Source organism: Canis aureus, chromosome 24 (genome assembly GCF_053574225.1).
Source record: "Canis aureus isolate CA01 chromosome 24, VMU_Caureus_v.1.0, whole genome shotgun sequence".
Classification (NCBI taxonomy): Eukaryota; Metazoa; Chordata; class Mammalia; order Carnivora; family Canidae; genus Canis; species Canis aureus.
In genome coordinates, this window is record NC_135634.1 from 34,265,250 (window position 1) to 34,409,428 (window position 144,179).

General features: G+C 35.7%; 1 long non-coding RNA gene and 1 pseudogene across 2 annotated transcripts; both read left to right on the forward strand.

Moving 5' to 3' along the window:
- The first annotated feature begins 8,405 nt into the window (after positions 1 to 8,405).
- LOC144296516 (rRNA-processing protein FCF1 homolog pseudogene) lies at positions 8,406 to 8,969 on the forward strand (annotated as a pseudogene).
- Positions 8,970 to 27,339: 18,370 nt separating this feature from the next.
- LOC144296517 (uncharacterized) lies at positions 27,340 to 100,876 on the forward strand. Of its 2 annotated transcripts, XR_013363615.1 has the most exons (5): positions 27,340 to 27,426; positions 60,078 to 60,197; positions 62,037 to 62,166; positions 88,606 to 88,740; positions 89,604 to 89,733. It is a non-coding gene; the product is annotated as an uncharacterized LOC144296517 (long non-coding RNA). The 2 variants fall into 2 exon arrangements; XR_013363616.1 differs by lacking the exons at positions 88,606 to 88,740; positions 89,604 to 89,733 and adding an exon at positions 100,598 to 100,876.
- The last annotated feature ends 43,303 nt before the right edge of the window (positions 100,877 to 144,179 follow it).

The following is a 144,179-nucleotide window of genomic DNA, read 5'->3' on the forward strand; positions in this document are numbered from 1 at the left end:
CTGCTTAAGATTCTCTCTCTCTCTCCTTCTCCTTCTGTTCCTCTCTTTCCTGCTGTCTCTCAAAAAATTAAAAAATAAATAAATTAACTAATTGATTAAATACCTAGAAATAAATTTAATCAAGGAGGTGAAAAAAATCTGTACCCTAAAAATTATGCAATATTGATGAAATAAATTGAAGAAGACACAAATAAATGGAAGGATATCCCATACTTATAGATTAAAATAATTAATATTTGCAAAATGTCTACATTATCCAAAGCAAAATATAAATTCAATGAAATTCCCATCAAAATTCTAATGGCACTTTTCACAGTAATAGAACAAAATAATCCTAAAATTTTCATGAAACCACAAAAGACTCCAAAAAACCAAAGCAATCTTAAGAAAGAAGAGCAAACTGAAGGCATTATGCACATGATTTCAAACTATATCTGAAAGCTATAGTAATCAAAATGGTATGGTATTGCCATAAAAACAGAAACATGGGACACCTGGGTGGCTCAGCAGTTTAGCACCTGCCTTCGGCCCAGGACATGATCCTGGAGTTCTGGCTCGAGTCCCACATCAAGCTCCCTGCATGGAGTCTGCTTCTCCCTCTGCCTATGTCTCTGCCTCTTTCTCTGTGTGTCTCTTGTGAATAAATAAATAAAATCTTAAAAAAAAAAAAACAGAGACATGGATCAATGAAACAAGATAGATTGCCCAGAAATAAACATCTGCATATATGGTCAATTAGTTTATGACAAAGGAGGCAAAAATATAAAATGGGGGAAAGATCATCTCTCTAATAAATGATGTTAGGAAAACTGGACAGCCACATGCAAAAGAATAAAACTAGACCACTGTTTTAAACCATATGCAAAAATTAACTCAAAATGTGTTAAGGACTTGAACATAAGGCCTGAAACAAGAAAACTCCTAGAGAAAACATGAGTAGTGAGCTCCTTGACTTCAGTCTTGGTGATAATTTTTTGGATCTGCAAAGGCAAGAGCAACAAGAACAAATATAAACAGGTGGGATGACATCAAACTAAAAAGCTTCTGCAGTGATGGAAACCATCAACAATTGAAAAGGCAACCTACTGAGTGGGAGAAGATATTTGCAAGTCATATATCCAATCAGGGGCTAAGGTCCAAAAGGCATAAAGAACCCATACAACTCAGTGACAAACAAATAATCTGATTAAACATGGGCAACGGATCTGAACAGACATTTTTCCTAAGCAGACATGCAGATGGCCAACTGGCACATGGAAAGATCTTCAGCATCACTCATCATTAAGGAGATACACATCAAACCCATAATGTGATATCATTCATACTTGTTAGATTGCCTATTTTGAAACAGACAAGAAATAACAAGTGTTGGCGAGGATGTGGAGAAAAGGAATCACTTATGCCCTGTTAGTGAGGATATAAATTTATGCAGCCACTATGGAAATCAGTTTGGGGGTCCTCCAAAAAAATAGAACTAATGTTTGATCCAGCAATTCCACTTCTTATTTATCCAAAGAAAATAAAAACAGTAAGTTGAAAAGACATATGTGCCCCTATTGTCATTACCACATTATTTGCAACAGTCAAGGTATGTTAACAACAAGTGTACACTGATAGATAAATGGATAAAGAATATATGGTATACAATGGAATACTACTCAGACATGAAAAAGAATGAAATCTCTCCATTTGTGACAACATAGATGCACCTCAATGGTATTTACTAAATTAAATAAGCCCAACAAAGACAAATACTGTATGATTTCACTTATATGTGGACTCTAAAAACCAAAAAACAAATAAAAATAGATACAGAGAACCGATTGGTGGTTGGAGTGGTAAGATGGTTGGGACAATGGGTGAAATGGGTGAAAGATGTCAAAATGTACAAACTTTCATATACGAAATAAATGTCATGGTATGTGATGTACAACATAGTGACTGTAGTCAAATTTTTTGTATCACCTACTTAAAAGTTGCTAAGAGAATAGATCTTAAAAAATTCCCATCTGGGATGCCTGGGTGGCTCAGCGTCTGCCTTTGGCTCAGGGTGTGATCCCAGTGTCCTGGGATCGAGTTCCAAATTGGGCTCCCCTCAGAAAGCCTGCTTCTCCCTCTGCCTATGTCTCTGCCTCTTTCCCTGTATCTCTCATGAATAAATCAATAATTTTTTTTTAAGTTCCCATCACAAGAAAAAAGAAAAATTTTGTAACTGCATGGCGACAGATGGTAACTAGACATTGTGGCAATTGTTTCACGATGTACAAATACCAAATTATTTGTTTTACAGATAAAACTAATATAATGTTGCATGTCAATTATACTTCAATTAAAATTGAATTCCAAAGAATACTATCAGAATCCCTGGAATGTCATTGTAACCTCATGTAGTCTTAACTTTTTTATACCAAACTAAAAAAAATATGCATCTGAGATGCTGTGGGAAAGCTCATCTTTCTGTTCATTGGCTCATATAATTAGTATGAGTGTCATCTCAGAATCAACTTAATGATTCACATTCCAAGCCTACACTTTATCATGTTTTCAAATAATGAGCCTGTGTTTATACATTAAAATATATGTCAACACTGCATTTAATATACAGCAGGGTTCCAAACTAAGAACACTAAATATATGAAATCAGAAAAAAACTGTGGGAAGACTGGTACTTTTAAGTCATACATTCTGTAAATTAATAAATGGAAATTTTTAAAAATAAGAATGTATGGTACATAGAAAAACAAAGATGTTTAAATTTGTAGAAGAAATTATGAATGGAAGATGACGTGCTACAAATGGATTGGAGGTAAAATCATTTTTAAATGCGAGTTCTCATTTATGTGATCATGCCAATTTCCTGAAAATCATACCACAGATATCTTAATAGCCTAGAAATCTCCATCAGCAAGTGGTGAGATGACCTAAACCACTCAAGAGGGGTAATTCAGTACCCAAAACACATATGTCAATTGTTAGAGACTTCCCAAGTTGGACACCACTCTTTCCTTATGGCACAGATTTTATGGAAAAAAATACATATGGTATTGTGTCAAGTTTAAAAGATTAATCTCTTTTCTTTTTGTGCTACTAGCCTAAGCCAAGGGAAATATAATAGGGCCCATTCCAAATTGATGAGATCTATATATTAGGTCAGTGCTCTATCCAAAGCCAGGAACATAGGAAATAGGGATCTGGCCTCAGAGTGGAGGACAGAAGGACACATGGATAGAGATTTGGCTGGGCCCAGACAGTACTCAGAGGCCAACAGAACGTCTCACAAACTTGATAAGCCTATCCCCAGATATGGCAGGACCCATAAGTGTAGTCACCCATGCAAACCAACTTTTCAGCAGAAATCTCCGGATGCCATCATCAGAAATTCGGTCGATCATCACAATCACCTGGGATTTTTTTCGAAGACACAGATTCTTGGATCCCAATCTGGATGGTTTTCATTGAGTAAAGTCTGCAGTGGGGCCATGGCATCTGTATTTTAAAAATGTCTTATAGGTGATAGCATGACTAGCCAGGTGTGAGAGCATACTGCCTTAAGCTATTCCAACCCAGATTTGTTCTTTGGACTGAAATATCTTGGTTTCCTCTCTTCTAACCCCTGTCAGACCTCCATAAGCACATTTTCCAGGCAGACTTCATCCTCAACTCTATTTTTCATGATTGGACCAATCCATAATGTAATTACTACCTTCTCCCTTACACCAACCACACAAGGCCAGGTGGGACTCTACTTCTGTTTTTTCCTATGTCTCAAGGAGAAACATGAACAGTGGCTAGATAAATAACTTAGAAAGTCAGCCATAAAACTAAAGTCAAGAACTAATGAAGATTGGATGAAACGCCTGGTAAGCGAGTAAGAACAAAGAAGTCATATCTACCTGAAGGGAGAGAGGCATAGCATCCAATACTCAGGCAGGAATAAATAGTAGTTTTGCAGGAAATGGAGAATATAAATATATATGGAAATTTTATATATATATAAAATTAATTTCACTTTCATTTTGGGAATCATTATTTCACCCACAATATATCTCTCTCCCTTAAAAAGTACATTTTTCCCATTCTGAATTATATTAGGAAATGCTTGAGTGGCAAAGCTTTGGGACAGTGTTGTGGTAGTGGGATTCTCCTACTTTTTGTATAAAAGGGCTTTGCAGTGGCAAAGCAAATCCAAATCCTTCCAAATCTCATCCTAGCATCTTACAGATATATTTCATTTTTTAAGATTGATTGATTTAAATTTTTTTTTAAGATTTTTATTTATTTAATCATGAGAGACACACTGAGGGAGGCAGAGACATAGGCAGAGGGAGAAGCATACTCCCTTGTGGGATCATGACCCTCAGGATCATGACCTGAGCCAAAGGCAGATGCTCAACCACTGAGCCACCCAGGTGTCCCAAGAAATTAACTTTTAATGTAATGAAAAAAATAATAAGTTTAAAAGTAAAAAAATAGAAAAAGATGCCTTACACAAACATAAATAATAAAACAGCTCTAGCTTACAGATCTTTCTATTTCTCCTTTCCTACCAGGGTTTTTTTGTTTTTTGTTTGTTTGTTTGTTTTTTAATTTTATCAGTTCAGTCTTGTTCAAAGTATTTCAAATTTGGAGTTAGTGATTATTGAATCCTTACTCTCTCTCAACTGTATGAGGAACCATGCTAGCTACCAGGTGACAGAGGGAGGTAAAAATACTCTTACCAGTAGAGTGTATGGGAATTCTTTGTATTATTTTTACAACTTTTCTGTAAATCTAATATGATTTCAAAATTAATTTTAAAAAAACAGCCAGTTCTGTGCTCTGATTTGTTAAAAAAAAAAAAATATATATATATATGTCTATATATATATATATATATATATATATATATATATATTTGTCTATATATATATAGACAACCTGTAACTAAATTTGGACAAAGATGATAGTATACGAATTTTTAACAATGCCAAAGGTAAAAAAAAAAAAAAAAAAAAGTCTTCATCAGGCTACAGAAATAGGTAGAAGATACAGCTACAGAAATGAGTAGAAGACCAGCCCTCCTGAGTTACAGGAGAGGTAGCACCAAGTACAATGGGAGCATTTGGAAGTCCATTGTTCATGCAGTAATATTTTTCACTAAAAACATGAAATTTTCAAAAATCATACTAAGAATCTTGTCTGAGAGTTTCAGGAGGGAAACTATGGCTTTGCTTCATTAGTTCCAGTCTTAAAATGCATTCCTAGTGAAAATTAGCAAGTAACTCAGGCCATTACTAGCTACTGGGAGGCTGACAAACTGGTTGTGCTATGTTCAACAGTTAACTTCCCACAAGTCAGAACTTCAGTGTCCTTCCCTATATATTGCTGCCATCTAGTGATCAAATCTTTCCATGAAATGCTGAAAATAAATAATTATAAAATTGGTAATCCAGATCTCTATCTTAAGAAGCTAGGAAAAAAAAAAAAAAAGAAGCCAGAAAGACAAGTATCAATTATACCCAAAGTAAGTAAGGAGAATACTAAATAATAAACAGAAGTCAATAAAATTAAAAATAGACAAACCAATAGAGAAATCCACTAAGGCAAAACCTGAGTTTTTGATCAATAAAAAGATCAATAAAATTAATAAACTTACGGCTAAACTGATCAAGAAAAGGGAGGGGAGATGCAGATTATCAACACCAGGAATCAAATAGATATCAGCACTGTAGATATCATAAACACACAAGAGGAACTAGGAGATAGTACAATTTTATGCCAATAAAACCTAGATGAAATGGACAAATTCTATGAAAGATAAAAATGACTAAAGTTAATAAAAGAAGAAAAAAGAAATCTCAAATACTCAAATACTCTTATGTCTATTAGAGAAATTGAAATCATTTTATGTATAATATATATATATATATATATATATATATATATATATATATATATACACTCTTTCCTTATCCTTAGGTGACCCAGACTTTTAGGTGACCCGGGTATAATCACTGACAAATCGTACCAAACATTTAAAGAAGAAATAAGACCAAGCCTACACAATCTCCTTCAAAAAATAGATAAGAGGCAAACGCTTCCCAACTCATTTTATGAGAACAGAATTATTTTTGATCTGAAGCCAAACATATCACAGAAAAAGAAAACTCAGACTAGCATCTCTCATGAACACAAATGGAAAAAAAATGTATCAGCAATCTAATCTAGCAATAGTATAATACAACTATTATAAAAAGAATAATACATTACAACCAACCCCAGTTTGTTCCAGGAAGGCAATGTTGGTTTAACATTCCAATATCAGTGAGTATAATTCACCACATTAATGAAGATGAAAACACATGGGATTTTCTGAATAGATGTATTTGACAAAAGGGTATTTGACAAAATGTAATGCCCATGATCAAGGACATTTATGAAAATCTTATAGTTAGCATTATACTATCCTAGAATAAGAAATAAGCCAAGAACATCTGCTTACATTTACTGGCAGCATAGTAGAAATTTTAAACAGTACAATAGGCAAAAAAATAAAAGACTTGAAGTTGCCTTTATAGAAGACAAATAATGCAGGTAGAAAACCTTAAGTGATTTTCAACAAAAGTAATATGACTAACGTTAAATTCAGCAAAGAGGTAAATATACAAAATGTATACTAATGTGCTATCAAATAATTCAAAATGAAACTTCAAAGACACAATATACAATAGCAACAAGAATAATGAAATAATTTGGATAAATTTTTAAAAATATGTATGAAATTGGTACACTAGATATTATAAAACTTTGGTAAGAGAAATTAAAGGGAGCTAAATAAATTGATAAATAAACCATGTTATGCATTGGAAGATGCAAAATCATCACGATATCAATTCTGACATACAGTAAGACTATTAGGTACTATTGTTGATAATAACAGATTTTTATGATTGCCATGTATACTTATATAACATGTGACAAAAATTAAATGGCTCAGACAGATGATAAAAATTATTCTTACAGCAGGCATAGCTATGAGGTTTATACTTTTTTTATGATAAATCAGCTCTTCCTAAAGTTCATGAACTGTGTGCCAGGGTATAAGAGGTTGCCACAACAAACTATATTTTATCTTTTCTGGGCAAGGGTAGATACTCTGTATCTGTCTGACCTGAAATTTACTAGTTAGAGGTATTTACAATTTCAACAATGGATTATGCTATGTCTTTTGATGACATATCTCTGTGAAGATGTTTTTTCAGTGGATGCTGTTTTAAAAATGGTGTGAAAATCATTGTAGAGCCAGAAATAAGAATGATAGTGTCTAGTCTCATTTCAGGCTTTAAGAAGTTTATATAAGGGGGAGCCTGGGTGGCTCAGCGGTTTAGCGCCTGCCTTTGACCCAGGGCGTGATCCTGGAGTCCCGGGATCGAGTCCCACATCAGGCTTCCTACATGGAGCCTGCTTCTCCCTCTGCCTGTATCTCTGCCTCTCTCTCTCTCTCTTTCTCTGTCTCTCACAAATAAATAAATAAAATCTTTAAAAAAAAAAAAAAAAGAAGTTTATATAGGCCTGAGAGCCACACAAACATTAATAAGTAATTGTGGTTATTTAAAATTAAATGAAAACACTATTTTTTCTTTAATTTTACATGTATTATGCTTTTCAAATAGCAACTAAGTTGTTAACACATAATATATATTGTGTTGTTTGCACCTAGCTACTCAATAAGCAGAACTTTCAGGTATTTCTTTAGTCATAGGGACACCATGAAAATAATCAGGTTAGAAAAGATGCAGTGAATCAAGAATATCTGAGAACTTTGCAACTAATCATTTTGAAAGGGACACCTATTAGTGATCAGTACAATCCAATCTGTACTACTTTAGAAGTCTGCACATTTTTCTATGAAGGATCACATTAAATATTTAGGCTGTGCTGTCCATATTTGGTTTCTGTCACATATTATTCCTTATTTGCCTGCTCATTTGTTTTTGCAGCCCTTTAAAAACTAAAAATAATTCTTACCTCATAGGTCATTCAAAAAAACAGGCTATGGGCCAGTGAGGGACCACAGGATACAGTTAGCCAGCCTCTGTTTTGGATCACTGAGAAACACAGCTAATTTTATGGCTATAGTTTGGTACAGATTCGCTGATCCAACATAATAAAAATACTGATGAAGGAAGTTGCAAAGCACTTTTGGTGTTACCAAATTCTGAGATACTATGTTTTACATTTTAACATCTCAGATATTAGTTATTGTGCTTCTGCCTAGGTGGGGGTCACAGGGCAGTTACCATTGCCTGCGACATCATAAAACTTGATCACAGATGTCTATGTCATTTCCACCTCATTTTGCTTGCTTATTCTTTAATTACTCTTTAATTTAAAAAGAAGCAAGAATGTGGTGTGAACATGGGGAAGCAAAAGAAAGCAAGAAATTTGTGACCATGAAGCAAATGCTTAATCTTTAAGATGAGAGGCTTAAAGAGAAGGATAGATTAAAGTATATAAAGAAAGAAAAGATACTGATGCACTCAATGAAAGAAAGGCCCCCCAACATCCTTCCTGTTTATTCTTCCAATATAACACACAGCTGGACTCACCTTACCACATCCTGGCTGATACCAACTTTATCAACTTTTCCATTAAGGCCAAACTAGACTGAGTACAGTGAATGATGGACTGTCTGTATGTCAAGTGTATCACTTATATAACTGACTTTTAATGGTTGAAATTGAGAAACTGGGGCTAAAGTATCCAGTGGCTCTAAGGATTGCAAGGATCCAAGATTTGAATGATTACCATGCACACACAAAGACACCTATGCAGATGACTGCTTCGTACAGAGAATAACTTAGCACAAGTGTTACACTCTGGCCACAGTTCACCTGGACCTTAAAAGAAGAATAGGGAAGATCCCTGAAGGCCCCACCATGTACATTTCTAACCATAGATAAAACATTTAATAGATGCCAGATGATTAGGAAACCCCTTGGTTCTAATTCTTAAAAGACTCGACTAGTTTTTAATTCTTAAAAGGGCTGAGTTTCTCTTCATTCCTTTATCCACTCTTTCTGTTGACAGTTCATATAACAATTATCTATAGCATGAATTATTCCACTTACCCATTTGCTGTTATAAGCTGAGTACAGTTAGAAATGCTCACTTTTTGATGTTGTTTTAAAATTGATGTTTTGTATCATTTTAAATTTTGTTGCATCTTTTTATAAATCAGTTGATTGCTCACATATAAGACATATTCAAAAAAGTACATAATAATTTGTCATTGAAAAAAAATCTTACTGTACAGAAGTATTTTATTGGCCTCCTCTTCACCCAGTTCCTGTGGGAAGTGTTTCTATTATAGGGCTAGGGGTACAACCACACACATGACACACAACACTGGACAGATGAGGTCAATAGCAGTGTATCAGTCATACATACTCATACCCTAGAGGAGGAGGACATTGCCATGCAGAGCCATGTAGGAGCTGTATTTAGAACAAAGTGAACAACCAGGGACTATAGGAACTAGACTTTAGTTTCAAGAACATAAAATGCTCCCTGATTCCTGTGGAAGGATGTGATTGGCTTGTTTGAATAATTCCATGGGCTGGCAGGGAACTCAAGGGTAAAAAGGAACTATGCTTGATCTCTGTAATAGGAAGGTGCTTGGCTATGGGTCCATCTCTACAGGAACAGAGTGAGAAGGGAAGCTTGCAGCTGAGCCATTCAAGTCCTTCCCTCTTGTCTCCAAATACCAGGGCACATGAATATTGGGCCTTACTTTTAGGCTTTAAGCCCCAAGAGGTAAATAATATAACAACATGGTTATGATCATAATGTTTTTCTAGGTAAAACAGAAAAATATATATCTTAGGGTACCTTGGTGGGTCAGTTAAGCATCTGACTCTTGACTCTTGGTTTTGGCTCAGATTGTGATGTCAAGGTCCTGAAATCAGACATACATTGGGCTCCCTGCTTAGCATTGGGAGCCTGCTTAAGATTCTCTCTCCCTCTCTCTTTGCACCTCTCCATTCCCTATCTCTCTAAAAAATAAAAAAGAACAAAGAAAGAAAGAAAAGAAAAGGAAAAAATCAAACAAAATATGCCAGTTATAAATTTAAAGTAAGTCAAATTCTCTAATAACATTAAGGAGGAAGAAATTAAGAAAGTGAATCAAATTTAATTTGCTTTATAAAATCTAAACTTAAACCCTGAAGAAAAGCACAAAATGATTATAACAGTAAACCATTGGCCAAACTCACAAGTGAAAAAAAAAATTTTTTTTAGGTATCAATAATGTTATGTAACTTCAGTGCAATGCTGAAAGAATATACCATAATCAAATAGGATATCACCCACCTCAGGAATAAAAGTATGGTTCAGTTTTTATTGAAAAAACATATTTATTAAAGTATCAGGTCCAAAGAGAACATTATTTTATAAAAAATTTACCATAGTCAAAAAAATATTTACCATAGTCATATTGAAGTGTCACGTTCATATTTCTGTTTTAAAAATCAGGAAACTAGGTCTCTGAAGAATACTTTCTGAGCAGAAATTTTTTGGTGGAAGGAAATATAACTTAGGTAGAACACAGAATTCACTAATAAAACAGAACTACTACACATACATTTTCTAGTTGTTACTACATTTTCACATTTAATATTCACATTTTTTAGAATCTCTTACAATTCAAGAAAACAAGTAAAAAGAAATGTGATGGAAACACTAGAAAGAAAGCACGAAAGCTGACACGAAAAGAAATGTGAATCAAACCACAGGTAAAATATCACAGGGCATCCACTACAAGGGTTGTCACCAAGAAGACAGATAATAACAAATGTTAGCAAAATGTGGATAAATTGAAAGACTTGGGGCACCTGGGTGGATCAGTTGGTTAAACGTCTGATTTTTGATTTTGGTTCAGGTCATAATGTCAGGATCCTGGGATCGAGCCCTGTGTTGGGCTTTGTGTGGGACATGGAGCCTCCTTGAGATTCTCTCTCTCCCTCTGCCTCTGACCCTTCTTTTCTCCCTCTCTAAAGAAAAATAAAATAAAACAAAACAAAACGGAAAGCCTTGTACACTCCTGATGGGATTTACAGTCATTTAGAAGATCTAAAAAGTTAAGCATAGAGTTATCATGTGATCCAGGAATTCTATTCTATATATATATATATATATATATATATATATATATATATATATCTGGGTGAAATGAAAATATATGTCCCACAGAAACTTGTATAGAAATGTGTGCAACCACATTATCAAAATAGCCAGAAAGTGGAAACAACCCAATGCCTGTCAATGATGAATGGATAAACGAATATGGTATATCCATATATTGAAATATTATCTAGCCATAGGGTAGAATGAAGCTCTGATACATACTGCTACATGTATGGTCCTTGAAAACATTCTAAGTGAAAGAAACTGAACACAAAATCCACATATTGTATGATTTGTATGTAAAATATGTAGAATGGACAAGTGTACAGAGAAAACAGATTCAGGGGTGCCAATGGATGGGGTTGGGGGTCAGGAATAGTGATTTATCGTGGATATGGGGTGTTCTTTGGGGGTGATGAAAATATTCTAGAATTAGTGATACTGAATGCATAACTTTGTGACTCTTGAAGCCCATTGAATTATACCCTTTAAAATAGTGAACTTTTCAAAATGGAATTATCTCTCAATAAAGCTATCATTAAAAAACAACCAGGACTGGGGTGCATTGGAGGCTCAGTAAATTGAGCATCTGACTCTTAATTTTGGCTCAGGTCATGATCTCAGGGTCTCCAATCCCGCTAGGACTCCATGCTCAATGGGGAGTCTGCTTGAGGATTCTCTCTCTCTCCCTCTGCCCCTTCTACTCTCTCTCTCTCTCTCTGGAATAAATAAATACATCTTAAAAAAAAAAAAAAAAAAAAAGCAACTCAGGCCAAGATGGAGTGACAGAGATTGAATTTACCCTCATAGCAGACATAAACAACAACTGGAAAAAATTCATTAAACAACAGTCTTCAAGAATTTAGATATTTGGCAGTTGAGGACAGAGATTCCAGAATAGGAAACATGGAAGTGAGCCCTACATTTGTTCCAACCTGGAGAGATTTTCCATGACACAACCTAAGAGGAAAGACTCAAGCATTGTCCAGTAGTTTATCTGAGTCCTGTTGATGGAGCTGGGAATTTAAGGAGGCCAAAACAGCCAGAGTTCTTAGGGCAAAGTACCTAGCCTAAAGCATATGTCTGTACAAAGATTTACACATAATGCTCATAGCAGCTTCATTTGTCATAGAAAAAAACTGGAGACAACACAAATGCCCATCAACAGGTGAATGAACAAATATATTGTGATATATACATACAATGAAATATTACTCAGCTTTAAAAGAAATTAATTATGGATACATATAAACAACATTAATCTATCTCAAGATAATTATGCTAAGATTGTGTCTTTTGTGTTGAGTTTTGGTAATATTTTGTTTCTTGATCTGGTTGCTGAGTATAAGGGTACACTTGCTTGATATAAATTCGCATGATATGTATACTTTTCTAAAAATATATTTCAATAAAACAAATTTACAAATCAATGACTTTTGTAGTTTTGGCAATAGCTAGTTTAATAAAATAATATAAAGCCCTCACTTGAAATAGAAAAAAAGTAATCCTTGAAAAAAGTTTAGTAAATTTATCCTCATGTGAAGATATATGCAAACTGTTATAAACTATAATTGAATATGTGAATGAATTGAGTCATATACTACATTCCTAGGTGGAAATACTGAGTTATCATAAAATGTAACTTCTTTCATATTATCTCATTGTCTTCTTTAAGTCAACTCTAAGCAAAATTTGAACTCTACTTAATACTTTCTAAAGGTATGATGTCATCCTAAAATTCCTTTGTAAACAAAAACCATAAGATAGAAATGTTGACAAAAAAATGTTTTTCAGAGAGAAAATAGAGGAGAGAGAACTTGCCCTACTCACTGATATTTGCCATTGCTTTTGCAACAAAAGACTCCCTTCCTAGGCTTAGGGACTTCCTCTTCTGAAGAGGCCAAGGCTGTCTCCTTAAAAGACTTATAAATGCAAAATCTTTGAATTTCCAACCTCCATAGCTCAAGTTGCAGTCAAATGGTTTACACCATGCTCATCAGACATGCCCCTCCTCAGGTTGTAATTGGAAATTAATATTGTGTTGACAGGTAGTAGTAGAGGCAGCCACTACTTCTGGTTTCTAGCAGTGGCAGAGGGAGCAATTCCAGTGGGAGTGTCCAGCATTGGGAATACGTCCTACCTCAGTCCCCATAGCAGTAGAAGAGTGCTGGGGAATGAATGAAAGCATTCTTCCTGTCTGGGTAACTGCTATGCCTATTTCTCCAGCACCTCAAGAGATTCTTCCAACTACCACTATCTTTGATAGCTCTTTCTTGCCTATATATTAGACTCTCATGTTTACAACTAACACAAAGGTTAGCACTCAGAATGATTGCAATCAACAACCTTTCTGCCCGGAGAGTTGGTGAAATGTAGGATTTATGTGGCTTTGTTTGTGCTGAAAGCAGTGAAAAATCCTGGTACAGTTAAGGGCTGGAACTCTAGCAGCTGGTAATATGCATTGACTGGCTGTGACTACATGTAATAAAAGGCCCATGGAAGGCAAAGCTTGGGAATCTGTGTGACCTGTACAAGGAAGGATATATAGAGTATGAGAATTTCAAGGGATTGGAGGTGAACAAGTTGCTTCCAATAGCGTAGGACAACTTACAGACAGAGAGTAACAACTTTAAAGTCTAAGATCCTTAGCTCAAGACATAGATTTAAAAGCAGAGAGTTTTAATAACTCTAACATGATTACAGTCTCTTACCTCTTGCACCCCAATGCTGGGATAGTCAAAGAAATCAACCTGGTGGGGCATCTGTGTGGCTCAGTCAGGTAAGCATCTGCCTTAGGTTCAGGTCATGATCCTGGGGTCCTGGAATCAAGCCCCTGGCTGCTCAGTGGGGAGCCTGCTTCTCCCTCTTCCTCTGCTCCAGCCCCTCACCACTCGTACTCTTTCTTGTTCTCTCTTTCTCAAATAAATAAATCAGATCTTAAAAAAATAAATAAATCTTGCAAGTTTCACTAAGACAATAGACCATATGCCCATGAAATTATTTTCTATTATTATACCTTCCAGTTTTTTTCTAAAATATTTGTGGTTATATTTTATTCATGATGGTTTCATTTTTCTTGATATTGTAAATGGAATGTTTTACATTCACGTTATAACTTGTTATTACAGAGAATATCTAATAATTTTCATATATACGTATTATAATCATTCACTTAAATCTCTTGGTTCTAAATAGTTGCCAAATAATTTATTTATTTCCCTCATAGGTACATCACCTATATATAATTCCTAGTCTTTCTTTCCAAAATTTATATATCCCTTTCCTCTAGAAAACATACTACCTTATTTATTTGTATACATCTTCTAATCCCAAATATTCTCAAATATTTTCCATTTTTAAATAAATGTTGAGTTTTTATTTTCAAATACCTACTCAGCACCTTTTGAGTTTACCTTACCTTTCTTTCATTTGCCTTATTAATACGGTGAAATGTGTCAATTGATTTTCTATTAATGTTCTGTCTTAGTCTGGGCCACAACATTTTTTTTTTAATAGCAAGTCTTCTTCTCAGGGGACAAACCTAAGTGACTTAGGAAGATTTCAGGAACTCGCTTGTGTCCACACCTCCAGATCCTTAGCACTTCCTAGAGTTGACCTGGCAAGAAACAGAGTAGGAGAAATGATATTTTCCTGTTTTTACTTCAACCTGCCCCAAGGCCAGAAAACACATGAGCCAGGGTGTGAAATGAAAAAGAAAAATAATAGAAACTTAAGAGAAGAAAACCCACCAACTTTGTTAGGGAGGGATGTATTTTTTTTATTATTATTATTCCTTCATCAAATAAGATGTATGGTGATTTTATAAGGATCAACTAACTTGCATGTTACCTCTTACCTTATCTGAGTTTTGTTCCTTGAAGATAGTACTTGACCTTTTATTTTAGCTGTGTTCCAACTCTTTTTTTTTCTTTTGTTCCAACTCTTATACGAGATTTCCAAAATGACATATTCTATTTCTTCAAACAGCTAACGCGCAATGACTTGTGCTATCTGTGTAGAGCAGCACTGGCCTAGCAGGTAGAGTTCCTTAGGCATGCCTCCTTGACAGTGAGAAAGCCTTCCTCTAATTATATGCACTCATGTTTGAAAATTATAGAGATTCTTAAAATCATCAGTCTACTTACTAAAAATGAATTATTTGCTTAAAGGTTAAAAGTTGAATACATTTCAAAGTATACATGCACTTTTATATCATGAATATGTTGTAATCTTGCAATATTTTCCATAGCAAAAATAATGTATATAGGAGAAGAGAGTGGATTAATTTTTTCTTCATATCAGCCTTTAAGAAAGGAGAAGAAATTAATGGTTTTTAAAGTTAGATATGGCTTGTGTCTTTATTAACATTCTTTCACTGACTAAGGAGGAAAGCCAGGGTCAAGCCACAGACCTAGTGATTCCACCTGTTGGTCCTTCTGCATACTACACAGCCTCACAAAGCTAGGCTCAATGGATTCAGTTCAGCCCCTGGACTCTTATAAAGACCTCATCAACCTGATCTCTCTGATCCAATATCGCCTGTTCTTCTAGGTTCAACTCATCTCACTGACCTTTTTTCTCATTGCTGAAAAATGTACTGTTCTCCCCTTTCTCTGAACAGCAATAAAATTCAGGCTAACGTATAAATTTTGGCACTCATATATTTTTAATATTATCCAATTATATTATGATATGGTACTTTGTTGCTTTCAAAAGTTTATTCAGTTAGATTTTGCCTCAAACAACTTCCTTACCCTGACAAAATCCAACATCAAGTGGAGTGTCTGATACCTAGCAGTATACATGATTAAACAGAATTCTTTGTAGATTCATAAAATCCCAAAAGCATGAGGTCAGAGAGGAAACTTGGAAGGTCTTTTCCTACTTCACTGCCTCTGTGCCCACATTGATGACTAAAGTAAATAACACTTTTAATATAGAACATTAAAAAATTTAAATTGTAAGAACCTGTAAAGAAATTAACTAAATAATTTTAAATTGAAGCCTACATGAGCCATAGTGATAATTAAGTGAGTGATTTTCATACTGTGCTCCCTGGAGTTCTGGGATTCTCTAAGGCGTATCAGGGCCTTTGAGAGGATGAAAAGGAAAGAAGACTAGGTAGATAAAAGTCATCCTCCTCAAAACAACCTAAGCCAGAATAGTTCCATTGTTATTTGTTTTATGTTTTGGGTTCTTTAAAACGTTTCTTCCATAAAAAGAGGCTCAGCTTATTAAACCAATTGATAACTTTAAAAACTACTCATTTGGTTAAATGCTTTTCTTTTAGGTATAAAGAAAACAGGTCAGCTAGGACAAGTAACTATCTGACCTTCCCCAGCTTGATAATGTCAGACTTGACACAAGAGACAGATTTAGGAAACATTTATAAAGAACTGCCTGGTTGCTCAGTACCTCTATATATCCTCATGCGTCCATCATGCAGCCTCTGGTATAGGGATAGAAAGATTTGCCCTAACAACTGGTCAAGGGAGTTGATTATCATGAAAAAATATCTAATTTACCTCTCCTTTTTCATTCAGAAAGATGCTGAGGCTATTTTTAAACATTTAAAAATGTTTTTTTTAAAAAATGTTATTTTAAAAATATTAAGAAAACCAGTAAAAACTACCAAGCATTTTATGCGTATAAATAATTTTGTTTACAAAATACTAATCTAAGGAGACACATGTGCTTTAGTGGTATATCTTTCCCCCTGTAAACTGTCCTGTTCAAGGGAATGATTTTTTTGTCATAGGCTTAAGCTTTGCGGTGAAGTGAGTTCTACCTAAGGAAACCACTTGAGGGCGCCAAAGGCATTTCTCTCAAAGTCTGCATCCGTTTGGAGGAGGCTGCTTTCCACCTCATTGTAAATTTAAAGGAAGTGGGTGGGGAAGCCCAAGGTCTGGGAAAATGACCATAATAATAGTACCTTGTGTTTATATAGCACCTTTCTTCAATTAGCTCAGCAAGTTGGGATATGATTATTCAGCTGGGAGCTTCTAGTTGTGGGAAATGAGGCACAAGGCAGACACGTGGCCTAGGTGGGACAGAGGGTGAGACAAAATCTTACTCGTTTCAAATGCTCATTCATTATTTTTACACTAAAAGGCTGATGTGTGACCTTTCCTGGCTATTTCCTTAGAAACAATAAGCTGAGAAGTCAGAGTCCCAAACTCAAACACATTTAATGGAAAGCCCCATAAGTTCTACTAGGAGAAGAAATCATGCTCCTCAGAGCCAAGAAGGGAATTATAATAGAATTCTTTTCAACTATATAAGTGTAGTTACAAGGTGACAAGTTGAATATACCAATTCCAATGCAAGTTGTAAAAATAACAGAGCTTAAAAAAATCCTCAGATACATTTCACTTTTACTCCTCAAGTAAATCTACTCAAATTTGTATTTTAAATCATTCATCTTCTTTCTGTTCTCTGCTAAAAAATGACCCCAAAAATAAGAAAAAAGTTGAACTTGTATTAGAAAAACTAAACTCTTGTACCACATAACAAAATACTATTTCTGGAGTCTAATGTGTTGGTGAAATGCTCCAACACTATTTAGTAGAGAAACATCTAGATAAAAGATCATTTAATTATCAGACAATTAGGTCTGGTTTAATCATTGACAGAGAAGATGGCTATAGTGAAAGTTTCCAATGAGAGCATTTGCAATGACGGATGCGTAGTACATGATTAAGATGTTTTCTTCCTGTAGAGTCATTTAGGGTCTCACCTGCTAATGAAAGGCCTCACGTTTCCTCCAAGTACTAAACATGTGCTTCTTTTTTTTTAAATGAAGATAGAAGCATTTTCTTTTCTGATTCCACACAAATCTTAAAATAATTTGTTCTAACTCTGAAGAAAGTCCATGATATTTTGATAGGGATTGCATTAAACGTGTATATTGCCCTGGGTAACATTGACATTTTCACAATATTAATTCTGCCAATCCATGAGCATGGAATATTTTTCCATCTCTTTGTGTCTTCCTCAATTTCTTTCAGAAGTGTTCTATAGTTTTGAGGGTATAGATCCTTTACCTCTTTGGTTAGGTTTATTCCTAGGTATCTTATGCTTTTGGGTGCAATTGTAAATGGGATTGACTCCTTAATTTCTCTTTCTTCAGTCTCATTGTTAGTGTATAGAAATGCCACTGACTTCTGGGCATTGATTTTGTATCCTGCCATGCTACCGAATTGCTGTATGAGTTCTAGCAATCTTGGGGTGGAGACTTTTGGGTTTTCTATGTAGAGTATCATGTCATCGGCGAAGAGGGAGAGTTTGACTTCTTCTTTGCCAATTTGAATGCCTTTAATGTCTTTTTGTTGTCTGATTGCTGAGGCTAGGACTTCCAGTACTATGTTGGACAGCAGTGGTGAGAGTGGACATCCCTGTCTTGTTCCTGATCTTAGGGGAAAAGCTCCCAGTGCTTCCCCATTGAGAATGATATTTGCTGTGGGCTTTTCATGGATGGCTTTTAAGATGTCGAGGAACGTTCCCTCTATCCCTACACTCTGAAGAGTTTTGATCAGGAATGGATGCTGTATTTTGTCAAATGCTTTCTCTGCATCCAATGAGAGGATCATATGGTTCTTAGTTTTTCTCTTGCTGATATGATGAATCACATTGATTTTTTTACGGGTGTTGAACCAGCCTTGTGTCCCAGGGATAAATCCTACTTGGTCATGGTGAATAATTTTCTTAATGTACTGTTGGATCCTATTGGCCAGTATCTTGTTGAGAATTTTTGCATCCATGTTCATCAGGGATATCGGTCTGTAATTCTCCTTTTTGGTGGGGTCTTTGTCTGGTTTTGGAATTAAGGTGATGCTGGCTTCATAGAACGAATTTGGAAGTACTCCATCTCTTTCTATCTTTCCAAACAGCTTTAGGAGAATAGGTATGGTTTCTTCTTTAAACGTTTGATAAAATTCCCCTGGGAAGCCATCTGGCCCTGGACTCTTGTGTCTTGGGAGGTTTTTGATGACTGCTTCAATTTCCTCCCTGGTTATTGGCCTGTTCAGGTTTTCTATTTCTTCCTGTTCCAGTTTTGGTAATTTGTGGCTTTCCAGGAATGCGTCCATTTCTTCTAGATTGCCTAATTTATTGGCGTATAGCTGTTCATAATATGTTTTTAAAATCGTTTGTATTTCCTTGGTGTTGGTAGTGATCTCTCCTTTCTCATTCATGATTTTATTAATTTGAGTCTTCTCTCTCTCCTTTTTAATAAGGCTGGCTAATGGTTTATCTATCTTATTAATTCTTTCAAAGAACCAACTCCTGGTTCTGTTGATCTGTTCCACAGTTCTTCTGGTCTCGATTTCATTGAGTTCTGCTCGAATCTTTATTAACTCCCTTCTTCTCTTGGGTGTAGGATCTATTTGCTGTTTTTTCTCTAGCTCCTTTATGTGTAAGGTTAGCTTTTGTATTTGAGTTCTTTCCAGTTTTTGAATGGATGCTTGTATTGCGATGTATTTTCCCCTTAGGACTGCTTTTGCTGCATCCCAAAGATTTTGAACGGTTGTATCTTCATTCTCCCCAAATAGCCAGGGGAATTTTAAAAAAGAAAACCATATCTGGGGGCATCATAATGCCAGATTTCAGGTTGTACTACAAAGCTGTGGTCATCAAGACAGTGTGGTACTGGCACAAAAACAGACACATAGATCAGTGGAACAGAATAGAGAATCCAGAAGTGGACCCTGAACTTTATGGGCAACTAATATTCGATAAAGGAGGAAAGACTATCCATTGGAAGAAAGACAGTCTCTTCAATAAATGGTGCTGGGAAAATTGGACATCCACATGCAGAAGAATGAAACTAGACCACTCTCTTTCACCATACACAAAGATAAACTCAAAATGGATGAAAGATCTAAATGTGAGACAAGATTCCATCAAAATCCTAGAGAAGAACACAGGCAACACCCTTTTTGAACTCGGCCATAGTAACTTCTTGCAAGATACATCCACGATTCCCAAACTTAAAAAGTTAAAAAAAAAAAAAAAAAAAAAAGATACATCCACGAAGGCAAAAGAAACAAAAGCAAAAATGAACTATTGGGACTTCATCAAGATAAGAAGCTTTTGCACAGCAAAGGATACAGTCAACAAAACTCAAAGACAACCTACAGAATGGGAGAAGATATTTGCAAATGACATATCAGATAAAGGGCTAGTTTCCAAGATCTATAAAGAACTTATTAAACTCAACACCAAAGAAACAAACAATCCAATCATGAAATGGGCAAAAGACATGAACAGAAATCTCACAGAGGAAGACATAGACATGGCCAACATGCATATGAGAAAATGCTCTGCATCACTTGCCATCAGGGAAATACAAATCAAAACCACAATGAGATACCACCTCACACCAGTGAGAATGGGGAAAATTAACAAGGCAGGAAACAACAAATGTTAGAGAGGATGCGGAGAAAAGGGAACCCTCATACACTGTTGGTGGGAATGTGAACTGGTGCAGCCACTCTGGAAAACTGTGTGGAGGTTCCTCAAACAGTTAAAAATATACCTGCCCTATGACCCAGCAATTGCACTGTTGGGGATTTACCCCAAAGATACAAATGCAATGAAACGCCGGGACACCTGCACCCCGATGTTTATAGCAGCAATGGCCACGATAGCCAAACTGTGGAAGGAGCCTCGGTGTCCAACGAAAGATGAATGGATAAAGAAGATGTGGTTTATGTATACAATGGAATATTACTCAGCTCTTAGAAATGACAAATACCCACCATTTGCTTCAACGTGGATGGAACTGGAGGGTATTATGCTGAGTGAAGTAAGTCAGTCGGAGAAGGACAAACATTATATGTTCTCATTCATGTGGGGAATATAAATAATAGTGAAAGGGAATATAAGGGAAGGGAGAAGAAATGTGTGGGAAATATCAGAAAGGGAGACAGAACGTAAAGACTGCTAACTCTGGGAAACGAACTAGGGGTGGTAGAATGGGAGGAGGGCGGGGGGTGGGAGTGAATGGGTGACGGGCACTGGGGGTTATTCTGTATGTTAGTAAATTGAACACCAATAAAAAATAAATTAAAAAAAAAGAAGCATTTTCTTTTTTTTTTCTTTTTTAAAATTCAAATTTAATTAGCCAACTTTAGTTTTGGATGTACAGTTCAATAATTCATCAGTTGTATATAACACCCAGTGCTCATCACACCATGTGCCCCCCTTAATGTCCATCACCCAATTACCCCATCCATCTAAATGTGAGACAGGAATCCATCAAAATTCTAGAGGAGAACACAGGCAGCAACCTCTTCGATCTTGACCACAGCAACTTCTTGCTAGACACATCTCCAAGGGCAAGGGAAACAAGCAAAAATGAACTGTTGGGACTTCATCAAAATACCAAGTTTCTGCACAACAAAGGAAATAGTCAACAAAACTAAAAAGCAACCTAAGGAATGGGAGAGGATATTTGCAAATGGCATATCAGATAAAGGGTTAATATCCAAGATCTATAAAGAACTTATCAAACTCAATACCCAAAAAACAAATAATCCAGTCAAGAAATGGGCAGAAGACCTACACAGAAATTTCTCCAAAGAAGACATACAAACAGTTAACTGACACATGAAAAAAAAATGCTCAACACTGCGTGGCATCAGGGAATACAAATCAAAATCCATGCCTTTAACCTCTGATTGGGATGTGGGTGTGGGCATTTACTCACATGCATGTTTGAGGCTGACTGTCCTTTTGTAGGTTTGAACCCAATAGATTCACCCTCCAGGGTCAGTCATATTTTTACCAAACACATATTTTTTCTTTAAATTTCAGATGATGCTTGAATTTGGCTTTCTTAATAGTTCAAATGATTGTAACAGATGTCTGTTATATAAAGGGTTTCTCCAAGGTGTTGGGGGACTAAAATAATTGCAATTAACTGATTTTCATGTTATGAAAATATCCAACTCAGAGATTCTGCATATCCTGAAATGGAAAGCAATCAAGTCATGCTTCTATCTCTTGCTTACCTCTTTCCCTCCTCCACATTATACCAATTATTTATTGAGTTTTATGAAGAATCTATTTGTTTGTACCTTACTTATTTGCATGCCTGCTTCAAGAAGTCTTCTTTTCTGGGACTGGTGCAGATTGACTTCTAGAAACTGCCTATAACAATTATATATTATGTCTCAACAGAATGTAAATACATAGGATGTGGCCTTGGAGATCAGGGGTTTTAAGGGTATTTGACTACCTGAATAGCACAAAAATACATAAATCTAAAGGTACAAAAAATAAAGTGGTAGTACCTTAGACTTGAGCTTATCACCAACCAACTCTCATTTAAGTCATTGATTCCTCAAATCTTAGCTAAAAGGCCAAGTCACAGCAAGGTAAGGTAACCTGCTCATGCATACCAGTGGTAGATATAAGTCTTCAAAGCTAGATCTTTTATAGTAGCCTTTATTGTATTTTTTAAATTAATCCTTACATTCCATATGGATTTTTTAACTTCCAGGCAGTAAGTAGGATGGAAAAGCCAAATTTTCTTAAGATAGAGGATAAATCAATTTATTTTATTCCGTAAGTATTTTTGAGGCACTGCTCTGTGTAGTGTTCTGCATGATGGAGATGAAGAGGTAGGGTTTGACTTCCAAGATTTCAGAAATATTCCTTATGTCTTCTAATCAATTTAGATAAAATAAACCCTGGTAGCTGCAGTTTTAAATTTCCTGATTAATAGTGTTTTCACAACCAGGAAAAATCCATATGCAATATTAAATGAAGTAAAGTATTAAAACTTCTTTTTCATGATAGTTTTTCTCCACAGTTGTTCATGTAAACATTCAAAATGCAAATTTTACCTGAAAGTTATTAAGTACAAGATTTCATTCAAAATTTGAGAACTTTAGTCATTATTATTCACATATACATAATCTGTGACTTCCCGAAGGTAGGGATTTTATCTTGATCATCCTGATGTCTCATAGCATGAGTAAGACTGACAATAAATGCCTGGTAAATAAAGGAAGATTGGATCAATATACAGATGCTTAAAGGTTACTATAGGGTTACTCAAGAACACAGAAAGGAGATAAAATGGAAAATGAACAAGGATAGATGTTTAAGGATCAACTACACTTAGGTCATTGCAAAAAGGAAAGAAGTTGGAGAAAAATATGATAAACAACCAGTTTGTATTGGCAGTAGTGTTAAAGGTTAAAAATGATAAGAAATGTGGTAGCTATTAGAATTCTCCATAACTATTGCAGTTCTCTCTTCTTTGGGGTACATTAAAGATTGTGTGTCCCTGACTTGTTTTGATTAATGAAATATGGTTGAAAGTGATGTGTGTTATTTCCCACTGAATGTTTTGAGAGCCAACGAGAACTTCCCCATGCTTTTTGTTTGTTTGTTTCCTTTTGGTGACTAAAGGTTTAGGCAAAAGCTGCTTCATAAGCTTAGGACAAAGCATGAGAACATAATGTGCATCAGAGAGTCCCCTGCCAACTCATGAAGAGCATGCAGCATACTGAGAAATACATCTTACATGTTTAAGGACATAGATTATGGGGTTGTTACTACAACACAACCTAACCCATCCTGACTGATACAGAGAGTAATAAGAGCTTTATTATTAGATAAGATTGATTAAAATAGTCAGAATTTTCAGTTTTACATTTCTAGGCAGGAAGTAAATTTAAAATTTTTTAAAATGAGTTATTATGGACAAAAGTGCTGATTATCCATTTTAAATATTTAATATAAAAGGAAGAGAATTCTCTCTTGTGTATTCCTATCAGTTTTTTAAAAATATCATAAGAAATATAATGAGAGAAAATGTATATTGATACTAGAATAAGAATAGTTCAGCAACATGCCAACACTTTGAATAGTATTGAAGAAGAATATCTGAAAGAAAGATGGGATTGAGGCAATCACTGAGAGACCTGTTTACCATATTAGAAAAAGTCTGTGTTTGGAGAACACAGATCTCACACCTACCAGAACTATAATAACATCTTCCAATGTGGAAAACAAGACACTAGAAGTCTCTGAGGACTGAGCCTAATTTTGATCCTACTGGCTTTTGGAGGGAAGTAGAGACTCTCCTGTTGAAGTCATACTTGAGTTGCTAAGTAAAGAACAAGTTAAATAAAATGGGGGTAATATTGCACTGGCCACTGATGAGGTTAGCTAGAGAGTGGTGTCACTGGCTAAGTTATATTTAGGCTACCATAACAGCCTCATATAAGAAAGTTTTAGAATGGGATCAAATCTTCCTATATGGGATACAGCCCTCTATTTTCTTTCTTTTTTTTTTTTTTTTTTTTTTTTACAGCCCTCTATTTTTACCAAGGGTGTCAGATATATGACTTGGCAAAGGTAAACACTACTAAATTTTTCCCACCTTCTGTAGGGTAGCAGTGACTTAACTAGGGACCTAAATGATATCCAAAAGCACCCATTTCACTCTCCAAAATAGAAAAATATGATCTCTTTCTATAAGGTTAGTAAACAGAAACATCACTATAAACAAGAAATCAGTAAGTAAGTATATCTTAAGGGACAAACCACTGAAAGAACCAGAAGAAATCTTTAGACAACCTCTAATTAAACATTCAGAGAAATCTGAAAGGATATTGCATCTATGAAATTTTTAAAAAGAGGAAAAAATTCACAACAGAAAAAATTAAAGATGTGATTGCTAAACAAAAATATGTACAATGGAGACAGTAAACAGCTTAAAATAAGTTACTTAGAAAAATTAGAGCAAAAAAATAAAGACATAAAAGTTAAGAGAAATTATTAGAAATACAGATAACAGAATAGGGAGGTCAAATGTAGGAATTTCAGAACGGATGAATTGGGGATAAGACATAATACAGACATGGGAAGAAAATTGCCCTAGACAAAGAAAACTCTGATATTTAGAAGCAGAGGGCTCCTAGCTAAAAACCAGGGATTTTAGTTTAAAAAACACTCCATTAATATTTTGTCACAAACATATTAGGGGAAATTTTAAAAATTGTTTCTAGAATAAAAAACATTCCATATAGGTATTCAGTCAGAAAATGATACAAACATTGGCATAAGAAAAACAGGAATTCATAATAATAGTTTATGAAAGAAGAAATATAAATAGCCAATCAACATATGGAGAAACAAGGACTTAAACAAGAGTGACAATTTCTTACTTATCACATTGAAGTGAATTAAAAATAGTAAAATGCTTGGTGTAATCAAAAGTACTTGGAAATGTGCACTCTAGAACATTTTGGAATTAATAAATTAATTAGAAATTAGAATAGACTTTTTGTATGACAGTTGAGAACATGTAGTTAATACTTTTTGTGATTTTTGACAAAATTTATATGTCCTAGAATATACCCAAATTAAAAAAAAATCGCTTCATTGTGCAAAGATCTAACCATAAGAATATTCAGCAAAAATAAATAAATAACAGAAACATATCATCTGAAACAAATAAAATTCTAAAATTTGGCCTTTGTACAATCGTGAATAATATACTGCAGATGTATAAGCTTAAATGAATAGATAGATATTCACAAAATCAGACTAAAAAAGCCAATATATTCACATTTGTTGTTTGGATAAAGCTCCAGTAGCTAAACAACCCTCTTTATTATGGGACCCAGGCAGAGTCCTCCTTATCCCTTCAGTTCTCTACTAGCCCACAGAAGTATTATTCAAACAAGCCAATCACACACTTCTTTAGGAACCAAGGTTTGCCCCATTTCCCTTGATACTACAGCACCTGTCTCCCACAACCCCTGGTTCTGCACTCTGCTCCAAGAGCAACGGCAACCCCCTCTGTCACCATGTGTTGACAGTAGTGACCTCCTCTGGGCTGTGTCTGTGACTAGTATACCTTTGTCAAACTCATCTGTATACTATCAGATGTCACATGTTTGACCATTCCCATAACCCTAGGGTGGGGTTAACCAATAGGGTGAAGAGGCAGGAAAGGAAACAAAAAGTTTAAAGGTTTAGATGAAATAGATTGATGGAGCAATGTCTTAGAGCAGAGACAAGCTGGTGGACACCAGCAGATAAGTAAATGAGTTAATTTTGTTAAGAAAGAGGACTTCACTCTATTATATAGAAGAAAGGGACGATAGAATGAGTGATGACCCAGCTAAACCCTTGCAAGATAATTTGGGTATTGCTAATAAAGAAAGAGGCAATGTCATCGGCTAAGATCAAAAAGCAGTAATAAGGACTGGATCTTAAGAAATGAATCCATTAGAAAAAGAAAAAAGAAATCATCAGGATATTTTAGCTCTCCAAGTGTATAACTAACAACTAATAATAATTTCAAGGCAATTAATTATCTCACATAATAAGAAGCCTAAAAGCACCCAATTCCAGGATGGGTTCCAGAGCTCAACAAATATCAGGGTGCATGACTGTCATCTTCTTTTTAAAAAGGATTTTTTTTAAAGTAAAGGATTTTTTTAAAGTAAAAGGATTTTTTATTTTTAAGTAATCCCTACCACCAATGTGGGGCTTGAACTCACAACCCTGAGATCAATAGTTGCATGCTCTACTGATTGAGCCAGCCAGGTGCCCCAGAGGTTCATTATCTTTAAAACTTTCTCTGCCTTCTCCTGAAAGTGGTTGGATGGCTTCTGCAGATCCAAGCGTCACAATTTGACATGACTTTCCCAAAGAAGGGACACAGGAAGTAGAAAAGAAACCACTGGAAGCCTCCAGCAAATATCCCCTTAATATCATTGGCCTAAACTGATCAGGGGCTATCGCAAGACTAGCAATTGGTAAAGGAAATGCAATTAGCTTGACTGGCTTCAACAATCATTAAGCAAATAACAAAGGGAGAAAGAATTCAAAGTAAGCAATTTACAGACATTGTTCAAGGGAGTCTGAACAAGTTTTGTAGGAGCAGCTATGGATAATGCCATAATAAATACATAAAACATGAATGAAAGAATTACTGGGCAGCTGTCAATGTAACATTGAAGGTGGAAACCCATGAATTTATAGAGAACATGATATCCTAGATTTGAGACTCTTTGGAAAACAGCACTCTAGGAATCAGAAGTAAATCGCTATGTGGAGTATCAAAGGAAAAAAAAGAAGAATGCTAGAATGTTCGTGAAAACTGTATTGAATGGCTCCCCATGGGTTCCAGAATGTCAGAAGGTAACAGACCTAGTTATGAGATAACCAGAATTTGGAGAAAAGAAGTATGGCTTTGGGCATTTGGAGATCAGGATGAAAAAATAGAATGAGCAGGTGAGATAAAGGAAATAGAATATAATCCAAATTTGCTAACATTGGGAACCATCATACTTCAAAGTGTAGACATGCAGAGGGGGTCTGAAAATTTTTGATAGAAATAGTGGATGTAGAAAGGTAAAGGATGTCAGAAGGATGTCTTTGGTGCAGTGGAGAAAATAGCAGGAATAATTTTTACATTATTTACTTTGTTCTGTATTCCTAGTTAAATGGTGTTTTCCTTCAGGCCAGGGAGCATTTTTTACACCTTTTTCTTATCCTGTTCGAGGTACCAGAGTGATGAGGGTGGTGGCTTGCGGCGCTGTTAGAGACAGTCCCCTAGGATCCTAAGATTTTACAAGAGCTTTAAATAGCAGTGATCACGTTGGACCTGCACAGTTAGATTTTAAGTACTTTTTTTAAAATCAGGAAATAATTTCATATTATTAATTAGGTTGGGGATATTATATCTGTATACAATTCTTTCTCTAATACCTTCCAATCACACTCTCATTTTATCTACCAATGACTCATTTCCTCCAGGTACAATCAATGGTTGTGTCTAGATTATTCAAGTGCTAGTAGATTCAAGGCACTGAACTCCAACAACACATTTAGCACCCTAAAGACATTTATCATAAATAGTTTTAAAAAGGAGGCTAGGAAAATAAATGTCAAACAATAGTAAAGAGATGAGGGCGGCCCAGGTGGTTCAGCAGTTTAGTGCTGACTTCAGCCCAGGGCATGATCCTGGAGTCCCGGGATCAAGTCCCACATCGGGCTACCTGCATGGAGCCTGCTTCTCTCTCTGCCTGTGTCTCTGCCTCTCTCTCTGTATGTCTCTCATTAATAAGTAAATAAAATCTTAAAAAAATAGGAGATGAAATAAAATATATTTATGCAAAGAAATACTCCTTAACCATAAATTGTATTTTTAAAAATGCATTAACATAAAAAGAAAATACAATGTAATTTTTAAAATGAATACTTTTATGCATGTGAAATGTCCAAAAGATTTGTTTATAATGAGAATATGGGTGATTTTTACAGCAATTTTTATAGCTTTACCATCTTTCCAAAATAAGTATGCATCATTTAGGTTGGAATTATTGTACAACGAATAACAATAATAAGAGACCTAAGGCAAACTTTGTCCTATAAAAAAAGAGGGTCGATCAGGAGGAAAAGAAAGAATGAGAATCATTGAGGTTTCTCCTTTCAGAACACCAGAGGCCTTTCCTTGTGTGGCAGGAGTCACTCCCACCCTCTCCCCCACCCGCACTGGTCCCAGCTTCCCTTCCCCCTCCCCCTGTCTTCCCTTCTCCTTCTCCCTCTCCCTCTTCCTGCCAGGTAGGTGGTGAGATTAGCTTCTGACTCACCATAATTCATATAGCTTCATTTCCTGTTTGGGACTCAGGCCAGAAGATCTGAGCACAGTGTGATTCACCCACTGTTTTAAATAAATATCACCCAAGGCTTTTCCCAGTCCCTCAGGCAATTTCCCTTTGCCCCTTCGGAACAGTGTGCTTTATTATCCGATTGATGCCTTCTAGATTGCCTAATTAAAAACACTCCACACTTGGTCAAGAAGACTTTGAACTTTCAGAAGGCTGCCCATGAGTCCATCCCAGCTGGGAGGGTCATGTGGTTTCAGTCAGGGCCCTGTGGAAAGGAGGCAGGGAAGCCAAAGGGTGCTCCCAGGGCTGAGGACCAGACTTCCCCAGGAGAGACATCCGTACCACTCTCCCCGGCCCTCTCCACCGTGACCGCACTACCGGCGCTGAGAAAACAGCAGTATGAGGATGTGAATAATCCTAAAACAAACAAGCACAAGCCAACGACGATGACGCCCAGGACATGTCCGTGGGCTGCCACTCCTTTTTTTCTGTTTCTTCACTTTTTCAGGCTTCTTCACAAGCTTTTCTCCCTGGGAAACATTATTGATTCTCATGGATCTTGTCTTTCTCTTGCCCCCATCCTTCTCTTGTCCTAACGTCCACCAATAGGCCTATGAATTCTGAACTTGGATCTCTCTCTCTCTCTCTCTCTCTCTCTCGGCAACTCTGTGACCCTGTCAGGTGCCTTTTGTTTACTGTGTGTCCACCCCCAGGTCTCCCATGCTTTGTTTCTGAGGCCTTGCCCGGGCAACCTTCTGTAGAAGACAATTCTTGGGCTCCCAGGGACAGCCACTTTGCATGGACACGTCAGGAGCCTTAATTCCTGAAAGGTTATCCCTTGGGGCAGACCGTACCCAGTGATCCCTGCAACAGTATAAAAGCCCAGATCTCTTGTTTGAGCAGGATAAGTTTCATCATGCAATTTAGTCTCCAGAGTTCCCCTGGGGATGGGAGGAGGCTGGACTTCACCGGAGACTGCACCTGTGACTGACTTCTTCCTCTTCCCTGTAGCTTCCACTACTTCTGGGAGAACTTCTTTAGTAAATTACTCGCACATAAATTTTTATCTGAGAATCTGCTTGGGAACCTTGACCTAAGACGTGCCTGGACTTAAAATTTGTTTATACAACTGCATCTTAAACATTGTCACCTGGATGACTCACATGCACCTTAAACTCTAATTTGCCAATCACCAAACTTACCCTCTTCTCCCTGCTCTTGCTTCCCCTTTCCTATTCCCTAGTTTATAAATACATCCAGTCTTTCATAAATACATCCAGTCTTTCAAGAGAGGAAACCTAGGAGTTATTCTAGATGCTTTTCTTCTCTTCGACCCCTACATTCACTTAATCACAATTTCCACCCATTTTAACTTATTAGCCTTTATTCTTGTCTTCTTGTCCCAATCACCACTGCCATTATGCTGTCAAGCCTTCATTTCTTTCTAGTCTCTCAAACCTCACTTAACCTCACTTAATCCTGCTGGGCTGGGGCCCCCTGGGGTAGTCATCTAACTACTCAGACCCCAGTTCCTTTCCCTGCCTCTTCTTCTGCTATATCCACAAATTTAATACTTCTCTAAATCAGTTCCACACTGGTTCATCTCTTTCACATATCTGAGTATTACAACAAAAGTATCACTCAATCTTATATATGGGAGCCACCACAACATTGTAATTTCCAACCCAAACTTAATTCATTTTAGGATGTAAAATGTCAGGGTGCCTAGGTGGCTCAGTTGGTCAAGTGTCTACCTTTGGCCTATGTCAGGATCCAGAGTCCTGGAATTGAGCCCCACATGGGGATTAACTGCTCAGTGGGGAGTCTGCTTCTCCCTCTCCCCCTGCTTGTGCTCTTTCTCTCTGTCAAATAAATAAATAACATCTTTAAAAAAAAAAAAGAATATAAAATGTCTTCTACTCCATAACCGATCCAATCCCAGTCCCCAAACCTGCTGCCCATATTCTTCTTTTTCTCCCTATATATTTTTGTTTTCTCAATTTTCCCAAATCATTTTTTTCTTTCATTTTTTTCTCTCTCAAGAAAAAGTCTATCTTATCCTGAAACACAGAGACTCACACACGTGCATTTGCATGCACACTGGTATGCACACAGACAGCAAATACATAAACCAATCATTCTCTTAACTCTTCATTGCGCTTTAGCTACTATCCTATTGCTCATCACTATGAGTCATCTAGTAATTTAAAAAAGCAATTGACTGTCTCCAGTAGAAAAACTCCAACACTCTGTGATTATGCTTTTGAAGTTTTAGCAAAGTTTCATCTTTTGCATGTAAATCATTGATCCACTTGAATTTCTTATGGCATAAGGCTATAGAAATAGCTATCCACTTCTTTAAAAATGTGAATCAGGGGCAGCCCAGATGGCTCAGCGGTTTAGCACAGCCTTCAGCCCAGGGCCTGATCCTGGAGACTTGGGATGGAGTCCCATGTCGGACTCCCTGCATGTGTCTCTGCTTCTCTCTCTCTCTCTCTCTCTCTCTGTGTCTCTTGTGAATAAATAAATAAAATCTTTTAAAAAATGTGAATCAGTTATTCCATCACAATTTATTAAATCTGTCTTTCCCATATTCAAACTATTGCCTAATTCTTCCACTGTAAAATGGGGAAAAAAAGCATCTACCTCAGATAGTTGACTTAAGACTTAAATGAAAGTATCTGTAAAGTGCTCAGAAGCATGTCTAGCACACAGAAAGTACACAATAAATTTAGCAACTACTATGCAAAACATAAGTTTTAGTTTATTTCTGAATTATATTCTTTTTAAACATTTTTTAGGGTTTTATTTTTAAGTAATCTCTATACCCAATATGGGGCTGGAACTCAACCCTGAGATCAAGAGTTGTATGATCCACAAACTAAGCCAGCCAAGCACCCCTGAATTATATTCTTATATATCAATAGACAATATCTCCTTACTCATACACTTCTTACAGTTTTCCTGGCTATTCTTGTACAGTTATTTTCTTCTTAAAATCATCTTTCCTTGGGCTGTCCAAATCTGATTTCAGCTCAGGTCATGATCTCTCTGGGTCCTAAGATCCAGCCGTGTATAGAGCTTCACAATCAGCAAGGGATTCTCTCCCTTCCTCTCCTTCTGTTCCTCTCCCCAATCACATTCTCTCTCTCTCTCTCTCTCTCTCTCCTTCTCTCTCAAATAAATAATCTTTTTAAAAATCACCTTTCCTTGCTGAAAGCCAAACTAAGCAAACTTGGAGTATTTCTAATATAGAAATAACTTTTGGAAGATCTGATTTTTAAAATACTTTTGAGTTTTCTTACAAGAAGTACTTAAAACATTTCAATGTTATTAATTATTTTAAACATTTAAATTTAATTAATTCTAAGCATCCATGTAAACATTACTTCTGTATTTATTTCTTCTCCATTGGTTTATTTTCCTACTTCTATACTAAGACCATATCATTTTAATTTTGGTTGCTTTGAATCACTTTTAATATCTGATAGGACTAATCACCCTCTATCTTCATTTACAAGTGATGTGGCTTTTTTTAAGCTTTTTTTTTTTCAGAAAATTCAGTTTATCTAAATCCATTTAAAATCTCTTTGAAATTTTATGAATATTGTATTACATTTATAGACCTGCCAGTCTTACAATCTCTAGTTTTTATCTTTAAAAATAAGAATACTACAACATTTATTACAATTATCTTGCATTCTTCATTTACATTGATTAATCCGAGATTAATTTTACATAGTCCTGTGGAATTTACTTCCATATTTTTATGTTTTTTTTTAACATTGCAATTGGGAAATTTCTTCTATTTTTAGAATTTGCTTTTGCTTCCAGGATATAATAAAGAGTTAATTTTATGTTTCTCTAGTACCTGTCTACCTCACTAGACTCTTTTATTAGTTTTAATAATTTTTAGCTGTTTATCAAGAATACTTGAAAAAAATGCATATTCAATTGCTAGATTTAGCCTTGTATATATTCAATTAAACCATATGAAATTAGTTGCCAGTTTTAAGCCAAGAATGTTTAAATAGTGAAAATTTCATAGGGATATGTGTATATCTACATATATCTATCCATATCTATATCTATATAGATCTAGAGGTATATATATGTATATATATATATACACACACACATACAATGATAGTGAGACATGTAAATTTTCATTGTGTGGTTCAAATTTTATATACCCTTGGTAAGTTTTTTCTTCTTGATCAATTACTTAGTGACTTTACTCTAAATCCTGTCACCGTGATGATATTTTTCTTCTTATAAGTCTATCAAATTTTGCCTTATGCAATCTGAAGCTTATACAGTTTGAAGCTTTGTACAGTTTCAAGCACACACATTTATGTCTTCTTGGGAAGTTGTTCTTTCCACAATTATAGTGAACATTTTATCTCTGTTCCTGCCTTAAATATTTTTTCCTTAAAGTGTTATACCTTCACTAACTTTCATTTGATGATTTATCTATTGTAACTTTTATCTTTCTACTTTCAACCTCACAGTGCACTTTTCTTTTAGATGTGTTTCTATAACTGGATTCTTTCTTCCTTTCTTTCCTTTTTACTAAATTTGATGAGTTTTTAGCAGATAAGCTTTGTCTTATTACTAACACATTTAAATTTATATTTACCATATTATTCTTATTTCTATTTGCCATATTCTACAGATTCTTTGTTTTATTTTTTATTTTATTCACTAAGTTTGACATTTTACATTATATTTCTGTTGTAAACTGGTTACCCCAAATTTGTAGCACGTGTATCTGCTGATGTATAAAATTAATTATAATCTCCTCTCTTTTTCCAAAATGTTCAAGAGCCTTAGAACACTTTAAATTCAATTATCCACCTTTCATCTTATGTCATATTGTTGGCCAATATGTTAGTTGCCCCTGTATATGCCCTTCACTAAATTAATGTTATTATTTTATATAGTTAATGCTTGACCCTACTTTTCCTCATGTTTACCAATTTGTTTGCCTATCACCTGTCTTGCATATCCTATCTTTCCTTTGGTTTTTATTGTTTTTCTTCCATAAGTGTACTCTTTAGAAGCTGTTTTAGCAAGAGTATATTAGCAGAAATCGTGTTGTTTTTAGAAAATTTGTTTTCATCTCCAATTGTATAAATAACCTCTTTTTTCCTCATACCATGAGGTTCGTTGTACAGTGTTCAGCTAAATCCACTTTTATTTAACCTTCCCTAGACTCCTTAGGCTTCCTGAATCTGAGCCTCTGATCCTTTCATGCTTTCTTTTATTTTCCAGAAAATTCCACCTATTACCTATGTAATGTTGCTTTTCTCATCTTTAATATTGCATTTCTTTACTCTATCCTTTCAGAACTCCAGTTCACAAAACGACTTGAACACCTGGGCAAGAGGGGTTCCAGTGTCAGATCTTGTATTTTTAAAGGTCTCGCTTTCATCACTACACACATTCTTACAGATTCATACACATAATACCTAAGAACAATGCTCACTCATAATTCAGCACTCAATGCTGATACAATGCAACCTAAAATTTTAAATATATGGTCCTACAATTAACAGCACTGAGACTCCAAGAAACCTTCTTGGATTTTGAATTTTGGGGAAAAAAAATACTTTGAAATGGTACGGATATCCATAGCTATGTGACAGCCATTGTCAAAGATAGACAATGCTTCATAGTGAAAGAAGATTTGAGTAATAGAAGACTACATAATTTGTCCAACTCTTCTTTTCCTGAAGAATGAGTATAAAAGATTCTTCCATACATAATGCATTTCTAACTGTGTCTTGAGTCACTCTGTCATTTCTCTTTTTTCTTTTATTGTTATTCCGATTTATGATTCCATGATAACCTGGCATTAGGCCTGGTTTGCAACAGTTGCACATAGTGATTGAGGAATATTTTCCAATATTTAACAACTCAGGTTATTCTTAAATTTGTATTCATGTATACATGATACAATGGGTATACCAATCCTTTACATTACTGTATAACTGTAGGTATCACTCTATGAAGCAGTAAAAATCATTATGTGAGAGCAATTCATTTGATTTAATTAAAATATTTTAGTTATCCACAATAATTTATCAGTATTTTAACTTTAACAAAATTAATTCAATATTAATTTCAAAATAATATATGCATTTCTATTTTAAAAATCTATATGTGAGCAGCCCAGGTGGCTCAGCGGTTTAGCGCCACCTTCAGCCCAGGGCGTGATCCTGGGAACTCGGGATTGAGTCCCACGTCAGGCTCCCTGCGTGGAGCCTGCTTCTCCCTCTGCCTGTACTTCTGCTTCTCTCTGTCTCTCTCTGTCTCTCATGAATAAATAAATAAAATCTTAAAAAAAAATCTAGATGTGTAAAGTTTTAAGGTCATTTCCAAATCTAATATTTATTTAAAATAAATTTAAAATATATAAGAACTATGGTAATCCAAAGACAGATATCTAATTTGACATAACTACCATTAAAAAAAATTAAAATCTTGCTTTTAATAATATAATTATTGGCCTTCTGAAATGAAGAAAATTATCATTTTGAAATTTAATATGATTTATAAATTGTGTATGTTTTTGTATATTATTTATCCAAACATGACTGGTCCACCAACAGAAAACCCAAAAATGTACAATGATAATTTAAGTTAGTCATCTTTGATAATCTGACAATTTTTAGTCCTATAAAAATCATAACTTGGCACAATTTTATAGTTATGAAGATATATGTCAAGGGAGGAAGATATAAATTATTTAATAATTTGTTATCTTGAATTATAGCTTTCAAATATTTACATATGTTTTATACATATTTGCATTTATACTGACCTGGGCCCCACAAATGTCTACCAGACAGGATAATCATTTGCTATCTCTCAAATCAATTTTTTAACCTTCTTTAGTGGACACAGGGAAAAATATTTTATGAATATATGGTAAACACCCTCAAATTCTCCTTTTGACTCTTTACCTCTTTCATATTTTCCATCTCTCTTTCTCTCTCTCTCTCTTTCTTTAATTCCAAGAACAATTTTTAACAGCTTTATTGAGAAATAATTGATATACAAAAACTACACTATTTAATGCACACTATTTGATGGGTTTGAACATATACACCTGTGAAGCCAACACCACAATTAAAGTAATAAATATATCCATTATCTCTAAAAATTTTCTTGTCTGCTTTTATTCTTTTTTTGTGTGTGTGGTAAGAACACTTAACATGAGACCTACCCTCTTAAATGTTTAAGTCTATGATATAGTAATGATAATGATAGGCACTACCGTGTACAGAAAATCTCTAGAAGTTATGGATTTCCATACCTGAAACTTTATGCTGAGATATCTCTTAGCTATCCCAATTTCTCTACTTTTAACATATAACTAGGAAGTGGGATAGCTGTGTCATATATGGTATGGTAGATATGGTAGGTAAGTTTTTAAGGAACCTCCATTGTGATTTCCACAACCAGCTGAACCATTTTGCATTTTCACCAACAGCATACAAAGGTTCCCATTTCTTCATATCTTCACCAATACTTGGAAAAGATAGCTGGTATCATTTTAATTTCTTTAATTTGTTAAGACTTTTTAGTGGCCTAACATGTAATGTATCCCAGAAAATCTTTTGAGAACTTGTGAAGAATGTAATGTGTACTCTGCTACTTTTGGATGGAATGTTCTGTATATGACTGTTCAGTCCCTTGGTCAATAGAGTTGTTCAAGTCTCTTATTGACTTTTCTGCCTGAGTGTTCTATCCATTATTGAAAATGAGATATTGAAGCCCCTACTATTATTATATTTCTGTTTATTTCTCCTTTCAGTCCTATTAATGTTTGTTTTATATGGTTAGAAGCCCTGGTAGTAAGTGCATATCTATCTATAATTGCTATATCTTCTTGATGAATTAATTCTTCTATCATTATATAATGTCTATGTGTCTTTTGATAGTTTTAGACTTAAAACTTAAAGCCTACTTTCTCTGATATTAATATAGCTATACTTGCTCTCTTTGGCTTACCATTTGCATGAAATATCATTTTCTATCCTTTCTCTTTCAGCCTACATGTGTTCTTAAATTTAAAGTAAGCCAGTATCTGGTAGATAGCATGAAGTTGAATTTGACTTTTAATCTATTTGGCTACTCTATGTCTTTTGATTGAGGAGTTTAATCCATTTACATTTAAAATAATTATTGATAGGGTAGTTTGTTTCTTTTTTCTTTCTCTCTTGTAGTTCTTTTGTACCTGGTTTCTCTCTCTCTCTCTCTCTCTCTTTTCTGTCTTGTTTTCTTCATTTTTAATGGTGTTATGCTTTGAATCTTTTTTCTTTTTTGTCTCTTTTTTTATTTTAAATTTTCATTAGTTAACATACAGAGCAATATCAGTTTCTGGAGTAGAATCCAGTGATTCATCATGTACATACAATACTCAGTGCTCATTAAAAAGTGCCTTCCTTAGTACCCTGCACTCATCTATCTCATCCCCCTATCTATCTCCTTCCAAATCTTTTTTCTTTCCATTTGTGTATCTTCTATGGATATTTTCCTCATGGTTATCACGAGGCTAACATAAAACAATTCTAGTTATAACAGTCTTTTTAAAGCTGCTCACAATTTAAATTCAATTATATATGAAAATTCTACACTTTTACTTCTCACACATACACTTATGTTATAGATGTCACAATTTACATGTTTTATAAAATTCATTAACAAATTTTTATAAAACTAGTTATTCTTATTACTTTTGTTTTAATTCTTACACTAAAATTAAAAGTGATTTATTTATATGCCATCATTACAGTACCACAGTATTCTGTATTTATGTATTTTCTTTTAGCAGTGAGTTTTATATTTTCATATACTTTTGTGTTTCTTTTTAATGTCCTTTCACTTTAACTTAAAGAACTCTCTTTAGTACCTCTTGAAAGTAAGCTCTAGTAATGATTAACTCACTCATCTTTTGTTTGCCTTGGAACTAATATATTCTCCAATTTTGGGTGAACAGTTGCTGAATACAGTATTCTTGGCTACTAGTTTTTCCTTCAGCCCTTTGAACACATATCATTTTACTCTGTTTCAGCATGCAAGTTTTCTATTGAGCAATCTGCTGATAGTCATAAGGGCTCACTTGTATGTGATGAGTTGCTTTTTCCCTTGCTGCTTTCAAACTTTTCTCTTTGCCTTTGACTTTTGACTATTTGATTATAATGGGTCTTGGTATAGACTTCTTTAAATTCACCTTCTTTGGAACCTTTAGGTTTCATAAATTTAGATATTTATTTCCTTCCCCAGATTTGGGATGTTTGCAGTCATAATATACATACTAATTCCTATATATAATGGTGTCTTAGAAGTCCTTTCGACTACACTGTTTTTAATTTTTTTTTCTTTCTGCTCCTCTGACTGGATAATTTGCATCTACTTGTCTTAAATTCACTGATTTTGTTTCTGTTTGATCAAGTCTACTATTGAAGCACTCTATTATAATTTTCAATTCGATTTATTTTGAATTTTTTATCAGACAATTCATAGATCTCCTTTACTTGAGACTTTGTTTCTGGAGATTTACTTTGTTTTTTTGTTTTGTTTTGTTTTGTTTTTTTAAATTTATTTACTCATTTGAAAGAGGTGGAAGGAGGGGGAGAGGAGGAGAGAATCTTAAGCAGACTCGATACTGAGCACTGAACCCGATGTGAAGCCTGTTCTCACATCCTGAGATCACAACCTGAACCAAAACCAAGAGTTGGATACTTAAACTACTGCACCACTCAGGCACCCCTTTATTTTGTTTCTTTTGTTGTATCCCTGGTTTGTTGTGTTTCTTGTGGTTTTGTGTTCATGTCAGCATGTTTGAAAAAGCAGTCATTTCTCTTCCATTCTTTACAGATGGTTTGATGGGGAAAGACCTTCACTTAGCCTGGCTAGATTCTGGGAGTCTTTCAAACTTTTCTATGGGTATCTATGCACCACTCCTCATCCTCTATTTGGGGTTATGCAGAGCTGGGTGAGTTGCCATAAACCACCCATTCCTTTTCCCTGGGTCAGTGTACTTAATGGCCTAGACATGCAGTGCAAGCTCCACTTCTTTTCCTCCTTCCTGAAGAGGAAGGTGAAAGGTGCATAACTTTTCAAAGTTGTATACATTTTCCTAATCTTGCATATCCATGCTGGCTGCTGAGGGCTATCCACTCCTTTTCAGGTTTTCAAACTTTGCTTGTTTCCTCAAAACTCTGGATGGGATGAGACAGAAGCAATGCCTCAAAAGCCTGGAGATGTTGAATACACACTTTACTTTCAATTATTTCCAAGGGAGATGTCTCAGGCCATGTTGCATCAATGTCAACCTGTGCCCACTTGGGAGAGGATCTGATATAGGTAAAGTGAAACGTTTTTTCAATGACCTTATTTCAATGACCTTATTTTTGGATATATCTCATTTAGGGTTCTGGAACCTCTTAACTGGATTCTGGAAATCTTATAAAGTTATTTTGGTCTTATATATCAATTTTTAAAACAGTGTTTCTGTGGAAGAACATGAGATGAAATTTCTTATTCTACAAATTGCTAATTACCCCATGAGCCACATTTATGTCTTGATATTCTGTTTGTTTGAACTCTGTTACCAACTTTTTAAATATGGTCTTTTGTGTTGAGTGCTTTTTTATGTGTCTGTTTGAAGCTTTTGTTTTGTTTTGTTTTGTTCTTAAAAGCTCTGTTGTATGACACATTTGAAGGCCTAATTCTATCATCTCTGACTCATGGCAATTTGTTTTCTGGTGTGTTTTGTCATTTTAAGGTCGTGTTCATTATTTAGGAGAATTATCAGTAGGGAACCTGAGGAGCTTAGAGTGAGACAATATACTGTTCAGATGGTTTCTGTTTGATTCTTCCATGTTTCACAGGATATTATCACCCAAAACTTTCTCTCTTATCTTCATAGCATAAGAATTCTTTCTTAATAAAAATCAGTCCCCAAATGCAAATGAGGACAAATTTGTGGTTACAAATTCATAGGGAAGATTTTATTTTCTTATTCCAAGCTTGAGTTAGCACAGACACCATATTAGTGGTGAGCGCAGTCTTTTTAGCCCATGGCTTATCTGAGACCTTTGTACCTTGAGGATTAGTGTTATATGGATGTCTCAGTTACATGTGTTTTTCTTGCTGTTGTGTTTTGGTTTTGGGGGGTTGGTTGGGGGGGGGAGTGTTTTGTTTTGTTTTGTTTCTTCCGGTTTCCAAGGCTCATCTCCTGACCTTGTGCGGCTATAAATTTCAACTTACACATTAACGCCCTTAAATTCTTTCCTTTCTTCAAAAAAAAAAAAAAAAAAAAAATTCTTTCCTTTCTTCTTTCCTTCTTTCCTTTATTTCTAACTTCCTCTCTTCTCCCCTTTTTTTTTCTTCTTTCCTTGACTAAGTAGTATATTTGTGTAGAAAAAACTATGAAAATAAAAAAGAGTACACTATGAAAAATAAGTCACCCCCTCTTCCAAAGGCCTCATTATTCTGGTCTCTCACCAGAGACAACTCTTATTAACAATTTCTTATGTATTCTTTCAAAAATATCCTATGCATACTCATGTGGCTTTTTTTCCCATCCATATGTCACATGATACATGGTCTTATGTATTGTTTTTTTCTTGTAAGTACACTTTTGGAGGTCCTTCTCTATACATAAAAACCTATAAATAGTCTTCCTAGTGGGGTCATAATATCCATTACATGTTCATATTGTCTGCTATCAATGTTTTTAAATTTTTGTTTTTACAAACAATATAATTTTATGCAAATGTTTCATAAAATTACTTTTATACCTATGTGAAAATATTTTAGACTAATTCTTAGAAGTCAAATTATGATTCAAAATATATATACTTTTTGTGAGAAATGCAAAAAGGTGCCTATTTGCCCATACTCTCAAAATGTATTGTGTTAATAGATTTTGGTCTCTATCAAAAGGTAAAAATGACATATCATTAATTTTTCATGTTTCATTTATATTATTATGAATAAGATTGAGCTTCAATTAATAAATAAAAATAAATTTTGTATTTATAGACTTTGGCCATTTTTCCAATAGTTGTAGGACTTTTGTTGACTTGGAGCTGCTAATCATGTGTGCAGGTGAAGTGCTGAGATTATCCTACTCAGACACATTCTCAAGCCTGATGCTACAGCAATGGATTTAAACAGGAAATCTATTTATGATACTGACCTATGAAGATCCCTTTGGCAGCTCCTTATTAGCAAAAATAATCTCAAACCTCATAAAATGGTAATGTAAAGTGCTCCATCATCTGGCTCCTATTTATCTCTTAATTCTAAGCTTCAGTCATCAACTATTCCACACTTACCACTCCTGCAACACTGAACTCCTTCCCATACAATGTTGCTTTCCCAATACTGTATTCTATTCCTAAAATATATGCCTCTTCTTTATTCTATGATCTCAGCCTTTTCTGAATTAATTTCTACTTATCTTTTATGATGCATTTAAATTATAACTTCCCTTAACCTCTTAAGGCAGAGTTTGATGCCACTCTTCTACACACTTAAATTGCCTATTGTAACTATTAAAATGATCTGATTGGGGCACCTGGGTGGCTCAGTCATTGAAGTACCTGACTCTTGATTTCAGCTCAGGTCATGATCTCAGGGTTGTAAGATGGAGCCCCATGTCAGGCTCGCTGGACATGGAGCCTGCTTGAGATTCCCTTTCTTCCTTTTCCTTGTTCCTACCCCCTCCCTCTTTTAAATATATATATATATATCTGATTATGTAACAATTTCTCCATTGGGCTGAGAACTTATTGACAAGGATTCTATTGTATTAATCTTTGAATTCCTAGAATGTGGCATGGATACAACTGATACTCAATGGTATTTATTAAATAAATGAGTGTACCCATCTCCCCAGTGAGAGAGAATTAGAAAAAGTGTGGGATTAAAAAAATGGATGAAACAGTGTACTCTGCTTCCTAACCACTCCCTGCCTTTTACCACATACACTTTAGATGGGTGTATTGGTTTTGAGTGTGTTTATACCAAGATGCAGTGGAGAAACTATGGCTAAAAAAGGAAAATGAACACGTGTGTGTGTGTGTGTGTGTGTTTGTGTGTGTTTTCAAGATGTCATTAAGATGGTAGAGCACAAACATAAAAAAAATACCTGTAATTAAAAAGTGCATACAATGACCTATTCCAGAATGTGAAAAAGTATTATCAGAGTCTGGAAGGATTCATGCCTCTCAGGAAATAAAGAATATTTTCATCTGAGATGTACTAATGTAATTAGTGTTGATTAGCCATCATCATAGTAACATAACTGACATTTTGAGGAGTATTTTTTAAAGTTTATTTCTACTGTTGAGATGATTCAGCTATTTCAGAAAACAAAATTAAATAAAAAGTACAAATGAGTGGATGAGTATTCCTGAAAGTCATTCTTATATAATCAAAGCTCTGACTGTTATTGCCAGGATCATACATGTCCCCATCATAGGTGCTATTTTGAACAGTTAACCAGCAAAATAGTGGAGGTCTGCCTGGGATCTTTACTTGGGTGAAGGGTCCCAGAAAATTAGAAGAATTCAGAGAATCAGTATGCTTTCTTTTTCCCATACTGTTATCGTCATGGTTACCATAAGAGAGGGAGATATTTAATTCAAAATACTGAGCCTGAATCTTTTGTTTAGGTTATCTGACCTCACTAAACCCTTCCTGAAAGTAGATCAGAGAAAAAAAGGAGAGGGTCCCCAGGCTCATACGAATGGCTAGTTTCCTACATTGTGGACAAAACACACTTCTAAATCCATCAGCCATTTTAGGTAGGGCACCAAATTATAAGAGACCGATTAAAATAGACTTAAGGGGGAAAAAAGAATAGTGGGGAAGAGAGGTGTTTTGTTTTATTTGTTTTGTTTTAGACTACTGAGGGCTTCCATACTCAAAGAGTTAAACAATCAGCCTCAGAAAATAAGAACTAAGGCAATTCTGGACCTCTGGAAATGAAAACTAGGGATGCACATTGTCAACACTCTCTCTCTTTCTTTCTCTCCCTCTGTTTGTCTTGGCCTGTTTGTTTCACTCTTTCTTATAAGCCAGTGACTTTACACAGTGGGAGATACTGATTCTAATAGCAATGGGTTCACAACTCTACAGCTTCAGAGTAGAGAAAATAGAGATCTTACTCCATAGCTCCTGGAATGAAATATTCCTGGAACAGAATGCAATTAGCCAGACTAAGCTTGAACTATATGCCACCACTTGGCTAAATCACTATGACTTGTAGGGGTTGGAGGCTGGGGTACTATGATGGTTCCAACTTGGATTGTGTTTATTCTTTTGCTTAATTACTGCATTTGACTAGGGCTGCAGTCAAGGGGTGTGGAGGTGCTCTATGAGAACCACAGGGTAGGAGGTAGAGAAGGGAGGATTATCAACAGCAGAAAAAGGGAAGAATTGGGGCAGAAAAAAAAGATATCAACTTCAGCAACCATCAGAATAACATTGATTTTATGGGACATTGTGTTCTGTTTCAACAGTGCTCCTAACGAGTGAACTTTGTGAACTTACAAATTGGGGACCGCCTATATCTGAAAAATTACTCAAGGGAAAAAAGGACAATGGTTGTGGGAGAAAGTGCATCATGTCATTTATCATCTGTTTTCCCCTTGAAGAACAGGCGTGGCTTTCCTTTGGGTTTCTGGTCGTTCCAGTGAGGTTGCTTCCTTAGTTGATAGGCCAAAGCCATTGCCCTTAAGGTCAAAGCCCAAAGTCAGTCTGATTGTCAGCAATAAAATCTCTCCTCTCCTCTGAGGAGTGAATCAGGAAAGTCTTTAGAGTGTCAAACATGTAGATTATCTTGTTCACAGGTCTGTATTTATTATATATAATATCAAAGCATAAATTAACACCATACAGTGGGCATATAGTCTCCATAGTTTACTCTAAAATAACTGCCTTAAGGTTCATGTTATAGAATGTTACCTGTGATGAAAGTTTTGTAGTAGTCATCCTTATACAATATAGATATATTTTTGTTATAATTACTACATGGAAACAATAAGATGTGTAGTGTATTTGTTTTTTATAGAAATGCCAAATAATATGAATGAATACACCCCAAAAGCCACAATATGCTTACCTGACCATATAGCCCTGTCTTAGGGCACCTGAGGAACTCATCTGTTCTCAAGAAAAACCTATAGGAATACAATGTAGGAAAGTTACTCAGATGTTTGGCAGATAACTTTGGAAAGATTTTTTAAAAAATCATTTCATGCAATTGTTTTACAAATGTTAAAAAAAAAAAAGAGAGAGAGAGAGAGAGAGAGAGAACAAGAACATGGAAAGTTTCCCAAAATGCAAAATCCAACAATCACAACTGAAATACAGTTCATAACAGCTACCAGATTCTCAACAACTTCCTAGGGGAAAGCGCCCAGAAAAAAAGTAACTTTTTTTTTGTTTGTTTGTAAAGTTAAAATACCCTCCTCCCATGCTTTATTTTCTTTCTTTCCCTTAACTGTGAAAGAATGTAAGATTTCATAACAGCAGACATTCCGCTTGCTTTTGATTGAGTCATTTTATGCAGATATTTGACCATGTTGAAAAGGGAATTGAGAAAGAAAATGTTCTTCCTATCACTGGCATTCTCCAAACACTCACTGGAGCATCTGAGGTAACAGCATGGCCACAGAGGTTATCACGCTCTATGAATTGGTTGTACCTGCCATTCACTGTCATAGCCATTGAACTAAAGAGTTTTGCATTGCAAACACTGTACATACCAAGTGTGAAACAGCTCAGACTTCAAGTAACCCTCCACTTGTACGGGGTCTGATCTCAGTCTTGTAGTTTAGGAAAAATAGGTTACAAACCCTGTCCTGTCTTCAACATTTAAAATGCTTCCGTGGGCCACAAATGTTTTATTACTTTCTTAGCTCATGGTAAGAAACCCACTGACATTTAAATCTGCTCTCTTACAAAGCTAAATTTAGCCTCATTTTGACAGTTTACTTTGGCCCTAAAGTATTTCCTTTAGTCAAATACCTTCAAAAGTCTAACTCATCCACTGGCATGGATAGAGTATTAAGTGGAATTAAGGATTCACAAGCTCACATGATTATCATTTCAATTCAAAGGGAAATTTGACCTTTGGGAACTGAAAATGAACTTATGTTATATAGTTTGTGGTAATTCTTGTGATTTAATTTTAAATAATTGTCTAATCACCATTTATATCTCCCCCAACTTTTGGCCAGACCTCTTGAAATCCAGTTTCAGAAATTCTGTTGGGAGAAGCAATGGCAAGTACCCAAAGCGCTGAATGTCTTGAAATTCAGTACATATATTTTTTTAATGCAGAGAGGCAGTAAATGGAATTACTATATATTAAACAGTTCAGTGTTGATCTCATGTTTTAACATATTTTTTCTTTTTTTATAAGTAGTTGAGATTGAACAGTGAAAAAAGAAAAAAGAAAATGACATCAAATTCTAAGTCAAATTTTAATTCCAGTCTTGACACAAAATGATATGTCATCTAGAACAAATTACTTCAATTATCTTAAATTCAATCTCTGTGTATAATTTAATGACAGCTGCTGAACAAACAACTGCAGAACCTCTTTATTCATTATTAATACATAATAAAATATATTTTCTGATCACCAAATCCAATGAGAATTTTCTTTATCAGATACCTTTTGGGATAGTACTCTTCCAAGTAGTAATTTAGGGACTAGTCCTGTTCCATATGGCTCTGTCATTTTAGTCTTTCATTTTTGGTTCCAAAGACAGGGGCAGAGAGAGAGAGAGAGAGAGAGAGAGCAAGGAAGACCTATAGGACGATTCAGGAGCTAGACTTGGAAATGGCTTATATCATCACATCATGACTTATATCATTCCACAGATAAAAACTCCATCACATCCACAGAGTGGATAACCTGTATCAATTTCAAATATCATCAGAATTATCAAATAAAGTGAATTCCCTAGATGTAAGATAGGCTGAAATGATGGACATGTAGCACTACCTTTACCTCAAATAGTAAAATGAATGAGGGTAATGAGCTCTACATCCTCCTCCATAAGTCTGTAGTTTATAAAGAGAATATATATATAAGATAAGAATCAAGAAAAGCAGAACTAATCAAAGTTGCAAAGAGCAGCATACAACACTAGACTTTAATCTTTAGGGAGCCAGAACCATGTGTGATATTTCTTATTATTTTCCACATATGTGCATGCAATTTAGGGACATTTATTAACATTTGTTCTTGAAGATACTAAAGCTGAGAGACTTGAAGGTAAGAAGGAACTGTTGAAAAGAGTAAAATAAAAACTAGGTGCTTTTGAAGACAAACTTTTTTTTTTTTTTTTAATATCAGTATATGAGCATTAGCCAGTCTTGCCATGGAGAAAAAATGCAGTATGGAATTAAACAATCAGCTCCGAAGAGAACCCTGCCTATACCTCTTTACATGAACATCTCCATTTCTGTTGAAGGACTTGGGTCACATCCCCAGTCATGGCAATACAATCAAATATATCACAACAGTGAGGCTCTTTTTTAGGGAGAAGGACAGTCCTTCAATGCTCTTCAAAAACTTTTATTTTAGAGTTTTATATTGGGTTTATTTATTGTTAGTGGTAGTTTTCTGTTGTTGTTGTTGGGTTTGTTTTTTGGTTTTTTGTTTTGTTTTCTCGTGTTTGGGGGGGTTGTTCGTTTTTGGGTTGGTTTTTTTTTTTTTTTTTTTAGATGAAAAGCAAACACTTATAGATCAAAGAGTCTTGCTTTTGTAGGAAGTTTTCCAGGATCCATAAACTATCCATGAGGATAATTCTTCAAACACACAATGATTTCAACAAAATAAAACAAAGCTGTTGGACTTCTGCCCTACGTCGTCAGGGATAAAGGCGTGTCTCTCAATTAGAAAACCGTTTGCTATAGCCTAGCCTCATGACTTGATGCTGCCTGCTGATTTCTATCAGTTCTGATGCCAATCTGAGCCTGGTCACCAAATTCTAAAGAAATAATGGATACACTGTCTTAAAAACATTCCCACTCACTCACACCAATAGAGAAACAGATGAACTTTTGGTAAATTTAATAATAGCCAATATTTATTTAAGTACTTATTTTGTGCCAGGCACTGCTCTAAGATATTTGTATGTATTAACAAATTATCCTTTCTTTGAGAGAAAGTTACTATTATTGGTCTCATTTCTTTAGATGAAGAAACTAAAGAACAGCAAGGTAAACTATCATTTTCAAAGTAGCACATGTGGAAAAGAAGCAGAGCCAGAATTCAAGCTCTCATATTTTAGTTTCAGAATCAAGTTCCTAACTGCATCACATATTGCCTGTGGTGACATAAAATACCACAATCAGTCATATTCAACCAAAAAAAAATCTGTACTGAAAAGAAATGGGTTTTTTTTTGTTTGTTTTTTGTTTTTGTTTGTTTGTTTAAGAAGATGATGTATCCACCCTGGAAATTGAGGGTAAAAGATACATTCTAGTAGTCCGTGCGTTAAGTAAGATATGCCTTCTAGCATATCTGACATGTAGAGAGCTTGGAAGTCAATGCTCTCACCTTTATAACAAGGAAAAAAATGAACAAACTACAAATCAATTCTTCTTGGACCTACTCGAGAACTGAGGTTGTAAGGAAAACTACCATCCCCTATATAGACACAAAGATGACTACAGAGAGTCACAGCTGAGATCTGCTTACCCAAAGAGCAGAAACCACTGGAACTATAAACTTGTGGGAATGCTTAAGTGGTAATTTTCATAAATTTTTGGAGACTGAGTTGGGCTAGCCTGTAGGAGAGAAACTCTTGGTAGCCACAGTCTAATGGGACCCCACACTTTTCTGGGCTTTACTTCCAGGAAATCTGCCATTTTTTAATGGTGAAATGTTGAGAAAGATCCTCTCCTGGATCTGGCAGGAAAAGGGGAAGAGTAACAATGGTGAAATATGCCTAAAGCATTCTCCATGGCAAAGACCTGCTCTCTAGGAAAAAATAAAATTTTACCAGTTGGAAAAGAGAAAGGCAAATATAAGGAAGAACTTACTGAGAAAATGCAAGATTGTATATAATCTGTTGTGTAACCATAGTTTAACTGTAAATTTTTAGCTAGTATAGGCTCCTTTGGAACATTTCAAAATGTGTCTGGAACATTTCACTTCATTTCCCTCCTGTTTTGCTACTAATCTGTAGTTCTATAAATCTACTTTTTGCAATTTTGATTAATAATTTTATGAACGAAAGTTTAAAAAGCCATCCTTTATACCCTTGAAGGTCACGGCTCAGGGACATAGAATTACTAAAAGAAAGATTTAGTTATAAGATTATAGAATGGTTTTTTGCCCCCAACCCTAGTTTAGTACTATACCAACAGAGCTCCAGTGGAATAACAGTGAATTGCAATTGTTAGGAGTAGTACTTAGGAAAGTCCAATGTCAACAGGGGAAACAAAAACAAGAACATTAGATGAATTTGAAGTCTCTGGCACCTACAGCTACAATAAACATTAGACACAAGCCACTCCTACCCAGATTAACACAAACTTCACACTAAAGGATTATTTAGTGTACTTCCTGTTCTCTAATACATAATGTCAGGCTTTCAGCAAAAATGACAAGGCATGCCACAAGGCAAGAAAAAACTGTCTGAAGGGACAAAGAAAGTATCAGAATTAGACTCAGATATGGCAGAGATGTTGGAACTATCATCCTGGGAATTTAAAATAAATATGATTAACATGCTAAAGGCTCTAATGGAAAAAGTAGGCAGGATGTAAGAACAAATGAGTAATGTAAGCAAAGAGATGGAAACTCTAAGAATCAAGAGGAAATGTGAGAAATCAAAACCAGAGTGCCTTTCATGGGCTCATCAGTGGACTGGTCATGGCTGAGAATAGAAGTAGTGAGCTTAAAGATAGATCAAGAAAAACTCCCCAAGGGCAGCCGGGTGGCTCAGGGGTTTAGGGGGGCCTTCAGCCCAGGGCGTGATCCTGGAGGTCCCTGCATGGGGCCTGCTTCTCCCTCTGCCATGTCTCTGCCTCTGTGTGTGTGTATGTGTGTGTGTGTGTGTATGTGTGTTTGTCTCATGAATAAATAAATAAAATCTAAACAAAAAAAGAAAAACTCCCCAAACCATCAAGAAGGTGAAAGGTAGATAATGAAAAAAGGTTTTCAAATCATGTATCTGATAAGGGACGTGTATTTAGTAAGGAGTCTAACTCCTAGTTAAAAACCTATGGGTGATTTTTCAGATCTGAGCATGGACCATAACAAATGATTTATCAGGCAGGCCTCATGGTGTAAATCTGTACGCTGCACACCAGCCTTGGTGTAAATCTGTGCACTGCACACCTGGCTGCACGGCCAGTACATTACAGTTTCTGAAGGGAATTGTACTAAGGGACTCAAGCCTCTCTGGCTTGTTGAGATCATGCTCTTTGCATATTTATGTTCCTAGCCCCACTGCTTTCATTTTTAGTTCATTTTATCTGAGGCTTTGGACAGATCTGCCCAAACACATCTGCTGAGAACCCCTTACACAGGGGAGAGGAGAGCACCTTGAACACACTTTTCCCTACTCTAAGAGGTACCCAGTATTTTCACGCTCCTAGTGCTTCCCTCTCTCCCTTTCTCCTTCCCCACAGTCCATGATACTGCCAGAGAGTTTTGTTTGGGTCTCCTCAACCTTGTCTCAAGGTCTACATCCATGCTGAACCATCTGACCCTCAACTGGCACGCTGGACTATGGGGGAAAATGGGAAAAGAGAGTGCTTTCTCTGATTTTAGTCTCTTGTTTATACCACCTCGGTAAGTAATTAAAGGCTTAACTCTTTCATTTTTGGCTTGTTGCTTTAAATAGCTATTCTGACACCTGGTAGCCATGTTCTCTCTCCTAGCTTAGTTGCACTCCTGACAGCTAAAATGTATTTTAAAAATTTTAAACTCAATAATAAAAGATAATCCAATTAAAAATGGGTAAAAGATCTAAACAAATATTTCTCTAAAGATATACAGATGGACAAAAAAAAAAAAACCGCGTGAACAGATACTCAGCATCACTACATATCAGAGAAATGCACAAGAAAAGAGATAACACTTTGTATCCATTAAGATGACTGCAACCAAAAAATGGTTAATAATGTGTTGGCAAGGGTATAGAGAAGTTGGAACCCTCATACAGTGCCAGGGTGAATGTAATATGGTGCAGCTGCTTTGAAAAACAATCTGGTAATTCCTGAAAAGGTTAAAAGAGAGTAACCATATGATCTAGGAATTCTACTCCTAGCTATATGTGCAAAAGAGGCTAAATGAAATGCAATGAAAGAGAAATGAAAACATGTGCCCTTTTAAGAACATGTACACAAATGATCATAGCAGCTTTATTCATAATAGCCAAAAGGTGGGAATAGCTCAATGTTTATCAACTGATGAATGGATAAATAAAAGTGGTATATCCATACAATGGAATATTATGCAGCAATAAAAAGAAATTAAGTACCTGTACTAGCTTAAAAACATTATCTTAAGTGAAAGAGACAGTAAGGACCACATATTGTGATTTTATTTATAGGAAATATCAGGAATAGACAAAAATACATAGACTGAAAGTAGGCTAGTGGTTGTCTATACCTGGAGGGGTGACAGAGGAATTGAAGAATGATGTTTAAGGCATGTAGGGTCTCATTTAGGGGTAATGAAAATAGTCAAAAACTGTCAGGATGAATGTATAACTCTGTGAATGTACCAAAAGCCTTTGAATTTTATACTTTAAAAGGGTAAATTGTAAGTTATGTCAATTATATCTCAATAGAGCTATAAAAAGATAAAAGTGTTAAACATTATATCCAATTTCAGAATGAACAAGGCTGAAATTAATTAGAAATGTATTAACCATATCTCTATTCAGTTTAAAATCCATTTAATAGTTTTAAAATATTTTTTGTACACAGGTATATTTCTAGTTTTCAGGATAATATTTGACATATAGTGATATTCAATAAATATTTATTTAATTAATCAAAAGTTACATAAGTGTGGGGCGCCTGGGTGGTTCAGTTGGTTAAGCATTTGATTTTGGCTCAGTTTGTGATCTCGGGGTCCAGGGATGAGCCCTGTGTCCAGATCCTTGCTCAGCAGGAAGTCTGCTTGTCCCTTTGCCCCTCACCCTGCTCATGCTGTCTCTCTCTCAAATAAATAAATAAAATCTTTTTTAAAAAGGTTACATAAGTGTAATTAGAATACCAGGAGAAGAAAGTGAGACTAGAAAAGAGGAAATATATATAGCAATAATGTCCTGAACTTTCCAAAATGAATGACAGACCTAGGTCCAGGGAGTTCATAGAACACCAAACAGGATAAATACCAAAAACAAAAAACAAAAAATAAAACCCCACCTAGGTTATTGTATCCAAACTGTAGAAAATAAAACACAGCTAGAGGGTGGAAAGATTAGAATTACAGCACACTTCTTATCAGAAACCATGCAAACAAGAAGAAAATGGGGTAAAATATTTAAAGTTTGAAGGAAAAAAATAACGACCTAAAGTTGTTACATTTTGAAAGTGAAGGAAACATAAATACTTTCTCAGATAAATAAAAACTGAGAGAATTCAACACAAGTAAATATACGCTTTAAGAAATATTAAAATAAGTTATTTAAGGAGGAGGCAAATAATATAGATCATTTTATGGGTTGAATTGTATTTACCCAGCTCCCAAAAAATGTTGAAGTCCTAATGCTCATTACCACAGAAAGTGACCTTATTTGAAAATGAATGTAATCAAGCAAAAATGATATCATCATGGTGTAAACCCATATTAAAGAGGGGAGGGAGATTTGGACACAGAGGCAGACATGCCTAAAGAGAAGACAACGTAGAGACACAGACAGAATGTCATCTACAAGCTGAGGAATGCCTAGAGCTACCAGAAGCTGGGAGAGAGGGTGGAACAGAATCATACCCCAAGCCTCCTCCACCACTGACTTGGTTGACTTAGATGATGAGACTGTAGACTCAGCTGATGCTGAAATAATTCAGATTTGGGGGATAAGAGGATAGATTGAACAGCTGCCATTTTGATTTTGGACTTAGGGCCCTTGAAACTGTGAGACTAATTTCTGTTAAATCCACCTAATATGGAGTACTTTGTTATGACCACACAGGACACCAGTACAGATTATAGTAAGTGGGGTGCTGTTGTGACAAATATCTAAAAATATGGAAGTGGCTTTGAAATTTGGTAGCATCTAGAGTCTGGAAGAATGTTGAGGAGTTTGATAGAAAAAGCCAAGGTTACCCTGAAGAGACTGTTGTAGAAGCCTGAATGTTCAACATGCTTCTGGTGTGATCTCAGATTAAAATGGGGGACATGTTATTCATAATTGAAGAAAAGGCAATCCTTAAGAAGTGGCAGAGAACTTGCCTGAATTGTATTCTGTTGGACAGTAAGTAGAATTTGATGAACTCAAATATGTAATTGAGGCTGTTTCTGGGAAGGTGTTGAAGGCATAGTCTGATTTCTCCTTGCTGCTTATAGTAAAATGAAAGAAGAAGGAATTACTAACCAGAATTTAAAGAGGTGGAGTGACCATATCAGCAGAAACACTTCCAGCTTGGACTGAGGGAGACAGAGCTTAGACAAAATGAAGGAAGACTTTCAGATTTCTAGGATTCTGTAAACAGGAAACAGGTGAATAGAGCAATTCAGCTATGAGCATGTGTTACTCTTCAAAAGAAAAAAAAAAAAAACAGAAGAATTACCTCATGGGAAGTTCAGAGGTCAATAGATCTGTCATTGACATTAGGGCTCTGAAGCCTCCTCTGTTCCTAAAGTCAGAGCCACATCATGAGTTCCAAAGGGTGGGGTTGCTTCCCAGGCAGAAAAGGATGAACCACCACCCAGGGCTGCCACCTAGTAGGCCCAGAAGACAAAGCATTGAACCAAAGAAGATTAGTCTCAAGCCTGAAATCTAATGGAATTTGCCCTGCTAATTTTCTGACTTGCTTAGGACCCATGACCTCTTTTTCCTTCCTATTTCTTCATCTTAGAATGGGAATGTCTATCTTATGCCTCACCAAAGTATTTTTGAAGCAAGTAACTTGTCTGGTTTCACAGGTTCACAGGTGAAGAGGAATTTTTCCCCCTAGAATGAATCACACCCCAAACTCTAGCATTAATGATTTGAGTGATTTAGATGATGGGATTTTAGAGATAGAGTTGATACTAAAGTGATAAAGATTTTGGGGATGTTGGAATCAAAACATTTTGCAAGAGGAGGACACAAATTTAGGAGGCTTGAAGACAAACTATTAGGAAATGAATTGTGTGCCCCACACAGTGAAACGTTTAAGTCCTAACTTCAGCACCTGAGAATGTCACTTGATTTGGAAAGAGAATCTGTTCAGGGATAATCAAATTCAAATAAAGTCATTAATCCAATATGAATGATGTCCTTACAAAGAGGGGAAATTTGGACACAGAGTTAGACACTTAGGGGGACAGAGAATACCATGTACAAGCCAAAGAATGCATGAGAATATCAAAAGCTATGAGAGGAGCATGGGACTGATTCTCCCTCAGAGCCTTTGGGGGAAACGAATTTTGCTGACACTTTGATTTCAAACTTCTGGCCTCAGAATCAAGAGACAATAAATTTCTGTTGTATAAGCCACCCATTTTGTGGTAATTTTATGGACTTCCCAGAAATTTGGTTCTACATAAAGGACTGGCAATATCAATAACCAACCACTTTAAATGTGAATGCTCTAAGTATAGCAATTAAAAACCAAAACTTGTCAGAGGAGATTTAAAAAAAAAAAAAAAAAACACTGCACAACTATATTGTCTATAAAAAAAAAACTTACTTTAAACATAAGGATTCAAACAGATTGAAAGTAAAGGGATAGAGAAAGATATGCCAGCTAACTCTAATCAAAACAAAGCTGGTGGCTATATTAATTTTGGACAAAGCAAACTTCAGAACAAGGAAGATTATCAGTGATAAATAAAGGGATTACATAATGATTGATAAAGTGTCAATTCTGCAAGAATATATAACAATCCTAAACATGTATGCACCTAATATCAGAGTGTCAAACTACTTGAGGCAAAACCTGCTAGATCTGCAAGGAGGAATAGATGAATCCACTATCACTTGGGGGACCTTGGGGCCCACCAAGTCACCCCTATATTGACATTACCATCTGTTTGCCAAGTATTCTTTTTGTGACTGCTCTCAATCCACAAAAAAACATGGATTATATGCATTAGGACACATAATACTATGACAAATTGAACATGCAACATATATTCATAATATCTAGGTATCTTTCTCAATAGATCATCACTTCATTTAATAATTACACAGTGATCTTTGGTTTTCTCCTGTATGTTTCCTCTCAAAAGGTATCCTCTATACAGTGTGGTTTAAGATCATCAAGACACCATCATATAGGTGGACTCCCAACTGAATGCTTCTTTAATTCCCTGGAGCACATCCTGGGACCTTTAGATTGAAACCAAAGCTGATTTCTGCAGGCTAATATCTATACCCTTATGGGGCACCTGTAAATCTACCTCAGGCAAAGTATTATTCTCTTGTTCTAGCCTTTCCTTTTCACCTTTATTCATTTTTCAGCCCCTTTTAGATCAGCAAGTACTTTTTCTTCAGTTCATCATTGGCTTTCATTCAAATCCTCCTTCCATTCCCAGAGTACAACTGTAAGGTTCAGCAGAGGATTAACCTATACAGGTGGCAGTAATGAGTCCTGCCAATGCCCTTTGTCTATTTCAGTCAAATAAAGTAAGACCGGATAAGCACAAGCATATGACTGTCTCATCCCCTGGGTAGAAAATCAGAAACAGATCCCGCTTAGGTAGTTGAGAAGAAATGACAGCCCAACATCCCCTTAGGAAATTGTACAATGACATTCAGGTATATTGTCATGGTGGCATGTTAAGCAATTGATCTTTTTCCTAAAACTTAAATAAGTCCAACTCCTGGCACTACAGAATCAGGTAGAGATAAAGAACAAAAAATTAGAAGTACAGAAAAAGTTTATGTAGGTTCCCATGTTCGATCCCTCTTCCTTATCTTCTCTGTAATTTCTCAACAATCTGTCCAATGGAAAATTCCCTTTACTTTCACGCGTATTAAATTCTGATACACATTTGTTCAACCATAGAGGCCATCATTTCAGCTCATTATCACCTTCACTTTTGTAAGCATATGTTTCTACCACTCATTCCAATGTTCAGTAAGCTCACGACTTTGTAGAGGTGAATTTTCTTGCATATGATGATTTTGAGTCCATATTGCTGTATACCTGCAAAAACAAAAAAAATGGTTCTTTGATTAGGTGATATGTAAGCAAGGAGTCCAAACTGAAATAATATTTTCTGTTCTATCCTCTTTGGTGTCAGGGGATTTGCTTCAGCTATCAGATATACAAGCTCAGAATGCATATCTATCCCAGTGAAGACTCATTGGTATCCACCACAGAGCCATGAATTACCTGACATCTATGAGTCCTCCCAGAGCACTTTGGTATGAGGCCCATGGCTCTATTTAGTCTCTGATGTTCCTGTTGACAGAACAATTTTTAGTTACCTTTCAAGTTTCTGAGTGAAATGGTTAGATACAGCTTTTTCCTGACCATTGTTGCACTGCTTGAATGTCTACAGCCAGTGATCTCCTTACCCAAAAGTCCACCCTCTAAGTGCAAGTGGGCATTCATTTTTGGGTTCAAGTCATCTTAGAAATTGGAAGGCGATTTCTGATGGGTATCATGTCCCACTTTGGTTCCCCCCTTTAAGTCTATGTTTTCCGTAAGAGCACCCCAGAAGGTGTTCCTTTAATTTTCCAGTCATCTGGAGGATTTGTTTCCAAATCACATTACAAGGCCATTAATCCTAATCCAAAAATCTTGGCTGTTGCCACAGGGTGGCAGTAACAGACTTTTGCCAGAAGCTACAGTCAACACACCTGCAAGCAGCAGAAATTTCCACAATCATCACCACCTTGTACAGTCCTCTTATCATTTACAGTTAGCCTTCAGGATCTAGCAGCTTTTTGTAGGACATATTGAACTATAACATAAGAAATTTACGAGGGATGCCTGGGTGCTTCAGCGGTTGTGCGTCTGCCTTTGGCCAGGGTGTGATCCCAGGGTCCTGGGATCAAGTCCCACATATGGCTCCCCATGGGGAGCCTGCTTCTCCCTCTGCCTATGTCTCTGTCTCTTTCCTGTGTCTTTCATGAAAAAGAAATAAATCTTTAAAAAAATTTATGAGCACTAATATCATTGTTTATCACAGATCTATAATTAAAGCCAAAACCACTCTCCAGTGCATCTCATATGGTTTTAAATTAACTACTTGAGTGGACTCGGGTAATTCTAAAGGTGTCCTATCTAGCATTCATAATTAAAATGGGAGGAAAAGCAAACTGGCACAACATCCCTTTTCCAATGATTTGGATAAGAGAAGAGCCCATTCAGACACCACATCCTTTGCAAGATACATTCTGGTAAAAATAAGGCAGTAACCATGCACAATTTGTATCCATAAGTCCCCATTTTGAGCCGTATTTTCACTTGCTAGCTGTATACTTACACATCACTACATTTCCCTAATGTAATTACAGTGCCTATGAATACTGCATTAGCACATCTAGGTACCAGTGTTTCGCAATCCCAATAAAGTTTCTTCATCACTAGTGGTCTCTTGACCCAGATCAATGCAAATGGCTGTGGGTCCCCTACTGTTTTGTTTTGTTTTTTTCTAAGAGACTTGGGCTTTCCCATTACAATCATGATTGTCTCTTACTTTGCACTTTTAAATTGTCATAGGCTCTGAAGATTAGCCTTGATCATTAGCCTTGGAATTTTCCATTTACTCTCCAAGAGAGGAGGTGGGCAATTCCCCTTCCCAGGGCATGTATGACACACTCTTGCCATTGTATAGCTTAACCCAGTGGGAGTTGGCCCCTCTAACCACTTCTCTGTGAAAGCTGCAAGCCAGGTTAGGATCCTGAGTACAACTTCCTATGATGTCACCTCTAATTCCCCAAAATCAATTTCCATTTCAATAACAATTCCCAGAAGAGCTGCAAAACAGATCGAAAAAGTAGTTTAACTCTGTAATTGACCGAATTCCAATCAAAGCAAATATCTTTCCAAACTCCTCTTGGATACTCCATAGCTCCCATTTACAGACAGTCACAGGCCTGAAATGGTGGCACTAGCAGCTGCAGTGTGCTCTTGGTCATTTTACCTAGGATAGATGAGAGCAGCAAGGCTCCTGTTCTTGGCTGACTCCTCAGTTTGAATCTCTTTTGACTTCCTCCTTGCCCTGAACTCATAAATGCTTTGCTGCCTATTGGTGAAAGGAGTAATTCTGTGAACACAGCCTAGAATGGGCAGGGAGAAATCACGTAGAAACAATGTTTTCATCTCCTTCACCACCCATATCTCATCTTTCTTTCTCCTAAACAATACCTTAGCCTTTATTATCTAAATTGGGGGGTTCATTTTAAATGTTCCATCTGGGTCACTAAACTGTATGGTATGCAGCTAACAGTACAGCATTCCCCAGTTTGGGTATCTTGAGAAGAATTCACCACTGAACTCTACAGGGTACACTCACACAAGCCTTTTATTGAACAATAAAGGAACCAAAAGGGGATTAAGAGATACAAATTTTCAGGTACAAAATAAATAACTCATGGAGATAAAAAGCACAGTATAGGAAATATAGTAAATTAAGATTGTAATTAACGTTGTTTGGTGACAGATGGTGACTACACTTACCATGGTAAACACGAGTAATGTACAAAATTGTTGAATAATTATGCTGTACACCTAAAACTAATATAACACTATATGTAATTATGCTTCAATAAAAAATAAAATAAAATAAAGGTAAAGGATGCAGAGCAGCATGAGAAAGAGAATGCAAGCAAGCATCAGGGAAGCCCCAGAGACATCACAAGGCCCAAACTCCCCAGGGCCCTTTCTCTGAACACCAGGGACTGACTGAAACTCTTGCCTGAACCAGGAGATCTGTGCAAGGAATCTTAGGCAGAAACCCCACGAAAAAGCCTTCAGTGGCTTCTTAAGTAGTCGAGCCAAGTTATCAAACTGGTTAGGCCAGTTGCAATAATTGGCCCATAGTAAAGAATTGACCCTCCAGGTCACTTGGGAATTTTGGGTCTTAAGCAGCACAAATAAATACCACTGCCACTATTTTGGCCAAAAGTAAGACCAGACATCCAGGGGTTCCCAGATATAAAGATCGAGCAATTCCAGTCTAAAAGTATATCAGCTCTCTCTCCACATACCACCTCACCAGAAAACTTAAAACATTTTTTTTTGCCTGCATTATTATTTAACTATTACACTATTGTTAAATATTAAATAAAAACTGCTTAAGTCTTGTGTATGTATGTTTTATCTCTTCAGCTATATCATAAGCTTTTTGATGAATGAGTCCATTTATTAAAGTTGCTAAATTAACATTTATTGAACAAAAGTATGACAGTGATATAATGAATACACAAAGAGAATTGATATTGAGATGAATTAGAAATAGAATACTACTAACCCGAGGCACTAAAAGAGACTCTGTAATCATCACGAGAGAGATGTCAATAGCAGTTCCTGTCTGGGGAAATATCTCAAAACTTCTATTTGGGTTTCATATCACTGAAATATACCTGTTTGAGGAATCCAAATTGCTAGTCAATATAATACTCTGGGTTCTATGCTGCTCAACAAAACAAGAATGAATAATAAAATAAGAGGAAAGGAGAAAAAACAAAATTTTTGTTATGAACAACTTGATTTTATTTTTTCCTTCCTTTTATCTTCTTTTTTTTTTAGGAAAATTCTGGAGAATCACATATGAAAAGCTTCTGAGATACTGACAATTTTTTTTACTTGTGTGATAGTTACACAGTTATTTATTTTACTTTTTCATTGTACTGGACATTTATGCTTTATTCACTTTTTGAATGTGTGTTATATTTCACAAATTTGAACACAGAATTTTAAAATCTATGAGAATTGACAAATTATTGAGAATAAAACACTTCATAAAATCAATAAACTAAAATAAATAAAGAACCTATATAACAGCACTAATAAATCAAGAGATATAATTAAAAGAAATAAGGTGAATCCTAATTTTATAAGAAAATGGTCCAAGGATTGTGAGGGGGTATTGGCAATTTCAGTAAATGTGGTAGCAAAAGTATAAAATCATATAAAAATGCCCTTTTTGAGAAAGAAATGATGTGATTGTTTAAACCAGAGTTTCCTCTGGATGCTGGCATTCATTCTCTATTGTGAATTATATTTATTTGTACGTGTGACATGACTGATTCTCCCTGTGAGATTTTTTACTGTTTAGGGACAACGATTCCACCGAATTCATTTTCAGTGCTCCTACCACACCTAGCTGTGTATTTTGACCATTAAAGTATTGTATAAATAAATAATAAGGGTTTTTTGTGCTAGCATTCAACTATTCATTTATTCAAAATAAACACCTATGATATAAAATAAGAATAATAGAGGAACTTGGATTTTTTTTCTATCCACATATTCAAAATAGTTAACTAGTAAACACAATATGTTACATTACTCTCATTTTGGGGAATTAGAGCAAGACTAGATTCCGTTTGGACTTTATGCTTCCCAAATTAATTACATAAAGTGGAAAATAAAGAGTGCTACTATTTGGCTGAACATAGAATAATTCAAATTGGACTTTCATAAGAGCATACACAATAGGGATGACACAATCCGACATTTTAAATAACCCTCAGACATTACCAAAGATCTCACATTTAACTTCACAACAACCCTTCAAGCCCATAGGAAGATGTTACCTTCATTTCATGGATAAGAAAGCAGATTTTAGCAATGCTATGATATTTCCTCATCCATGTGCCAGAAGCTGGTAAACCAAGCTGAATCCAGGCTTTGGAGTCCTCTGGGTGTGTTTTCCACTGTATGTCATGGTCATACACAGACTCAGAACAGCATGAGAAAGAAACACTAATCTACAGGTAAGTATTCTGTTTCAAAGTGCAAAGCAGCTAATGCATTTAAATTAATGAACTATAAATCAAAAGTCAAATTATAGCTTAAAGACAAACAAAATGCAAGTGTAAGCAATTTACTTTCTTGTCACTAAAATTGTTATTTTTATTTTTTTCCTTCTCTTAGGTGGCTAATTCACAGCTGAGTTAATCAAAGATTTTAGAATTATTATTTTAGGAACTTCTGTCAATTCAAAATGTACTAAGACTAAGGATCTATAGTTACAGTTTCTCAATGTGCCACATGGTGAGTGCCAAGCACTATGTTAAGCATTCTATAAACATAATTTTCTTCTTTTTTAAGATTTTTATTTTTTAAATTTATTCATTCATGAGAGAGAAAGAGGCAGAGACATAGGCAGAGGGAGAAGCAGGCTCTCACAGCAGGGAGCCCAATGCAGGACTTGACCCCAGGACCCCAGGATCATGACCTAAGCCAAAGGCCACTGAGCCACCCAGGCACCCTAAACATAATTTTCTTTAATTGTCATAATGAACTTATGATGAGGTAAATATTATTACTTCTCTATTACAGACTTAACACTTACCTAAAACACATGGCTAAGATTTGTGTTAACCTACACTACAAAGTTTGGGCCCCCAACCATTCTATTTGAGCCCCCCATATGAAGGGAAAGAATCTGGAAAGAATCTTAGAAATTATAATATGTGGGACACATGAGCCAAAGGCAGATGCTCAACCACTGAGCCAACCAGGTGTTGCTCATCATTCCCATTTTTTAAATGATTAAGCTGTGTTTCAAATGGTTTGAGGGGACCACTGAAGGCTCCAAAACTAGTGAGAATCAACTGTTCTTATCTTCGCAAAGTTTTTCCTTATAGCAAGGAAAAATTTCCTTCTTGTTCCATCTTTTAGGGTCATAGAAGAAGTCTAAATTTCTGTGTAACAAATACATCTTTAAGGACAAGTAATGAGTCTAACCATAAAAGGTAGAAATTCTCCTTTGGATAACTAAATACAATCAAACAATGAAAAGCATTAAGAGATTTGAGTAGACTTGTCTGTACAGTAGACCCATTCTCCCCAAGGCCATCCAATTCTCCTCTTCGGTGGCGCCATCCATATTAACAGTAGGTACCATAACTGAAAACTAACAGAATGCTTCACAACAATGAAAGAGGTACTTATTTTTCCCTGAAATTGTATATCTGAGAAGTGCGAGGCATAGAGTACATAGGAAATTCTCTAGTCACATAAGTAAAGGGTGGAACCTAGACTTGAATGCCATAAGTCTGACACCACCAGGCCACTCTAAAGTACTACATTCTGTAGACTACCAGTGAAAAAATTTCGGGCAACAACCACCAGAGACAGAGACAGAGAGAGAGAGGAGAAGGAAGAGGGGGGGGGGGGGGGGAAGAAAAAGTAAGAAGAAAGCCTTCACCAAAAACTCAATGCTATTTTTTTTCCTACTCTGGGCTATTTTCAGCACCTGGTGATAAGACGCAATAAACTACTACTATAAATACTACTATCATGATTAAATTACACTTAAAAAATTAAAAAGTATCTTGAAAATGTACATTGAAAATCAACTATACAGATCTTTAAAATATACTTTACTTTGAGAATAGTGTTAGGTTCCAAGCAAAATTGAACAGAAGGTAGAAAGAGTTCTCACCTGCCACCCAGAGTCCTCTCCACTATCAATATTCTGCACCATAGTAGTATATTTGTTACTATTATGTACTGATAGTTGATAAACCTACATTGACACATCAGTATAACCCAAAGTCTGGTTTATATTAGGGTTCACACTTGGTGTGGAATATTATTTGGGTTTAACAAATTTAATGATACGCATCTACCACTACAATATCAGAAGAATGGTTTCACTGCCCTAAAAAATCCTTTATGTTCAGCCTATTCATTCCCACCCCCACCCCCCAACTGTTGGCAACCACTGATCTTCTCACAGTCTCCATATTTTTGCCTTTTTCAGAATGTCATATAGTTGGAATCCATACAATATGTAGCCTTTTCAACTTGGCTCCTTTCATTTAGTAATATGTAGTTAAAGTTCCTCTATGTCTTTTCATGACTTGATAGTTCATTCCCTTGCAGTGCTGGAATTCAACTGTCTGGATGTACCACAATTGATTTATCCATTTTCCTACCGAAGGACATTTTGGCTGCTACCAAGTACCGACAGCAAATCTGCTGTAAACACCTGCGTGCATGTTTTTGTGTAGACGTAAGTTGTCAGTTCATTTGGGTTAACACCAAGGAGGATGATCATTGGATTATATGGTTAAGAGTATGTTTCGTTTTGTAAGAAACTACCAAATTGACTTCCAAAATGGCTGTACCATTTTGTATTGCCACCAACAATGAATAAGAGCTGCTGTTGCTCCACATCCTCACCGGCATTTGCTGTCAATGTTTTGGATTTTGGTCATTCTAACAGGTAGACAATAGTATCTCATTGGTGCTTTAATTTGCAATTCCCTAAGGACATAGGATATTGAACATCTTTTCATATGTTTATTTTTCAACTGTATACCTTCTTTGATAAAGTATCTTTTGCCCATTTTTTAATCAGGTAGTTCGTTTTCTTATTATTGAGTTTTCAGGGTTTTTAAAATACTTGGGTAACAGTCTTTTGTCAAACGTATCTTTTGCAAATATTTACTTCCAGTGTGTGGTTTCTCTTTTCATGCTGTTAATATTGTCTTTCCCAGGGCATAAGTTTTTAATTTTAATGATGTCCAGCTTAAAAATTATTTTGTCATGGATTGTGCTTTGCTGTTGTATCTAAAAAGTCATTTCCAAAAAATAAAATAAATAAATAAAAATAAATAAAAATAAAAATCATTTCCATAGCAAGCTCAGGTACATTTTCTCCTGCTATTTTCTATGAATTTTATAGTGTTGCATTTTATATTTAGCTATATTAAATATTATTTAATATTTATCCATTTTGAGTTAACTTTTGGGAAGTGTGTAAAGTCTGTGTCTAGATGCATTTTCTGTTTGTTTTGGCGTATGGATGTTCAGGTGTTGACAAAAGTATCTTTACTTCATCGCATTGCCTTTGCTCCCTTGTCAGAAAATTGACAATATTTATTGGGGTGTATTTCTGGGTCATCTGCCCTGTTCCACTGAACTATTTGTCTGTTCTTTTGCCAATAAACACAGTGTCTTGATCATTGTAGATTTATAGTAAGTCCTGAAGTTGAGTACTGTCAGTTCTCCAACTTTGTTTTTCTTCTTCAATACTGAGTTGATTATTCTGAATTTTTTATGTTTATATATAAAAATTAGAATCCACTTGCTGATATCCAAGAAGTTAGATTTCAACTAGGATTTCAAGTCAGTCTATAGATCAAGTTGAGAACTGACATTGAGACAATTTTGAGTCTCTCAATACATAAATATGGAATAACTCTCCATTTATTTAGTTTTTTGGTTTCTTTCATCAGAGATTATAGTTTTCCTTTATAGAACTTGAATATATTTTGCTGGATTTGCCTCTAAGTATTTCATGGGGAGGCAGTAAATGGCAATGTGTTTTTAATTTCGAATTTCACCTTTTCATTACTTGTATATAGGAAAAGGGTCAACTTTTATGTATTAAACTTGTGTCCTACAGCCTTGCTATAACTCCTTATCAGTGGCAAGAGTTTTTGTCAATTCTTTTGGATTTTCTACATAGACAATCATGTCATCAGGAAACAAAGGCAATTTTATTATTTTTCCTTCTCAAACTGCCTATGCTTTATTTCCTTTTCTTATCTTACTGCATTAGCTAGGTAGCACAGTGTAGGAAAAGAATGGTGAGGGAGGATATCCTTGGCTTCCTCCTAATTTCAGCAGAAAACTGAATTTCTCACCATTAAATGCAAAATTTGCTTATAGGTTTTCAGGAGATATTGTTTACAAGCTGAAGAAGTTTCTCTCTTTTTCTAGTTTGCTGAAAGTTTTTTACCATGAATGAGTATTGCATTTTGTCAAATGCTTTATTTTCATTTATTGATATGGTCATGTAAATTTTCATCTTTAGCTTCGTGTTGGGTCTCCTTGAATACATAGGATGAATCCCACTTGGTTGAAGTGTATAATTTTTAATATATATATATATTGTAGGATCTAATTCGATAATATTTTGTTGAGGATTTTTGCATTATACTAATTAAAGATATTGGTCTCTAGTTCTCTTTGTAATGTCTTTTTCTTGGTTTGGCATTAGAGTAATGCTGGTCTCATTAAGTAAGTTAGGACTAATGGACTCTGCTTCTATTGTCTGGGAGAGAGTCTAGGGAAATGATAAAATGTCTTCATTAAATTTTGGGTAAAATTCATCAATGAACCCATTTGGCTTGGTACTTTCCATTTGGGGACGTTATTATTTATTTATTTAATTCCTTTAATAGATATAAGCTTATTCCAATTGTCTATTTCTTCTTGTGTGAGTTTTGGCAGATTGTCTTTCAATAAGTTGGTCCATTTCAACTATGTTATCAAATTTGTGGGTATAGAGTTGTTTATAATATTTATTTAATATCTTGTTAATGTCCATGGGATCTGTAGTGATGTCCCTTTCTTTAGTTTTGGTATTAGTAATTTGTATCACCCCTGCCTTTTTTTTTAATCTTGCTAAAAGTTTATTGATTTTACTCATCTTTTCAAATAATCATCTTTGGTTTTATTGATTTTCTCTATTGATTTCCCACTTTTAATTTTATTGATTTCTGCTCTAATATTTTTTAAATATTTTTTATTGAAGTTTGATTTGCCAACATATAGTATAACACCCAGTGCTCAACCCCCCAAGTGCTCTCCTCAGTCTTTCTTTTTCCTGCTTACTTTGGATTTAATTTGTTCTTGTTTTTTTCCTAATTTCTTAAAATGGAAGTTTATTGATTTTAATCTCTTCTTTACTAACATATATCTTCAATGCTATGAGTTCCCCTTTAAGATCTGCTTTGTTGTATTTCACGAATTTTAATAAGTTGTGTTTCCATTTTATTTTAGTTCAAAATATCTTTTAATTTCTAAGGTTAAGTTATCTTGAGATTTCTCCTTTAACCATTGTGTTATTTAGGAGTATGTTGTTTAATCTTTAAGTACTTTAGAATTTTCTTTCTGTTATTAGTTTCTAATTCAACTCCATACAGTCTGAGAGTAGACACTGTATGATTTCTGTTCTTTTAAGTTTGTTAAGGTATGTCTTATGGTCCATAACGTGATCTATATTGACTAATGTTCCATGTGAACTTGAGAAGAATGTCTATTCTGCTGTTGTTAGTTGAGGAAATCTATACATGTATATTATAGCCATTTGATTGATGGTGTTGCTGAGTTCAACTATGACCTTACTGATTTTCTGCTTAATGGTTAGGTCCAAATTTGATAGAAGGGTTCTGAAGTCTCCAATATAATAGTGGATTCATTCATTTTTCTATGCAGTTTCACCACTTTTTACCTCACATATTTTGGTGCTCTGATGTTGGATAAATACATATTAAGGGTTGCTATGTCTCCTTGGAGAATTAATTATTTATTATTAAGTAATGCCTCTCTTTATCTCTGATAACTTTCCTTGCTCTGATATCTGATCTCTCTGAAATTAATATAACTACTCCTTTCTAGTTTTGATGAGTGTTAGTGTGGTGTATCTTTCTCCATCCTTTTTTTGATTTTCTGTATCTTTTTATTTAAAGTGTGTTTATTTTAGAAAGTATATCATTGGATTTTATTTTTAGATCCACTCTGGCAATTTCAGTCTTTTAAGTGGTGTATTTAAATCATTGACATTAAAAGTGATTATTGAGGGCAGCCTGGATGGCTCAGTGGTTTAGTGCTGCCTTTGGCCCGTGGCCTGGTCCAGGAGACCCAGGATCAAGTCCCACATTGGGCTCCCTGCATGGAGCCTGCTTCTCTCTCTACCTGTGTCTCTGCCTCTCTCTCTCTCTCTCTCTCTCTCTCTTTCTGTGTCTCTCATGAATAAATAAATAAAATCTTTTAAAAAAATAAAATAAAAGTGATTATTGATGTAGTCAGATTGATATCTACCATATTTCTTGCTGTTTTCTATTTGTGGCATTTGTTTTTTGTTCTTATTTTTTGTCCTCTACTCTCTTCCTGCCTTTTGTTATTTTAATTGAGCATTTTTATTTTTCTATTTTCTCTCCTTTCTTCATATATCAATAATACTTCTTTTTTGGTGTTTTGTGGGGTATTTTTTACTTGTTTTGTGATTACCCTAGAGTTTGCAAGTATATATGTATATATATATTTTTTACAAATATATATCCCTAGAGTTTGCAAATATATATTTATATATATTTATATATTTATAACTGTGTAAATATATACATATATATTTACAACTAATCCAAATCTACTTTTCAGATAATACTCTACTACTTTAAGGGCATTGCAAGTGACTTATGATAACAAAATATTCCTAATTCCTCTCTCCTTCCCCTATACTATTGCTATTATTTTTTCCACTTATGCATTAACATATACATTAGTTTATACACACACACACATATGCACACATTTATGTACACATTAATGATATATCTAACATATATATTATAAAATACTAATGAAATACTATATATCCTAATATATATAATACTATATACATATATATGATAGTAATATATATATACTAAAACTAATTTGTATACACTAATACAATATACTAATATTTATTTTATAAACTAATACTATATTATACCATAGTACATAAATATATGTTATATAATACATTTTTGCTATTATTATTTTGAATAAGCTGTCATTTATTAGACCAATTAAGAGTTAAAAAATAAAGTTTTATTTTTAATCCTCAGATGCTCTTTCTTTATTTAGATCTGAGCTTCTGACGTCTATTATTTTCTTTCTCTCTGAAGAACTTTTAATATTTTTTATAGGAGATCTGGCAGCAAATTCACTTAATTTTTGTTTTCTGAAAAAGTTTTCCTCTCATACTCACTGAAGGATAATTTCATAGGGTACAGAAGTCAAGGTTGATTTTTTTCCCCTCAACACTTTAAATATTTCAATCTACTCTTTTCTTACTTTCATGATTTAGAGGAGAAGTCAGATTTAATTCTTATCTTTGTTGCTCTATAGGTGGGTTTTTTTTTTTTCTTTGTCTCCTTTCATGATTTTTTCTTTGATTTTCTGTAGTTTGAATACGATGTGTCTAGATATAGTTTTGGAGGGACATTTATTCTGCTCAGTATTTTCGGAGCTTCCTGGATCTGTGATCTGGTGTCTAGCATAATTAGAGGAAATTCTCAATCACTGTAACTTCAAATACTGCTTATGTTCCTTTCTTCTTTTTCTTCTTTTGGTATTTATATTAATTTTGTGTTATACTTTTTGTGGTTGTTCCACAGTTCTTAGATATTCTGTTCCATGTTTTTCCATCTTTTTTTTTTCTCTTTGCTTTTTAATTTTAGGAGTTTCTATTGATATACCCTGAAGCTCAAGGACACTTTCTTTAGTCACATCTAGTCCACTAGTGAATCCATCAAAATAGTTCTTCATTTCTTTTTTTTAAGACTTTTTTTTATGATAGTCACACAAAGAGAGAGAATGAGAGAGAGAGGCAGAGACAGACAGAGGGAGAAGCAGGCTCCATGCACTGGGAGCCCGACGTGGGATTCGATCCCGGGTCTCCAGGATCGCACCCTGGGCTAAAGGCAGGCGCTAAACCGCTGAGCCACCCAGGGATCCCTAATTCTTCATTTCTGTTAGTGTTTTTGATGTCTAGTATTTCTTTTTTATTCTTTCTTATAATTTCCATCTCTCTGCTTACATTATTCATGTGTTCTTGCATATTGTCTCCTTTTTCCATTGCAGCCCTTACTTAGCATCTTAACCTTGGTTGTTCCAAAGTCATAGTCTGATAATTCTACATCCCTGGCATATCTGACTCTGGTTCTGATGTTTATTCATTCTCTTCAAACTGTGTTTTTGCCTTTTAGCATGCCTTACAATTTTTATTGACAGGTAGACATGATGTACTGGGTAGATGGGATTGTCAGGGATATACAGGCCTTTAGCAATGTAATGGTAAGATGTAGGGGGAGAGGAGGCATTCTATTGTCCTATATAATTAGGTCTCAGTCTTTCCTAGGTCACTGAGCTATAACTTCATCAGTTCATATCATCATATCAGCATCTCTCTCTCTCTCTCTCTCTTTACTTCACTAGAGGTACAGGAAGGCTAGAGTGGGCTGGAGTTTAATATTTCCTTCTTTCAGGTTGGGTAGGCTCTGATAAAACCCCAATAGTTTGAAATATAATCCAAATAGGATCTCTTGAGAAGGCTTGTTAAGCACAATAAAACACCTTTACATGTTTGAAATGGTTCCTTTTCTTTTCCCCTTATCAGAATAATGATAGTATTTTCTCCCAACTTTACTATGAAAACTGGAGAGTTTTGTGAGGTAAAACTCACAAAAGTATGGGTAACCTCTGATGACTGAGTGTCTCTGGAGTTTGATCTTTCAGAGTTGTCTACATGGAGCCTCCAGCAATTTGTCAACTACGGTTCAGATTTTCCTATCCTGGTGGTACTGGTTCCCACAGAAAGTTCTGCTCTGGTAAATCAAATTCTCTGTACCTGTTCATCTTTCTCTCTAATTTTCTTGACAGTGGTTTTCCCTGTTGCTTCACTTCTCTGAGTGATCTAGGAAAAGTTGTTGATTCTTCAATTGATTTAGCTTTTTGCTTGTTATGTTCTTAGATTTTTACATGTCAAACCAGAAACTCTAAGTCCCTAAAAACTTCTTTTTCCTTTCAAATAGTTTTGTATATCCATGCTGTAAACTAGAGAAGGGCAGAAATGGCCAAAGAGTGATGATTAACCTAACCTGGATTCAGAGTAGCAAGAATAATAGTTTTACTGAGAGAAGTAGCTCATGAGAAGGTCAGATATTTGAGGAATTTTATTTTCTTCATGGTATTAGCATTACTACTTTAGATAGAGACATTTACTGAATTGTCTTCCTTCCTTCCATCCATCCTTCCTTCCTTTCTTTCTTTACTTATTTTTCTTTCTTTTTTCTTGAGCTGTATTTGTCTTAGTTTTGGTTTCTCAAAGTTGATCCTGCATTTGGACATGTGATACCAGTGGATAATAGATACTTTGCTCACAAGGTCCTAAATGCTATACTTGAGTAATACATTGTTAAAAATGCAAAACATTGGGGTGCCTGAGTGGCTCAGTCAGTTAAGCATCCAACTCTTGATTTCACTCAGGTCATGATCTCAAGATCCCAAGATTGAGCCCTGTGTCAGACTTCTGTGCTCAGTGGGGAGTCTGTCCCTCTTCCTGCTCTCACACACACACTCTCTAAAATAAATAAATAAAACTACCAAAAAATGCAAAACATTGCAATCTATTTGCTTAATTAATACATGTAATTCTATTAAAAAATAAGAACTACAAGATAAGCAATAACAGTAAATTTGGGCAAAGTAGCACTTAAACACTTAAGTATAATTTGACCTGATTCTAATCAATCTTTTAATGTTATTTTCTTCACTTCATCCCCCACCTCCATTCTTTATTTCAAAGGAAAGCTTATTAGTTCTTATATCAGCACAGTTGGGCTGCAAACACACCTCTTTGCATCCACATAGAGTTCACTTCATAGCTATAAACTATGTGAAAAATCCACTGTCACCTCACTGTAGAGTTGTTACTTAACCATTTTGTTTTATTGTTCTTGTTGTTCAAACTGAGATTTTGGGATACAATACATTGTAAAAGGCTTTGTATTTGAAAATCATAGAATGCTATAGCCATTTTTAGTTACTCAAATATGTCTCCTTTGAATTATTCAAATATGCCAAGCATGTTCAGACCTCAGGCTTCTTTGTATGCTGTTCTCTTTGCTTAGAACATTCTTTCTCCAGATATCCACAAAATTATGTCTTTGTATTATTTAGTTAACTCTCAGAAGATCTCAGAGATCTTCCCTAATCAAACTAACATAAAAGGAAAACTCACTTTCTCTTTCTTTAAATTATACTATTTGTTCATAGAAACAAAACACACTATTGAAAATATCAATTGTTTTTTGTGTAATGTCTCTTCTATACTGGTGGTATCTCAGTCCCTTTTCTGTAGCACTGTATGCTCATTGCCTAACAGAATGTGTCTGGCAGAGAAGATGCTCAGTAAACTCTACAGAATGAATGGATGCTTCTTCCAACTATCTTTTCTGCTATGTACACTGATATAATGTCACATCATCTTTCTACTTTGATGAATTCTAGGTAAAATAAAAGTATGCCTATTCATTTATTCTTAGTTCATTGTCTACTTATTAGGGTGCATAGCAGCCTAGCTCCAGCCATGGAATCCTGCCAAAATCTGCTGTTTGGCTTAGGACATTCTCTTTGGAAGGCTGAAAGTTCAGTCCAGCGTTATTGCTGGTATTTTTGAATTTGTACATTATTATGATGTATTGATACTATAATCTGTAATCACTGTAATGACTTCAGTATACTGTCTAAATATATATGGTCAAATGAAAGAAACATTCTAGATATTAACAGGGTGAAAATTTTCTTATATGCTTTGTATTTTAAAATTTTATCCATTAAAATATAAATGTGTGTGTGTATTATTGTAGGAAGAAAATACTTTATTAATGATTGTGAAAACTGTTAACTTTATATATAAAAGTAATTATTACAAACTCAAATAGTTGAATAAATAGAATAATATATTTGCAGTTAATTTAAGAGTACTAGATAACTCATGCAGAAGTACCTAATATTATGGAAAACATGGTTCTATATGGAACAATATTTATGAAAAATATAAATAGTAGTAATTGGCAGAAAAATAGAGGTAAGTACTTGACATAACTAATAATTCGATGTACTAGCACTTCTCATGTTAATCAAAGAATATTTTTTAGTTACTTAATTCCACTTAGGCTCTAAAACTTATTTTAAAGACATCCTATTTATGAATTTTCACATCTATGTAGATGAATCAAAAGCCAAAATTTAATGAGAAGGGAAATTTTAAAAATCTTATACAAATTGCATGGTAAATTACTTCAATTCAAAACAATAAAGAATATAAAGAGCATAAAGAAGGGAAATATTAGAAGAAAATATGGTTACCTCAAATACCATAATTTTTCATTAATCAAATTTTAAAACAACAAATATTACAAAATTGAATAAGATATTCTCTTACAGTTCTGGTTCTCGGAAAAGAAAAGCTAACAAAATAGATGGTCAACAATACTGAAATAGCTACCCATTTTCAAACTAAAAGTTTGGTAGTTCATTGGAATAATAATGAATTTCAGTAGACCTCTGCTCTGCTTGCTTACTGAGAGATTTTTGTAGCCCACATAGTTAACAGAGTGAATTTCCTTGAAGAAATAATCATAGAAGAGAAAATAAGTTTTAATCTAATGTCATGTAGTTGATGTTTACAAGGAAACAAATGGGGTGTAGGCTTTAAGTAATTAAGAAGTTTCAAGCATGCATTGCTTTTTTACCAACCATCAACTACATATTCAAAAAGCAATTATAGCACAGGATGAAATAAAAAAAGAAATGTGGCTTCAGCAAGAATATACTGGGGGCATTTACACCCTCTTTTTTCCAGCCAGACCTACACTATATAACACATAATAGATTTGAGCCCTGCTTCATCATGTATCCATGAAAAATAAACAAAATGACTGTGGCAATTACAAGCTAGAAGAATGTCTTGAACAAAAGAAAGGTTCAATAATTTATTTACAGTTAATTACAACAACATAGCAGGACCTATGAAATCAACAGTTTCCTACAGAAAATATAGTGATCCTGATGGAAACTGCTAAAGAAGCAACCAAACAGAAGTGTTTGAAAACTGCATGAATATTTTACATCCTATCTGCTGCAAAGATTGCATTATTACCCTACTCAGGTAACATGCTAAAATTAATAGTAAATAAAATTGAAGATACAGATAATATATCAAAGGTAATTTTGTTGCCTTGAACAACAATCACATTGTTTTTATCTCTGTATTTCTGGATCTATGGTCTAAGGGTAGGTTTTATCCCAGTAATTGTGCAAAACAACAGTAGAAGACAGAGTGGGAGAAAAAAATTTAAGGATTTGAAACTTTTACCAAGTGTCATGAACAATCCTTGGAGGGATTCAGCAGGAAGATGAAACTATTTGACTTATATTGTCATGTGGAACACAGACATTCTGGGGGTCGGATATTGGAGGTGCAAAGGAAAATACTAAGACTACTGCAGTTGTCCAGAAAAAAAAAAAATTATAGTGCCTAGTCCAGAGAAGCAGCAGAACAAGTAGTAAGAAGTGATCAGATGCAGAATATATTTTGAACATAATTTTTTTTAAAGATTTTATTTATTTGTTCATGAGAAACACAGAGAGAGAGGCGACACATAGGCAGAGGGAAAGAGGGTCCTGCCTGCTGTGGGACTGGATCCCGGGATTCTGGGATCATGACCTGAGCCAAAGGCAGATGCAACCACTGAGCCACCCAGGCTTCCCAAACATAATGAAAACACTGAACTTAACAAACATGATTCATGATGCATAATAAAAGGCAATTTCATTTTATCTCCCACCATCTATTTAAAATGGAAGAAAATTTGGCATACCCATTACTTTCCTATCTCACAATTTACCATGGTGGTCTCTATCACTTTAAGGTCTTAGTACACTCTTTATCTTTAATATTGTGTTATATGAAGGTATAACAGAGAAGGCACATTGATTGATTTAATATGATAGTGAAGATAAGAAATACAAAATCAGACATTGCTCCTAGGTATTTTTAACTTTTAAAAATGAGTGAAAACTGTCCCAAATCGGGAAGGCTTAGGGAGAAGCAGGGTAATTGAGAAGTAATGAGTCTAAAGCAAGAATTTAGGACTTCAACTTTCACTTAAGATGTAAAAAGCTGCAAAGAATGTTGCTCCCAACCTAACGATGAAAAAAGCTGAATACTACCATTTTCTTGAGCCCATCATTGAGCTGAAGTCTCAAGGCAACTGAGTAACTTATATTTCAAAAAGAAGCCTGCTTATGGAAGGCAAGACACAAGCTTAAAGCATGGGATAAAGAGATGGCCACCGTACAAGTGAATAAGATTAAATTAGTTAAAGTTTTAATGAATTGCTAAGGTCTAAGTATGGGATAATGTGTCAGTTTGAAATGACTGGAGGCCCCAGACACAAGGGGAGTTAATATTCGTTCCACATCTCTTCACACACACTTCCACTGGGTGCTCATGAGAAACATTGGTTTGTTTTAGGTTCAATTGTGTCCCCCAGAGAAAAATGCTGAAATCTTAACTCCCAGTACCGTAGAATGTGACCTTATTGGGATCTAGGGTTGTTACAGATGTACTTAGTTTTTTTTTTTTTAATAATTTATTTATTCATTCATGAGTAACGGGGGGGGGGGGGGAGAGAGAGAGAGAGAGGCAGAGACACAGGCCAAGGGAGAAGCAGGCTCTATGCAGGGAGCCTGATGTGGGACTCAATCCCAAGTCTCCAGGATCATGCCCTGGGCTGAAGGTGGCGCTAAACCTCTAAGCCACCCAGGCTGCCACAGATGTACTTAGTTAAGATGAGATCAAACTGGAATAAGATGCACCCTCAATCCAATGACTGATTTCCTCAGAAAAAGAGGAGACATGCACAGAGAATGCCATGTGATAGCAGAGACAGAAATTGGAATGATGGAGCTCAAAGCCAATGATCGATAGCCATAATCAGAGGCTAGAAAGAAGCAAGGAAGGATTCTAGCCATAGTCTCAGAGGGAGTATCGCTCTGTTAACACTTTGACTTATCCTTCTAATCCCCATATTTATGAAAAAATACATTTCTTTTCTTTTAATTCACTTGGTTTGTGGTACATTGTTTCAGCAGCCCTAGAAAACTGATAGAGGGGGTGAGGCAGGGAACCAAAGAATTCTTCCTGGTGGCACAGGCATGGGAGGATGATAGATGGCTACTGGAAAGGAGCAGGTGTGGAAAGCTTTATACACCTCCCCAGGTCTCCTGCTCATCTTATGAGTTCAAGGATTTGAGGCCTGATCAAGGAAAAAGATATAACCATGAGGTGATAGTAGCACCAGTTAATAGAAGGGGATTTCTCTTACAGCTTGAGATCTTCCAGAGACGATGGCATGGGGTCACTACCCAGAAGGAGAATTGGAGAGACGCGATTAGAGAGGGAGCTTGTGTCTAGGGTGATGAGGAATCCCTAAGTCAAAGAATTCCACAGCTTGGGTTTTTGTTTTTTTGTTTTTTTTTTATAGTCCCAAGGTCTGTTTTATCGGTGTCTAGCAGATGTTGGTTGCAGTTTCATGGAATATGCAAAAGCAGGTTCCAAATGGCTAAAAGTATGCTTATTTGGGCTATACTTAAAGCAATTGGATCAGTAAAAATTTGGGCTTAGCTCTGGCAGGGTTTTGAGATGATGATCCCAGCCTAGTGTGAAGTAAAATTAAGGACAATATATAGAGGCCATTTTTGGCTCATTTATATAACAAACTATGCCTTGGCACCATGTCGTTTTATAGTCCAAGTTATATTTTATTTCATAAAGCCTGAGCTTCGAGCCAACCATAAAGTATTATAATGACCCAGAATCGTGTAAGTCCACAAATTAGGATTTCAAAGTCTGTTTGCAGCTGGTCTGCCCATTCAGTGGGGGAAATTCAGAAGAGTAGATCAGAAAAAGAAAGATTTGTTTAATCATCTAGTAATAGAGTAACATTATGGCCCCTCTGGTACATGTCTCTGGCTCTCTGTAAAACTTGGTAAGTGTTCTACAGGCAGTATATTAGCAAGTACACAAAAGATCTCCCCCTCCACCTTTACCAGCCAATAAATAATGTAAGGCTGTGTTGTTATTTAACACCATGGGCCCTAAAGTGTGATAAGATTCAGCCCTGAGCTCCATTTTGTGGCCGATTTGTTTAATTTGTGTGGTAACAGTGTCCCAACAATTTGTGTGCGAAATGGCTATCTGAACTTCTTTTTTTCTTAAGATTTATTTGTATTTATTTATGATAGACATAGAGAGAGAGAGAGAGGCAGAGACATAGGCAGAGGGAGAAGCAGGCTCCATGCAGGGAACCCGAGAGGGACTCGATCCCGGGACTCCAGGATCGGGCCCTGGGCCAAAGGCAAACGCGAAACCACTGAGCCACCCAGGGATCCCCTCTTTTCTTCTTTTAAATCCAAGGCATCTATCTGCTTAAATTGTTTTAGCATTAGCCATAATTGCCAATAAAGAGGACTTATGTTTTTTAGAAGCCCCTTTAGAAATGACTGGGTAGATGCAGGATTCATTTTAGCCTTCTCTGGATGTGCCAAGTCATCATGCTACAATACCATCTGTTGCCTGATAAGCTCACTCCTAAATCCTCAACTGGTAGAGGAGATCTTTAGTCTCAGCTAACATTTTTCACTATCTTCCCAGGCCATGATGAGACCTAATGTAGGCTGAACAGATTTCAAAGCCATAAAAATTCACATTAACAAGGTGGATGCATCTGGGTCTAAAGTCTTCTCTGTGGGTCAACCCATCTTCTGCACTAATCGTGCAAGATTCTTTAGAAAAGTACCATTTTTTTGCATCCAGTACTATAGCATCTGACTGTTGAAATTCAGACCCTGTTAGATGGAACTCCAGATAAATTCTACATAGCCAGGTAGCCCCTTTTATATTTATTTCCTGGTATAGTTCCTTAAGGAGAGATTGGGCCCCAGGATAAGAAGCAAAGGCTCCTCCAAGCTAGAATATTCACCTCTGTCTCCACGCTATACTTTTGTCTTTTCAGTCTTTATTATGCTGTGGGTGGTTACTGACAAAGCAGAGGGCAAATTATCCCAGTCACTGTCATGGTGATACAGTGCTGCTTTTTTGTCTAAAGATCACCAATTTTCCTTCCCAGGATCTTCTCACTCTTCATCATCTCCACCAGGACTTTGGGCTTCTACCTCCTCTCTGGGTGGCCTCCTGTGACACACTGGTACAAGCAAGGCCTAGCACATGTCTTATGGTTTGGCATAACAGCTACCACTTTGGAGTCCTGTGATAGATAGGGATATAAATTTATTTGTCTTCACTTAAAGTAACACTTTGGCTAGCTCAGCCCAAGGGTTAGGATTAGGTCTCAATATCCTTGTGCAGAGAAGCTATAATGATGACATCACAACTGCATAAATGAATATCACAGAGGCATGCTAGCTGCTTGCAAAGGCTACTCTTCCAACCATATTTAAGAGACTGGCCTCAGCCTCAAATCTGTACCTTATTGACTTGTTTACCTACCATACAAATTCCCAGAAATTAGAACATCCTGTCATCTCAGACTATCCCAAATCTCTGGCTTGGCTGTGAGGAATTCCTGCCACCATATTCTATTATGATGTGATTGGTGGTCAATCCTTGCTCTTGTGGCATGCAATCTTCCCTTTTCTTATTAAATGCCCATAGGTCTTAAAATGTCTAGTACCTACCTAGTGGGGAACCCAGGCAGAAACACTGACCACTTTACCTGGCAACTCAGTGCTTCTGATCCCATCTCTAGTCAGTTTTAATAATGTGGGTTCATTCAAATACTGGTGTTACTGCTTGGCCAGACTAATGAGGCACAGTCAGAGACCATGAAAAATATAGAGGGTTGATATGGCAGAGAGCAATACCACACAAGACTAACATGTAGGCAACCTAAATTAGGAGCCCCAATTGCTTAAGAATTTCCAGGATTAATTTGCCAAGTGATTCTTTTATTGAATGGTCATATACCATATAAATTCCTTAATCATCACTAAAAATGACCTGATCCTCATTGCCTCATGTAATGAGTTCATCAGGGGCTGATTAAGGAAAAGTATATGATTACAAGGTAAATAACAAACAATTAGTTTTATTTAGATGGTTTTTTGACAGATTTTAATGTGGGGAGGTAGGGTGAGTACCTCACTGTATGAGAGCTTCCAGAGACAATGGCCCAGGACCACCACCTAGAAGAGGAAATGGACAGGGGAATTCTTGAGAGACGGAGAAACTGATGAGGATGTTTGTATGTCTAGATGATGCCATTCAGCAGCACAATGGAGAGTATGTAGGTCAAAGAATTCCAAAGGGCAACTGTGGCTTTGCATCTTTATAATCATAGTGTTTGTCTTATCTATGGCTAGCAGATTTTGAATGCAATTTTAAAGGGTGTGTAAAGCAGACAGGCTTTAAATCACTAAAAATATGCTGATTTGGACTGTATTTTTGAGCAACTTGTGCAAAAATTTGAGTTTGGTACTGGCAGGCTTTTGAGTTAACGGTGCCAGCCTGCTGTGATGAAATAAACAACATACAATCAATATACAGAGGACATCATTGGATAATTTATATTACACTCTCATCAGAAGCAAACCCATGGCTGCTGGAAGAGAGTAGCAAACTTTTTTGACCTAGGACACAGATAAAGAATGATTGCTTCCAGGGTACGTATAAAAGCAAAGTATTGGGAAAAAATTGGAAACCTTTCCAACTGAAGGACACACTGGAGTCCTTAGAGAAAGATGCTCAGAGAAAGCATTGTTGCTTGGAGAAAAGTGTAAGATAAATCCTCTACCTCTGAAAGAAGGACAGCAAATCATTCCTGGCTTAGGATTCTAAACCAATAATAGGCAGAGGTCTGTTGCCACTGGGGCAGTGACAATAAAGTCTCTCCCTTCCAAAATCAACTACAAATAAAAGCAGAGACTTCCTACCATGTAGAGGATTGGAGAGACACTGAGGAAGCCTTAAAACTGATATCCAAGCACAGCAAGAATTGAGGTGAAGGTAAGACTGAGGTTAGACCAGGGGGTCCATCAGAGGACTCTCCTATCCCTTGAATGAACCCAGTACTGAGTAACAAGCAATACATGTCTACTGCTGAGAGGAGGGAAGGAGCTTGGGAAGAATCCTCTATGTGGTTCAGACATGCAGGGAGGGTAGAAAACTTATAGTGGGGAAGGGATATTGATAAAAACTCTCTGGTATTTTAGCCCCCACCCCAACCACAGGACAATAGAAAATCACTATTAGAAAATTTTGAACTCAGCAGTACACTAGGGATAGTAAGAGCAACAATAAAATCCAAAAATAGTTCAACTGCTGACTATGGATAAAATTTCCCTCAATATCTGCTATACTGTGTTCAGGAGTCAACAAAAAATTATGAGACACAAAATAAAGCAAGGGAAAACAAAACAAAACAAACAACCCCCCATACCTCATTGTCACGAACTGAAGCAATCAATACAACTAGACTCAGAGATGAATCAAATGCTGAGATTGTCAATCAGAGAGTTTAAAAATAACTATGATTAATATGCCAGATGCTTAGTGGAAAACACAAATAAACATATGAGAAAATTCAGGAGAGAAGTGATAGTCAAGTGAAAATGTTATAAATAAAGATACACATATGCACACACACACATAAACAATATCAGAAATAAAGAATTCTTTAGATGAGCTCCTCAGTAGATTTACTACAGGAGATTAAAAGAATCAGTGACGCAGAAAATAAGTCAATATACATTATTTTTAAATATTCTAACTGAAACACAAAGAGAAAAAGAGAGAAAATATGACAGTTCATCTAAGAGCTCTTGGATAATACTTAGTGATCAAATGTATACATGGAATTGAAATCCTAGGAGGCAAAGGTAAAATGGGCAGAAGAAACATTTGAAGAGACGATGATCAAGAATTTTCCAAAACTAACAAAATACATTAAACCAGAGTCAAAGGAGTGCAAACAAAACAAAACAAAACAAAACAAAACAAATCTGATAAATACCAAAGAAACAGACAAATAGTAAAACTGCTAAAAATCAAAGATAAATACAAAATCTTCAAAGCAGTCACAGGGAAAGGATTACATACAAAGGAATAAAGTAGTAAAAGCAATAGCAGAAATTAGGCCAATTCAAAAGACAACAGAGTGACATTTTCAGTACTAAAAAAAATACAGCAATCCAAAATCCTGTATAATATAAATAAAACATCCTTCAAAAATGAAAATGAGATAGAAAACCTCTCAGACAAAAAAAAAAGTGTATTCTTTGCTAGAGTATCTGAACTATACAGTGTTTAAGGAAATTCTTGAGGCAAGAGTATGATAATAGGAGTGTATAAGTGTTGAAACAGTAAAAATGAAGTAAAAACACATTTTTTTCTTATTTTTAATGACTAAGATTGATAATCATCCTAAATTTATTTCATTATGTCAATTTTGAATTTTACTAGTTATTCACATGGATGAATCAAAAAGTTTGTTGGATAAGCAAGTCTGAAGTTCAGGGTATAAATCAAAACTGAAAATATTATTGTGAGATAATAGAAAATACAAATATTGATCTTTGTCCCTAATTCCTGGTACAAAGCTCCTAAAGCCCTTGTAATATTCTAAGTGATATGAGTGCTAGGAGCATCTTTTGTTCTGATATTTGGTATCTGAGGCTCATTAACCACTTGCAAACATAGTACTTCAAAGTTTTTTTTTAATTTTCAAAATATGATTTCCTAGTCTCCATTATCTTCATAACTGGTATAATACCTGATTTACAGAGTTGTGCAATATTCTAAGTAGTATGACTTCTAGGAGCAACTTTTGTTCTGACATTTGTTCCTTACAATATTCACAGTAAATATTGAATAATAATTTTTCAATTATAATTTGATGAGTGAACTATTATTCCTGACTTTTTAAAAAAGTCTTTTTTCCTTAACTTTATAAGAAATGTTTTTCTCAGCTTTATTGAGGTATAATTGTTCAAAATATATATATTTAACGTATATAAATTGATGATTTGAGATACTTATCCTTTGTTAAGTGATTACCACAATCAGGTTAATTAACACATCCATCAACTTCCATAGTGACCTTTTTTTGTTTGTGTATGGTGAGGAGGTCTACTCTCTTAGAAAATGCCAAGTACATTCTGTATGCATGTAGAGAAATGTTTTAAGAACACTTGTGAAAAAGATGTTTCTAAGAATGCTACTCGCTTTCTACATTGAGCAAAGTGTTATATCAGTGAATGGATATGACTGCCAGTTTGTAATGCATGCAGAAAAATGTAAAAAAACCCACTTATAAGCAATGTTTTTGAGAATATATTATTACCTATAGTCACCATGTCCCAGATTAGATCCCCAGAGCTTATTCAATATCTTATAACTGAAGGCTTTTACGCTTTGACCATCATCTCCCCATTTCCCCATCCCCCAGCCCTTTGTGATCATTTTCTCTTTGTTTATATGAGTTTGACTTCTTTTCTCCCCTAGATCTTATATATAAATGAAATCATATAGTATTTGTTCTTATCTCTCTGGCTAACTTCACGTGTCTTGTGACCTAATATTTGATCTATCCTGGAGAATGTACTCCATAGACTTGAGAAGAATATATATTCTGCTGCATTGGGTGGAATGTTCTGCAAGTCTGTTATATACATATGGTCCTAAGTATAGTCCAAGTCCTGTTTTCTGTCTGGATGATCTATCTATTGTTGGAAGTAGGGTATTGAAATATCCTATTATTATTTTATTGTTCATTTTGCTATTCAGATGTTAGTATCTGCTTTATATATTTAGGTGCTCCAATGTTGGTACATATAATTTACAATTTTTATATCCTTTTGATGAATTGGCCCCTTTATCATTATAAAGAGACCTGCTTTGTCTCTTGTTATAGCTTTTGAGTTAAAGTCTATTTTGGCTAATTTAAGTATAGCTATCTCTGCTCTTTTTTGGTTTCTATTTGCATAGAATATATTTTCCATCCCTTCACTTTGAGGCTATATGTGTTCTTAAAGCAGAAATGAGTCTCTCATAGGCAGCATAGAATTGGGTCTTGGTTTTTTTGTCTTGTTTTGCTTTGTTTTTGTTTGTTTTTTTAATCCTTTTAGCTCTCTGTCTTTTGATTGGATAATTTAATCCATTTAAATTTAAAGTAATTATTTATAGGTAAGGACTTATTAATGTTATCTTATTAATTATTTTTCTGGCTGTCTTGCAATTTCTTTGCCCCTCTGTTCCTTTTTTGCTGTATTAGTTTTCAATTGATAATTTTCAGTAGTGATAGGCATTGATTCCCTTCTCCTTATCTTTTGTGTGACTACTATAAGTTTTTGTTTTATGGTTACCATGAGGATTATATAAAACATGTTATAGTTAAACAGTATATTTTAAGCTGATAACAACTTAACTTTGGTCATATACAAAAACTACCCTTTTACCCCCCCCATATTATGTTTTTTATGTAACAATTTACATTTTTCTATATGCATCCATTAACAAATTATTGTAACTATATTTTTAATACCTTGGTGCTTTTATCTATATACTAAAGTGATTAACATACCACCATATTGTAGTATTAGAATATTCTGAATATAACTCTATACTTAAAGTTTATCAATGTGACTTATATTTTCATATGTTTCATATTACTAAATAACATCCTTTCATTTCTCCTTGAAAAACTCCTTTCAGCATTTCTAGTAAGGCATGTCCAGAGGTGATGAGTTCCCTCTGCTTTTGTTTGTCAGGGGTCTTTAGCTTGCATTCATTTCTGAAGGACAGCTTTGCCAGGTAAAGTATTCCTTGTTGGCAGTTTTTTTTTTTTTTTTCTTTCAGTACCTGCATGTATCATCCCACTCTCTCCTGCCCTGCAAGGTTTCTGCTGAAAAATCTGCTCACAGTCTTATGGGATACCCTTGTATGTGAGAAATTTTTTTCTCTTAATGCTTTTTAAATTTTTTATTTTAAACAGTTTTATTTTAATATGTCTTGGAGATCTTTTTGTGTTGAAACTTTCTGGGGACCTGTGAGTTCATGAACTTGGATGTCCAAATCTCCTCCCAGGTTTGGGAAGTTCTCTGTCATTATTTCCTTGAATAAGCTTTCTGGCTCTTTCTCCTTGTCTTCTCCTTTTAGGACTCCAGTGTTACCTACATTGCTTTCTTGATGATATCCCATTATTTACATAGGCTTTCTTCACTCGTCTTCATTCTTTTTGTTGTTGTTGTTGTTCTTTTCTGACTGGATAATTTCAAATGACCTATTTTCTACATCACAGATTCTTTCTTCTGCTTGATCAAATCTGCTACTGATGTTCTTTATTGCATTTTTTTTTAACTTATTCATTGCATTCTTCAGCTCCAGAATTTTCTTTGGTTCTTTTCCATGATTCCCATCTCACTGTTAATTTCATTTTGTTCTTGTATTATTTTTCTGAAACTCACTGAACCTTTTTAAAGTAACTCTTTTGAATTTCTTGTTGAGAAAAATCACAAATCACCTTTCCTTTGGGTTTGGTTCCTGGAAAATTACGGTTTTCCTTTGATGGAGTCATGTTTCCTTGATTTTTTTTATGTTACTTGAAATCTTGCATTGTTGTCTTCACATTTAATGAAATAGTCACCACCTCCCATCTTTACTGACTGTTAGGGGAATCTGCAGACAAGGTGTCCCTAGAGGCTCACGGGTGGACTTCCTGATGGAGTCCACAAAAGAGTTAGTAAGATTTAAGTTCCTTTGATGCTCACTGACAGCCCTGACTGATGGTATTTCAGCCACTCCCTGCCCCACTTATGCAGAACACCTCCTTCCAGATAGAGCAAGAAAAAAGTGGGTTTCTTTGGCAGTGTCATGTACTACTGGGGAAGCTGGCTTCTCACTCACATGTTCTCACTTTCCCTCATGGGACAAGTTGTGGCCAAGAACATCTCTCTTGACAATACTGTGTTGCTTTGGGGTGGGGTGATGCAGGTAAAGTGAAATTATATCTCTTATCCTCTTCAATGTGTCCAATCTTGGATTTTTTTTTTCAGAATATTGATTGATTGATCGATTGATTGATTTGTACCAACAGTATGCTAGAACTTCTTTGCTGGATATCTGGACTTCCACAAAGGCATTGTTGTCCATACATCATTTTCAAATTTGATGTTCTTTGGGAACAAGATGGTAGAAAATTCTTTTTCTGCCATTTTTTTGAGAAATGTCTTAAAGAAAACAGCAAAACTTTAAGATGAAATAGTTTTTACTTATTTATTTACATTACCTTAAAAATGCCTATTAAGTGAGTGAAGTAGAAAAATAAAACAAAGCACTTTCTAGTGGAAAAGGAAAGAATAGCATCTTATATCTACAGATGATATGATTATTTACATAGAAACCTAGAGAATGATGCACTCCTTAAACCAAGATAATTTACTAGGATTTTCAGAAGAAAATAAATGTCTGACAAATAGCAGTCTTGCTATTTACTAGCAATTTCTGAAGCAATACATGAGGGAACAATATTTCATTAACAATTCAAATTTTTAAATATTCAAAAATAGTAACTTTTATACTTATACATTATCTAAATATGCCAAAAAGTACAATATTTAATATTAGTATGACTTTTTAGAGACATGAAATAAAATCATATATATATTCCCAAGTGGGAATATATAAAGGCACTAAATTTATACATAAATATTCAAAAAACAGGAAAAAAAATCCATGTGGAATAGTCTTAATTTTTTTTCTCTTGAGAAATTCTACACTTCCTTGGGAAAAATAAAGAGTAGATGTCAGCCAAAAAGGGTCAGAAAGAAGAGACTTGATATCCCTTCAGCAAGTAAAACATACTATAAACTCATGAAAATAAAAATAAGTATTTCAATCAGCATAGCAGCAAACAGATACATTTATGTATGAATTTAAATATTATAAATGTTATCCTCTAAAGGCATGCTGAAATGATGAATTTTAAATTATTGGAACTGGAGAAATTAGTCAATCATTGAAAGTAAATTAAATGAGAACCTTATTTTCCATGAGTGCTAATACACACCAGATGAGCCTAAGACAAACATATAAATAATGGAACTGTTAATTTTTAAGATAAATATAGTTGTAAATCTTTCTTTCATTTTGGCTTTAAAAATTACTTTTCTTTGAGTGCACTAAAGTCTAGTTTTCCAAGGTCCAAAAATGGATTTAGGAGATAATTTTTCCTCCAAATCGGTGGCATTTTATACTGGAAACATAAACTCACAAGATATGAAACAATTAAATGAAGTTTTAAGTTTTCCTCCTAGACTCATTCTGTGGGTAATCAAATGGAGGGGGAGATAGTAGTTAAAGGTAGAGAAAAATAGAGATTTTTATGATTCCAGGCTGAGTTGGTACACACTGATAGAGAGGGATTGAACTTAATTCTAGTCTGTTTACCTCCAACATAATAGGGTCTTGTCTTCCTAGAGAGAGAAGTGCACTTCCACTTACAGATCTTAAAACATCAAACAATTTCGGCTTTGATGAAGTGCCTATCTTGTTTCCTAAAACTTCTCCAGTGCTCTGATGAGCCCGAGGCCTCCATTCACAAGATCAACTGAGAGGTTCCAAATCTTCTCAAGAATTACTGAGAAGACTCATCTCATTTTATCTCACTCACGCACAGTTTATTAAAAATACATTACTAAATTTTCTTTAAAAATATTTAATTCTAAATTTAGACTTTTGTTTTATTATTAACTTGGATCTATAAACTTTATATTTCATTCCTATAATATCTATAATTTTCAAGTAATTTGTGGACCAGGTTGATTATCACAGAAAGTCTCATAAAAAAAGTGTTATACCACAATTTCCACCTTCCACAATAAATGTACACAATAATGTGTACATTTGATTACATAAAAATTAGGTCAAACCACATATACAAATCAAAAGGCAAAACAATTGAAAGGAGATAATTGCATCATTTAAAGTATAAGGCTTAAGATCAAAACATTTAAATTGTTTTTTAACAAATGAGAAGCAAATATTGCAATAGAAAATTTGGAAAACGTTTAAGCAAGTACTTCAGAAATGAAGAAGTATGTATACAGCTATAGAAATACATAAAGAACTATTAACATATGAATAAAATGTTTATTCTTGCTTGAAATTTAGACAAATTTAAATGATATTAATTATAAAACAAAATTTTTTAAATAAAATAACTTTGTATAAATGGGAATTTTTAATGTAATGTGAAAATTTTAAACAGGCACAATATTTACAATTTGTTAGTACATAAAAATAAAAAGCATCTATTGATTGATCACTATGTACCACTCTTTTAAGCTAGTAAGTATATTAGTTCTCTAATCTGCATAACAATGTTGAGGTAGATACTGGTACAAATATTACACAAATGAGAAAAATGAGGGCTTGTGACATAGCAAGGGACAGAGCCAGAGCCAGAGTTCTGAGACAGCCTTACCTTCCCAGGCCAACTGAAAACTACTATCCTATTGCCCTGATAGAAGACTTTAAAACAGACATATCTCTGACATACACACCTATGTTAGAGATAGAAATATGCTAAGGAAATAATCATGAATGTCCATAAAGATTTAATTATTAAGTTATCCTAGCAGCATTAAAATTGCAGAAATTTGAAAAAGTCAAAAAAAGATTATCTAAATAAACTAAGTCTAATAAATACAAATCATAGAGTTATAAAAATGATTTTATAGAAGACCATGAAATGATGTAAAAATGTACAATATACTTTATTTAGTAATAACAGAAAATTTTAAAATAGTGTACATTATACCATTGTTGAAAAAATCTGGACTCATAAATATCAAAGTAATAACAATTATTGCCTTTGATTGACAATAATTGCTTTACTTTTATTTGTATCTGTAACATTTCTATAATATGATAAAAAACAAATAAACCTTTTATGACAGAAAAATGTGTGTGAATATATTTAATCTTCTCTATGCTGATAAGAATTAGTATTTCTAAGGAAAAAAATGAAAAGAATTCAAAATGATATTTTTATATTTGACTATATAAAAATGTAAAATATCTGAATGCTAATGTCACTGTTAGGATAATTAAAGACAAATGAAAAATGTGAAAAATAAATCATTCTCATCACTTATCACCCAAAATATTTCATATTTTTAATATATTAAAAGTTCTTGTGAATCACTAAGGAAAAAGTAGAACAAACAATCTGGCAGGAGATTAATTAAAAACAGAAGAGACATACAAATAATGAAAAACACATTAATGTATGTTCAGGTTTAGTAATGATCATAGTAATTCATTCCAGTTAGATATTGGGTATATATTACTTGTGGCTGAAATAATTCTAATTGATAAATCTATACAGTGTATAGTGTGACTATGTGTGTTTAGGAATGGGGTAAAGGTCCTGTCAGCCCATTCTCCAAAATATAGTCTTAATATCTATACCTGTCTTCATTTCTAACGTTAGTCTGATATTGCTCTGCTTTGTTTCTTCTGTAACGCTTGTCCATAACAGGGAAAAAATTATTTTGAGGGAGGTGAATTATTAAGTTGTTTATTGTCTGTATATAGCAGAAGGATTGTGTAGTCTAAGGTCTTATTTGTGTTATTCACAATTATATGTCCATCACCTTGAAATCTGCCTAAAACAGTAGTTCTGTAAAGATTATAGAATTTATGACTAAATTAGTAAATGAGTTATAATGGAGGAAAAAGTTATTAAAGTGAAATTTAAGAGAAAAATCAGAACACATCCCCATTTTATTTCGTTGATGATTTGTATCTGATCTATTTAAAGGACATTCCAATGTACTGTAATTTTCAAAGTAAAATCAAGTATATTTCTGAGTTAGTTTTAAGAATCAGAGGTCTAGGGGAGCCTTGGAGGCTCGGTCAGTTAAGTGTCTGCCTTAAGCCCAGGTCATGATCCCAGGGTTCTGGGATCCAGCCCCATGTCGGGCTCCCTGATCGGTGGGGAGTCTACGGCTCCCTCTCCCTGCCCCCTGCTTGTACTTGCTCTCTCTCTTTTCTCTCTCTCTCTCTGTCAAGTAAATAAATAAAAATTTTTCTTTAAAAAGAATCAGAGGTCTAAGTCAATGTCATATAATTTAATCTATAACTTTTCTTCCTCATTTGTTAAATGCTAGGGAAATGTCAGTATCAGGTCAATATACCTTATATGAGACTCATAGGAATTCTTTGCAAGGTAATTGAGGATTTAACATTGATTATTCAAATAGTTCTTGCATGAATCATACTCAGAATTTCTAAGAAAAAAAATTAAGCATCTATTTTATATTGTCTCAGAAATTGTTTCTTTTCCAATTTGTAAAAAATAAAATTTCCTTAAAAAATGAAATACTATTGAAGAGATTTGTACACTCATGTTTATAGCAACATTATTTGCAATAGCCACAAGGTAGAAGCAATTCAAGTGTCAATCAACAGATGAATAGATAAGAAATTGTAGCCTATACACACAATGGCACTTAAAAAGGAAGGGAATTCTGACACATGCTGCAACATGGATAAACTTGGGAGACATGGTGCTAAGTGAAATTAATCAGACACAAAAAAACGATACTATATGATTCCACTTAAATGAGGTACCTAGAGTAGTCAAATTTGTAGAAACAGAAAACAGAATGGTGGTTTAGAGGGGCTGGGGTGACAGGGGATAAGGAGTTATTATTTAATGGGTATATAGTTTCAGTTTTGCAAGACGAAAAGTGTTCTGGAGATTGGCTGCACAGCAATGTGAATGTACTTTAACATTACTGAGCTATACATTTAAAAACAGTTAATGGGTGATGGGCACTAAGGGGAGCGCTTGATGGGATGAGCACTGGATGTTATACTATAGGTTGGCAAATTGAATTTAAATAAAAAATTTAAAAAATTAAATCTGAAAAAAACAGTTAAGATGGTAAATTTTATGTTATGTATATTTTACTACAATTAAAATGTTTTAAAAGTGAGATTGGCTATACTTCCAATAGAACTAAGTGAGTTTCTTCCTAAAGAAGAGATGATAAAAAAAAAAGAGATGATAAAAAGTAAACAAATTATTGAGAGTCAAAGCTAACTCTTTAGACAGATCCTTGAGCAATTCTCAAGAAACGAAACTTTCCAAGATGTTTTATACCTTGAACTACAATGAGGGATTGCTGTGAGGTTCCAATCAGAAAGTAATCTGGAACCTTCAAAATACAGAGGTCAATGTCAATTCACAAAGCTTGGGGAAACAGCCTTCCAGTAGCACCTGTAAATCTGAACCTAAAATCACTCACCAATTATATCTTGTATATATCAAAGACAACCCTAAACATCTATTTTTTCTGTGACAAAACTTAGATCTTCCAAATGAAGCTACTACATTTGAGTTTTTCTTTTAATTAACAGGAAGTGTATTTCAAAAACTAAACTTTTAAGATGACAAGTGGCTTTTTTTGACTTTTGGATAGACATACCGCCTCACTTAAGTTGATGGCCTTTTGCTACTGTTTTTGGTTTTGGCTTTTTGTACCACAAGAGTCTTTGTCAAACTAGGGAATGGGAGTACAAATTAGACATCTTTTGTATTTTACATTTAATCAATTACATTGTGGATGTACCCAGTTTTAAAGTACAGCAATTGAGTATTTGGAAGTCATATCATGCAGATAGAAAAGGGAGTTTTTTGTACTCATATGAAATCACAACTCACTACAATTCAAATTTATTTTTTTATTTTTTAAGATTTTATTTATTTATTTATTTATTTATTTATTTATTTATTTATAGAATAAGGGGAGAAGAGAGAGAGAGAGAGAGAGAGGAATCATAACCAGGCTCTGTGGGGGGCTCGATCTCATGACCCTGAGATCATGACCTGAGCTGAAATGAAGAGATGGAAGCTTAACCAACTGAATCACCCAGGTGCCCCTCAAATTTATTTAAGTGGCATTATCTACCATGTGCTCTTTCTCAAAGTACCTCTTAAATGTTTTTTTCAGTTCAAATCAAATGTGGATTAGTTGATTTGAAGTGTCAGTGAAGTCTAGAATATTTTCCAATTGTGGCTAACTTTGGAAAATAAACCTACATCACAGGTCCACCTCAGGGCCGGTCCCCTTTCAGCTTATCCACTACTTTGTCTGTTTAGTCACTGTGTTATCTGGATATATATGAGCCCAGGACTTTACTTTAGTATGAAAGCTATTTGTCCTTTCCTTTTATAAAGAATTTTGCATTCCTTCTAGCAAAATACTGAGGTTACGCTAAAAATAATCTTGTTCACCAGTTTTAGATTAAGACCATCACAAGCAGCATTGTGGAGAATTACTGTAAATGTGTGTGTAATGATTGCTCCAAGTCGTACCAGTAAATTACCAAGGACATAATTTGAAGTATTATAGTTAAATGAAAAAATAAGTTGCTTTTGGATGCAAAAACAACAGTATCTACTTCCAAAAAAAAAAAAAAAAGAACACAGAAAATTAAGGAAATCATCTGGATGATTTAACAACTAAATTTCCAAATAATCAAGGCTGGAGCAATCAGATTGTTCTATCTCCCTTCCCCAGTTCCCAAAGCATATATAGATCCAACCAGAATAGATTTTAAAGTTTATGTATTTCTGGAGTCATGGCATTTCACAAGTGAGAATACACAATGAGAATGCTTCCTGTCCCAGTGGCATAGGATGTTTAACGGAGCTTAATCACATCCATAGAAGTCTCTCATAAAACAAAACGTATTGCTTATGAATGACGTCTATTACTGTCTAATGTTTCTTACAGGTGGTGACTTCGCAGATGAAAGATGACTAATGCACAATACCCAAAATAAATTATATCTCCTCCATCCCCATTTCCCACAAACACTTGTTTTAAGTAAATGGAAATAAAACCAAAACAATCTGGACTGCCAAATTCCATTGTGCACATAGTGGTCATTTTCATCCTAGGACGACATCCCAACCTCCTTCCCCTTGTCCCTCACTAATGCCCTTGTCCTTTTAATTACAGAAAACATTCCTCTTGGACTTCTTCCCTAAAGAACTCAGAAGCACTTTTAAGTAACTTTTCATTACTAACATTTCCTGGCTAAGAGATTATTGAAAGATAACACCACACATAAGGATGTTTCCATGTACTTGAGTCCTCTCTGCACATAAAGATTAAACAACTCTCATAATGTAGAGCTGAGAAAGATGTAGGAGACTATGTAGTTCACACTTCCTATGTCAAAGACCAAGAAAAAGATGTAGACAAATCAGTAATTTCTCACACCATGTGATAACTCTAGTTACCTCTTAATCTAATGTCATTTCCATTCTGCCAATCTTTGAAGCTGTTGACATAGCACAGAATCAGAATCAGAGAAGATGTCCAAAGCCATGTAGCTCTTTAGACCTCAAGTTAAATATTTTAAGCAAGAAGAACTAAGTACTAACTAAAATTGAGAGTTCTTTTTTTAAGGAACCAGGTAAGCAAAAATACAGGAAAAATTAAACTCGAATTTTATTTCCTCTCGTGCCATTCTTATTTGCTTTCCAGGAGATACTAATAAAAAATGGAATTTTAAAAATTTTGAAGAAGTAAAGGGACAAGCAAAGACCTTAATGACTCAAAAATATATATATATATATGGGTAATTCATAGACTGTGTCAATTCCAGTGTTGCCTGCTAACATTGGTAAACATGAGTCTCTCAGCCACTTCATTGCACCAATTTTTTTGGTAAATAGAATGAAGTAATTACAAAGGATAGAATGAAATCAGACTAAGATCTTCAGTGTATTTATTTCAAGAGGATTCTTGTGAGGTGGAATAAGATTTATTTCTGTGAATCAAATATTTTCCTCCTTGCTTTGTTGGTTAGGAAGACCAGAATCAAATTCTTTACATCTTTGTAGCAATAATATCGTTCCCATTGCATGTATTTTTATACTAATCTTAACTCTGCCACCAACTTAATTTTCTCTTTTCACCTTCCCTTATTTGTAAGTTATTTCAAATCCTTTTCAGAATGAACTATATTATAAATTATATAAACTATAAACCATACATACTCCCCATTTTTCATGACTAAAAGATAAAGTACCTATAGGCATCAACTGGAAAAATATGTTCAAGGTAAAATATTTCCTACGTAGTGGTGAGAATGCTGTTAATAAAGCTTAACCAAGAAATAAGCTTTTCCTTTATTCCCTATCTATAAATATCTCCGTTAGGGCTTAATATAAGTTACTTGATAATATGCAAAAATAAACAGGACCACCCTCAAGGGAACAGTACTTGGAAAATCAAAATATGCTTCCTTCTCCAGGCACAAAATTAATGCCAAGTGATAGCTTATCAAAATGAACACCAAGCACAGCCTTTCGTGCAAGAGAAACATCTTGGGAAATGGTCACAGAATTTTGGTCTGGGGGAAGCTGGGGCAGGAAACTCGTGCATAGGCTTCTTCTCATAGGTATGACCAAATCCTTCTAGTCTAGAAATTGGACTCCATAGAGCCAGGGAACAGAATCCTGGGGATTGCAGATGTCATATATACTTGATATTACCTTGGACAATAGTATTGCAATAAAAGTTCCTTAGTTTATTATTTTTAAAACTGTAATAAAATATAGCACAAAATTTACCATCATGGTCATTTTCAAGTATATGGGTTAGTGGCATTCAGTGCATTAATATTGTTGTGCAAACATCACTACAGTCCACCTCCAGAATTCTTTGCATCTTGCAAAATTGAAACTCTGTGCCCATTTAAACTACCACTCCTCATTCTCCCCTCCTTGCTGGCTCTGGCAACCACTCTTCTACTTTGTATCTTTAAGAATTTGACTACTATAGATACTTTGTATGAGTAGAATCATATGATTTTTGTCTGTGGCTGGCTTATTCCAATAGCATCTTGTCCTCAGGGTTCATCCATAGTGCAGCGTGTCTCAGAATTCCCTTCCTCTTTAAGGTTGCATAATATTCCAATGCGATGTATATATCACAATTTATTTATTCATTAACCTGTCAAATGACACTTGAGTTGTTTCCACCTCCTGGCTATTATGAATAATATTGCTGTGAACAAGGGTGTACAAATATATCTTTGAGTTCCTGCTTTCACTTCTTTTAGGAATATATCTAGAAGTGAAATTGTTGGATCATATGGTAATTCTATTTTAAAATTTCTGAGGAACCGCCATACTGTTTTCCATAGCAGCTGCACCATTTTGCATTCCAACAAACAGTACACAAGGGTCCAATCTCTCTACATCCTTGCCAACCTTTGTTATCTCTTTTTGTAAAGCAGCCATCTTAACGTGTGTGAAGCAGCATTTCAGTGTAGTTCCGTTAGTTTTTGAAACAGGATTTCCAGAAAACTGTGCTGTAGTTCAGCCAGTACATTTAAGAAGACAACAAAGAATTCAAACAAAGGTGAGTATATTTACTAATTGTTCATTAGAGACAGGCCACCTTCTTACCAGGTAGTCTGACTTGAGCTCTGTTAATAACATGAAAACAAGACCTATTCTTTCTTAAGCCTCAACTGACAACTATGAGATGCTATAAATTACCAGGCCTGGCTGTTTGTGATTAGTCATGACTGTTGAATTTCTTCTGGAACAACAATAGGTGGCAGTAAATAAGATTGTAAATGGGCCTATTTAAAGACAAGGCAAAAGTTCCACTTCATCTTTTTGCTCCTTTTCCCCCCAAGCATTTTGCATTTGATAAAACCCAAAACACATTTAGCCCTGAGCAACAACTGCCCCCCTCCTTAAACACATGTGTGTCTCAAGAGAATGAATCCATATGTTTCTGATTCATTTACAATTAATTCATCAAAATGTTGTTTTGATGTCCAAGAAGCTTTATTGAGGCTCTCTCATGAGTCTTTTTTCTTAGAAACAGGAAATTAGGCCTTGCCAAGAGCCAAACTCAAAACACACAAAAGGGTTTTGAGCTGAGTTTGAAACATTGGGACTTCAACATCTAAGTGACTGCCAAACTTGGGACAAGAACATCTCTTCATCTCTACATGCAAGCCAAACCCAGATTTAATGTCAGATTAATCTCTGGCTCTTGAGATGCCCAGCATGACTTGAGCCTTTTTGTACAAGCACTGTAAGATTCCAGGTGAGCAGCAAAGCATTATGAAGTTGAGAAAGAAGATCAACAGATTTTTTTTAAAAATTTATCCTAGCAAGACACAGTGAGTTTATAAAAATGTCTGTAGACAGCACATCCACTGATAACCCCCTGAGTAGTTTCCTTTCATCCACTCTGCCCTGTTTCCTGTTTGTAAACTATCTCAAACAGGATGGCTTAACACCAGGTGATTTTAAAGACCACAGAGTTCAGGCTGTTCTTTACCCACATGCTCTACCACATACCAAACTTAACTTTTCAGAGATCAATGCCATTCAGTCTTCAATGCTCCAAGCATTAATTCTCCAACCGTCTCTAGGATTCTGTTCCTTTTCTACTTGAACTCATATAGGTTTCTAGCTTATGTGAATCCTTCTCCAATGCTCCAATCTAGCCAAACAGGTCTGCTTTCTCCAAATCTCACTTAATGCTTTCAGTTCTTTAAATTGTTCACACAACTCAAATTTTCTGCCTCTGTAAATGTCACCATCCATTCTTCTTGTATCTCTCTTCCTCTCTAGGGCCATATATCAACCCCAGCCTAATATCATCTCACCTCCTCCTTAATGTCTATAGCACTTATCTTCAGTGTACATGGTCATTACCATGTACTCCTCTGTAAAGACTCTTTTACAGTAATTAGATATACATGAAAAGATGAATTATCCTGAATTAAATTATTTGTCAAATATCTTGCTTCATAAATAGCTGCTACCATTTTGTACACTAGAGAGAACAAATAGAGGATGAGAATTTTTGAAATGACATGAAACTGATTGCACTTAGAGAATCCCACATGTGATAAAATATAGAAATATGGTTTAGTTTATGTATGACTTTAGTTTTTTAAGGATAGAAGTTATAGATGATGATGACAGGAATTTCTAGAGCAAAATTTAGCATTGATATAATGAATATGAAAGGAAAGGATCAACTTGAGATCTAATTCTGCTATAATAGGTATATCAGGTTTATTGCTTAATTGCCTTAAAGTTAGTTGTAATTATCAGAAAGAAAAGGAAACAAAAAATAAAATACTGCTTTTACTTTAGTTCAGATTAATGAGGAATAGCTGGTCAATGATATGACAGTGTATGATCCAGGATTCTCTACAGATATACAGAACCGACAGCACATATACGAAGAGATTTATTATAGGCATTGACTCACACGATTATGGAAGCTGAGCAATCCCATTGTCTGTTCCCCCAAAAGAGAGGGCAAAGTACTTGAATGATGTTTATTCCTCTCCTTATATCCTATAATTGAAACAGTAAGATGTAAAATTAACAATACTTAAATACTACATAAAGTCAGCACATCATATATTACATGATAAAGGAATAAAAGAGAGGAAAAGAAAACAAAGATATTTTCACAGCATATGTATACACACACAAACATATCCATACCAAAATAAGGAGGAAATAGCCATGACAACCACAGTTTTCACTTCTGTAATTGGTCACACATGATCATAGCTAGTTTTTACCTACCCTTTTTTAACTATCTATTCTATATTCCCTTTGCCTTCAGCAAACACCTCTGCTGTTTATGATTCTTTAGCTGGTAGGGTGACCCAAACCTTCCTTCCCTAAAGGACCTGGGGCATTATTAGTTCTGCCTAGATTGAGTTATAGTTTTCCACTGACCATAATCACAGGGTTTGGTAATACTGAGAGATGCCCTAAGGGGTCTCCTGTATGCCAGACATATTCTTCCTTACTTACATTATAGAATAGTGATCAGATTTTCCCTTTGTATTTAGGATTGATCACCCCAGCCAGCACCATAACTCTTTGCTTTGTGTATTGATTCAAAAGCATGAGAAGCCCAAAGTGGCTAACTTAAAGTTCAATAGAATCATCATGTCTTCTGGTAAAAACATCCCTCCCTCTGGAACTAACACCTCTAGGTCAGCAGAGCATAAAGTCATGCAAACAGGAAACGTAAGTTTTGCTAGTTGGTCACTAGAGTAATAATGAGTGCCACTCCCATTTCCACCTCTTGATCTCTGGACCCATGAATCCCAGCTATGGAAGAAATAGCACTGCATATTCAATGCTGACTCAGAACATAATAGCCTTCTAGAGAACTTTCTTCCTGCCTTGCAAACTTTTGTCACCTCCTGAGTCTTCATAAAGCCATCCCACTGTTCTATCAAGCCAGCTGCTTCAGGATAATGGGGAACCTAATAAGACCAATGAATTTCATTAGCCATACTCACTGCCCTTCTTTCACTGTGAAGTTCCTTTGTTAGAAACAATGCTGTGTATGACAATGGGTAAGGCATCCTGTAACTCCAAAGATTGCCATTTTGGCAGATGCATTGTGTACCGAGAAGGCAAATCCATATCAAGAGCCTCTATTACTTTGAGGACAAAACGATGCCCCTTCTTTGTTGGAAGTGGTCCAGCATGACCAACCTGCCACCAGGTAGCTGGTTGTTCCCCCCAGGAATGGTGCCATAAAGGAGGCTCAGTTTTGGTCTCTGCTACTTGCAGTTGGGTGCTCAGCCATGGCCATAGCTAGACAGCCTTGATGAGTGAAAGTCAATATTTCTGAGTCTATGCATAATCTCTATTCTTGCCACCATGACCAATATGTTCAAAAGCCCAGTGGATAAGAAGGGTGCTGGAGAAACAGGATGATTGGAACCCACAGAATGGGTATCCTCCTTGTCTGCTGAGGTAACCCTTTTTGTTTTGTTTTGTTTCTAATATAAATGCATAGAAGGCACATATTCAAGTTTTATTTAACTTTCAATGAAGAACCCACCAGCATGACAAAGTTGGTTTGAAAGAGAATATGCAGATTGAAAATTGTAGTCAGAAGAAATTCTGAAATCAAATTGTTAATTTCGATACAAAATTGGTTAATGGCCTACAGGGTAAAAATAATTTTTGAGATCTTTTTTCTACTGGACAGAAGAAATAATCAGCCCCCCCCCCCCCCATCAGTTTTAGAGAATTGTAAAATGTCAGGGCTTAATCGCCTGCAAAGTTATATTCCCCAGAGAGTTTTTGTTAAATTCTACTCCTGAAACCAATATTATGCTATATGTTAATTAACTAGAATGTAAATAATAACTTGATACAGAAAAAAAAGATGAGTCTTTCTTACGCTGTTTGCAGTAGGATAAATTAATACAATTTCTCTGAAGTTAGTAGCTTATCACTTATATATAAAATAAGGTCATCCTTTGATGGGACACAAATATCTTCATGTATTTTGCCAATTCAGAGAGGCCTACTGACATATCTCCTCCCTAAATTTCTTTGTCACCAATTTTCCAATCATGTTCCTCCTAAGTTTCTGATCATCCAGACAAACCTTTGGCTGTAGCCCATCAATCAATATATATCTGCACATCTGGGTATCTCTCCTTATGAATGCAGTGCACAACCAGCTGCACTTCCTGAATTTCTGCCGACTGGAAGAATTTCCATTCACCACTGTCCTTCAGGGATATCCCAGAAAGGACCCGTAAAGTTACAGCTATCCACTTCTGGATAGTGCCTACATATGCAGAACCATCTATAAACTTGGCCTGAATCTTCTCTTCTTCTGCCAGCTGATTGTAGAGAACTGCTCATAAGACTACAGGTGTAGGCTGGGAGAGAGAAGGCAATGTAGCAAAAGTGGGGACCATGAACATTTGGGCTACTTCTTGTAACTTATGCCTTCAGAGTCTGCTTTGGGTTGATTACATAAATGCCACTTCCATTCAATCATAGAGTGGTACTCTGCATGCTTAACTTGATGGTTTGATGGGTCAGATAACTCTCAATTCATGAAAGGCAGCTCAGGTCATCTGGTAATTTGGTGGCCCTTAGTCAAGCATTCAGTCTCTACTAAGGCCAAAAGCAGATGCCTACTAAAGGTTCAAGATAGCATCCCTATCTGTCATTGACACTTTAAGCCCCATTCGGTTTGCTGGATCATATGACCCAAGTGTCAGAGCAGCTTATACAGTAGCCAGGATTTATTGTATAGCCTTCTCTTATTCTGGGCCCCTCTCAAAACCAGCAGCTTTTCTGGTCACTAGATGAATAAGCTGGAGTAACATACCATATGAGGAGCATATTTCCTCCAAAGTCCAAAAAGGACCACTAAATGTACATTTTTCTTGGTTGTTAGAGGGGCCAGATGCAATGACTTGTCCTTTACCTTGAAAGGAGAATATCTTTACATGTCTCACATCACTGGACTCTAGAAATTTTACTGAAGTAAAAAGCCCCTGAATTTTAGTCCAATTCATTTCCTACTCACTGACAAGCAAGCATCTTACCATTAAATCTTAAGTAGTTGTTACTCCTCGCTCACTGGGTTCAATCAACATAATATCCATCAATGTAGTGGACCAGTGTGACATCTTGTAGAAGAGAAAGGTGGCCAAGATTCCTGCAAACTAAATTCTGACATAAGTCAGAGTTGATATATTCCTGAGGTAGGACAGTGAAGGGGCATGCATGGCCTTGCCACCTGAGACCAAACTGCTTCTATTGGGCCTTATGGACAGATATGGAGAAAAAGATATTTGCCAGATCAATAGCTATACAACAGGTACCAGAGGATGTTTTTATTTGCTAAAGAAAGAAAAACAAATCTGGTACAACAACTACAATTGGAGACATCACGTGGATAAACTGACCATAATCCCACTCTCGCTTTCCAAGATTCATCTGTCTTCTTCACACGCCAAGTAAGATAATCAAATGGAGATGTGGTGGGAATCAGGAGCCTTGCAACTTTCAAGTTCTTCTTCTGGTGAAGCTAATCTCTGTAATCCCTCCATGAAGTATTGCTATGATTAACTATTTTCCTAAATAGACGCATTCTAGTGGCTTCTAATGGCTTTTCCCATCATGATATTCCTCACTTCACAGGCCAAGAAACCAATGTGGGGATTCTCCCATCTATTCAGTATGTCTATTCCAATTTTGCATTTTAGAACTGGAGAAATCACCACAGAATATATTCAGGGACCCTACTCATGAGCCCCTACTTTGACTGGAGAACCATGGTGACAGTTTGGGTCTCCTGGAATCAGTGTCAGTTCAGAGCCAGTGTCCAGTAAGTCTGATTACTTCCTCCTCCCCAATGTATACAGTACCATGATAAAGGATCATAGGTCCCTTGGGGAAAGCTGAGAGAATGGCATTTATCTTTTTTTTTTTTTTTTAGCATTATACCAGGATTCTTCCTCAATGGGACTTGGCCTGCCATTCATTCAAGAGGTTTTGGGTCTGCCAACTGTCTCAAGTATGGGAACTTACTGAAGATCCATGACTGTTTTCATAATTCAAGTTAGACTTTTGTTCACTTGACTTAGAACTTTTCTGCTCATACAGAGAAAGTAAGAATTTAATAGGCTTCTCATCTATTCCATTTCTAGAAAACCATAAATTAGCCAAAGCCACAGGTCTGTGCATGTCTGACTATTCCAATTGTTTCTTTGACTCTTCTGACCATTACTGTAACTACACCCACCTTACCTTTGGTGGTTGAGTGCTCCAACTTCACCTCTGCCAACTTAGACCTGGATCCATTTAATTCTACTGCATTTAGGTTTTTCAATATAGTGGTTTCTGCTCCCACTGTAAGGTCTGGCCTATAGAGAAGAGTGATCACAGAGCTTTTCAAGGATGCTGGGACTCCCCTCACAAATTTATTTCTCAAAGTATTAATGAAACACATGTTTTCTGGGCCATCTCAGGGTGGGTATGTCTTAAATGACAAATTCACTCCGATATTCCAATCCCTCTAAGCTTCTGAATCCCTTCCTATGCATTACACTGGGGATGTTTGGCATTTCCAACTTGCTCAAAGGGCCATATTTTGGCCCAAGTTTCAGTGAGTGAATCAAAGTGTTAGAATCCTAACTCCCTGAGCTTGCAGCATTAAATGCAGAAGCTCTGCTTAGTGAATCTATATCAGTAAATCCTGCCTGATCCAACTTCATAGTCCTTTCCACCACTATCCCACACCTTGTTATCTATTCTCATGCACATTCCCTGGTTTTCTATTTATATAAATTGAAAATTCAAGTCAAACTTCTTCATGAGTCAAACTTCTTCATGGGTCAAACTTTGTACCTCACCTTTAGGGTCCTGCTGGGATTGGAGTCTACTTATAGGTCTAAAAGCAAATAAAAGGTGATGGGGGTGGGTCTTGAGAGAAATGGCTTTTTCTTTTTTGCATAGTAACTGCCTCAGGGGAGACCTCAACCAATGCAGAGTTAATTCTATCAGACAGAAGTAGAAAAGCTGATATTACTGTAAGTTGGGAATGTAATTTCCCTGGATGAAGAGAGACTTCTCTTGACAAACAATGCTCAACAGACTTTAAATGTTCAATGTCCCTAGCTTCAATTAGGGTCTTCTACACATCTCTATCCAAATTAACAGGTTCTATTCTTTCTCAATAAATATCTTCACTTTAAGTGTAGACACTGTGAGAATGGAAGTTCAATTTGTTTTGTAATTCAACCAGTCACAGGATGAGATTCTGCATTTGCTTTACATCAATTTTAACCCATTAGCTACATGACACAAGTCTCTCTCCTTGAGGAAATACATAGAAATTCTTAGGTCATTTATGGGACACTTGAGCTAGAAATTAGAATACCTGAGCATATATTTCTCTCCCATCACTTTGTCCATCAATATTAGGAAAGATAAACCAATGCCATTACATTCCTTAGTTTTCCAAAAATGTTTGAAAGTCTCATATAGAGAGTCGCTTAGCTCTTTGCTTCTACAAATGGTCAATGAGTATCCAATGCAGGTGTTTTATATATTTCTACAAATAATTCATGCCATGAACTATCAGTTTTCTCTTTACTACTAGACATAGAGTCATGAGAATCTTTATCTTTTTTAAAGATTTTCTTTATTTATTCATAAAAGACACACAGAGAGAGGCAGAGACATAGGCAGGGGAAGAAGCAGGCTCCCTGCAGGGACTCTGATGTAGGACTTGATCCCAGGACCCTGGGATCATGACCTGAGCCAAAGTCAGTTGCTCAACCACTGAGCCACCCAGTTGTCCCAAGCAACAGCATCTTTAAATCCTAGTTAGATTAGAAAGCCAACTCCAGAAACTCAAGAACGATTTAGATAAATCATACTTAAAATGCTGTTCCGGGATGCCTGAGTGGCTCAGCAGTTGAGTGCCTGCCTTCAGCCCAGTGCATGACCCTGGAGTCCCTGGATTGAGTCCCACATCGGACTCCCTGCATGGAGCCTGCTTTTCTCTCTGCCTATGCCTCTGCCATTCTTTCTCTCTGTCTGTGTCTCTCATGAATAAATAAATAAAATCTTTAAAAACAAAACAAAACTCTGTTCCTCTAGCACCACTCTCAATACCAAAATCTATATTAATTGGGATTCTTCAGAGAAACAGAACCTATTGAATATATACATCACAGGAATTGGCTCACACAATCATGAAGGGCAAGAAGTCCCATTGAGACAGAGAAACTAAAAGAACCCCATGAAAACTGCTTTTTTCACTCCTTTTCCTGTTTTTATTTTTGCTAGGATCTATACACACATCTTACACATACCTTATAGAACAATGTATGTCCTCCTTGTAAAGGTCAAAGATTTAATGATTTCTTTGGCATCTTCCAGCACAGTAGATAACATCTAATGAGTGACCAGGTGGGGTCATCATGAACATTTTCCAAGACCACTGATTCATCAAGACCCCTGGTTCCAGAGCATAAGTGACTTATGCAAGACACCTAAATGCTGCTCTTGTTCCTGGATTACCAAGAAGACACATGTTCCAGACCAGTGACCTCAATAAAAACTCCAGGCTCCAAGGAAAGATGAGACTCACTATCTTTTCCTTTCTGAGTCTCCTAGATGCTCTGTCTGTGTCTACATTCTCTCCACGTTTTTAATAAATTGCTATCACTTCCTTTTAGCTCATGTTTAATTTACATCTTGTATGAAGCCAAGAACCCTCTGGTCTGGACCTGCAGGAACCCCTCTGGATCCTCAGACTCAGCCTACCTACACTGCCATGATCTACAAAGCTGGAGAATCAGACAAAACAGTGGTGTAATTAAAAATCAGTCAAAATTAAAGGCCTGAGGATCATGAAAATCTATGGTGAAAATCCTAGTCAGAGTCTGAAGGCCTGACAACCAGGAGTGGTAATGTTAGAGAGTAAGAAAGATGTTTAGGGTTCAAGCAAAGAAAAAATTCTCCCTTGTTTGGCCTTTTTATTCTATTTAGTCTCTCAATGAATTGGACAGTGTCCACCTTCATTGACAAAGATATCTTCTTTATGCAGTTTATTGATTTAAATGCATAAAGATCTAGAGAAGAGATTCTGATCTCTTGTAAAGGATCTTCAGAGACACACTCAGAAATAATGCTTTATCAGTTTTCTGGACATCCCTTAGTCCAGTCAAACTGACACGTAAAATTAATCATCACAGAAAGTACACAGAATTTTGAGGAAGTAATCATTTCAACCAAGAATTTGTGATAATGGAAGGAAAAGTTTAAAGAGAAAGAAAAAAAGGAAATATTAAGAAAACAGTGATACAGTATAGGGACATTAATGGCTTCTCCCTGAGGAGGAAAACAGAACACTGGTTTGTACATCCAATAGTTCACATGTTTGAAGGGCTGCCTCAGAGACTGACTTCTGTCTCCTGAATCTCAGTGCTGAAGAGATAGGGTTCCATATTGAGCACCACTGAAAACAAAGGTGGCATTCTGGGCTAGCACACACGTATTCACCATAGTATCTCCTCCTGATGCAATTCAGGATAAACAAAAGAAAACCCCTAACTCCCAGCATCTCTTTAGAGTGGGAAGAAATTGGAGCATGCGTCCAACATCCTGTTTTTTCAGAGGACTACCTGAGGGACTACTTCCTGTCCCACAAATTCTAAGTCCTGACAGAAACTGGCATATTCTAGAAGACTGGGAGCTGCTAAGAGAAAAAGAGCATGGAAGCTTTCAGCAGCTCTAGAGAGCCTGCAGTACCACAGACATACATGAGAGGGAGCAAAAAAATTACAAATTCCTGAAAGAAAACCCCAGTAAATTCTTTAAATGGGCAATTTACGCATACCCACATCCAAAAGCATCCACAGAAAAGATTCAAGAGGTCCCCATAACCTCTAGCCAAGCTGATTGGTGAAGGTCTTTACCTATATGAAGTCAGTCCACAGAGTGAGAGGTGGTATTTTTTTTTTCAAGTATGCTGATCCCAACACCATTACAAAACACATGAACAGGAAAGCATGGTTCACTCAAAGAGATATATATACCCAAAAATTAATTCACAAAAACAAGTAAATGAATAATCTGACAGATAATTCAAAATGACCTTCGTAAAGATGCTCAACAAGCTCAGGAAAACAATGCATAAACAAAATAAGAGGATAAACAAAGAGATAGGTAATATAAAAAGAACCAAACAAAAAGCAACTTTTCACATACCAAGGAGCTTCCATAAGATTACCAGCATACTTCTTAGCAGAAACTTTGCAGGCTAGAGGGAGTAAGATAATATTTAAAATGTTGAAAGAAAAAGAAACTGCCAACCAAGATTACAATAACTAGCAAAACTGTCCTTAGAAAAGAAGGAGAAACAAAACTTTCACACATAAACAAAAGCTAAAGAAGTCCATCACCACTAGATCTGGTTTTAAAAAATGATGTTGGGGAAACCAGACATTCACATGTAAAAAATGAAATCAGATTTTAATTTATACCAAACACAAAAGTCAACTCAGAATTTATTTAAGACTTAAATACTAGACATGAATTCATAAAACTCCTATAGGAAGACATAGATGAAAAGTTTTATAACATTGGTCTTAGCAATGATTTCTTAAATATGATCCCCCAAACACAGGCAAGAAAAATAGATATAGACAAGTGGGACTCTGAACTGAAAAGTTTCTGCACACTAAAGGATAATCAACAGAGTGAAAAGACAACTCACAGGGTGGATGGAAATATTGTCAAACTAGATATTTGATAAAGGGTTAATATCCAAAACATATAAGAAATTTACACAACCTAATAGCAAAACAAAACGAATAACCTTATTTTAACGTGTGGAAAAGTTTTGAATAGATATTTCTCCAAAGAAGACATGTAAATGACCACAGGAATATAAAAGATGCTCCATATCACTAATCATCAGGGAAATGCAAATTAAAACCATAATGAGGGGGATCCCTGGGTGGCTCAGTGGTTTAGCGCCTGCCTTCCGCCCAGGGCTTAATCCTGGAGCCCTGGGATCAAGTCCCACATCAGGCTCCCAGCATGGAGCCTGTTTCTCCCTCTGCCTGTGTCTCCACCTCTCTCTGTCTCTCTCTGCTCTCTCTCATGAATAAATAAATAAAATCTTTAAAAAAATACACAATGAGATCATCTCATACCCATTAGGATGACCATTATAAACAAATAAATAAATAAAGAGAAGGAGGGCAGCCCGGGTGGCTCAGCAGTTTAGCACTGCCTTCAGCCCAGGGCCTAATCCTAGAGACTTGGAATTGAGTCTCGTGTTGGGCTCCCTGCACGGAGCCTGTTTCTCCCTCTGCCTCTCTCTCTCTCTCAATGTGTCTCTCATGAATAAATAAAATCTTTAAAAAAATAAATAAAGAGAAGGAGAAAGAGAAAGAAAGAAGGAAGAGAGTGAGAAAATGGGGTGAAGGAGAAAGGGGGAGAGTAAAGGAGGAAAAGAAAGAAACGTCAGGTATTGGTGAGAATATGGAATAATTGGAACACCTGTGTGTTGCTGGTGGAGTAGGAACTCAAGGAGATACTCATACTATTGTATTCTTTGCAGCATTTTCACAATTGCCAAAAGGTAGAAATAATCTAAGTGGTCAGCAAAGCATGGATAAAGAAAATGTGGTATATACACATTTGGAACATGAATCAGTTTTTTTTTAAGTAGAAAATATTGTCATATTCTATGATGTACATGAAACTTTTGAACATTATGTAAGTGAAAGAAGCCAGTCACAGGAGGACAAATACTTTTATATGAAGTACCAAATTCCACTTATATGAAGTATCTAAAGTAACCAAACTAATGGAATCAGAAAGTAGAATGGGGGTTGCCAAGGGCTAGGAGGGAGAAGAAAGTGGGGAGCTGCTGTTCAATGAGTATAGAGTTTCAGTCATATGAGATGCAAATTTTTTAGAGATCTACTGTATAACAATGTATATATAATCAGCAGTACTGTAGTGTACACTTAAAGAATATTTTGAAAGGGTGGATTTCATGTTACATGGTTTTTAATCACAACAAAAAAGATAGTAATATAAAATGAATAAAGTAAATGAATGGTGAAATTAGATTTATGAGCTTAATTTAAATGCTTAGGTAAAAGACTACTTGTGGTGATTTGTAACACAGTAATTTGGGTACTAGTTAAAAAAAAAGTGCACTTATTCAGTAATCGTACTCCTTGGTATTCATCCAAAGGAGTTGAAAACTTATGTCCACTCAAAAATTAACACATGCATGTTTATAGCAGCTTAATTCATAATTACCAATCTGGAAGCAGCCAAGATGCCCTTCAGTAGGTAAATGGATAAATAAAATTTGGTACTTCCAGACAATGGAATATTATTCTGATAAAAGAAAAATGACATAACAAGCCATGAAAAGACATAGAGGAACTTTAAATGCATAGTACTAAGTGAAAGAGGCCAATCTGAAAAGGTTACACACTGTATGTTTCCAACTATGTGGCATTTTGGAAAAGGCAAAACTATGGAAATACTAAAAAGTTCAGTGGTTTCTAAGCAGGGGTGAAGGATGAATAGGCAGGATGTAGAGGATCTTTAGGGCAGTGAAAATACTCTATATGATATTATGATAGATATATGTCATTATATGTTTGTCCAAACCCATAGGAAGCACATCACTAAGGGTGAATCCTAATATAAAATGTGGACTTTGGCTGATTATGATGTATTAGTGGGGGTTCCTCCTTGTAAAAAGTATGCCTCGCTGTTGAGGGATATTGATCTTGGGGGAAGTTGTGCATGTGTGCAGGTGGGAGGAATATGGGAAATCTCCGTACCTTCCTCTCAATTTTTTTATGAACCTAAATTGATTAAAAAAATAAATAAAGACGCTATAAAAAAACTACATCTCTGAATGTTCTTCACAACACCCACCTGAAAGGCATAAAAAACTCACATTTAACATCCATATTCCATTCACTGTTCCTGCCACTCAATTCAAACTGGTTCCCTCCCTATCACTCTGCCAAAACAGGCCTCAACAAGGTCAACAATGATCTCAGGGTCACTGAATCTAAAGGACATTGCTCAGTTTTCATCTTCCTGGATACCTCAGCACTATTTGCCATGATTGACCACACTTTCCTTCTTGGAACACCTCATGTTTCCTCACTGGCTTCTCCTCCCTTCCTTTGGACAATCATCTTCCTCTACAGAGCCACTGAATGTCGTGGTCGCTGAGCCTCCATTCTAGACTTCCTTGTATATTATTCTCTTATTGGAGGTCCTACTAGAACCAATGGCTTCATTTACTCCTTTGCTCATTTTTCTCACAAATTCTATCTCCAATTAACTGTCTATCCTGCATTCCAGGCATGTATATCCAATGTCCTCTTGATACCTGTGCTTAGGTTTCAAGGACACTTCAGATTCAACATAATAGCTGTAGCTTATTGAAAACTTACTATGTGCCAATATAATGAATTTCATGATAGATGAAGTGGAAGCTGCTCTTGAGAAGAACCTCTAGAAAGAAGTTATATATTTCTGACTTAGTCCACAAGTCCAGAGAAGGCTTCCTTAAAAGAATGACCTTTATCTAAGACCTGATGGATGCCTTGAGTGAACCAAGCAAAACCATTGGAGTGAGGAGAACATGTCATCAGTGTGTGTAGATAGTTAAGAACTCATGGTCAATTTGCTCAGTTCTTTAGAATAGACATACAAACCTTCCCTAATCCCTTCCTTCCTTTTACCATCCATCTTTTGAAGACATTTTCTTTTTCTACTTTTTCATTCTTCAGTCATTACAAGTTGACTAAATAAGTTTTGAAAATGTCTTCATACTTGATGATGCTGACCTTTGTAGCTCAGCAGGTATACCCTACTGACTTCTCATTCTTCTTTTTTTAAGATTGTATTTATTCATGAGAGACTTGGTGAGAGAGGCAGAGACATTAGCAGAGGGAGAAGCAGGCTTCTTAAGGGGAGCCTGATGTGGGACTTGATCCCAGGACCCTAGGATCACAACCCGAACCAAAGACAGATGCTCAAACACTGAGCCACCCAGGCGCCTCATCATTAGTTTATTTTCCAGAACATCACTTCTCACTTTATACATGCTCCTTGGGAATCCTATTCTTGTCCATGGTTTTGTTATATATATATATATTATATTCAAATTCACTGTTTAATAGAATCTCAGACCTTTCACTCCCACTGGTTTTCTTCATTCTCACTCATGCTCTGCAATAAAGCTTAAGGTCAAAATGTCCCAAACTCAATTCATTGTCACTCCCAGAGACATGATTCTCTTTTGTAATGTAATAGAATGATACTCATCTCCACATGTTCTCACAAGAAAAGCTTGAGAGCAACCATGACTATTTCTTTTTCTTACTGATAAAATCCAATTATTATCAAATCTCTGGTTATGTTCTAAATATTTCTTTCTTTTATTTTCTTCTCCCCAAGCTTCTTGTACTACAAAACTAGCATCTGTTACTTTTGCTTCAGATCTTCTATAAACTTCCTGAAATTTCATAAAGTATGCTTAAATGTATATGGTTTCTCTCTAACGTATGATGTATTTCAAATGTATAAAAATTCATAAAATGTACAATTTTTTGGCAAATGATTTTTTAAAGGACTTTATTTAATTTTTATTCATGAGAGACTCATACACAGAGAGGCAGAGACCTAGGCAGAGGGAGAAGCAGTATCCCCACAGGGAGCCTGATGTGGTACTCAATCCCAGGACCCTGGGATCACAACCTGAGTAGAAGGCAGACACTCAACCACTGAGCTACCCAGGTGTCCCTTGGTAAAGGATTTAGAGATATTATCAGATTATAAAATGGGACAATGATCTCAAATAGGGTAAGAACCACTTGCCTAGACCAATCCCTGTCTCCAAACTTTATTTTCACTTAACCCTCAATAAAAAAAAGAATTTGAGAGTATACTCCAATGACTATTTATTTGCAAAGTATGTATATACTACATCTCATTGTGCATTCAATATTACAAAAGCTTCATTTCTTAATTTAAAAATAAAACATTAATAAAAAGGTCAGTTTTGATGTTTTATTTTCTCACACCAGTGGACCAGGGTTGTACAGACTGTGATCTAGATAAAACATTTAAATCCAATTATCCCACTTCTTTTAGAGTTCTCATTTTGCTCCCTTCACTGTTTGCTTGAACTATTGTCTACCCACGGTCTACAAGATAAATTAATACTCCTTATCATGGTGTATAAAAAACTGTCACAACTGTCTCTAAACTAGCTTCCTACCTTTATTCCCCTCATTTCCCCTTTGTCCTTTTTTTTGTTTTACCCATCCACTCATTAAATACATCAGGAATTTTCACCCAGCTATGATTTTGCTTATGCTGCTCTCTCTGCTTAGAAATGTTCTTCTTGCCCTCCCAAAGGGGCCATGTATTAAAATGTTCAAGCACGAAAGCTATTGGGCCAGACCACAGAAATTCCAACCCAGCTTAACAAATTACTAGCTAGTGACTGTGGATAAATTTTTAACCTCTTGTTGCCTCATCTATAAAATGGAAATAGAAATATCATTTTAGTTTGTAAAATTAATTAGAAAAGAGTCTGGAATACATATTCAAATATTAGGATATTAAAATTTGTACATTATAGCTATGTACATTAGTCAGCAGTTCTCTTTAAGGCCCAGTTACATGTATTTTCTCCTAAGAAGTCTTTCCTGACTGCTCTAGCAGAGTTAGCATCCTTCAGGCCCTCTAATCTTTCATGAGACTTGTTTTCACTTATGCCTTCTATCAGACTACACTGAACTTATTGTTACTTCATTAATTTCCTTCACTAATCTGTAAACTTCCTGAGGGCAGCAACCATGTCTTGCTCATTATGTTTGTGTTTTGGGATCCATCACAGTGGACAGCAGAGAATTTTTGTTACCTGCTTGTCATCACCAATAGAGACTGCCATCCTGAGAGATAAAATAGACACCTGGCTTCCCCAGCTCCAAATCTCTGCCTATGGTTATGTGTACTTTCTGGAGTGTGATTATAACTTAACTTGAGGAGATGTGTCAGAAGTCTCTTGAGTGAAGGTGGCGTTATCTAAAGACAACCCTGAAGTCATTTCAACCTATCAAAAGATGTTAATGCTTCATATACTATAAAGGAAGGAAGGGAGGGAGGGAGGGAAGGAAGGAGGAAGGAAGGAAGGAAGGAAGGAAGGAAGGAAGGAAGGAAGGAAGGAAGGAAGGAAGGGAGAAACTATTTGCATAAGAAGAAATTGAGATTCAGAGATGTGATGTGCCTAGGTTTATTTATGGACAGTTAGAAACAAATAGTCAAGATTCAAACCAAGACCTGACCACTAAACTAGTGTTCTTTTGATTACACCACTCTGCCTCAGAAGTAAATGACCTCTACTGATGAATCTTAGTGACTGATGCCTTTCAGTAAGTTCTTACCTAGAAGAAAAAAAAAATGTGTTTCATGCCATATATATATATATATATATATATATATATATATATATATATCGAATCCTACAACATTATAAATTAGATTATTACTATCTTCATTTAATAAGTGAAGAGGCTATGGCCTTTATAGAAGTCAAGTGACTTTTATAAAATTACACAACTGGAGAGTGCAGGGCTGGGTTTGGAGTCCTCTGGGTCCTCTGAGTCTGCTCCTCACTCCTCATTCTTCTGCCCCTCACTCCTCATACTTCTGCTGCCTCTCACCCTTCACTTTCAGTTGTTTGGCCTGTTTGACATAGTTACCTGCTGTCTTAGTCTATTTGGTCTATTATAACAAAATACTACAAAGAGGTGCCTTAAACAACAGACATTTATTTCTCGCAGTTCTGGAGGCTGGAAGGCCCCAAATCAGGGGCTGACAGCTCCTACTCTTGGTGAGGGCTGGTTTCCCAGCTTATAGACAACCACCTTCTCTTCATGTATTCCCATGGCCTTTCTTGCACCTGTAAGCAGAGAGAGGGATCTTTAATCTTTCTTCTTCTTCTATAAGCCAGGAACCCTATCATGAAGGTCCCACTCTCATGACCTCATCTAAACCTAATTGCCTCTATAAGACCCTACCTCCAAATACCATCACATCAGGGGATAAGACTTTATATATAAATGGAGGGGGGCATGTACATTCATTCTATAACATCTGGTCTCGCTCCATCAACTTGTCAAACCTCGGCCAGCGATGCTAACCATTTCTCAGTGCCCAGTGTCTCCTCAAACCTAGGGAGTAGAAGTGCTGCTGGTCATCAGCCCATGAGCACTTTTTAGTGACCGTACATCTTCTGCGCCTTTGCCTACACTTAGTGTACTCATGATAATTGTATCCCTCTCTTAATTTATATGCAGTTACGAATTTTACTGATACACATATCCAGCAGATTCTGTCACAGTTGGAAGCACACTTAAAGAACAGGTAAATCACCACTTTCATTTCTACAGAGGAGGAGGCTGAAGCTCAGAGAGATAAAAGAATTTACTTGACAGCCTAGTTGATTTATTCCACAGCATGCCTTACCAAATGAAATCATTTAATTTCTGGATGTTTTTATTACTTACTAAGCTCATAAAATAAGCTTAATGAAGACAAAACTTTTTCTCTCTTGTCTTCTCCAAGAAGATTAAATTCAGGGCAATAAGCACTTTGATCATTGTTATATCTCAGAGTTTACATCAAATATTTGTTTTTTGAAATGTATCCTCAATTTAAATGAAAACTTTTTTGGAGAGAAGAAACACTCTCTTAAGTATAGACGTATATTTGAGACCAGCAATTAACAAGCACAAATTCATATAAATAAATAGAAGTATTTTCTTTCAGGGTCCAAAAGCTTGTGTCTAAACCTTCTTCAAATTCAGAGATTAAAGTCTCTTAAAATTCTTTGCCATTCAGTGGGTATGTGGATCATCAGACCTATAATCATGACCTTAATCTCCTAATTAGTTTTGATCAACAATGTAATTCCATGCTATACAAAGAATTCTGGAATTTCTCCCCTATGTTTTCTTTGACACTTCTCTTTTTCCTTTTTATCTTTTCAAATTCATTCAGAAACATCTAACTGAAAATTGTTAATATTCTAAATCTCATGTCATCCTCTCCTAGTTTGTTTGCATTTTCTGCATGTCCCATGGGTCATGCAAGACTAGGAGACTTGAAAGTTTCTGCATGACTCTTCAGTATACATAATTACTTGCTTTAAGATACTGCCACAGATGGCTATCTTGTTACTGAAAATTTTTTGAATGGGTGGATAGAGGCAAAAAGAATTGAGTTGTAACTCCTAATTCAACTTCTGTCTCCATCAGATCATGTTGAAGTACATCTGTGAGCATAAGCTCATATAACACTGATGGGTCTTATTAAATTTGTGTTCTCTGCTTTACATACCATAATACCTCAGAAAAGACTATAATAAAGATTTTATTAAAACTTACAAAGAAACCTAAGGGGTAAGTTTGTTGCTAAAGCCCTAATGAATCCATGTCAGTTAATGACACTATTGAAAAATCATACACTCCAAACAAGTATACTTATCTTCATTCTTTCAAACTGAATACCCATACTAAAATAAGGGCATATCTCAGATTCTTGTAAGTACCAATACCTCCCCACCACACACACACACACACACACACACACACACACACATAAAATATGTAGAACCAATAAATGTTTAAAGAAAGAGAGAAGAAGTAAAGAAATGAAACCGGGAGAGAAATTTGTTTATTAAGCTCTCCTGTTTATTTTATTGAAATTTATTATTGCCCATAATTGATTACTTCTAAGGTTTCTGGTGTTTGTATATTTCCAAATCATAAGACCTACAGAAAGGCCACACATTTCAGGAGAGTCTGAATAAAGAATATAAGAACTGTGGGAGGCAGAGTGAGACATGTGAACAGGCAAAAGACCAGGAAAATGTGATGGTGGACTCATGTGGCATACCAGTACCCATGCCATCTCTCAAAAAATTTGGCTTAAATCAAGTTGTTTTGGGAATGCATTCCTTAGAGATATTTGTCTTCAGTTATTATCTGCCCCACGTGGGCACTGTCAGGCCATCAGTGACTTCCAAAGCTTTAATTGCAGATGAGCAAGCAAGGGGAAAGTATTTCAGTGTCACCCAATTTCGAAATGGAAGGTGGTTTCCTGGATCTTGAATACAAGCACAAGTGTGCCTTCTGTCCTGGTATCAGACAAGGAATATCAAAAGATTCAACATGCTGCATAACACAGATTGCTCAGCAGAGATCTTGATGTTTTTAAGTGGATATTATTGAAACTCTATTCCCCTTTGGAGAGGATTTAAATGGTATATTTCCTCTCTTTACATCATTTTGGGGCAAAAATCGTCTCTGTCCAAGTAACTAGCCAGTCTGGCAAAATTAAAGTAAACAATACCTAACATCCAAATATAAAAATACAGGGAATATTGTAAATTAAGTGGAAGGAAGCTATTAAAAAGGAACTCGTAAGGGTTGTAGCCAGACTGTGGCAGTAAGAAGACAAATACCCCAGCCTCTGTCATTTTGACATCAATTGACTAATTTGCTCCAGGTTTTCTTGAGGTTTCTTTTAGTGTATTTATAACCACGAAAGCATTTATTTTGGTCCCAAGATAAAAAGCCTTTTACGCAATGGTGCATATTTCTAAGGTAACAATGTTTCCATTGTCAAAACTGCCATCAAAGGGGGTGGCAAGGGAATACTACCTACCCCATTTATTTTGTTGGGCATCGGCTTTTCCCAAATTAACCTAATTTCTATTGCACAGTTGCTAGTTGAAAGAAGGAAAAAATGCTTCTCAAATGATTTCATCTTTCCTGATATCATGAAGAAGGAAAATATCTTAGACACCAATGTCCTAGGACATTCTATTCTCTAACCTGGTACCCAGAACTCGTGCATGCTGGATTAGACACAAGGGATGAGGCAGATGTCCAAAAGATAAATTAATCCAGATGTTTTTCCTGCTTTTTATTAATGCTGCACTCCAGCTGTTCCATCTTCATGCTGGTCAAGTCTCAATCAGCACACAGCATGAAAAAGGTAGAGGTATTCCAGAATACTAAAGGGCCACAATAATATTCTCTAAAAAATTGATGATAACACCCAAAAACTGGGGCCAGAAATTTCTAGGTATTAGCAGTTGTCAGAAGGAAGCAGTGGCTGAGCTTTATCCTCCTATTGGAAAGCAAGACAACAGTCTCATGACTCGACTGGCCAATGGGCAAATCTCCAATTGTCCTCAATTAAGACTGTCCCCAAGAAAATACCAAAAGAGAGATAGAGTGCAAATATGTGGGGTTTAGTTTAAGCCTTTCTCACACACAAATGAAATAGACCACAAGAATGAACACAGCTCAACAATAGCAAAACAAATTAAAAGTAGTACCAGCCTTCACTTTGCTGGAAGCTACATGCGGCTCAATGATGACAAGTAAGATGTTCATTCTTAGTCTAAAAAATGTTTCCCCAGGACAGCTGTAGGGCATGGCTCAGTGGTCTGAACATCTGGTTTGATGTACCTAGACTCTTTGGAGCCATGGGCTGGAATCCTGGTGTGATTCAGTTAACTCTTTATCTTTAGCAGAACTAAACAGAATTCCCAAGTCTTTGGTGTGTGGTTCTCAGGAAGTTTTGGGAAAGATGTACCCACCCTGGCTCTGCTTGCAGATAAAAGAATTCAAAGAATTAAACTTGACACTTTAGCCCCAACTTACTAGCTTTCTATTGTTTACTGTCACTAGAATACCATCTTTGTTGTTTATGTAGGGTCTTTCATTTAAGGATTTCAAAGTACTCACTGACATGGTCTGATGGCAGAAATGAGCAACGTTCGTGTTTTAAGGACAAGAAAAATGAGACCCAAGAATCCCACAGTATGTAAAAGAAAAGGCAATAATGAAATCTTGTCCTCGCATTGAAGTGCACAGTCATTTTATATGACAGTTTTCCAGGGGTTAGGGTGAAGGTCAGATGAATGTGCATCTTGGACCATAAATATTCCGTCCAAGGATCTCCCCTGTAAAGTGATTGATCAATCTGAAACAAAAGAAATTTAATAGCTTCTTTGAGCTTTAGATGTTTAATCTTCAAGCCAATGGAATTAATGCCCACCTATCTGGGTCCATGCAAGGATAAAATGAAATAACATATGATAATGTTTGTAACGCATAATGCGAGATGCTCTTTCTTCTCTTTCTCCAACCCACAAGGAAGGTATTATTAAGTAGCCTTTAAGAACTATTCCCACCACAAGAGGTATGGAAGAGAATACTTTTTGAGAGTCTGATGTCTGAACCAAATAATTTGGAAATGGCAAGCCAGCAGAACTTCCTTCACTTGAGTTGTTGTCTTTAACACAGCACACCCTCCACCCACTTACCCATTCCTGTGTGCATTTGATACACATTGAAGTATTTGTTATGTGGTAAGTGCTAGGGATACCAAAAGCAAGAAGTCAGACCTTCACAAGTGGTTTAAGAGTCTAGTGGAAAGAGACAGGCATGTATACAAATGCAAGAGGATAATGACACAACAAACCATTTTAACAACTATTTAAAGACAACCAGCATGTGATATAATTCCTTTCATCTCTCAGAGTGTACTGCCCATATTAACTATTCAGGAAGGTTTTTTTTCTGCAGTCAGGTATTAATAAATGATGACTATTAGCATGATCTTCCCTACCTACTGCACAGTTATCCTCATTCATCACAGCATGTTGCTAAAAGGATTAAGTACATTATTTTATATAAAGCACTTAGCACAGTGCCTGTACATACAAAACACTCATTAATATAGTTGCTATTATTGTAATTATCTCGATATCATAATCAGACCATCAATAAGTATAGGAAAAGGCTATGTCCCAATAATCCTAAAAATGAAGCAAGGACAATAGAGATGAAGATGGGGGCCAGGTCTAGAGCCATATATTCAATCAAAAAGAGTCCTTAGCCCATAGAGCCTTGATTACTCAACTTCCACACCGGGTCAAAGAACACGAGTCAGAACTAGAGCTGTTCTAAAAGGCAAACTCAACAGTGACCTTAAAAGTATCCAAAGGAGCTCCTAACAAATGCTTTCCTATTATACCTATTGCAGATTCTTGAAATTCCTTTATCAGGAAACACCTTGAATGTCCTTGGAGAAACCAAATATTTCTCTAAAGCAATGGTCTTCAGCTAGAAGGATATTTTGCTTCCTCTCCCCAGGAGACTTTTGTAATGTCTAGAGACATTCTGAATTGTCACAACAGGGTAAGAAGGTATGGGGAGCATAGGACTACTGCTGGTATTGAGTAGTGTGGTGCTACATATCCTACTATGCACAAGACCGACCCTATAACATATTTATCTGATCCAAAATGTCAGTAGTCCAAAAGTTGAGAAATTTTACCCTAAAGAAACATATACTTATTTAGATCTACTTAGGTAGACATTCCCATTCATTATCCTTCTTACTTCATTTCAAACTATGATGTGAATGATTGAGCTATAGCTTCCTTAAATAAGGATAAATAAGACAAGGAGAGCTAGAGGAAGGGTAATGAGCAAGGGGACATTTGTTCTGTAAGGGAGCAGAAGAAAGCAATCTAAGAGATGTGAAAAATTTTTATTCCATATTTTTTACCCAAAGATCATCGTAATGCCTTTCCTTACAACATTCTTTTTTTCTCTATAGTGTAGAATGCAAACATATAAGGTTCTCCATACATTCTCAATGCATGAATAATTTCAATTGTAAATCTAGATTGCATTTTGTCCTGCCTCTGAGGAAGATCAAATTAGATTTCTGAAGATACAAGAGTTTAGGGAATGACAACATAATTTATTGAACACCTATTCTATGTTAGTCAAGGTTCTAGAAGTTTGAGATATATCAATGAACAAAGCATCCTTGGGAAGGCTCATATTCAATGAGGTTTAAGTGAAGTTCAAGAAATTCTTGAACTGGAACTGGAATGCCTCTACTATGGCATTATAGTTTTCCAACCTATTTATCTCTATCGATTCAAAAAGAAAAATTTGTTTTAAGAGAAATTTTATCTACACGAGAAATTAATCTACTTCCAAGGCAACAAAACAAAATAGGTGGCAGTAGAAAATGAGTCTTTTGTAGATTATTGTTTAAGAAATTAAGGCTTAGAGTGTATAAGAAGCCAATTGAGGAAGACATTGAAGTCTGAGTACATTTCTCTGGTCCAGGCAAAAATGGAAATGAAATATTGAAAGACTTGTTTATTCTATGAATTGTTGTGGAAAGAAGCTTTGCACAAGACAATCAATAGCTTTTGAAATAACCTGCATGATTGTGTTAATAATAAAAGTCGTTTAGTTTGGGTCTGCATTACACTTGAAAGCACACAGCTATTTACCCTGAATTCTCCCTGATAAGTTTCAGTGATAGCATTTTTTTATTCCTCCAATTATCCCAGTCTTGGAAGACTAAGAACAGCTTGGATTTATCCTATTCCTGCACTCTATAAGCCTAGAAGTTGTGCAGGTAGATAAATGTTACCTGTTTGACAGCACTGCTGAAGATGTGTCCCCATACAGGTAGCAATATCTTCAGGAAGTTTTCTGGGTCTTCCTTTCCATATATTTTTTTCTTATAAATTTTTGCTAATTCAAGTACTACTTTGAATAATAAAGTTATTTTCATGTCTCCTAGACTCTACGTTACTTACAGGAAGACACTATTGGAACATCTTTTCTAGGCAGCACCTAGCACAATGTCTAGTATCCAAAAGTATCAGGTAAATAGAATTAATCAATGGATTCATAAGAACTTGGATGGACTGAGGGGATGGCAGCTCAGGAAATCTTGAGAACCCCAGGAAAATAGAAAAAAGTCTTCATGAGCTTTTTTGGATATCTACTTTAGGCAGAAACCTAAGGAAAGCAACTCTCAACTCAAACCTCATCTTTTCCTACTAAACATTAATTAAAATGAAGATCTTTTTCTTTCTTCTGCTTCCAAAAGCTAATCCTTAATACATTTACAAAAACATATTTATTTCTTGAACTCCTAGGATGCATGAAATTCCATGAAAAGAAGCAAAAAGAATTCATACTGGAGCCTGATAAGACCTTCACCACTGAGGCATATGGCATCTCTGCTTCCTTTTGCTGGTTTTCCAAAGAGATACCACTAATGAGTCACCTCAGTAATCCCTGGAGTTACCACCACCAGCAGGTTTTTAAATTTCTTTGGTTCTATAACTTGGTCTGAGACACAAGTTGAGCAAAGAATGCCACACATTTATACTGACATTTATAAGACGATTTCTGTCTTACAGTTCACCTCTATACACTTATTATATTTACCTGCAAACTAAAGAAACAAAATAGTGAGGCCAGTGCCCCAGACTGTTCCTGAAGCAAGTTACTAGTTTCTTTTCTTCTTCCAGGCCTTTCCACTAATTCAGAGCATTCACCAGATGCTACCCAATTTAAATCCTAAGACGTACTCAAGCAAGAGATCAGAGTGTGTTATTTGGTTTAAGATCCTGAGATGATGAATCCGCACTGTTAAAACAAATCAATTACCTGTACTTAGTTTTTTAAGATTTTCTTTCTTTCTTTTCTTTCTTTCTTTCTTTCTTTCTTTCTTTCTTTCTTTCTTTCTTTCTTTCTTTCTGAGAGAGTGGGGGCAGGCAGGGGGAGAGAGAATCTTGAGCAGACTCTCCATTGAGCATGGAGCCTCAGCACAGAGTTCAATAGGGGGCTTGATCCCTCAACCCTACACTCATGACTGGAGCTGAAACCAAGAGTCAGATGCTTAACTGACTGAGCCACCCAAGCACCTTGCCTGTATTTTTTATTAAGATTTAGTATATGGCTCTGAGACGTCAAGTCCAAATCTTAACCTTTAGGGTTAAGTCTTTAGAGAAGTCAAAGACAACTTTTACCACATATACCTATGATGGTCAAAGGTCTTTAATGAACAGAATAGTCTGAAGGAAAAAGTAAATTGAGCAGTTAGATCTTGAAATGAGAAGTATCAGTAGGTTAGAGAAAGAGCAATAATTTAAAATATTGGATGAGGATAGGGGTTGAACTTTTTAATTCATTTTTGTGGTTTAAGGCATGATTTTTTTGCACGGCAAGACATCATGTAAGTGACCATGAAATCAACCAACCAGCATTTTCTAATGAAATCAACAACTTTGAAAAACAGTATGTGTGAGTGGAGTTATAGTTACAATATAAAATGTGTTTCTATAAAACACTTGAAGTCCATTGGCCTATAGGAATGTTTACTCCGTGCATTATAAAGTGGGAGAGGCTTTTAAAACTTATCTTGATTGTTTTTTGGAACAACTGAACATTATCATCACCTGATATGAATTAGCTCAGCACTTCCTCCTTGCAAAGGAGTCAACCAATTAGATGATCAGGTTCACTATTCTGCAAGATTGGGTTGTTGCTGTAGGCAAAGAGTATTGCCACGTGGCCTTAGAAAGTACTGTATCTTAAATTTCCTGAGCCTGAGTTTCTTCATCTATAAAATTGTGAATATGATCGCTGACTTTATAGAGCATCAAATAACTAATGACAAATAAAGGCATTTAATACAGTTCCTGAGAGAGAGTAGGGGATAAATAAATGTTTCCTTTCCTTCCAGCTTTTGTTCAGGAAAAAAGACACCTTCTTCTATTCCCTGTTCTCCTGTAAAGAGACAGGGTCACCTTTCACACACTGCCCAGAGTTGGGACGCTGTGACATTGTCAAGTGCTTTTCTGCTGTCAAGTTAATGAAGGATTACACCCACCCCCTCTCTCTGGTCAGCACAGCCTGCTTACGGAAAAATAAAAAAATATCTAAGAGTACTAGCAGGAATCATCTCTGTATAAAAGCAATTTTCTCCAGCTTTATGAGTGAGGGCAGCTATAAATCACTCAACCCATTTGCATTTATACTGCCTTAAAAAAGGGGGTAGAGATGGGGAGATGGGAGGGATATCTACCCACTGAGAAATGTTACCCTTGGACAGAAGAGAAAATGTTTCCAAGATCATCTCTCTGTTTGGCCAGTGATGGGCTATTTGTGCCAGGAGAATAGGAGGGAGGGGTAAGAAGAAGTTACATTGAAATCTGTCTCATGGAATAAAGCTCAAAATTGGAATACCTGTTCTTAGAATTATTAGCTTCATTTGGTTTTTCTTTGCAAGTGGAGAAAAAAAAAAGTTTACTTAAAATAGCTTAATCATTTTGTAATGCCCAATACATAAAACCAAATAGAACACTCACAGTGTTACTGATGGACTTCTTGGCTTTTACCATCTCAATGACATTTACTCTATCCCTGAGCAATTTTAGATAAGCTAAGCCAGCAGCTGGGGAGACCCCAGCTGTAACTAAGTTTGATGTCCTTGCTTCATCTGAGAAAAAGCCCATGGGGTTGAATCCAAGCATCCAAATAGAGAGAAAATATTTTCCACTACCAAGGACAGATAATCTGAGCTATGTTAAACCCAGTCTCTGTGGAATTCTTACTTGAAATTTCTCACTTGGAGGTAAACCGAGGTCGCTTGGAGAATGTCATAAGAAATTTATTGAGAAGTCTTCCATTTTCAGTAATTATTTTACTCTAGAAATAAATGCATGTGGCTCCTAAAAAGAGCAAAGGAGGCCTGTGTCAGTGGTCAGTCCTGTGTTACAACCATAACTGGTGCTCCAGTCAGGTATATTTCCCAAATATTAGAATTTTTACATGGAAAATCATCAGACAAATAAAAAATAAAATCATATTTTAAGTTTAGGTCAAGAGAAGGAATAATTGTTTAGAAAAGCAGATAAAGTCCAATATTAGACCTCTTCATATTTCCAGACACATCTTCTACATATTGAGGGGGAAAGGACAAGCAGTCATTTCACCACTACTGTGTGAAGGTTAATATTCAACTCCCAGTCTAGACCTCTCTTCCCTTTAGACCAAGTTCCTCAAATAAACATTCTATAGCTTTCATGTTCACTACCTTCTTTGAAATACCAATTAATTCTTGCTAGACATATTCAATTCTCTATCATCTATCTATCACCTATCATCTATCCATCTATATATCTTTATAAGTTTAAATCGTTCTCACTCTTTTTGATCTCTTGAAATCCTTTTTGTGCTTCTCTTTGACACTGGCTTCTTATTTATATGATTTTGGCTTGTTATTATAAGATCTTACTGCTTCTACCAATTTCCTCAACTGTAAAATGAAATCATAAAATATAACATTTATGGTTTTCCTTTCACTTCCCAAACCACTCCATTTGTTTTCTTCTTACATCCTTATTTTCAATATATCCCTCTTCTCCATGCTTCATATCCAAAGACAAAACTAATGAAAATGAGTGTTCTAAGTGTTCTCCAGATGCCATTTCCTCTGACTGGAATGTCCCTTTCTCTCTCCATTGACTTGGAGACTGGAATTCAAACTTGTTCCTCAACACTCATTGCAAGGATTGTGACATTTAAAAGCTATAAACAGGAAAATTTGATTCTTTTGCCATGTGAGGGAAAAATAAAGATATTTTTAGATATATAAAAACTCAAAAGAACATTATCTAAATACATTTCTGGGAAAAATCCTTGAAGAAGTGTACCAAACAAGCAAAATTGAATCTGAGCAATACTCCAAGAAGGGAGAAAACATGCCATCACAGAAATAGTGAGAAGTTACAAACAGGCAAAACAACAGCAAATCTAAACAAATGTTGATGATATCTGAAAAGTTAACTGCTCTTATTAGAAAAAAAAAACATATATTCAAAAGAAGTGGGACATATAAAACACAGTTAATAAATAATAACAATAATAAGAAGAAATAGCAACCTGAAGCTAAAATTTCAGATTATTTCAGCAAAACCAATATTTGTTTGAGAAGATAGTGAGTGATAAGCAAAAAAGGGAAGTTAAAACAAGATCATATCTTACTCAAATGAGAAACAATATGAATACTACAATTCTTCATTTTGACAGATAATTTAAATGGATCTGTTAAAAATTAAGTATAACTAGTACTAAAATAAATGTGAGATATATAGTCCCTAAACCACTTAAGGAACAAAGAAGAAACACAAAATGTATTTAACTTACTACTAGTAAAAGGGGGACTGGGAGAGGACATTGAATTTTAAAATTTCAGTATACTGAAGCAAAATAAAGTAAAACGACATAATATGCCCTGAAGAGGGCCAAGTAGATCAGAAGTAACAATAAATATGATTAAGTTCAATTTATCTACTGAAAATAAAGAATATTGTATTAGGTTAACTAGTCCATTACTTCCAAAGGAAATATATAAAACAGAATGACACAGAAAAGTTAAAAATAAAATGTGGAAAAAAACATATCAGTAAAATGAAATAAAAAGATATTTTGAGGGACGCCTGAGTGGCTCAGTGGTTGAGCGGCTGCCTTCAGCCCAGGGCATGATCCTGGAGTCCCGAGATCGAGTCCCACATTGGGCTCCCTTCATGGAACCTGCTTTCCCTCTGCCTATGTCTCTGCCTTTCTCTCTCTCTGTGTGTCTCTCATGAATAAAAAAATAAATAAAATCTTAAAAAAAGATATTTTGAAAGGTAATATTAACACTAGTTCAACATTCAACTCAAAGAATACTTTAGGCAAATATTTATTTATACAAATGGCCAACAAATTTGAAAACATTCTGTCTCTCATGCTTTAAGAAATTCAAAAAAAGTGACAGAGAGATGCAACATTCCGTATATCAGACTAGCAATATGAGATTGAGACTATTCAGTGTTTGACAACAGGGAAATAGGTTCACTCACACATTGTTCTGGTGACTATAAACTGAAACAAATTTGCAATCTGACGGTAGTTTCAAAATTGTTTTATATACACTTTGATCGAGCAGTTTTAATTCTAGGAATTCATCCTGCAGATAAAATTATGCAATGGTGCAAAGATACACTTGCAAGGATATTCTTTTCTGCATTTTTAGGAGAGAAAAAAATCTACCAAAAAAATCATATTAATCAGTAGTGGGCAAAAAGATACATTTTTGCATAACCCTACAATAAAACCTTAGAAAACACTTTAAAAGACTAGATTAGGGGCATGTGTGTGATTCAGTTGGTTAAGCTTCTGACTCTTGGTTTTGGCTCAGGTCATGATCTCAGGGTTCTGAAATCAAGCCCAGCACGGGACTCTGTACTCAGGGTCTGCTTGTCCCTCTCCTCTGCTCTCTCACTCTCTCTCTTTCTTCCTGTACTAAATAAAATCTTAAAAAAAAAATAGATATCTGTCTGTACTGATAATGAATCACTCTCTCTCTTTCTTCCTGTGCTAAATAAAATCTTTAAAAAAAAATAGATATCTGTCTGTACTGATAATGAAAAAGTCTAACATATACAAAGGGTGAAGAAAACAAGTTTTATAACAATGCATGTAAACTTAATTCCATTTGCAATTTTAAGGGGAAAAGACAGATTTCATCTATTGCACCTTTGTAAATATCTTCCATTAATTAGGGAAACATATATAGTCATATCTGATTTAATTTTCCTATCATCTTACCTCAAATATCCTAAATTTAAAAATCCAATATGTTCCTAGAAAGTTTCTCACCTTCTTAACTTTAAATTCTGTGACAAAAAGCTGGGGGTGAAAAAGGGGGCTGACTGGTCTTCCTCAAGGCTACTTCCAAATAGCAGGCAGAGTAAGAGCCCTGGAAAGTCTGATCACTTCACCAGTACTATCACTTTTGTCCCTACTCTGGGACATAGCTCTTGGACATCAACCCCACCACAGTCTGGAGACCACTGTTCCACTGCTATATTTGTGCCCTCACTGATTCAGATGCCTTGAAGGCTGCAGTGAAGTTGTCTTATTTCCAAGCTTGCATCTACGCACATGCTCACGTCTCATCCCCAAATCACAGCACTCCCTCAGAGTGGTAGGTCCTAAAGGGGATTTCAAATCCAGCCAGAACTGGTGTAAGAAAGAGCTCTGCAATCTTTTGCCAATTCAGGCTATGCTACCCAGCTCTAGTAGGCAATCCAGAGCACTGCCCCTCCCACCTTCCCACCCCGTCACCCCCAACCCTGCCAACAATTTACCTCCCTACTGGTAAGCATCCTCTTAAGTTGTTGGTGTCTTTTGATTCCAATAGATTTGAGTGGCACAATCTCTCAACTTATCAGAGAGGTTGTAACAACATTGAACTACAAAAAGGAAGGGGCCTGAGGTCTGAACTTTCCTCCCATATATTAATTTAACAATATTCTCACCAGTACTTTTTCATAACCTTCTACCAGAGCAATGGGTCACTTATATTTACATAATTAATGTGGTCCACCTAAATGATGTTTTCTTTAATAAAAAAAAAGAAAGAAACTTCTCCAAAGTGTCACATTGTCCTTGATTCCAGACATAGAAGAAGCTACCACACATACATATGTACACACACCCCTTTATTATAAACATGAGTTGAAGATGTCCAGGTGGCTCAGTGGTTTAGCACCTGCCTTTCGCCCAGGGTGTGATCCTGGAGTCCCGGGATCGGGTTCCACATGGGGCTTCCTGTGTGGAGCCTGCTTTTTCCTCTGTCTGTGTCTCTGCCCCTCTGTCTCTCTATGTGTCTTTCATGAATAAATAAATAAAATATTTTTAAAAAGTAAAAAATAGGGACTCCTGGGTGGCTCAGCAGTTAAGCATCTGCCTTTGGCTCAGGGCATGATCCTGCAGATTCGGGATCTAGTCCCACATCGGGCTTCCTGTATGGAGCCTGCTTCTCCCTCTACCTATGTTCCTGTCCCCCCCCCCCCCCACCCTCTCTGTGTGTCTCTCATGTATAAATAAATAAAATATTTTTTAAAAATAAAAATAAACACAAGTTGACTTCCTAACTCTATTCAGATTGTTGGTTGACTTATTACTGTGACAATTCCATATTGCTTTATTATATCTTGCCATTTGATAGTATATATTCATTCACATGTGGATGTTGTTTTCAAATATACTTACCTTTTTGTCCTTTTTGTCTTTTTGCAGAACTTTAACTTGATGTTCAATTGAATTTTCAAAACAATTTTGCAAAGATTAGTATCTTTACAGTATTGAAACATTCTATCCAACAACATGATTAGGCTGTCTTCATTTTATCCTTCAGTACAGTTTTACTGTTGTCTTCATATGGATCCTATACTTTTCCTGCTAAGTATTTTATAATTTTGTTACTCTTGTGAATGGGACTGTTTACTCCATTATATTTTCCAATAGATTGTGAATGTTGATTAGGAACGCTATTAACCATTGTATGCTGATATTGTAACCAACCACTTCATTATTCTTTGATTCTAATAGTTTTTAAATTGACTTTCTTGATTTTCCTAAGCAGATATGTTGCCTATTAATAGTAAAAATTGTCTTACTGCTATTGTTTATAGTTTTTATTTAATTACTCTCATCTTTCTACATTGGCTATAAGCTCCAATACACAACTAAATAATACTGGTTACAGTGGGCATTCTTGTCTTATTTTTGGCTGCTTCATCAAGAAATTTGGTCAGTCATAAATAATTCAGCTAACACTTCTCTTTCCTTCAATAGTTAAGAGTTCACAGGTGGCTGATATGGTACAACTGCTCAAGAAAAGTGTGGGCTCTTTATGCTTTTCTCTGCATATTCCTTAGTATGTTGGGTTTTAGTTAGGCTCACTATCTACGGGTTGCAAAATGGCTCCTTCCCGCAATCAAGGCAATAAATAAATAAATAAATAAATAAATAAATAAATAAATGGCAATTAGGGGCAGCTTGGTGCCTCCCTCTATCAAGAAAGCAAAAGAAGCTTTGTGGCATATACAGGAACTTCCAGGTATAAATGAGTGCACAAAATGCAATCATTTGACAATCTTCAACAGCAAAAGCAGCTTAGAAAATAAATATTTAACTGGGCATCTTGATCCCCAGAAAGGATATTGGTGTTTTATTAACAAAGAAGAAAGGAGGGGTGGATAATGAATAGACAACCAACAGTGTCTGCCACACTGACTTTCTGGGGGATGCATCTAATGTTTCAGAAATTATTAGGTTGTGTACTGTAATTTTTTTATACAACAATTTATCAGCATGAGGAAGCTATTTTCTATTCTTAGCTTAATGAGGCCTTTTAAAATCAGGAAAGTCTGTTGAATGTTATCAAAACTCTGTGGAATCTATTGAGAAGATAATATAATGTGTTTGTTTTTCCAATTAATATGTTAATTTAGAATAATAGATTCCAACCGTTGAATCATTCTTGCAATCTTGGGATAAACAATGCTGGGAATGCGGTTATTCTGTTATTCCATTACAGTATTTAATTTGAAAATAACATACTTTACCCGTATTTTTTGCTTTAATATTCATAAGTAAAATTGATCTGTAGTTTTTTTTTAAGATTTTATTTATTTATTCATGAGAGACAGAGACAGAGAGACAGAGACACAGGCAGAGGGAGAAACAAGCACCATGCAGGGACCCCAATGTGGGACTCGATCCCGGGACTCCAGGATCACACCCTGGGCCAAAGGCTGGCACTCAACCATTGAGCCACCCAGGCATCCCAATTTGCAGTTTTCTTTATGCTGTCCTTGTTCAGTTACTTTCATGAGGATTCTATAGCCACATAAAATGAACTTCTCAGCTTTTTTGTATTTGAAAAGTTCAAATAGAATTACCTCTCACTTCCAAATTAGGTAGGATTCTTTTCAAGAATGGAGGTCTGTTCCTTTTCTTCCTTTTTTTTCTTTTTTAAAATTTTAATTTAAATTCTATATAATTAACATAAACTGTATTATTAGTTTCAGAGGTAGAATTTAGTGATTCATCAGTTGCATACAACACCAAGTGCTCATTACCTCAAGTGCCCTCCTTAATGTCCATCACCTCACCTACCTCCCCTCCAGCAACCTTCAATTTGTTTACTATGGTTAAGTCTTTTATGATTTGCTTCTCTCTCTGTTTTTGTCTTATTTCATTTTTCCTTCCCTTCCCCTACATTCATCTGTTTTGTTTCTTAAATTCCATGTATGAGTGAAATCATATGGTATTTGTCTTTCTCTGACTATTTTACTTAGCAATAATACCCTCCAATTCCATCCACATTGTTGCAAATAGCAAGATTTCATTTTTGATGGCTGAGTAATATTCCATTATTTATTAAGGGTTATGCTTTCTGTTTTCCTTTGATTATAATAATTTCAGGTTCTTTTTCTTATTGAAACAGTGGGGGCAGCCCAGGTGGCTCAGCGGTTTAGCACCTGCCTTTGGCCCAGGGCATGATCCTGGAGACCTGGGATCGAGTCCCACATCAGGCTCCCTGCATGGAGCCTGCTTCTCCCTCTGCCTGTCTCTCTCTCTCTCTCTCTCTCTCTCTCTCTCTTTCTCTCTCTCTCTCACTCTTTTCTATTTGGTTCATAAACTTCAGAGGTAAGTGGGTTTAAGTCTTACATTGTTGTTATAAATGGGGCCAGGTCATGGCCATTTCATTAGTGGACTCCCAAATGTTAATTTCTGTAGGCGTTTCTCTTGAGCCAGTTTCTCCAGGGAAGAATCTTCCAGTCCTTTGCCAAGAGAGATATAAGACTAGCTGCCAGCACGCTAGCTAAAGAGTACCAAAAGAGAGCCAAGAATATCCCCACCAGACATCCATTCTCGCTTGAAATACACTCTCCTCAACTGCTTTTTATACAATACCTAACCTCTGGCCTAGGCATGGTATTCCAACTTCTCCATGGAAATAACCTCCTATCCTCTGAAGTGTTGGGGAAGGTGGGAAAGTAGTTGTTTGGGACAGGGGGGATTGCTAGGGTTTAACTAATCTTCATACATATTTCCAATCCCTTGAGTTTAGGTATGTCCCTGGTTCCTTCCTGTGCAGGTAACTTATTGCTTTTCTAAGGCTCTGTGACTCAAATAACCTTGCCTTTCATTTGCATTTCTTCTATAAGCCTTTAAGTTTCAGCTGTATCTGATATGCTAAACGGATCCCACCCATCCAGCTGCTTTCCTTTGTTGCAAATCTGCTGACATCTCTGGCCCACAGTCTCTCCCTCAGCTCTCTTTTTTTCTTTAAGGATATATATATATATATATATATATATATATATATATATATATGTTTGTAATATATTTAAATTCATATATATGTATATATAATAGGGTTCTTAAAGTAGGTTTTTATTACAGGATGGAAAGGTTTCTTTGATTTCTTTCTCCTTTCTTACCTTACTTTGTAGTGATAAAAATAGTATTATTTTCTCTCTCCATTTTTAAAAATATTTTTAAATTTATATAGCATTTTTCCTGAAAGTCAGGTAGGTCTAGGAGTGGAATGAGAAAGAGAATTTCCTGGGATAAAAAATGTAAGGAGTTTCTTGCTCCCAAGTCCCAATCCTTCATTTGCATGACCCTGAAAGTGAAAGCTTCCTCTAATACTGGATCTAAGATGCTTCTCTTGCCTTATCGTAGGCCTGACTGTGCTGAAGACATTCCTGCACTGCACTCATAGAACTCAAACAGAAAGTTATATCTGACATTATTAGCCTTGGGAGTCAGCAGTAGCTGCCAGAATGGCTGGAAATTAATGGAGGAAATCCCAGAAAGAAAGAAGAAGAAAGAAGAAAGAAAGAAAGAAAAGAAAGAAAGAAAGAAAGAAAGAAAGAAAGAAAGAAAGAAAGAAAGAAAGAAGGAAGGAAGGAAGGAAGGAAGGAAGGAAGGAAGGAAGAAAGAAAGAAAGAAAGAAAGAAAGAAAGAAGGAAGGAAGGAAGGAAGGAAGAAAGAAAGGAAGAAAGGAATCACAGAAGGGGAGCTGCATAATTTGTATATATACTTCTCTCAAATTCTTTGCTGCATAATTTGTATATATACTTCTCTCAAATTCTTTGCTGATTCCTGAACAATACATGCATGAGACTCCAAGGAGCCTGGTACAAGCCTCGGCACCCCTCAGAATGATAACAGAATCTAAATTCTCATAGTGTCCTACAGAATCTAATATAATTTACAATCCTTAGATAAAATATTTTTAAATTTTCAAAAAAGCTTAAAAATATGACCTACAAGGGCACCTCGGTGGCTCAGTAGTTGAGCCTCTGCCTTTGGCTCAGGTCGTGATCAGGGTCCTGAGATCAAGTCCTATATAGGGCTCCCCATAGAGACCCTGCTTCTCCCTCTGCCTATGTCTCTGCCTCTTTGTGTCTCTCATGAATAAATAAATAAAACATTTTTTAAAGAAAAAATATGGCCTATACTGAAGAAAAAATTAGTTAACAGGAACAAAAAGTACAAATATCCAAATATTTCAGACTGAATAAACAAAAAAGAACTTTAAAGTAGCAATAATAAATATGTTACAGAATTAGTAGGGAAAAACAGGTTTAATAGCAAAAAAGGTGGGGAATTTCAGAGGAGATACAGAATTTCATGCACTGACACTTTGTTTCATATCCTGAAACTATAAACAAGAACCAATGGAAATTCTAACATTAACAAATACAATAACTAAAATGAAATATTTGTTGATGATAGTAACAACAAATTGGACACAACAGAAGAGAATACCAATGACTTTGAAAACAAGTCAACAGAGAATACAAATTAAAGCACAGTAATTTTTTTAAGAACAAAGGCATAGTATATCAATGACAAGTCGACAGAATTGTCTAATATGTATGTAACTATCATCTCAGGAGAGGAGAAAGATAATGGGGAATAAAAAATACTTGAAGGCATGTTGGCTGAAATTTTTCCTAATCTGATCAATAAGAGCATCACACAGATATAAAAAGTTCAAGGAGGATAAACACACACACACACACAAGAATTCACACTTGGGTACATCACAGTCAAATAGCTAAAAAACAAAAATAAAGGAAAATCTTACAGATTTCCTGGGGGAAGGAAGCACATTACTACAGAGAAACAATGATAGTGCTGAGCTGATTTCTCAGAATCTATGGAAACCATAAAACAGTGGAACAAAATCTTTAAAGTTCTAGAACAAGAGGACTGTCAACCTAGAATCCTATATCCGTGGAACAAATATCTCAAAAATGAAGACAAAATAATTATTTTCAGATAAACAAAAGTCTAGAAATTTTATCTTCTACAACTCTACACTGTAAAAATGCTAAAGGGAGTTTTTTAGATCAGATGGAAATTTAAATCTGTAGGAAGGAATAAAAAGGAGTAGAAATGGAAGGTATATGAAAAAGCATAAAAAACTAGTTTTCTTTCTTTTCTTAGAATTTTAAAAGGAAATTGACTTTTTGAAGCAAAAAATAATAATATATCATAGGGTTTATAACAAATAGTAGTAAAATATATAATAATAGTACAAAAGATGGGAAAGCTATACATGAAAAAATATTGCTGTAAAACTCATACATTATAAGTGAAAGAATTATTATTAACTCAAGCTAGAGAGTGATAAGTTAAGATGTGTATTATAATCTCTAGTACAAATGCTAAAAAAAAAAAAAAATCTAGAGGTCCTAGGGTTATCATAAAATCACCCTGGAACACAATGCTCTGAACAGCAATGATTTCCTCCCAAACTCCTCTCCCGGGATCCTCTTACAAAAGTAGTAGGCTATGGCCTATGGCTTTCTCCCCATGTTAAAGAGACTACAGAAAAGGAGTAAATATGTAGAGGAAGAGACCTATGAAGCATGTAAGTGACTTTCTTACTTCAGTCATTCTGTGAATATCTAACTCATGTTTTGATGGCCCTCTGTGATCTACATAATTGTGGTACATTGCTCACATGTGATGAACATGTAATTTCTGGAAGCAACTGGAAGAATCAACGTAGTTTTGGACAAAGTAGTTTTGGTGCAGTGGTATACATAGACCATTCAAGTCTACCCAAAATAAATTTGCTTAGTGAGACCAGTGTGCATCTCTTGGCCCTGAACCCACTATATACAACCATGTGCATGGGAGCAATATCTAATCACATTCTGCACATATGCATTGTGTCCCAAAATACAGAATTAAGGTATTATGATAAATTTCTAATATTATTCAGCCAACTGGTTCCCAAATAAAAAGAACCAGGGAAGTGAGTAAACAGTTTTTAGTTTAGGGATTTTAATGCACACAAAGAGATTTTATAATAGAAGGACACTATAATCTAGGGAAAAAATGTTCCTTGTTGTAGAATGGTGTGGCACTAAAAAGTAGTGATAGGTACCTCAGAGCTAACCTTAGGAGCATTACAGACCCATGATCTATCAGAGATCCATGAATTAAAGGACACTATTAAGGAAATTTAACAATTGCATATCCATGATTATATGTGCAAATTTTAATATGTATGGATTAAAACCTAAACATATGTGTCAAGGAGGGAAAAGAAATGAACATTTTATCAATTTCAAATTGTTTCCATGGCGATTAAATCCAGGAAAAGGAAAGTGAATTTCTCCCCTCTCCCTCCCACCATTGTTTGGCCCCAGCTCAGGACAGAGCACTCCTGTTTTGCCATGATGGATTAGATACTGGGATGCTGGTCACTTGTAACTATCATTCATAGTTATCATCTCTAAAATACAAACCTGTTCCAAAATTGTTTTCCTCAACTAGAGGTTCTGATTTAGACCTTATCAGAAACAGTACTGGTTTGTCTGTTAACCAGAACCCTAATTTGAGTTTTTATGTCATCTTCCTTGAGAAAAATTTTATAGAACCTCCTTTTATATGGGACACTAGAATCATCGGTGTATCTTAGAAAGAGCATCAAAGTGAGAGACTGAAAATATGGATTGTAGCTGTGCTCCACCCCTACCTATATGAGTTTGAGCAACTCCTTCCATTTTCCTGAACTTCCATTTTCTTATCAATAAAATAATAAACTTCCACTTAAGAAGTGACTCTTAGGGCAGCCTGGGTGGCTCAGCAGTTTAGCACCACCTTCAGCCCAAGGCCTGATCCTGCAGTCCCAGGATCCAGTCCCACGTGGGGCTCCCCGCATGAGCCTGCTTCTCCCTCTGCCTGTGTCTCTGCCCGCCCCCCGTCTGTGTGTGTGTCTTTCATGAATAAATAAATAAAATCTTAAAAAAAAAAAGAAGTGACTCTTAAATCCTTTTATGCCATACATCTCTTTGATAATTATATTAAAGTGATAGATAAACCTCCTCAACAGAATAATGTGCAGAGCTGGGTGAAGTTCTCGCACGTTTTCTTTTCCATTTGGCTCCTTCCAAGACCAAACTAACAATAAAATATTTTTCTTTTTTACAATTTAATCTCTGGCTAACAAGGATATTTGGTATGTGATTGCTTTTAGATATTTTATCCAGAGGCCAGACATCCTGAAGTCTTCCCTTTCACACTCCTCTACGCACAGCACTGGAGTTACCCCACTCTCTCCAGCAGGTGAAATGCCAAAACACACAAGGAGGCAAGAACTTTGCAGAAAGCTGTGTGAGAAGGGAAATGGAACACAAGTAAGGATCTCACTATTGGTGGAGATGTGTCCATGTCATTTTCCTCAAACATCTGAAAGAGAGGGTTTTTCTTTCAGAATAAGAAACAGACTGACCAGTTTCTCCACACTCTTTGGACTTTGTATGGGTTGGACTATATCATTTGAACATGAATGACTTAATCTTTAAGTATGTGTGTGATTGTGTGTGAGAGAGAGAGAGAGAGAGACAGAGACAGAGAGAGAGAGAGAGAGAGAGAAGGAGACCTAAATCTGTCCTCCTCTCCAGGAAATCCTTGAATTCCTGTGTGGAAGATGGAGATTTGAAGAGAGCTACTCATGAGAAAAAGCAACCAACCAGTTGCCTTTATGGCTTTTTCACCTTCTCCCTCAATATGGCACACATTATAAAATTTTACTTTTAGTTTCAGGGGTTTACAAATCCCTAATATCCATCCATGGCTTCCAAGATGAGAAGCTTTAAATTAGATAATAACTAAGTTTCTTTCCTCTTTCTTTTTTTCCAAGTCAATTATTATTATTATTATTATTATTATTATTATTATTATTACTATGCCTTCAAATATTTTCTTTTTTTTAAATTTCAAGTTTTTATTTAAACTTCCTTCTTTAATATCTGGAGTCCATATCTATCTTTGCATATACCTTTTCAAGGTAGAGAATTTATGTTTTACATTGAAAAAAATAAATTCACAGACCAAAATAATTGCTCAGTCATACAGATGACCAGTGGAGAACCATTCTTACTGATTGGTCTCCCTCAGGCTTATTAGAGAATATCATTCACCTTCCCTGCTTGAAACAATCCTGCCAGTCCTGGAAGAGAATGAAGAAAATAAATGGGGATTCATACTGGACAGAATTTATCCAACCAGAGTTCAACCAAAGAGAGTAATGAGTTAATTATTCACTAAGAGTCCCAGATGACAGTTAAAATCTTTTCCAAGTAGATCAACAACTCCAATCACTGGAGTCCTTGCTAGAGTGCCCAGCCTTTCTCCCTACACGACCCTGCACATTTAATCAGTGCCCATTTGTTCCAAGGTCAATATTCTCCTCATAAATTGACTAAATTTCATTCTGAAGGATTTCAAATGCAACAAAAGTTGATCCACTGCAAAGATGAAAGAGCTACTTAACAGCTGTGATAAAGGAAATTAAAACAATTAGACACTCTTTCTATTGGGAATTAAACTATTTTCGCTAAGACCCACACATACCAGTGCACTGGAAGAGCTGACAACAAACAAACTGAAATGAATGATGACAAAGCAAATTTACTCTTACATTTGGAACTTACGAAAAGGCAAAATACTTTGAAAAAGGAGCTAATTTTTTATCTTTAAAAGTCTTCTCTCTTAATGGAAATCTATGCCTCTAAAAATGCCTATAAAATTCCTCAATAGATATTTTTGCCATAGAAAAACAATTTTATAATGTCAATGATATCAATTCATATAGGTTTACTGGAAATTTTTTCATAAAATATAGTCAAAAGTCAAAATAACAGTTATGGGATAACTGATTAGCCATCATAGCTCACTGGATTAGAGGTGAGTATCAGGCAGGATCCTGGCTCACCAAAAGTGAGGAGAGTTTAATAAAGGAGTAATTTACAACATACATCATACATTAGTCAGGGTTCTCCAAAGAAACAGAACCAAAAGGATGTATATATATATATATATATGGGGTGGTGGGAGGGGGGAGAAATTTATTATAAGGAATTGGCTCATACAGTTATGGAGGCTCAGAACTCTCAAGATCTATAGTCAGCAAGATGGAGACCCAGGAGAGTCAGTGTGTACTTCTAGTTCTAATAAAAAATCCTGAGAACCAGGAGGGCCAATGGTATAAGTTCTTGTCCAAAAGCCAGAAAGAACCCAAGAAGAGCTGCTGTTTCAATATCAGATTGAAGGCCACAAAGGGCTGGTGTCCCAGATCAAGTAGTTAAGCAAGAGAAGTCCCCTCTTACTCAGCCATTTTGTTCTATGCAGGCCTTCAACTGATCAGATAAGGCCCACCCACAGAAGCAGCAATCTGCTTTATTCAATCTACCGATTCAAATGTTAATCTCATCTAGAAACATCCTCAAGACTCACCCAGAATGATGTTTTGACCAAATGTCTGAGCAAGTTGACACAAAAGATTAACCACCACACAAGGGATTGACTGAGTTTAAGAAAACCAAATGCCTGAGGCTAAAAACAGTATCCCTATCCTGGGCTAGCAACAGCCAAAAGCTATAACCTCTAGATCTGGAAGAGGAAGTCCTTAGCACATCCTACAGAGTATAAAAGTTGCTCAACGACTAAAATCTTTAGCAAGGAGGGAGTGATGTAATAAATATCCTAAAGATCAGCTTTCTCCATCATAAATCAGTATAGAAGAGTAGTTATCAAAAATTAATGAGCAAAAGAAATCTATCCAGTATAGCATTATCTTTAAAATCAGGGGAAATAACAAAAGTTATAAAAATTATTGCCTAAAGCTATGCACACATGCTAGAATCCACTTGGTAGATACTATGGTCTGTGACTTTTATCAATATGGTATCTATATAACAAAATATAGATACTGATGCCCCACCCACACCTATCAAATAAGAACCTCTGAAATCTGATGTCAGGCATGAATATATTTTTAGGTTTCTACGTATGATTCTTTCCCATACCCCTGATGTAGGATACTACACTGAAGGATGGGTGTTTTCACCTGTCATCTACTATTTTGAGATCACATCTCTGTTTCAAAAATAAGCTATAATAGTTGGGTTTTTTCAAAGATAAAGTGTTTATATGATTCCAAAAACTCATCTGACTTTTATTTTCACTGAGATGGCTTCACTGATTACTGATGAGTTATCCCATACATACACATAGGCCTCATTATATTAGCCTAAAACACCTGATGGTAAATACAGTACATCTGTGCTCTTTCTCTGTTACAACAATCCTCCCAGAACAACAGGAGAAAACTTCCTTTCAGAGATACGAAAAACAGGGTTACATATCAATGGTTATATTCAGAGAGAATTTCTCAATCCCATCATTTACCTTAGAGTCTTTTAGCTTGGAAGAACACCTGTTAATTCTTTCCTTGATCCAGTTTTCTTAACTGAATCCATTTGAAGGCTGCAGCTTCATATTAGACCCAAGAAATAAGACATTTTGAGAACATTCTCTGAACACAGATATGACAGTGACAGTCATAATGGAAGTATACAGAGAAGAATCTATTTACCATATAGACACAGACATGTGTGTTTTTTAGGTATTATCCCATCAAAATCCTGCAACTGTTCTAAATCATTATTAGCATAATTATGCTAGTGTTAAGATGATAAGTTGATATGTCAAAAATTAATATGCTAAGATCACATAGTTATTGAGTGTCCAGAATCATGATTTTAATGCCTCCAAAGACCATAGTCTTCTGAATATCTTATACTTCTGCTATCAAGTCTGAAGACTAGAGAGGTTAAATCAAACACTGAGACAGACTTTAGGGTCTGAGAACTATTCTTCAAGGTATACACAAGTAGATTTTTTTCACAATATGTGTAAGGGACAGCTAGGAAATTTCTGTGTTTGGAGCACAAGTAATTTCAAAATATGTTAGGGAATACAAGTCATGGCACAGAAAACCATTAGTATTATGACTCAGTGCATCCCTCCAGCTGAAGCGGTCACAGAGATCCCAACTGCAAGAATGAATGGCAGTTCCTTGCAACATGCCAGAGTCAGTAGGTGACAGGCAAAAAACCAGTGAAGAGGAGAGTTAGTAAAAAGCACTTTGTTTCAGATGTACATATCTACATAATGTCAGTAATCTTTGTAAATGCATGGTTATATGTCATTTTTATCATTTAGAAATGAGTGACCGTTTTGAAGAATGCATTGATCATTGCCTCCTTGAAATCCTGCAGCCCATGCAGTTATAATACAAATATAAGTTTGTAGTATTTATCTTGAGGAATAGCAATTGACACAAGAAAGGTAAGGAATCTAAAGACAGATAAATTTGGTGTCAGTCTTGGAGATCCCATTTATTTGCTGCGTGATCTTCAAAAAATTACTTGATATACTTAGATACTAGGTATTATGTGCTGGGAGCTCTTTAGGAGCTTTGAGTGGATTAATTCATGTAATTCCATAATAACCTAATAAAGTAGATCCCATTATTATTCTCCTAAGTAACAGAGCTAGGGTTAAAATATAATCTCCAAAGCCTGGCTCCTAACTCTTCTACCTCAGTGACTATCTAAATGCCTATATTATTTGGTTTGTGTAATTAGTAAGATAATATGTTTTATTTTTATTTTTTTTAGATAATATGTTTTAAATGCTTAACAATGTTCAATAAAAATGAGTTCTTTTGGGTATACTAATCTCATGGTTGTCTTCCTTGCCCCACCTCCAACTTACCCCATACCCAAAGAGGAATAGTGTTGCTATAGATTGATTTATTTCAAGGATAATCACTGGCTTTCATTTTCTAAAAGTAGGACCATAGTGGAGGATGTATAAAAATGTCTATTTTAGGAAAAATCACACTTTTTCTTGCTCGCTGATATATCTTGGGTAGCCTTTTTTAATCATTAAGCAAGTTGAATGAAGAAAACATCTTTGTGTCTGCATATTGCTATGGTATGCTATGCATCATGACACATCAAACAAGTAAAAACAAAACCAAAATAATCTGCAGACTTCAAATTCAAAATAGCATCTCTTTAGTAAGCTCTAGTAAGACTTCTGATTCTTCATATTAATAGCCAGAAAAATACAAACAGTTGAAAATTCACAGCAATAACAACACAGAAGGCTAATAATCCTCATAGGAAGCAGTAAAAAGCCAGATTTAATGCTGTAGAAAAATTGAACCAATGGTGTGGAGTCAAATTTCAAAACTCTCAGAGGAGACCAAAAGGTGGAAGGAAAGGAAGGAAGGAAGGAAGGAAGGAAGGAAGGAAGGAAGGAAGGAAGGAAGGGAGGAAGGAAGGGGTTTTAAAAAACGAAAGAAAAATGGTAGAGTAAGAACGTGTTCAGTCATCCAAAGATTAACACCTCTGAAAGATGTGCAGTCAATTTTCATTATTTGAGGTAATTGTTTTCTGTAAAATTACCCCAAACACTGAACTTGTGAATTCTGAACCACTGTTCCTAGGGGAAATATAGGATCAAGTTCCTGCAAGACTTAAGTCACATTTCATTAACTAATCAATATATAACTTTTAAATGTGTATCTCTGTTTCAATATACTTTATCCCATATGTATATATGAGATAATTATATATATAACTATTTTAATGTTTAACATTGAACTCAAAGCCAATAGCACTACAATTCATACTTGAAAGAAACTTATCTACCACACATGTTTTCTTTATAAGGCACATCATAGCCTTCCTGCACTTAGAACAGCAGAAAGCACTGCAGCACTACAACTAGAAGATGTTTTAAACAGAAAAACTACCAACAAAAAGAATAAAAATGTGAAAAAATAATGGCACTAAATACAACACACACACACACACACACACCTCTGTATCAGTATAATCAAATACTTATGCATATAAACATTGTTTCATATAAGGGACATATACCAGAAATACATATATCAAAATAACAGTGATTGTTTCTAAAGCTTGGGTCACAAATTACTTTCATTTTCTTCTTAATGTTTTAGTATATTTTCCAAATGTTCTAAAGCAAATGTGGTTGCTTTTTTTTTTTTTAAGATTTATTCATTTATTTGAGAGAATGAGAGAGTGTGTATGTGAGCTGGGGGGAGAGGCATAAGGAGAGGGATAGAGAGAGAATCTTCAAATACACTCCCCACTGAGTATGAACCCTGCTCACGGCTAAATCCCAGGACCCAGAGACTATGACCTGAGCTCAAATCAGGCATCTTTTTTTTTTTTAAGATTTTATTAATTTATTCATGAGAGACAGAGAGAGAGAGAGAGAGGCAGAGACTCAGGCAAAGGCAGAAGCAGGCTCCACGCAGGGAGCCCGATGTGGGACTCAATACCAGGTCTCCAGGATCACGCTCTGGGTGGAAGATGGTGCTAAACTGCTGCACCTCCCGGGCTGCTCCCAAATCAGGCATCTTAACCAAAAATGCCACCCAGGTGCCCCTGTGTTTTACTTTTAAAATAAAGAGGATCAGTCATAAATATAAATAATTCAGATTTTTTAAAAAGATGTATCTAAGAGAATGTGCATGAGTGGGGTGAGGGCAGAGGGAGAGAATCTTCAAGCAGACTCTCCACTCAGTGAAAAGCCCTAGTGGGGGCTCTATCTCAGGACCCATGGGATCATGAACTGAGCTGAAACCAAGAGTCAGAGGCTCAACCAACTGAACCACCCAGGTGCCCCTAAATAATTCAAATTTTTAAGAAAAAAAAATTAGACTGAGAGGACACATTAATCAAACTTCAGCATCCTATATGAGATTATCAGTTGTGTTTTTATTTCTTCCCTCCATCTCCGTGTGTGTTCTTATGAATAGCATGAAGCCCAACTCTGGCAAGGCAAAGGTCAGATTCTGAACCATTTTCAAATTATTCAGGTTTGCTTAGGTTCCACAGAAAATAGTCCTACTAGAACTATAATTGTGTTCATACCTATATTTTTTTCTGGATTACCAGTTTATTATAAAAATATATAATTCAGGAACAGCCAGATGGAAGAAATGGATAGGGCAAGATATGTAGGAAAGGGTGCAGAGCTTCTATACCCTTTCCAGGTATGCCACTCTCCTCAAATTTCTGTGTGCTCACCAATCCAGAAACTCCTCTCCTACCTTCTTAATTGATTTTAGACTCCAAAATAAGTTGTTCATTATTATATTGTAATTGATGTGTAATAAGTCACAGCCTGCAGCATCTACAAACACTGGCAAATCCAAGCTGAGTAGCTTTTGCTCAAGTCTGGGTGGAGTCAGGGGCAGGAAGGTATATCCTTGGAGGTAAGTGGTACGAAGTTGCATTCGAGAAAAGAGAAGGGGTGCAAAGGCATCCTTGGCAGGAAGACTAGATTCACACACATCAAATTTAAATACATACATACATACACACACACACACACACACACAGAGGCACATTGCCACATGTAGGTAATCAAGAAAATGGATATTTTGAGTAATTGGTCATTATCCCTTCTAAGAGAGTTGTTTAGAAAATAAAAAAATTAAACTTGAATCCTGATCTGCAACGATAAGCAACGAGGAGTTAGATGTGCATGTGTGTGTGTGTGTGTGTGTGTGTGTCTGTGTGTCTCTGTGTGTGTGCATGTGTATTAAATCTTAATTTTCCTATAGTGGAGAAATATAGACTATGAGAGTGTGGCTGGGCACTTGTCCCTAGGAAGTCACAAAGAGGTGAAAAGCAGCTCTGTTTCTGCTGGAAGAGCAAAGAAGGAAGGGGCTAATAGCCAGGGAAATAGGCCAGATTGTGGATATTAAACCCAAAAAAAGCACAAACACATGTTGCCCCAAAAATAGTACTGGCTGGACAAATGGAGGACTAGAAGAGCCTGTTAAGAAAAAAGTGCTGAGAGCATTTTAATACTCTCTGACCATTTGACTTTTGCCATGATTGTAAAACAAAGGGAGAAAGACTTACTCGTTGTGGAGGAAGCCTGTGCAAAGTTCGTCCCCAATGAAAGTCATGCTACTGTACATACAGTGGCCTTAATCTATCATCCTTTCGTAGGTCTAATGAGGAACACTTGACAGTTCTATAGTTCAGATTTCCATAAAATCTCTTCGGTTGTTCAGTTGTGAACATAAGCAGATTCCCCTGTCTACTGTCCCGTGGGCAATACCACTATCTTCCCTAATCCAGTGACATAGAGATTTAAACCATCCTTCGGTTCTGGCAGGAGGTCATGGGGTCTAATCCAAGGAGCCTGTGGCTGATTCCATTCTTAACAGTTTTCTGTGCCCATTTTATTCAGTGTAGTGCTCTCATTCTTCCCTCTACCTCCTTTACTACAGGCAACTGACTTGTGAAACAGAAACCTTGACAAGGCATGGGCACAGCTGAGAAAGAAGACGGATAAGCCCCAGAGAGAGATGCCCTTGATCTGATGGTTCCTGACAAGTGTTTATTAGTAATCTCTAACATAGGGAAGAAAGACATGCATATTTTGCATCACCTTTATATTAAGGTGGAAAGTATTTATCAAGAAGACATAGAGCTTTTAATTCAAAGTAGATGGAAATTTATCTCTAAGGCAACAGAGATTAATAAAATGCAAAATTCCTTGATCACTCTAAACTTTTAGCTTATTTTTAAAAAAAAGATTTCATTTATTTATTTGAGAGAGAGAGAGACAGTGCACACATGCAGTAGCAGGGGTGAGAGGGAGAAGCAGGCTCCCCGCTGAGCAGTAGCCAGACATGGGGGTCAATCCCAGAATCCTAGGATCATGACAGGAACCAGGGGCAGGCACTAAATTGATTGAGCCATGTAGGCACCCCTAACTTATTTTTTCCATTCAGACATTTTTAAAGCTACTTTTCCACAAAATCAAATTTTCACATGGGGAGAAAATAGAGTACGTAGGGAAGTATTCTTATTTAAAGGAAAAAAATTATTTTAAGTAATCATATAGCATTACAAAGATAGCTGATGCATTATCAGCAAGAGGTAAGTATATCACAAAGAACAAAGTAGAAACAGCCATTTACCTGGGATTAGAGCATCAGTTATGCCTGTGTGACCCGGAGTGTGGGCTGCCATTTGAATGTATTTTGGAATAAGGCAGGGTGGTTTTATTTCTTCTTCAGTTCACTCTCTTATTAACCATGCTAGTAAGTTGCCTTCCATGGCTTTCTTTTTCTTTCTTTCTTTTTTTTTTTTTTTTTTACATTTACAGGCGTTATGTTCTCACAAAAGATTTTGGATTAGATGGTTTATGTTTAAATCCAAAAAAGACCCATTTTTGCATTTTTCAATGGACACAACGTGCACACAGAAGGGGATTAAGTGTTCTCAACTCTATTCTAATTGCTAATTTTTTCCAACGGCATACCTGCTATACTGCCCCAGATTTTTAGAAATCACCATATATTAAGCAGTTTTCAGAATACTGATTTTTCCCAATCAACTTTGGGCAAAATATATATCTTCAAATTCTTGCCTTACCCATACCCATATATATCCTCATTTGGATAGCTATCACTGCCACGATGAATTCACAGCAACAGATCTCTCTGGTTTCAGATTTTCTTTTTCCCAACCAGCATTATCATGACTGCCCTCCAGAAGGGCATTGTGACAAAAGCATGGGCACATGTCTGTGTATGTTAGAAAGGACAATGGTAAATCCCTCCAAGTGTTTACACGGCTGATTCATAGATATCATGATTTAGTGGTTAATATACTCCCCCTAAATTACAATGTCAAAATATGTAGGGAAATAAGGATTGGAAAGGGGATACTGGAAAACGAAGAAAGACTATATCCTTACTCTTTCTTACACCATAATTAGGCTCACTTCTAGTTTCTTTAAAACAATTCTATTCATGTGGATTTCTAAACAACAGCCTATATTATGTCTAATGTTAAATCCAAACTCTTGGAAGTTAGTCTGAATTCCTACTAAGTCCTACCACTTCATAATTTGTTTTAAAAGATAACTATAATGGAGTAGGGGAAAATCAGTTTTTAGGTATCATTCACAGTCTGATCTTCCCAATTAAATAACTTCACTTTTTCATATCATTCTCCAGGTTTGCACCAATTTATGCCACATATATACATATACCAACATCTACACATACACACACACACACACACAGGATATTTTAACAGTGAATGAAATTATATACCTATATAATTATGTGCAAATATTATGTGTATATTATGGCCATATACATATATAATGTATATTTCTTGATGGCTAGAAACATAAACATTACCCATGCACTCATTTAGTATTTGATATAAATATATTTATCTACCAATTCTATCTCTCATTACTGTGACCTTAATGGCTACTCATTTTGGCTGCAAATTACTCAAACTTTCTAAGTTTCAGTTTCTTCTCTGAGTACAAAAATCTGAATAATATCTACCCTATAGCTTTACTGGCATATCAGGCAGCCTTTAGAGACTTAGTGTGGAAATGTACTGGGAAGAGGTAAACCGTTTGAAATGTAGGGTGTTGTGGCCATTGCTGTTATGTTTGTCTTTCACCACTTCTCTCTAGGTGAGATGTTTCTGCCATGGCCTCATTTTCCATCAAGCTTTGTCTCTTCCTTAAAGACTCAGGTAACAATTCAAATTTCACCGAGGAGGCTTTGAAAATGCATTCTACTCTACACCGTATAAAGCTTCTGAGTATGTGTTCTTAACACCTCTCTTGGGGAAAGGGCTTGATGAAAAAGGCTAAATTCTCATCTTTTATAATGTAAAGCCAAACACAATGCCTAAAACAAAAAATCAAAATTAAATTAATAATTAACATTATAAACATATTAATCAAGATATATATGTTAATATCAAGTGAAAAAACTAAAATAATTTAAAGTTGTTGCCTATGAGGAATGGGAGACAGAAAGAGGTAGGGCAGCCGAAACTGTTGTTTTTATAATAATCTTTGTAGAACCAATTCTGTAAGCAATATGCCTAATTTTTACAAAAATACAAACTTTTTTAAAAAGTTGAAATAAGGGGCACCTGGGTGGCTCAGTGGTTGAGCGTCTGCCTTTGGCTCAGGTTGTGATCCCTGGATTCTGGAATTGAGTCCCACATCAGGCTCCCCGTGAGGAGCCTGCTTCTCCCTCTGCCTATGTCTCTGCCTCTCTCTCTGTGTCTCTCATGAATAAATAAATAAAATATTTTTTAAAGTTGAAATAAGAAAAGGTTTTATAAAATGCCTTGCATAGTGCTTATTACACAGTTCATGCTCAATCAGAATTTTATCATCTCCTTTTATATCAGAGAGCTGCTTTAACAAACAAGCAAACAAATAAAAACACACAAAAAACAGGAGACTGTGCCTGACTTCTAATTGCTTTCATTGTTTAGTGATCAGTCTGAACTTGATCATGACCTGTGTCCCAAGAATCTGACCTCATCTACTAATTTTAACATACTAGCTCAGAAGGATGTACCTGCCCATACTTCTTTTAGTGACAGTGCTCTGGAATCCCATCATTCCATGGCTTTCAAGACTGTATCTACTCTAATGAATTTCAAGACTATCTATATGCTGAAGACTATCTATCCATACTGCAATTTATAAGTCCAACCTTGAATTCTGCTGAAAGCCCCCAAATGTATGTAACATGCACTCGGCTTGGAAGACTTGGAATTCAGTGTGGCCAAGGCCTCGCCACAGCTTTTCACTTAAACCTGCCGCTTTCAGCATAACTGAGTTGGCAAATGGCTTCACCATAAACCCAGCTGGTGTTCAAGTTGGAAACCTGAGACTCAACCTTGACCACTCCCCCTCCCTCACTTCTCTCATTCAATTCAGAACCAAGTCACACACTCCTGACTTTTAAAATACATCTCAAAATTGTACCTCAACTACAAGAGCTTTCTAACTAGTCTCCTTGCTCTTATGGTTTGCTCTTCTTCAGTAGATTTTCATATAGCAGGCAAAGTGATTTTCCTAAACATAATCTGATCGGGTTATTCCTTTGATTGCTCCAGTGAGTTCCCACTATACTTAGGTCCATGAAGGCTATACTATCTGGGAATATCTGGAAGCTATTTCTCTTCATTTTGTAACTTTCTCACTCATAGTCACTATGCCCTGCCATACTGGCCTCTTCCTTTCAGCTTTCCAAATGCTCCAAGTTGTTTCTCCCATCAAAGGTTTTGCACATGAGACTAGCATGTACTGAAACACCCATCTATGCACTTGACAGTCAGCCAACACCAACTTATACTTTAGGTTCCAGTTCAAACATCCTTTCTTAAATATTTTTTCTCTGATACATTAATATAAACCAACATTTATCACAGTTTTTGCCTTCATATTTATTTAGGTGAACACTTGTTGATCGACTCCTTTCCTCTGTTCTGGCAAGTCAGGGACCGTATCTATTTCACTATTCACTTTACCCCAGGGTTGGTATATCATAGGTGCACAAGCACTATTTTAAAGCATCTTCTATGAATGGTTATTCCATTCCAGAATCATAAAGTTAAAAAGACTACAAGAAACTAGTCAATGGATAATCTGTCAGAGTCTTGCTGGAAAAAGCCCTTAGATAATGGCCATTTTCACCCAAACTTTCAAACTTCACAGGTCAAAGGCATAGCAGGCTTCCTGACAATGTCTACAAACTCAGCTCAGGAGGACTATACCCTCTTCTTCCCTTGGCTCCATTCTCAAATAATATGAACACTTTCTTATTAAAAAGGAAAAGAGCATCTAAGGTATTTTATTATGAGTATTTGTTCAGTGAAGAGAAGTTTACACAGCTTGTGGAGAATTATTCAGCAGGAAATTAAACCTCCGTAATTCTGAATTTTCACTTTGCTTTCAATTGGCAATGCTTCCTGGCAAACGACTCTCCCCTCTAGAACATTCATAATACCACATCCGCCACCAAAATGTGCTTTCTGAGCCAAATCACAAAACAGGTTAGACAGAACGACTTTCTGGAGGTCTGAGATACTAGGTGTAGGTAGATGGGCTATGAGCATCCATGAGGGCACTCAAATATGACCAGCAAATAATACCTAAGTTCTGCAGAGCAATTTGGAACTTACCAAGCATTCATGTAAGATAACGGATCAACAAAGAAAGCTCTCTTGTATCATCTCTGAATGTGTTTTCTGATTTAAGTTCCCCAACAATGTTATGAGATCAATCTTGTAACTCTGTTTTACTGGTGAGGCAACTGAACAGCTTAAGAAGTTTAAATGACCTGCCTAAGGTCACAGAACAAATGCCCCTAATGAAGGACTCAAAACTAGAGATTTTGACTTTTTTTTTTTTCTCATTGACCTTCTCTTCAACAGGAATCTGATCATTTGGCTGCTTCATTTAATAAAGAAAATTGACTTCACCTAAAAACAAATAGCTATAATAGATAGTGGATTTTTATGTTAAACAAACAACTGATAATGTACTAAGGACAGTCAAATTGATTTTTTTTTTTTACTTTGCTCCACTTAACAAAGAAAAGGAAATGCTTTTTCTATTGTTTTTGCTTCTCCTGTTTTGTGTTTTTAATCTCAGTTGGACTAGAAGACTTTAGAGGGTGTACCTAGAATAACTGAACAATTATTTTCTTTATTTCATCATGTGTAAAACAGCATAGATTGTTTCATTAATCATTATTTCCATGTATTTATAAATAAAAGGAAATACTGTGCCAATTAAATCAGGATAAACCAAGAATAAGATGAATCTCAATTTCAAAAATGTTTTAAAATACTCTAAATATGCAATTAAAATCTATGAAATATACAAGATAGTTTAGGTCAGTATGATAGAGAAAATATTGT